The following is a 144,179-nucleotide window of genomic DNA, read 5'->3' on the forward strand; positions in this document are numbered from 1 at the left end:
TTGAACATGCCGATGTTCTTTGGGGTCTGCTTCCTTGGTGCGATATGTCCTTCGAGATTCTTCCCTTCTTGACTCTCCTCACCCGACCTCCCTTGAACGCCGGTGAGAGTGTTTTTCGCTCCTGGTGTGCTAGGGGACTGTAGGCTATGTTACACGAACTTGGATACGGGTTTCGTGTGCGGGTATGTATCTAAGGGTCGAACACTTCAAAATTAAAAATTAAGAATACATGGATATGCATCCAAATTTGGATATGGGTACGGGGATACGTTAAATAGTTTATTTTAAAAAATATATATTTATTATATGAAGATGAGTTATATTATATAAATAACAAATAAAAATTATTTTAGATATAAAATAAATTATATTATATATGATAAAATAAGTTATTTTTAATTTTTATTTATGATATATTGTATTATATAATTTTTATTTATGGATGTGAAGTTATATTATTTATGATATATTGTATTATATAAATTTTTTGGATGAATAATATTATATATTATTATATTAATGTAATTTATACTATATGTTAATATAAATGTAATATGAATAATGGATGAATAATATTATATGATATGAATAATATTATATTTGAATTAAAAAAAAATAATAATATTATATATTATATTATTATATTATGAGATTTATATTATCTACTAATATTATATACTAATAAATATATTATTGTTATTATATACCAATATATTATTATATTATGATCTACTAATATATTATATTATTATATTATCTTCTAATATTATATACTAATAGAGGGAGAACAAAGAAGAGAAGAAAGAAGTCGGCGACCAAGAGAGAGAGATGAGAGGAGAGGAAGAGAGGAAAAGAGATCGACAGATCAAGAGACGAGAGAGAAGACAGAGAAGGAGATCGAGAGACGAGAGAGAAGACAGAGCAGGAGATGGAGATCGAGCATCGAGCATGTCAAAGCAGTCGAAGCAGCGACCGATGTCTTCGCCATTTCAACAGGTGACCAGGTTCTCTCTTTCTCTCCCTCTTTCATCTCTTTTGCTGCCTGTAAAGAGCCGTGTCCGAGAGAGAACATGCGAATCTGACACAGATCCCATAGCCGCACCCATGTTGTGTCGTGTCGACACAGGTACTTCGCCCCAAAGTGCCGAGTCCATGTAACACAGACGGTAGGGACTGTTTTCTGCCCATCTTTCTTAGCCGCTGGAATCGGTGTATCTTGTAACGGGAACGGTGGCTGCATGACATTGTTCTGCATCATGAAATTGACGACCGTTTGTAGGTCCGCCAATTTGTTCGCCATTCCCTTTACCTCATCGTCCCTCCGTAGGCATCTATCCTTCTATATCTAAAGGTCGTCCTCGTTGTAATACCCGCTTCGGTCCGTTTTCTTTGGTACGTCGCCTTCCTGACCGACGTCCTTTCCTCCGTGATTCTTATCACGAGTCTGTTCGTTGCAGTTGTCTTATTCGACGTCAAGGTCAATAGGTTTCCCACTCCCAGTAGGAGTGTCATCCCTAATCTTTTCTTTCTGTCCGTCGTTGGCCGTCTATTCTCCTTTCTTTTCCACAGACGACGCCAAATTGTGTGTCAATTTCCGATCACACTGCCAATCAAGCACTCAGCTGGAGAACACTGGCAGAATAGATTAAGCCCGAACGACCTGTCACAAAAAGAAGAGATTCCGGCGGTAGTTCGTCCACCCGGGGACACTCCGACGATCAAATCAGTTATCTCTCAAAGATAGCAAAAGTACTTAACTTACTTATTCAAAACACAAAAAGCCTACCTTAGACTCATGGGGGTGCCTCTCTTTTATAGCCAACACAATCCTAGCCCCAATAGAAGCCTAGCTTCAATGGACTTAAGATTACTGCTTATCTTGGACTCCCAGTAGGATTGGGATAAACTCTCTAAGAGTCTTATTTTTATCCAAACTGAAGTGCTCTCCTATTCTAGGACTCTTGTCCTTTTTCCGCTTATCCCGGATTTCGGTATTCTCGCAGATAACTTCGGCCTAGCCGAGATCACCTCGGCGCTATGATCAGGACACGTGGCATCCCGGCTGGCACTTCGGTGACACCTCAATTACGTGTTGTCACTCAAAAATTATGTCCCCACAAGTAGTTTTGATTTGAGCTTGGAAATCAAGTCTGATGCTGGAATTATTGAGGATCTGGATCTTGGAATAACAGGTGAGTGATGTCGCTTCAATAATCAAGCAACCTATGATTTTCTACTCATCTGTCATTGAAAATTTAGGTGTCCAAAAAGCATCACTAGAGTTTTTGATCCAATTAGTGGTGGTAACATCACAATGTGATCGTCATTGCCTGCTTCCTTTTTCCTTAGCGTGCCTGCACGAGTTATTGCCTGTCAGTTTGTTTAACATCCCAAAAGTTGTTTCTTTATCTTTTCATTTGGAATATAAGCTAACATTTTTCAATCTTAATTTTGTATTTGTGAGATCATTCTGATATAATTGTAATTTAATTTTTGTGCATTTGGGAGTAGCCAACCAAAAATACTTCATATTCCGTTTTCATCTTTTATGTCCTTTGTGATGTTGTTTGACCCTGACTTTCATAAGTGGCAGGTTGTAAAAAGGGTAAAAGTTCATATCCGAACGGTCGAAGATGTATGGGCTTTAAAATTTATGAATTTCATGACCGGTGTAAATCAATTATTGTCTGACGGTGGTTTAACACGCGAGTTGCCCCTGTAAGTTTACTTATTGTCTCTGAAGGTTTTGCATGTTGATTTATTTATCAAAAAAGGTTTTGCTTGTTGATTTACATGGTAATTTTGATTTTAATTTATATATATATATATATATATTTGGGGGGAGAAGTTTAATAGCATATACTGATTAATTTAATTGCCTTTGATCTTATAACATTGTTTGTTAACATTTTTTGGTCTCTGTTGGACTAACTTCTTGTACATTGCAGAGTAGGTTATGTGGAAGGTGTATGGATGGTGGGAGTAGTTGATGAAATTCGAATGCCTGTAAATGAGACTCAGAAGAACCCAACATTATTAGACATAAAAACTCGTGTACAAGCAACTGTGCCTAGTGAACCACAACGAAGAAATGGAATGTATGCATTTTCTTTTCATGCAGCTTTTGTGAATGATTTGTAGAAGCATATTGTTGCCTCATAATCTGTTAAAAGTTTTAGTCAGAAATAGAAAGACAATTCTTTGACCATGAATGAGTATTCATTTTTGCAGGCTGCAGTTGATGTGCTATAAGTATTTGTGGGACAGTTTAGCTGCTGATAAATTCCCTACGGGACAATTCTTTGATTTCTTTTCTTTAAATCCAAATTGCATTTTATCTGAAGAAATCAGAGCGAACTCTGTTAAGTCAGGTTTTCCCGCAGAGGTAATAAATTCCCCTTTCTTCTTCTGAAGTGATTTTCAAAAATTAAAAATATATAATAAAGAAAACAAAAAATTGAAAAATGAAGATTAAAAGCAAATAACAAAAAATTGGGATATTCTGATGCAGAATGACAGCTTAGTTGGTTTTTATTGGTTATTTAATTACCTGATCCTTGGTATAAGTGATATTTTGCTTGCGCCTTTATTTTTAGTTTATCTCATCTTAATTTTGAAGGGAAAAAAAGGGTTCATCTCATCTTGGCTGTGTGTGCAGACTCTTGATGATTTAGTGAGGTATTTCCGGAATACTTGCCGCATACTTCCTCCAGCTTATGACCAGCTATTGTTGCGGTGAGTTCAAAAACGAGGCCAGTGGATACTTCTGTAATTATTTTTCCCTCCCCAATCTCTTTTGGTTCAAGGTTGGATATTTCAATTTTCAAGTTTTTAAATACATACTTCATATGTAAAGACAATCAACCTTTGATACCTTTGCAAGTAATTTTTCTTCAAAGCTCTCTCCTCCTCCCCTTGGATAAAATAACCTGTGCTTAAATCCCTAGGTAGGCTCTGTTTGGCAACAGCTAAGTTAATAGTGATTGTTTTTAAATTTGTGTCCATTTTGTCCTTCGATGTAAGAAGAAAAAAAAATTATAGAAATCCAAAAAAAGTTCACTCAAGACCCCAAAAAAAAGGGAAAAATTATCCATAGGTCCTGTTTGAAATATGTGTACACTATTTAATCCAACAACTTTTTTAGTAGACCCAAAAGTCCTACTTTTCCTCTCTCTCTCTCTCTCTGCTTTTTGCCTCATTTTTTACGTTTTTCTCTCTCTTTTTTTGCGTTTTCCTCTCCTTTTGTTTGTCATGGACGACGACCGGTGATCACACATTTCTTATTCTCTTTCTCTTTCTCTTTCTAATATATAGTCACCGGTGACCGACGATCACCATTGATTGGAGTTCACTAGCAACTACCAACCATCGACATCAACTTGTGACTTCATCCTCATCGACGGCGAAGAAGATGAGTAGATCTACTCAAATCTGATGAGTAGATCTACATGAGATCCGACTAGATCTAAACAAAAAATAGTTGCCGAAATATAATATTCTTTCTATATCTATTCTTTCCTTCGATTTCACAATTTTTCTACCTTTTCTCTGTTACACAAGTCTATTTTTCTATTTTAATGGAGAAAATTTTTAAATTCTGAAGAAGTTGTTTTTGAGTATTAGTTACATGCGGTGAAAACTGTAAAATTTTGCAGTTTCAATTTTTTTTGTTGCTGGAATGAATCATGGTTTAAAACTGTAAAATTTTGCAATTTCATAACATTCTTTAAAACTGTAAAATTTTGCATTTTCATAATATTCTTTAGAACTGTAAAATTTTACAATTTCATAACATGTTTTTCAGTTTGATTAATAAGGATAAATACTTAATAGATTTTTTCTCTGAAACTGTAACATTTTACAGTTTCAAAACTTGTTTTTCAGTTTGATCAAAATTAGAGATTATTTGCTTAAACCCTACAAAAATTGAAAAATAACATATGTTTTTCCCATTGTTGATGTTTTTTGTCGTTACATTTTTTTTTTCTTTTAGTTTATCAATATTTAGCACATTTTGCTATGTTTTTTCGCTCTAATTTCTCCATTTATTCTTTTTTTTTTTTCGGGTAATATTCTGAACATTTCAGTGAGTCTTCAATGATGTTGTTCTTAACGTCCAACGAACGTTTTGAACATTCCGGTGACTTCCACTGACATTCATAACAGTCTAGTGAACTTCCGGCAACTTCCCGGCGATACTCCGGCGACTTTCCAGCGATACTTCGGCTACTTCCCGGTGATGTTGAACATTCCGGCGAGTCTCCGGTGATTGTCTGACGGAAGTCCGATGGTAGTGGATGTAATAGCATCTGTAAATTTTAAGAAAAAAAAAAAAAAGAAAAGATTTTTTGGTAACAATTAAAAATATATATGACTAATTGGTACAAGTATTTTGTTTTGGGATTAGATGGGTGCCTAGTTGTTCGATCATCATCCGATTATTCTTATATTTGAAAATCTTCTCACTAGGGTTGAAGTTAATTTGGAAAGACTTCAGGTTCTTCATATGCTGGAATTTTTTTTTTTTTTTGGTCATATTCTTGCAGTAGCTTTTTTTTCTTTTTCTTTTTTTTTCATGAAACCTTTTAGATCTGTCTAGACTACATAATCCTGAAAATTTTAAAAATAAAAAAAGTTCAGGAAAGACTAAAATAAACTAACTGTTTTAGAATTTTTCAAGAAAAAATAGCTTAACATGAACTGCTCTTCTTATTCATCTATTTTGGTTTTTATTTTCTTGTGGGGAGCTGCAGATATGAATTGCAAGAAGATCATTCATTCATCAGTGAAGATCAATTTAGTTATGATTCTGATTGGCTTAAGGGCCAAATTCAGTGTAGTCTTCAGTTCTGGCAGGGAGAGCGAGAAGCCAAATATGCTCCCGAGGAAGAGAGATGGAAATGCAAGTTCTGTAAGTTTGCTTCTGTGTGTCCAATCAACGCTAGCCCCACTGGTAAACCAATGTAGAGAGAAATTACTAACAACCCTTTTCTCTCGGCAGTCCATTTGATATTCTCCCCCAATAATGTTCTTGACCTCACCTTTCTGCAAAGAAGCAACAATTTTAGGGTAGTGCTTCTTTGTAGCTTTGTTTGATTGGTGGAGAGGTGGTGGCATATGTTTGGTAGGCCATCCCGATCTGCTATACCATAGGTCACGTTTGTAGTATTTATGTACAAGCCTCTTTTGCAGGCTGTGATGATTCATTGTTGTGCAGTATTCATAGCAAATTCATTGTAATGAGCTTGTATGTATCATTTTATGTACAAGCCCTACTTTATAGGCTCTGGTGATTCATTCTTGTAACCTACTGACATATCACTCCTTAAATTGTAGTATTGTTTACCTAATTATTTGTAAGTTGCTGAGTCTCTCTCTCTCTCTCTCTCGTGTGTGTGTGTGTGTCTGTGTGTGTGTGTGTCTGTGTGCACGCTTCTGCTGCATACTGCTAATATGTGTAGGAAGTGATTTTGTGGGTGATTGAGAGGGAAGGGGAGGCGTAGGCATGGTGTGGTGGTGGTGTTAGTGTAGAGAAGAAAGGGAACAAAAATTGAAAAATAAAAGGAAAGGTGGGTTAAGGTTTATGTGTACAAGGGGAAAATGTAATTTTAGTTCTGTTAATTCAATTACAATTTTCGTTATTATGGAAAAGATTGGCGTAATTATGTTAAAAATTATAAAATATATTATATTTTTACAAATTTAAGAGGAGGTCGGTGTAATGTACTTCTGATTTGAATCATTGTAATGGATTTGTATCATTGAAATGGACTTGTGATAAATCTCACGAGTCTAAACAATATCCTCTTAGACTGAACTGGAGAGAAGTATGGTTAAAATAAATACTACAAATAAGCAAAATAGGTGCATAAAACAACAAATTTGTCTAGTTCTTAAAACATTGTAAAAACACATTATTATAAAATGTCTGATTTATAATTGTAAATAAGTTTTTTGTGTATAAATTTTATTTTATAGATTATTTTTTAAAAAGAATTAACATATTGTGGACATTTAAATTTAGGAGAAAAAATTCAAGAGCAAATTATATTGGTGACTCTTACATTTTACTTTTTGTGTCATTTTGGTCTCTATAGACGTATTTATCTACATGTCTTGACTAATAAATTTATCATTGTAAATTTATTCACAAAAATAAAAAAGACTTAATGGGTTGTTAGGACCTATTAGAAATTTGTCCTATGTTTCAATTGACGCAATTTTAACCTTTAATTTTATATTTTGTATCAATTTGATCTAATTGATAATGTTATTAGTATTTTTGATGAAAAATTATTGCTAAATTAGTTGAGGTTAACTCATTGAGTTAAGTAAGTTTATAATTTTATTTTGGGTAAATTACATTGACACCCCCTGAAGTTTATATTTATTACAGTTTCTCCCCTCACCTTTTGAAAATTGCATCATCCTCCCTGAGGTTTAAAGTTTTATTATAGATTGCCCCTGATGACTTGCAAAATATGTGTATAATTTATGACTTCTCAACTTTAAACTTTAGTCTAATTTTATTTATTTTTTGTTGATTTTAGGCTTCATTGTTGTTATTTAAATTTTATTTCAAGGTTGAAGAAAATGAAGATTGAAAAGTTATTGTTTAAAAGATAAAGATAAAGATCAAGTCAAATTCTTTTAAATAAAAATTTGGCATTTTGAAATAGAAAAATGTTTGAGGGCCACAAAAAGTGTGGCTCAAATGGCTCAAAACTGTCAAAACGACGTCGTATGTTTGAGATACACGAAGGCGTATGTTTGAGATACACGAAGGCATTTGAGATACATGAAGGCGTTTGAGATACACGAAGGCGTTCTTGTTTGAGATACACGAAGGCGTTTGAGGTACACGAAGGCGTATGTTTGAGATACACGAAGGCATGGAAGCAGTAATCCCACTGGAAATTGCCCTCTCCACCATCAGAAGCGAAAATTTTGACCCAGAGTTAAACAGAGAAGCCATAGCCTTGGAACTCGACCTGGTGGAAGAAATGAGAGAAAGAGCACTGGTTCACATCGCTTCATACCAGCAAGAGTTATCCTGAAAATATAACAAGACAGTACATCCAAGGCAATTCAAGATTAGAGATTGGGTGCTGCGCAAAGTGATGGGAAACACCCTGGTACCCGGAGATGGCAAGTTAGGACCTAATTGGGAAGGACCTTACAAAGTGGTTGGATTAGCAGGGAAAGGGGAATACCACTTAGAGGATGAAGATAGCAAGGCCATTCCCAGGCCATGGAACACTGTCAATCTCAAACTATTTTATTTTTAACTTTTCTTTTAAGTACATGTAATTTTCTATTTTTTTTCAATAAAACAAGTAATTTCTTGTCAGCACAATTATTTTCTGTTGTAAAAGTTATTTTAGTGAACTAGGGGCATTGTAAGCAGAATTGGCCGAAATAACCAACTTTGCGCTCTCTTCAGCTAAGATTAGAATCTGGACTGAAGAGGTTGGCTGGAAAAACCAACACCTCTCCTAAGCCGAGGATAAGGATCCAGGCTGCAGGACGTTTGGCTAGAAAAACCAAACACTTCGCTCTACGTTCGCCGGAATAACCAACCTTGAGCTCTCTTCAGCTAAGATAAAGATCTGGGCTGAAGAGGTTGGCTGGAAAAACCAACACCTCTCCTAAACCGAGGATAAGGATCCAGGCTGCAGGACGTTTGGCTGGAAAAACCAAACACTTCGCGCTACGTTGGCCGGAATAACCAACCTTGAGCTCTCTTCAGCTAAGATAAGGATCTGGGCTGAAGAGGTTGGTTGGAAAAACCAACACCTCTCCTAAGCCGAGGATAAGGATCCAGGCTGTAGGACGTTTAGCTGAAAAAACCAAACACTTCGCTCTACGTTGGCCGGAATAACCAACATTGAGCTCTCTTCAGCTAAGATAAGGATCTGGGTTGAAGAGGTTGGCTGGAAAAACCATCACCTCTCCTAAGCCGAGGATAAGGATCCAAGCTGCAGGACGTTTGGCTGGAAAAACCAACACTTAGTACTCTTCAGCCGAGATAAGGATCTAAGCCGAAGAGTGGTTGGCTAGAATAACCAACTCTTAGTACTCTTCAGCCGAGATAAGGATCTAGGCTGACGAGTGGTTGGCTGAAAAAACCAACTTTTAGTACTCTTCAACCGAGATAAGGATCTAGGCTGAAGAGTGGTTGGCTGGAATAACCAAACTCTTAGTACTCTTCAGCCGAGATTAGGATCTAGGTTGAAGAGTGGTTGGCTGGAATAACCAACTCTTAGTACTCTTTAGCCGAGATAAGGATCTAGGCTGAAGAGTGGTTGGCAGGTATGGCTAAACAAATTACAAGGTTAAGACCGAGATAAGTACCTCGGCCAGAGAAAGAACCGAGATAAGTACCTCGGCCAGAGAAAGCTGAAGCTTCATACAAATAAGTACAGATGTGAAACAGACCGAGCAGAAAGAAGAGATTTTCATTCAAAATCCAAATCAGAAGTACAAAAGGTAGGTCCTCAGCCCGGTTACACATTCAAAAACAGAAAAGAAAATACAAGATCAAGCAAAAAGGTCGTCAAGATCCGCGTCTAGTTCAACTCAAAGCTCGGTTTCAGCAGGTAACTTGGTCACGTTTTCGACCAAGTCTTCCACCGGTGGCTCCACCCAAGCTGACTGAACGACAAGATCAATTTCGACGACTGGAGCATTATCGGGTGCTGGGGACTCTTCTTCTTCATCAGCCTGCAGAAATTTTTGTTGAATGACGGTTGCATACTTCGCCATATAGCTCGGTATGAAGTGTGGTGGAGGGTTCAGGAAAACCTCGGTCTCTGAACTGTGACCGAGCTGTGCCACCGCCGCTTTTTACCCACACTTGAAAAAAATATCCTTGGCAGCTTCGCACTGCAGGATGTAGGTGGCCTCGCCCTCCTTATAACCGCAGTCTTCCGCGTCTCGGCATTCTTCTTTCCCTCGAGCTTGGCTAGTTCGCGCAGATATTTGTTTTTCACCACAGCCGCAGCCTTTTTCTTATCTGCTTCAGCTGAGTTGACAAGGCCTGTTAGTCGGGATACTTCAGTCTGTAGCTCGGCCATCTTTTGCTGGGATTCTTTTAGCTCGGCCACTTTAGCATTGGTCTCTACCATGGCCTCCCTAGTGGTCTTTCGAAGTTCCAGCATGCACTTGTGTGCGACGTGGTTTTTCTGTAAGGCTTGCAAGAAGGGAGAAACAATTTTGAGATAAACCGAGCGAAAAGATGTTGAAATTTTGAGAAGGAAAAGGAGAACTTATCAACACCATTGATTTTGAAGCCGAGCGAATGGCCTTCAGCTCAGTAAGATGGTCGTGGTGATCCATATCGGCTGGAAGGCAGGCGCTCTTGGCCAGATTAAAGGCCAGCATATGGTCTTTTTCCGCAACCACTGAGTCGGAGTCAGTGATAGCGCGGTTTTTACATGTGACCTTAGGCACCCACTTGGAGGAGCTAGCTCGGTCAGAGCGCTCCGGTTGTGGGCTTGGTGGTGTGGATTGAGGAAGGATGGTTTCATCTTCGTCGACAAGGCGTGGCTCGGCTATGGAAGTCCGAGCACGCTTGCTTGGGCGGGATGATGAAGGCTGATAGGATGGTAAGGCTACCACGGTCCCCTCAGTCTGACCGGTCAGTGGTACCTCGGGATGGTTTGTCTTGGTGATGAGGGCTCTTACAGCTCTCTTTTTTGCCATCTCTTGCTCCGCTGTTAATGGAATGAGGTTGATTTGTGGAAGGGAAAGATCAGGCTCAGGAGAGGGCTCCAGCAAGAAGTCTGTCACACTGGTTTTTTGCTTGCTGCTGTATCTATATGTCGACTCAAAGTTTAAGTAGCTCGACCCAACTTCGATCGGGATGTCTTAGCGCGGCGCGTAGGGTGGCAAGGTTTGGATAACTATACTGCGACTTTAAAAAGTTTAAATCTGTATAAGGGAAAATTACAACAGTTAGTGCGGTTCAAAGCTTACAATTGAAGTAAAGAAAGCACAAAACTAAGCCAAAGTAATTATACCGGCGACTTCTTTGTTCCAGTTTATTAGGTCGCCTGGGATCTGGGCCTCATGGTCTTCAAAATTCCTAGAAACCCAAAAAAAATCATCGTCGTTTACGTCTTTGCCTGGGGTATTCTTTATTATCTTTTCACGGAGGCGCCTTATTCTTAAATAGTAAACCCAGCCGTCCTCATTTGGCCTAAAGAGTACTGGTGAAATAGCTTGGCCAAACCGAGGTTGAGGCCAAGCCGGCGGTATAGCTCGGCGATGCCATTTATTATACGGTACGAATTTGTGGAAAGCTGGGTAGGGCAGAGGTTTGTTTGTCTAAGGAACTCACAAAGGAGAGGCTGTACAGGGAATCTAAGTCCGGTTTCTACAATGGAAAGAAAGGTAAAGGGAACGAAGCCAGGATTTCCCCAGGGTGTGGTATCTAGTTCGGCTAAGGTAAGATAGACATCATCAGGGATATGGTAGTCCCTTCAGAACTCGGCCATAGCACCTGGTAAGTTTACTAAGAACCTATACTTTCCCATATGGATTTAAATTATGTGTAAATTAAACTCAAGTGTTAGCTCGGTGCTGAGATGATATGGAATATCTCAGCTGAAGCATTCAAGGGAATGCCTGGCCAACCTAAGTCTGCAAGGTAAAAAGGAAAAGTGTTAAGCACAGACCAGTGGACCGTGCTAAAAGTAAACAAAGGTAAACTAAAAATTGTCTTAGCTCGGCTACGTGGAATAGTATCCGTTCTTAGCTCGGTTTGAGCAGGGGACTTTAGCTCGGTTAAGTTAATGAGAAGTTCGTAGCCCGGTTATAGCTTATGGTGCAACATTTTTAGTTCGGTTCTGACTACGTCAGAGAGCTGGTTTAGCCCCCAAGTTATAGCTCGGTCAGTGGTTGAGGTTTTCTAGTATGGCATTGCGCAAACCTAGTACGGTTCGCTAGCTCGGTTAAGTTAAGCAAAAGGTACTGAGACTTATTGAAACTACAAGTATGGCGTGAGGTTTTAGTTTGGTTGTTTGGTTTGGCTAAGCTTGTACCTAATACAAACAATATCCTAGTTTGGTTGGAGTGTGATTTTGGATCAAAGGAAAAAAATTTCAGATTGTTCGTAAGTACAATAGTTCTATTATGTGGGTTTTTTCCAGAAAAATGGAAGCAAAAATGGTATATGCTTTGAAAAACATACAAATAAACATGCTGTGTGTTGCAAAACATGTGCGAAATCGACGGAAATGAAGTAGATTTGAACCACTTACTAGTTCAAGATGAAGGTACTGAAGATGGAAGTAGTAACAGCAAGAAACACGAGCTCTGCAAGTGTAAGATTGAGGAGAAATGGAGGTTCAAAGAGAGAGAGGACGAAGATGAATAGTAAAAGTCTTTGATTGAAGAAATAGGGTTTTTGTATAAACCTTGGTTTTGGGCTCAAATTTTTTGGAGTACGAAGACGGCGCAACAGCTACGTTGGGCCAATAAGAGTCTGCCACGTGTCCATGGAATTGAAAGCGATTCAGTTACAGCGACTGAAGAGACGTTTTGACCGGACAGGGTAGTAGCCCGGTGTGAATTTAGCTCGGTTGAAAGGCTAAAGTTTTTAGCTCGGCTGGAAACAAGTAATCCCAATCATGCTGCGCAGATGGAATTAAGGGGCAATTGAGAGGGTAATTTATAAGTAAATTGGGCCGAGCTGGGTAATGGGCCATTGTATGGGCCATAGTGAGAATGGCTGAGTAAAAGGGCCTTGTAAGTTAGCCTAGTCCAAAAGAGCCTTGTAGCTAGCTCGGTCACCATTGTCAGAGTGATAGCAGTTAGCTCGCCCATACCGTTCTGAGCCAAGGTATTTTGAGCTTTTCTCATGACCTTGCTACGGATTAGCTCGGTCTAGGCTCGTTATGGTTAGCACAGTCTCAGTAGGAGAAGCTGATGTACACACAATGAAGAGAAGAACCAAGCTAGTTAAAGCTCGGTCATTTCAGCCAGTTTAGCGTTGCTATGATAGCTCGGTCGTTTTGTTATACTACCGTGGTAAAACCATCTCACTTGGTTTAAGCAGTGAGGGGGGTGTTGAAGGATAAGCATTATCTTTCAGGAGTGTGATTCCTAGGAGGACTCTGCATGGAGGAATAAAAGTCCTATTAGGATTATGCCACGCAAAACCTATAAAAGCTCATAACATCACCTAAGGAAAGGTAACACAACTTTGATTCCTGAATTAACAGAGCTTTTGTGTCTATTGTCTATTATGCTGACTTAGGCATCAGAGGGGTTTCCGGCACACACCCGCTGGTTAGCTCACGTTTGTGTTTTCAGGTGGCAAAGCGACGATGTTTGGAGGAGTGCAAGCTTGATCAACAGGATCATACAAGAAAAATTATTTCGTGCTCGTACAGTAAGTTACCAATCCCTGAGGACAATACTCTTCTCATCACTTTACTATAAAACTACGATACTGTGCACTTGCAGTTTTGCACCGATCAGCCCCCTGAGGTTTAAAGTTTCATAACAGTTTCCCTCTCACCATAATGATCATCATACATAAAATTAAATTAACAGGGGGTCAGTGTAATTTTCCAAATGTGAGAGGGAATCTGTAATAAACATAAACCTCAGGGGTGTCAGTGTAATTTACCCTTTTACTTTTAAAAATATGATATGTCCCAATTATTTATATATTTTTCATAAAAAAAATATAAAAAAGTTATAATTAATTAGATCAAATTAAGATAAAATCATAAATTTATTGTTAAAATTGAATCAACTGAAATTATAGAGATAAAAATGATATAGGAACCAAAGTACAAGAATTATTGGTATAATTTACCCAAAATTCAATAATCGTGATACGGGCATGTAGTGTATCAATAAATGAATTTCTCAATGAATTAGCCAATATAGGTTAAATCAACTCTAGTCATTAATCACTACTGCATAAATGTTTACACTTACTAAATATGAGTTTTTTTTTTTTTTCAAACAAACAAAAGGCGTGATAAGGATAAAAAAAAATAATAATAATTTGAAAGATTATGTTACTTTTACTTATTTGTAAGTTTTTTTTACAATTGTTGGCGGTGGTGTTTGAGGATAGAGAGAGAAACTACAAATAGAAAAGTGTATAGGTAAAATTGTCACAAATGTTCTCTTCACCACCAAAAAAAAAAAAAAAAAAAAAAAAAAAAAAAAGAGAAAAATCTGTTTATACACCACTATATATCCCAATACACACCAAAGTAAATTACTCTTTTTGACAACACTACACACGCCACCAATCAACACCATCACTACCAACCACTTTCGTCACCGCCCTGACTCCTCCTTAGATCTTCATTTCTTACTATCCTTGTCATCCTCTTCCTTCTCATTCTTCTTATTTTTGTTCATCTTTAGATCTACCATTTAGATGTATTTTTCTTCGTTTTACTATCTCAATCTCTCTTTTTTCACATAATTACAAGTGAGCAAAAAATTGCACAGTAAAAGGAGAGGGGCCTAGGTTGTGATGGAGAAAAGTAGGAGGAGAAGGTGTGACAGTGAAGAAATGAGTTAGGGAAAGGGATGGCAATGGGGGAACGGAACTAAAAATGAGGCAATGGCAGCAGTTGATGGCGATGACGGCAACAGTGACAATGAAGTGAAATTAATGTTAGGTTTAAAAGAAGATGAGAATATTTTCAGGCCATTTGAAAATTAATGTTGTGCATTGAGTAAAAATGAGAAAATCAAAATAAAATATGATGTACACTGAGCTAGAATATGGTGTGTAAATAATTTTTTTTTAAAATTTATCATTTTGACATCAAAAGATCTGACTTTGTCCTTAATGTCCCACATTGCACCCTTTTTGAATTTATCACCAATTTTCTATTAAATTATATTGTGTTGTAACGCCTCTAAATAATTACGATAAACTATCCACAATGTTAGTAAATAAGAATAATGCATAAATGTAATTCTTCCATTAATTCCAATTACTTGTACAAAAGAGTAATATATGCAGATATACATTCACAAGCCTAACCCTGAATCTATAGCATATGCTACTTAATTGAGAAATAGAATGAAAAATAAACAAATAAGATAACGCCCTAATGACTACAATTTTCCAAGGCAATGCTTGGTTACAATAAAATAGATTCAAATCCAATACGGTTAAAACCCTAGGCCAGTACAAATTAAATACAACAATTAACACAAAAAGAAGCCTTCCACTCCATATTCCTCCCAAGCTATGTCCTTAGCAGAGGTATATCATCAGCACCTGAAAATGATTTTCCCATATAGGGTGAGCCAAAACCCAGTAGGAATACTCTAACACAGTTTATGAATCTTAATAAAGATATCAGGTAAATGCATATGCAATGCCCATATCGAAAACATTTTATATCTCTTTCCAAAACCATGCAATGCCAGGTTTATATTACAATTCATGCAATCAATTCCTTTTCAACAGAAAATAGGACAGTGGATACAACACTAGGAATCTCTAGGATGTGTCTGCAAGTAGGCTACAAGCACTACCAATTTGTCATTTTTATTGGTATTAACCGGAAGGCTTGACACCTAACTGTGCGGGTTTCTAGACTTTCACCAAGGACATACAGGCCAACATAATACCAAAACTATACTCCTACTCAGATTCACCAAGGTATTCACCCATTTTTCTCAAAACGATAACCATCTTCAATGTGTTAAATATGCAATAATGCCAATGCAAATGGATGAAAAAATAGTTTCAATTCTTCTAGTTCTCATGCAATTTCTACAATAATCATAGTTATAGTCCACCGATAACCCGAAACAGATATCTCTAAAGATAAATAAATTTCCAATAAGGTTATACTTTCCAAAATTTGAAGATGGGAGCGATAATACATATCCAACTCCGCCATCCTCATCAACGTTAATCCAATTTCACAAATCTAACATCAATTCTATTTATCATTGCAAAATCAATGTTTGATATTCTTACGGCAAAATCCCATTTCCTTTATAAATTAATTTCAAAGATAAAAATCCATCATTTCATCATAACTCAACAATAAATACATTTCTTTAACCATTTCCAACAATTCATTTGAAAATCTCTCTTTTGATTTCAAACCAAAACCCTAAATTTATCCAAAATTCCCAAATCATAATGTTGTTTCAAAACACAAATAACTAAGTTAAAAATCATAAGAAAGTGCAAAGATATCCTTACCTTGAAGCTAGAAGGCGAAAGAAAGAGTGAAGAAACTTCAACAACACCAAAACCTAACTTTGCTTTGATCAAGAGAGAGCTCTCGGAGTGCTCTACCTTTTTGCCAAAGAGACTAGGGTGAAGAAATCAACGGATCTAAGTGTATTATCCAAAAGACAACCTAAGAGGGAGGGTGAATTAGGTTTTTATAATTAAAATTAATAATACCCTAATAAAAATTATGACTAGCACAATAAATAAATATAATTAATGAAATAAAAATAATTAAAACAATTGTCTTAACAACTATGTCAGTTAATGATTTTAGCACAGTAAAAATGTGAAATATAGCTATGGCAATTTAAAATCAAATAAAGAGATAAGGGAGAGAGAGACAAACAAATTTATAGTGGTTCGGCTTCAACTCGGCCTATGTCCACTCCTCAAGCTTCACTTGAGATTTTCCACTATACTCTAGCTTCACAGGGGTGCTAGCAACCTCTTTACAAATGGAGCAATCCTCCACGGATTTTACACAGACTTCACAAGCCCAAACCCTTGCAAATCTTAGGTGATTCACAATTACTCTCAAGATTTCAAGAACATAGTGTTTGCAACACTTTTACAAGATGAAATGGTATTTTTACTTTCAAAGAAAGCTTACAATAAATATCTCTCAAAGATATATATATATATATATATATATATATATATATATATAAAATGAAGCTTTGATTTCTCTGTAAATCTCACACAGGAAAAATGGGTTTAAAGCTATAAGGCTCAGTGTATAATTTCTGAGAAAAGATGTGAGCGATTATAGATCAAAGAATATTTTTATGTTTTTTGTAACTTGTTTACATTAGAGGTTTTGGTATATATAATAAAAATTACAGTCGTTTATAGCCGTTGTAGTCATTTGAATGTATAGCCGTTGTACTTCCATTATTACCAAATTGAATATCTTCCACTCCATCATTACAAATTTAAATATCTTCCCTTTTGAACCTTTTGGCCTTTTGATCCTTTATAACCGTTTATAGCCATTGTACTTCCATCATTACTAATTTGAATATCTTCCACTTGAACCTTTTGGCATGCTGCTGTGCTAGGCTGTTTGAACTTTTGTTTTGGGCTGTTTGAACTCCTGATTTAATCAAATATTAAATACATTCTAACAACATTTAGGATAAAGGTTTAGGTGAAAAATAATGGGACAAAATAAATTTTGATTCTATTTTTCTCTTTCAAATAAATCATCAAAATAAATTTTGAATTCTATTTTTCTCTTTCAAATAAATTAAAATATAATTAAATAAATCATCAAAATAAATAAGTCTAACAATCTCCCCCTTTTTGATGATGGTACACAATGATGTTTTGATTTGATTTGAAAGTAAGAAAAGCTTCCCCTCAAGTCATGCTCCCTGAATTCATTTTTAAATATATAGGTTAGCACATGTGTAATAAATAAATTTTAATTAGAGACATGATATGAGACTAAGATAACATCAGATTAGTTTGAAAATAATATCATAATACATAACATCATATAATTTCTCCCCCTGTGACATTATCAAAAGGAAATCATGGGTCAGAATCTGGAAGAGGAGAAGGAGGAAAATGATAAAGATAAATGGCATCAAAAAAATAGATAATCAAAACATATATATATATATATATATATATATATATATATATATATATATATATTACATAGCTATACAATATATATACATATATGCATACACATACAACTCTCATGCGTCTCTCTCTTTTTTCACAAAACACGGTTGCCACGCGGCCTGGCTTTTGCTTTATTGGCCGATAAAAGCAGTTCTTCTCGATTGCCGCTCGCCTCAACTATCTCTCCCTTCTTTTCTTTTTCTCTTCAGCCTCTTCTCTTCAGTCTTCTTCTTAATCACACTCGTCTGCTTCTTCTTTTTTATCTCACTCTTTTCTATCTCTTTTTCCTCATTCGCTTCCATCCCTTTCTTCCTCTGCGTGAGAGACATAGAGCAGAAAGACTGAGCAGAGCATAAAGGCTGCCAAAAAATGATCCTCCTTTCAATTACATCTTTCTCTCCTACTACATGGCCTCGTCCCGTTCCCTTACTCTCTTTTCGGACCTGAATGATCCGGTAAGCGCTGTTGGGCCAAGTGCCCTTACTCCTATTCTGCCTGTCATTCCTTTTCCTAAACTTCCTATGATGTTGATTGAGCAAATTATGGCAGCACAATCTGACATAGAAGCCAATGATTTCACACTGACGTCCTGTATGAAGACGGTGACTGCAGTCACAAAATTGGCTCACCGACTGCAGAACAGGACGAGTGAGCTCCATCAGGTCAACGCCCAACTCGCTTTGCTCCAGCGTATGTACAAGGATGCGTGAGCAGAGATAGGCACACTGAAGGCCGAAAATAATGAGCTTAAACGAAAGACCACCTCCATGGCCCGATTTGGAGCAACATCGTTCTTGGCTTTTGATAGTCGGCGGGGAGAGCTCATTATCAACGAAAGCACAGGGGCAGGGACGTCAAGTGTCGCCCAAGGTGATAAAAAGAAGAAGAGAGCGGTGGAAGAGGTGAGGAAGTAAGATCAGCGTAGGGCCGAAAAAAAAATGAAGCGTTTGTTTATTTGTTTGTTTTTTATGTTTATTTTTATCGGCATATGGCCGTAAAAAAAGATGGTGTTTTTTTTTTTGTAAATATTTGTATTTTGATTTGTTTTTGTTTTTATGTTTAAATACTGAAAAATGAAATTAAAAAGCAGAAAAAAAATAAATAAAAATTAAGCCTAATGGAAAAACAAAAAAAATAATGGAAAAGAAAAAATAATAATGGGAAAAAATAAATAAATAAATAAATAAATAAAGGAAATGAATCCTATTAGTGAAACGAAAAATAATAATAATAATATAAAATAAACGAAATTAAGCCTAGTAGCAAAAATAAAATAAAAAAAATCAATGTATGCAAAATTAAATTAAGCTCAAGATGTAGAACAAAAATACATAGTTGTGAATAGCAAACTGTTAAGGATAATAAATGTATGAAGGGCTTAACAGCATTCAACTGATAAAATGTTTCATATCAATGTAGTAATACACATATATCATTTTAACAAAAATTCAAGTTTCACAGTCACAGCAAAACCTTTTAAGTAGAAATCGACATTCCAAGCTCGCCATAAATAAAATTGAAGCAATCCTCGCTTAGGGGTTTTGTGAGAATATCTGCCAATTGCTTGTCGATATTTACAAATTCAAGTACAATATCTCCTTTTTGAACATGATCTCTTAAAAAATGATGCCGAATTTCAATATGTTTTGTTCGTGAGTGTTGAACCGGATTTTTGCTTAAATTAATGACACTAGTATTATTACATTTAATAGGGATATGATCATAATGCAAATCAAAATCCTCCAATTGTTGTTTCATCCAAAGTATTTGGGCACAACAACTTCCGGAAGCTATATATTCAGCTTCGGCCATTGATAAAGTAACAGAATTTTGCTTTTTGCTAAACCAAGATACTAATGAGTTACCAAGAAAGTGACAAGTGCCACTAGTGCTTTTTCTATCAAGTTTGCATCCGGCAAAGTCGACATCCGAGTAACTAATTAAGTCAAATGCAACACCTCTAGGATAAAACAGTCCCAAATTTTAAGTGCCAACAAGATAGCTAAAAATTCTTTTAACAGCACTAAGATGTGATTCCTTAGGATTTGATTGATATCTAGCATACATACAAACACTAAACATAATATCGGGTCTACTTGCGGTTAAATAAAGAAGTGAGCCGATTATACCTCGATATTTTGTTTGATCAATGGACTTACCTTTTTTATCATTGTCTAGTTTAATGGATGTGCTCATAGATGTTCTAGCTATTTTTGAGTCATACATACCAAACTTTTTGAGTAATTTTTTTGTGTATTTAGCATGGTTGATAAAAATTCCTTCCTTACATTGTTTGATTTGAAGTCCAAGGAAATAATTTAGCTCCCCCATCATGCTCATCTCAAACTTACCTTGCATACACTTAGCAAATTCCTCACACAAGGTTTCATTAGTAGCACCAAATATAATGTCATCCACATATATTTGCACAATAAGTAAATCATCATTTTTAGTTTTAACAAAAAGTGTTGTATTAATCGTTCCTCTAGAAAAATTATTTTCAATCAAAAATTTACTTAATCGTTCATACCATGCACGAGGTGCTTGTTTCAAACTATATAAAGTTTTTGATAGTTTAAAAACATGATTTGGAAAAGCATGATCTTCAAAACCTGGGGGTTGTTTAACATAAACTTCCTCATTTATAAAACCATTAAGAAATGCACTTTTTACATCCATTTGATAAAGTTTGAAATCTCTAAAACATGCGAATGGCTTCTAATCTAGCAACCGGAGCAAAGGTTTCATCGAAATCAATATATTCTTCTTGATTGTATCCTTGTGCAACAAGTCTAGCCTTATTTCTTATAATTGTACCGGATTCATCAAGCTTGTTTCGAAAGATCCATTTGGTACCGATAATGGTATGATCTTTAGGTTTTGGCATAAGTTTCCACACCTTGTTTCTCTCAAATTGGTTAAGTTCTTCATGCATAGCTATCATCCAATGTTCATCGAATTCGGCTTCTTGAAAGTTTTTAGGATCAATCTGTGAGAGAAAAGCCAGGTTATTACAAATGTTTCTAAGTGAAGAGCGAGTTTTGATACCTTTTGTAGGGTCACCTAGGATTAAATCCTTAGGGTGAATATGAACAAACTTCCATTCTCTTGGTAAATCATCATTGTTTCCTCCTCCTTCTTGAGGTGGGCGAATAGGTTGTTTAATCTCTTTGTTCAACTTACATGGTTGGTTCTCTTCTTTGTAGATACTTGAATCTTTCACATTTGGTTCTAAATCTATATTATCACTAACAATTTGCTTTTGAGCAGAGATGTTAGTTTCATCAAATGTCACATGTATATATTCTTCCACAACAAGAGTTCTTTTATTAAAAACACGATGAGCTTTGCCAATTAAGGAATAGCCAAGAAAAATTGCTTCATCAGATTTTGAATCAAATTTACTTAAGTTATCCTTACCATTATTATGCACAAAACATTTATAACCAAAAACATGCAAGTGACTAATGTTGGGCTTTCTATCATGCCAAAGTTCATAAGGAGTCTTTTTGAGAATATGTCTAATTAATGCACGATTTAAATATAGCATGCGGTGTGAATGGCTTCGGCCCAAAAATATTTAGGAAGATTATTTTCACAAAGTATTGTTCTACTCATCTCTTTTAAAGTTCTATTCTTCCTTTCTACTACACCATTTTGTTGAGGGGTTCTAGGTGCTGAAAAATTATGTCCAATACCATGCTCATCACAAAACAATTCAAATTTCTCATTTTCAAGTTCCCTACTATGGTCGGTTCAAATATTAGTAATAAGAAAGCCTTTTTCATTTTGAATTCTACGACATAGTTTTGTAAAAGAAGAAAAGGTTTCATCTTTGTATGCTAAAAACATAACCCATGTAAATCTTGAATAATCATCAACAATAACAAAACAATAACGTTTATCACCTAGACTAGATGTCCTTGAGGGACCAAATAAATCCATATGTAATAGTTGTAAAGGTCTAGTTGTGGAAATATGAGATTTTGATTTAAATGATGTTTTAGTTTGTTTTCCTTGTTGACAAGCACTACAAAGATTATCTTTTTCAAGTTTAATTTTTGGAAGTCCAATGACCAAATCTTTTCTCAAAAGTTTAGAAATTAAATCCATATGAGTATGACCAAGTCTTCTATGCCATACCCAACTATTTTCATTATTAACATATAAACATTTAACATCACTAGCCTAGAGATCATTAAGGTGAAAAACATAAACATTATCATGGCGATTACCAACGATTAAAGCTTTATGATCATTTGTGCTTTCAATTGTGCAATGTGATTTATCAAAAATAACTCGATTACCTTTATCACATAATTGGCTAATACTAAGTAGGTCATGGTTAAGTACATCAACTAGTAAAACATTTTCAATAGAAGGGTTAGGAGAAATACCGATGCTACCAATACCGATGATTTTTCCTTTCTTGTTGTCTCCAAAAGTAACAAGTCCTCCTTCTTTCGATGATAGTTTAGTAAATAATGATTTATCTCCAGTCATGTGTCTGGAACATCCACTATTAAGGTACTACTTCCCTTCTTTAGCTTTGGACTTAAAGCAAACCTCATCTTGAGTAGAGTCTTCATCTTCAAGAGCTATGAGACATAAGTTGGCTACTTCATTTTCAATTTCATCACTTGAGCTTTCATCATCACTTTCTCCCCAAGCTGCTACCATGGCCTTTTTGTTTATTTTGTAGTCTTTTCCATGATTCTTCAATTTTGGACAATCCATCTTCATATGTCCAGTATTTTTGCACTCATAGCAAATAATAGGCTCTTTCTTGTTATCTTTGTTGTACTCTTTCTTGAAAGATCTTCTTCCTCCATAATTGTTTTTCTTGAAGTGTTTTTTGAGATTTCTACTAAACATGGCATATCTTTCATCCTCACTAGAGTTTTTATGTTCTTTTTCATTTGATGAGGCTTTGAATGCAATTCTACTTTTCTTTTTGTTTTCAACATCCTCATACCCTTTCATGGTGATCTCATGAGTCATAAGGGAACCCATAAGCTCATCCAATCTAAGTGTGGAGAGATCTTTGGCTTTTATAATGGCGGTGACCTTTGCTTCCCAATTCTTTGGTAAACACCTAAAAAATTTTCTTACCAACTCACTGTTAGTATAAGTTTTGCTAAGAGATTTCAAAGAATTTATAATTTCAGTAAATCTAGTAAACATATTTGAAATAGATTCATCAGAGTTCATTTTAAACAATTCATAACTATGAACAAGCATTTCAATACGAGATTCCTTTACTTGGTCTGTACCTTCATAAGTTACTTCAAGTTTATCCCAAATTTCAAATTTCTTTTGCCGAATCACAACTTGAAATTCTATTATACTCCTTAGAGTCTAATCCACAAACAATGGTGAGTTTGGCTTTAGTATTGGCTTTTAATAATTTGTGATCCCTCTCATCACATTCATCTTCAGTTTTAGATACACTAACATTGTTTACTAATTTGGTAGGAATTTTTGGACCTTTGGTGACAATAATCTACATAACATAATTAGTGGCTTGTATGTATGGGGTCATCTTATCTTTCCAATGACAATAGTTGTTTCCGTCAAATAATGGTGGCCTATTGATGGCTTGTCCTTCAGTAATGCTAGTGCTAGCTAAGGTTGTTGGATCGAAACTCTCAGATGGTTAAATCTAAAGCAAAGGTCTAGGCTCTGATACCAATTATTACCCAAAAAACAACCTAAGAGGGAGGGTGAATTAGGTTTTTATAATTAAAATTAATAATACCTTAACAAAAATTATGACTAGCACAATAGACAAATATAATTAATGAAATAAAAATAATTAAAACAATTGTCTTGACAACTATGTCAGTTAATGATTTTAGCACAGTAAAAATGTGAAATATAGCTATGGCAATTTAAAATAAAATAAAGAGATAAGGGAGAGAGAGACAAACAAATTTATAGTAGTTCGGCTTCAACTCAGCCTACGTCCACTCCTCAAGCTTCACTTGAGATTTTCCACTATACTCTAGCTTCACAGGGGTGCTAGCAACCTCTTTACAAATGGAGCAATCCTCCATGGATTTTACACAGACTTCACAAGCCCAAACCTTTGCAAATCTTAGGTGATTCACAATTACTCTCAAGATTTCAAGAACATAGTGTTTGCAACACTTTTACAAGATGAAATGGTATTTTTACTTTAAAAGAAAGCTTACAATAAATATCTCTCAAAGATAGATATAAAATGAAGTTTTGATTTTTCTGTAAATCTCACACAGGAAAAATGGGTTTAAAGCTATTAAGCTCAGTGTATAATTTCTGAGAAAAGATGTAAGTGATTATAGATCAAAGAATATTTTCAGGTTTTTTGTAATTTGTTGCAAATCTTAGGTGATTCACAATCACTCTCAAGATTTCAAGAACACAGTATTTGAAACACTTTTACAAGATGAAATGGTATTTTTGCTTTCAAAGAAAATTTACAATAAATATCTCTCAAAGATAGATATATAAAATGAAATTTTGATTTTTCTGTAAATCTCACACAGGAAAAATGGGTTTAAAGCTATTAGGCTCAGTGTATAATTTCTGAGAAAAGATGTGAGTGATTATAGATCAAAGAATATTTTCAGGTTTTTTGTAATTTGTTTACATTAGAGGCTTTGGTATATATAATGAAAATTATAGTCGTTTATAGCCGTTGTATTCATTTGAATTTATAGCCGTTTATAGCCGTTGTACTTCCATCATTACCAATTTGAATATCTTCCACTCCATCATTACAAATTTGAATATCTTTCCTTTTGGCCTTTTGAACCTTTACAGCCGTTTATAGTCGTTGTACTTCCATCATTACTAATTTGAATATCTTCCACTTGAACTTTTTGGCATGCTGCTGTACTAGGCTATTTGAACGTTTATTTTGAGCTGTTTGAACTCCTGATTTAATTAAATATTAAATATATTCTAACAACATTTAGGATAAAGGTTTAGGTGAGAAATAAATCATCAAAATAAATTTTGATTATATTTTTCTCATTTAAATAAATCATCAAAATAAATTTTGATTAAAATATAATTAAATAAATCATTAAAATAAATTTTGGATTCTATTTTTCTCTTTCAAATAAATTAAAACATAATTAAATAAATCATCAAAATAAATAAGTCTAACAAAGTGTATTTGTAAAGAGAATGTGAGTTTTAGAGAGAAAGGGTCTCAACTTAGGGTTTTATAAAATTTAGAGAGAGATGAAAAAGTGAATAAAATATGTGACTTTACAGATTCATATACGCGCAGACTGCTTGAGCGTAGGAATGATCGCTTGAACGACCATGCATAATAGATGGGACCACTTGAGCACACAAAGTGGCCGCTCGAGCGAAGAATACCAATTCCCAAAAGTTTTACAGATAGAGGACCATCGCTCAATCTCAAGGAGGATCGCTCGAGCCAACACCATTTGAGCGCAAGAATAACCGCTCAAGCGAAGAATGCTACCTTCTAGTAGTTTTGCAGACGTACAAAAGTACTTAAAGTTTACAAAGACCACTCGAGCTCAAGAAATGTCGCTCGAGTAAATAAGCCAAAATCTGGGCAACAACAGTTTTGAAACACAAGTTACCAACCTGTTCCAAATGTAACCAAGGCACTCCAATTACCAAATTCAATGAGAAATAATGAGAAATAAGACATGAACAACCATATAAAAAAATAAAACACAGATCCAGAACATCAAGTGGATCGAGTCTAAACCAGAATCACTATATTTGCCCTCATTATGTTTGACCATTTTTACACTTTGACCATTAATTTTTTTTGTTCTCATTTTGATCCATTATATTTCAAGTATAAAATTTTCAATGGCCAAAGTAAAAAATAAAAAAATAAAAAATAAAAAATAAAAAATAAAAATAAAAAGAAGGTTATTATTGTGGAAATAGAAGAGTCTCCTTCACATTCACTTCACCTAAAAAAAAACAATAGCGAACCCTGGTGGTTTTGAACTGCAGGCAGCAAACAAGCAAGCAAGCAATCAAGGAAGGAAGCAGAGGCATGGCGGAAGGTAGCGGGAGGAAGAAGCCAAACATACTGGTGACTGGGACGCCGGGAACCGGTAAGACCACCACCTCCTCTCTTCTCGCTGAGTCCACTCAGCTCCGCCACATCAACATCGGCGACCTCGTCCGAAATAACAACTTGCACGATGGCTGGGACGACCACTTCGATTGCCACATCATCAACGAAGACCTCGTAATTCTAAAACCCCCCTATTACTATTACTATTTCATTTCCTCTCTTTCTTCCTTTGTAAACCCTATTATTGTCAAAATTGTTCTCGTGTTATGTTGTCAAATTGGATTAACTAACTTTGTGTTCGTGGGTTATGTTTTTTAGAGGGTTTGGATTCATGGGTAGGAGAGTCACGGATTCATTGTTGAGGGCAATTATTAAAAAAAAATTAAAAATTTGCTGTGCAAAATTAATGAACTTATTAGTCTGATAAAGTGAAAAAAAAAAAAATGCTGTAACTGCACAATTGATGTGTGAAGCAAAGGGTTGATCACAGAAACAGTGATGGCATTAATCTCAAATTATGAAGAATTGGTTGAGGACAATTGTAGTTAAAAATTGGGTTTGAGAAAGTCAGACAAGTCCTTTATGTATTTGGATCGTGGATTTGAGTGGGAATTTTGAAAGGAAAAAAGAAAAGTTTAAATTTTTGTGTCCATTTCGCTCACCTTTCCCTTTCCCTTTCCCTTTCCCTTTCTCTCTACCCAAATCTATGATCTAAGCACAATCTTAAAAATTGGGGAAAGGTTTATTACAAATTGAAGCCAATGCACCAAGTACAGGATGATAGGCTGTTGCGCTTTATCTAACCTTCCTTAACATGAAGCAAGATTGATGCTTGGAGTTTGAAAAAAGTTTTGTGAAGTTTGAGATTGTCTATTTCAAATGTTTGTTTGTCTTTGTAGCTAGGATTCCAGCATGCACATTACGTTGTGTTTGGTTGAGGGATATGGGAAGAGATTAAGATAGGAAAAGGGAAAAGGTAGGTGAAATATGAGTAAAATATCCTTACATTTCATCTAGTTTCACACACCTTTTCCCTTTCACTTTCCAAATCCCCAAACCAAACATAGTCTTAGGCTATCCTTCTTTGGTTATGGCCCTCGGAGGAGAATAGTTTTGCATTGCGGCTTCATCTGTTAATTGTGTAATCCATTGATGACAGTGGTGTGTATGTGGGATTTCTAGTGGGTTGTTGGGTCTTGGTTCAGGTAGTTTCTAAAGGCATTTGCTTCTCTCTTATCCTAATAAAGTGGAGGGTAGTTGCCTTTTTTCAACTTCGTCTCATCTCTTCTTGTTTCCTCTGGAGGCTTCTTCCCCTGGGTTCCATCACACCAATATTCAATTGTTGTTCATTTTTAATTTTGGGTGGTTGGAATCTTGAACAGTGTCTTCATCTTTTGATGTATTCTGATTGCATAGAATAGCAGCGGGGAATTCTGTGCACATGAATATAAATGAAAAAAAATCTCCATATTATTAGTGAGAAATTTTTTGAAGGAAGTTCACCACGAAAAGAATTATTGATCTACAGAGGAAAATGGGATGAAGTTAGGGTGTGGGACTATATTTGCTCCTATTTAAGGATTAGTGATGATAGTATACTGGATGATTTAATGCTACAAAAGAGCTGGTTTCACAAATTGTGAAACCTACTTAGGTAAGAGGACATTATGTGCCATTTTGGACTAAAATTTCAAATAAGAAGTTATAATCTTCCTCAAATTGTCTTAATCTGGTTTGCAAAAGACTGCTCCTATGTATGCAATGCTATACCATTTTTTTAGCGATGTGCTAACTACTTAAGAATTAAGATACATATAGGAATTATCTGAAAATTGAATCATTCTTTATTTTATTTTGGTTACTATATTTGAGTGCCATGATGCTTGATGGCAATGTCTAGCTCAAGTGATGACATGAATGTTTTTAGCATGTCATGTTTTGTCATGTGTCATATGCAATTGATTATATACTTCCATCTGGCCAATTAAGTGGGAAAGACTAGGAATAGCTACAATTGTTCTTAATTGGCCAGAAAGTCTGAACTGAACCCGTGTTTGGTTTCATCCTCCTATGCAGTGTTAGCATTGAAGCTCTGCATGTTTTCTGGAATTTATTTTATATGGTACTAACCATTCCTTTAAGAACATAGACATATACCCTGAAGATCCTTTGAATTGATCCATGATTATTGATGGATACGGGATTGCCCGAGTCATTTGAGTCTCTTATATATTTGACACCATCAGATTATTGGACTTTGTAATGCAACCTGAGATTTTCTTATAAATTAATTTTGGGGGGGCTTTTGACCATTGCTAACTGCTGCTTATATTCGTCTTTTTGACAGTGAATAATCTGATTTGGATTTATAGCATCTCGTAATGGTTCTTCTCATTGCTTTCTATGTATCGTTATGGGAGCTTTGTAGAATGATGTGTTTCATTATCCCACTCCATGGTTTACACGTTGTTTATGGTGACATCCATCTGTGATATATGGCTTTTGCAGGTGTGTGATGAGCTCGAGGACATGATGGAAGAAGGGGGAAACATCGTGGACTACCATGGTTGTGACTTCTTTCCCGAGCGTTGGTTTGATCGTGTGGTGGTGCTTCAAACTGAGAACTCTGTGTTGTACGATCGCTTGACTAAGAGGTATTGGTTGTTTCTTCTGTGTAATCGATCCAATGTGGTCATTATCCTTTTTTTTCCATTAAAAAATGTAAAACCCCAATCTTATTGTCTGCTGTGTGTGGCAGAGGTTACACTGGTTCAAAGCTTACAAACAACATAGAATGTGAAATATTTCAAGTGTTGCTGGAGGAGGCAAAAGATAGTTATCCAGAAGATATTGTGGTGCCATTAAAGAGCGACAATGTTGATGACATAAACAGGAATATAGCGACTCTGACGGATTGGGTTGGGAGCTGGTGCCCTAAACCCTAATGATATCAACATCCCACGTCTCTTAAAAGGCATATAATCCTTTCTGTAAAAGGGTCGTGGGGGACTTGATGCATCATTTGACCTATTTTCTTTTCTTTTTTGTTTTTGGGTGTGTTTTTTGAGATTAGGAGAGATATTAGAAATGTGCCGACTGTTTTTTCACTTAAACATTCTTGGGATCTGGCATGATGAATATGTTATTAATTATACTTCTTGTTACTGCTTTGCATTGTGATCTGGATCAGAAATTCTGTTCTGGTGGCCAAACTGAATCTCTATTGGCTATTGCAGTGGTCTGTCATTGTTATGGGAGCAATACTTGCTGTAAATTAAAATCAATAAATGATATCGAAATTCATGGATTTTTTTTTGTTTTGATGTCTTTAAATAGTTTAGACGATTGCATTTTTCAAAATGTGATGATCACGATTGTTCGCCATGGATTTTGTTATGCTGTGTTTGGTTGGGGGATTTAGGGAATTTGGAGATGGATTTGGAAATGGAAAGGAAAAAAGTGTGTGAAACTAAGTAAAATATAGGTATATTTTATTTACATTTTACCTATTTTTTTTATTTTTCTTTTCAAATCCTTCTCCAAATCCTTCAACCAAACACAGCATTTGAGTTTTTTTTTTTCAAGCTGTGCGCATCACATCTAGGGAACAGTGTTGTGAATTTCAACATCTTCGGTTTGGAACATAGAAATAGTCCCTTTTGCATACATGCTAAAGCATACATGGTAAAATTATGTAATTTAAATTATTTTGTTTGTCAAATATTTGTTACACTTTTATAATCAAATACAATTTGATATAAATTGAATATACGATTTGTATCATTTTCCTTCTCGCAAGGAATTTGTGAGAGATTGAAGATAAAATAAATATCATCATTTTTTTTCAACACTTTCATATACCGCCCGCACAATGTGATATTGCTTTGTTGATTTTCTTTTTCATTTTCCATCACAAACATACAATTTAAATTAGGTGACAAAATCCTATATACACCCATATTGAAAGTAGTCTGAAAGTGATACAATTTTCATAACTGAGATAGTCAAAATATATGAGTTCTTTGATGATGGGATGAGTTAATATTTGCTAATAATTAAGGTGGTTTTGGTGAAATTAACCCTTGAACTTTCAAGAATATAATTTCTTTTCTTTTCTTTTTTTAAGAGCATCAATATACACAAATTTTCTTCTATTTCCTCTGCTTTATTTCCATGGCCTCAATGTACATACTCAAGCAAAAACTAGGATCCTACAAAAAAATTTCGTTCCATGTTCTCTCTCCACATTACCTAGAAAATGTGTCCCGATAAAAGTGTTTTCGATCCAAACTGAATGCATTCAAAGCTCAGTAAAATTGTAATATGCCGGTTATGGTGATAGGTGGGTCGATATCAATGCGAATAGCCGTCCCCACTGAATGCAGTTGCGGTAATGAGTTTGCTTCTTTGGCTGCAACGCCATCGCCAGTCCATAAGGTCACATGAGGCCACTGGTTTTTTGAACTAACCTTCTCGCCGTCAACGGAGCCAAGGGAGGCTTCTAATGCAGCCATTTTATCAGAGAAGAGTATAGCAGTCATATTCACCGGGACGTTTTGATCGAGGAACACACCATAATTGGCTACAGCTGTGACACCATGACTTCGTTTGTGAGCAAGCGTCACATGGGCTTTCTTAAGGCTGCCCTCCAAATTCTTGTCTTGAAGGAGAGCCTCAACCTTGGGATTCTTCTCAGCCAACTGCTCATACAAAAACAGGATATAATCAGAATTTGTTTTTATGTATCTGAATGTTTCTTGAAGGTCCTTCCATCTTCAGAAAAGGATAATTGCACAAATTGAAAAGCATACTTAACAGTTTAATGCACAATAAATTCAATTTTCTTTTTTCTTCTTAAATTTAAAATGCAAAAGAAAAACTGGCATGCATAAGGAAATTTAAGCTCAGAAAAGAAAAGGCACTACAGACAGATATGAAAGAAATTGTCCAAAGGTTGTGGTCGCAAATTCAGTAATAACCAATGGACTCCATGATTGCATAGAAGACATTCCCCGAACTCATGACAAGTTCACTTAAAGCGTCGTTGTAGTTGTACTTTGCTCTTGGCAACTCTTAATTGGCCTTCCTAAGAGTTGGCCTTGCTAATCGAACCCAACAGTTTGCAGCAGGCAGAGGGAATTTTTTTTTTTTCAAAAATTAAAAAAAAGAAAGAAAGAAAGTATTCTAGAAGCAAGCACCTCTTGTGCTGTTATGTTATATAACAGAGTCAAATAAATTGCTGTTGTCAGCAAACTTTGTGTTGCAGGAACAACTTGTGAGTTGTGATCAAAAGAAATGGAAGCCAAGCAAGTTGGTGCAAGCAGCATTTGACATTGACAGATTTGCCGTGAAAATGTCTAGGGATGTGGAACATTCCTGGCCAAGGACTATTGTAATGTACTTGTGTCTTATGTATACAGGTTTTTAAGTGTTGCTTACTAGAAAAGAAAAAGAAACGAATATTGAAATCACGTTGTGTGCGCGCATGTGATGAGGCTGTTGTATTGATATTGAGAAATGATAGTTGTCACTACATGTATTTCAGCGTTTTATTCGTCTCCTATGTGTATCCATGCAATAAACGCCATAATAATAGAACCTACCATGCACATGGGAAGCCATGTAGCAGGTGAAATGTTCCAGTGAAATATTTCGATGATATACAGTAGCTCTCATTGAAAATTATTGCTTGAAATGGGAAGAAGGTTGCATAAAAAAATAAAAATAAATAAAAAAAAAAAGAAAAAGAGAAAGAGGTGGAGGGAGTACCAAACCAAACCAAACCAAGCCTTAAGTCTCATCAAATGGGGTCGGCTACATGAATTCTTATTCTCCACGCAGCCCTATCAAAGACCATTTCATTAGTCAAATTAAGTAGATCCACATCTCTATTTACAACATTAGCCAACGTTGATCTAGGCTTACCCCATCCCCTAACACTCCCCTCTACCGTTACAGCATTGCATCTCTTCACTACTACCTCTGTTGGTCTCCGTTGAATATGACCAAACCATCTCAATCGATTCTCTCTCAACTTATCTTCTATCGGTGCTACTCCTACCCATTCCCGAATACACTCATTCATAATTCTGTCCTGTCTTGTCTAGTCTTGCCACACATCCACCTTAACATCCTCATCTCAACCACACTCATCTTATCTACATGTTGTTTCTTGGTTGCCTAACACTCCGTCCCATACAACATTGCTGGTCTAATAGCCATTCTATAGAACTTACCTTTTAGTCTAGTGGTTATTCGTTTATCGCACAGTACCCCAGACGCACTTCTCCACTTACACCATCCCACCTTAATCCTATGAGCCACATCCGCATCAATCTCCCCCGTTGTTGTGATAATCAACCCTAAATAACGAAAATGTTCACTTTTAGGCAATTCTTGATTCTCAATCTTCACTTCGCCTCTGCTTTCATTGTTACTGTTACTAAATTTGCACTCCATATACTCTATCTTATTTCTGCTTATCCGGAAACCTTTAGATTCAAGAGCTCTTTTCCAAATCTCCAAATCTCCAACTTTGTATTAACTCCTTCTCTAGTCTCATCCACTAGCACGATATCGTCTGCAAAAAACATACACCATGGCACGTCATCCTGAATATTTCTCGTCAACTCATCCAAAACTAAAGCAAAAAGATAAGAGCTTAAGATAGATCCTTGGTATAACCCAACAGTAATAGGAAATTCATTTGTCTCTCCAGCAGGCGATCTAATAGTGGTCACCACCCCTTCATACATGTCCCTAATCAAATCAATGTAATCTTTTGTCACCCCTTTCTTCTCTAACACCCACCATATTATATCTCGGGGCACTCTATCATATGTTTTCTCAAGGTCGATAAACACCATATGAATGTCTCTTTTCTTTTCTCTATATTTTTCTATTACTCTCCTCAAAAGATAAATTGCTTCCATTATTGACCTGTCGGGCATGAACCCAAATTGATTCTCTGACACCTCTGTTATATCTCGTAATCGGCGTTCCATCACCCTCTCCCACACTTTCATTATATGGCACATTAGCTTGATTCCTCTATAGTTGTTGCAATTCTGGACATCTCCTTTGTTCTTATATATTGGCACTAAAATACTCTTCCTCCACTCATCCGGCATATTCCTAGTCTACAAAATTTTACTAAACAACCTAGTCAACTAAGCAACCCCCTTTTTACCCAAGCACTTCCAAGCTTCAATAGGAAACTTAGAAAATATGAAGAAGAAGAACTCCGAAAATATGAGGAAGAAGGAATATATTTCTGTTATATTCAAAACTTCTTATCTTACAAGACCAAATGACACTCCTTATATAGGAGATATTACAAACATCATCATAACCCATTATATGCCACTTACATATTATATATTACCACTATCTACCACTATCATATTATATACATGCCACTATCTACCACCAACACCACTATCATATTCTATACATGCCACTATCTACAACCAACACCACTATCATATTCTATACATACCACTATCTACCACCAACACCACTATCATATTCTATACATGCCACTATCTACCACCAACACCACTATCATATTATATGCATGAACACAATTTCCAGCACTCCCCCTCAAGCTGGTTTGAAGATATCTTCCATAGCCAGCTTGCTAGTCAGCTTATCAAATTGCTTCTTGTGTAGTCCCTTCGTTAGCACATCAGCTAATTGTTCACCTGTTGGAAGGTAGGTTATACAGATTATGCCAGCATTGATTTTCTCCTTGATGAAATGTTTATCCACTTCTATATGTTTTGTGCGATCATGTAGAACTGGATTATGAGCTATAGATATAGCTGCTTTGTTGTCACAATAGACCTTCATAGGTGTCGGGTGAGAAAGCTTTAATTCTTCAAGAATTCTTTTAATCCACATTACTTCACAGATTCCATGGGCAACAGCTCTGAACTCTGCTTCTGCACTACTTCTAGCTACCACATTCTGTTTTTTACTCCGCCATGTAACTAGGTTCCCACCTACAAAGGAGCAGTATCCGGATGTTGATCTCCTGTCTGTAACACTTCCTGCCCAGTCTGCATCTGTGTATACTTCAACTTGAAGATGTCCATGTTTCTTGAATAGTAAGCCTCTCCCTGGAGTTCCTTTCAAATATCTTAAGATCTTATAAACGGCCTCAAAGTGCTCTGCCCCTGGTGAGTGCATGAACTGACTTACCATGCTGACTGCAAAGGCAATATCAGGCCGCGTATGAGACAAGTAAATCAATTTCCCTACAAGTCGCTGATATTGTTCTCTCTCTTTAATTTCTTCAGCCTTAGCAGCTTGTAACTTCAAGTTAGGCTCGATCGGAGTCTCCGCCATCTTACAACCAAGCATACCTGTTTCTCCAAGGAGATCAAGAACATATTTTCTCTGATTAACGAATATACCTTCCTTGGATCTTGCAAATTCCATTCCGAGGAAATACTTGAGGGCTCCCAGATCCTTAATGTGAAATTCTTTTGCGAGTTTCTCTTTGAGGGCTGCTAACTCTGCTTCATCATTACCAGTTAAAATGATGTCATCAACATAAACAATCAAAATTGCAATTTTACTGTTTTTTGAATGTTTATAAAATATTGTGTGATCTGCTTGACTCTGCGAGAAGCCACAACTGATAACTGCCTTCCCAAAGCGTTCAAACCACGCTCTTGGTGATTGTTTGAGTCCGTATAATGACTTGTTCAATCTGCATACTCTGTCACTTCCAAGTCTCTGCTCAAATCCCGGCGGTAGGCTCATGAACACCTCCTCTTCAAGATCACCATTGAGAAATGCATTTTTAATGTCAAGTTGATGTAGAGGCCAATCTGAATTTACTGCAAGAGATAACAGTACTCTGATGGAATTTATTTTAGCAACAGGAGCAAACGTCTCCTGATAGTCGATCCCATAAGTTTGAGTGAAGCCTTTAGCTACCAGTCTCGCCTTGTATCTCTCAACGCTTCCATCTGCGTTACATTTTATCGTAAACACCCATTTACACCCAACTGTTTTCTTGTCTTTGGGTAGATCAACTATCTCCCAAGTACCACTTCTCCTTAAAGCATTCATCTCCTCCATGACTGCTAATTTCCAATTCGGATCATCCAATGCTTCCTGTATATTCCTTGGAACAAACAAGTGTGAAATCCTAGATGTGAAAGCTCTATGGTTTTTAGACAGTCTTTGATAGGAGAGGTAATTTGCAATAGGATGTTTAATGCAATTTCGGACACCTTTCCTAATTGCTATAGGTACATCAAGGTCGGAAATAGAAGGAATAGGATTACCTAAAATTTTGATGCCAGAACTCGGGTGGACATTCGGGTCATTAGGATGGACATTCGGGTCATTATTCCTCAGATGAAATCGCTTCCTAGTATAAACCTGAAGCTCAGGATTTAGATCATTTTGTAGTACTTCTCCCCCTAAACAAGAATCTTCTTGACTAGGCACCATAGAACTTGGTTCTCCTAAGTGATCATTATCAGACAGATGTGGTTTTTGTGTAGGATAAATGACATTGGGGAGCGGAATAGAAATATCCCAAAAATGGTCTTCTACTCCACTTGTCTCCCCCTGAAGAGAAGTGTTGGGGAAATAGGATTTTGTTTCCACAAATGACACATCCATACTCACATGAAATTTCTTGTTTTGAGGATCGAAGCACTTATACCCCTTTTTGTTTGAGGAATAACCCAAAAAAACACATTTTATAGCACGGGGATCAAGTTTTGAACGAAATTGACTGGGAACATGAACATAGGCAGTACATCCAAAAACTTTGGCGGGTAAATCAGAAAACAACCTCGTGTCAGGAAAAAAAGTTTTGAGACAATCAAAAGGTGTTTTGTATGTTAACACCTTTGTAGGCATCCTGTTTATCAAATAAGAGGCTGTTAAAATTGCTTCACCCCATAAATATTTAGGAACATGCATGTAAAACATTATAGCACGTGCTACTTCAAGTAGATGTTTATTTTTTCGTTCTGCAATGCCATTTTGTTGAGGGGTATCCCGACATGTAGATTGATGAAAAATCCCATTTTTTTCCAAAAACTCACCCAACTGCTCATTGAAATATTCTGTTCCATTATCAGAATGTAAAATACCAATTTTGGTTTGAAATTGGTTTTCAATCATATTGTAAAAATTTGTGAATAAATTTTTCACGTCAGATTTTTTATTCATCAAATAAATCCAACATAAGCGGGTATGGTCATCAATAAATGTAACAAACCATCTTTTACCAGAAAGAGTAGTGATTTTAGAAGGGCCCCAAACATCACTATGAATCAAATAAAAAGGTTTTGAAGCCTGGTAAGGTTTTGGCAAATAAGTAGAGCGATGAAATTTTGCAAAAATGCAACTTTCACAATGAAAAGAAGAACAATCAATCCCTTTAAATAATTCTGGAAATAAATGTTTCAGATAAAGAAAACTAGGATGTCCTAGCCTATAGTGCCATAGCATTATTTTTTCTCGAACAGAGATTGAACTGGTACTATTAAAGCTCTGAGCTTTTTTATTACTAACAGGTACTTCATCAAAGTAGTAAAGACCTTCAAGCATCCTAGCACGCCCAATCATCATCCCCGAGTTCTGGTCCTGAAATTCACAATGGGATTCAAAAAATGTAACACGACAATTAGAATCCTTAGATAGTTTACTGACAGACAAAAGGTTACAGGCTAAGTTGGGGACGTGAAGAACAGCATTGAGATTAATTTTCTCAGTTAGTTTAATAAATCCTTTTCCTGCAATAGGTGAAAAACTGCCATCGGCTATTCTGATTTTGTCATGACCAGAACAAGGGAAATAGGTACTAAATAAATGGGAAAAACTAGTCATGTGATCGGAGGCACCGGAATCTATGATCCACGGAGAGAAGTTTAGGCAAGAGAAGGCTTTAGGATTTCTACCTGTTTGTGCCAACAAAACACTAGGAGTACCGGTTGAGGAGTTGGATTTTATCAGCTTTAAGAGTTGATCAATCTGCTCTTTGTTGAAGGGACCTGAATCGGCTTCATTAGCGGTAGGAAAGCCACGATTCTTCTCTCCTTGTTTGCTGCTTTTCCAGTTGACAGGTTTGCCATGAATCTTCCAACACGTTTCGCGTGTATGACGAGGCTTATTGCAAAAATCACACCAGACCCGTGGCTTATCATCAAACCTGCGCTGGTAATTTGCAGCCTTGTTGGCCGCAGCATCGCTAATTAAAGCAGAAATTTCAATTAATTCACCATTACCTTTTTTCTTAAGCATGACGCTCCTTCGGCTCTCTTCCCTTCTGACTTCGGCAAATACTTCGCCAATGGATGGGAGAGGAGGTCTGCCAATAATTCTTCCTCGCACTTCATCGAACTCAATGTTGAGGCCGGCAAGAAACTTGTAAATACGGCTGTCTTCCACAGTTTTCTTGTGGTGGTTGCAGTCGTCAACCGATTTCCATTCGTATGTGTTGAAGATGTCAAGATCCTGCCACAACCTTTTCAACGAATTGAAATATTTGGTGACGGAATCATCTCCTTGACGAATCTCTCCCAACTTCAAAGTTAATTCAAAAACTTGAGATTGATTTCCTAGGTCAGAATACATCTGACTAACATTATCCCACAATTCTTGTGCAGTAGTATAGCACATGTAATTAGAGCTTATATCCTCCTCCATGGAATTGACCAACCATGTCATAACCATGGAGTTTTCAGCGTCCCAATTGTCGAACAGCGGATCATTAACAGCAGGAGCCTTCTTGTCACCAGTGATGTAACCAATCTTTCCTTGCCCACGGATATACATCCGGACAGATTGTGACCAGCGGAGAAAATTATCACCATTTAGGCGGATGGTGGTGATTTGGACAGAGTGAGAGTTGGACGTTTTCACCGGAATGGCAGCGGCAGGGGTTGAAGTGGTTCCGGACGTGACTTCCGACATGGCTATGACGGTTTTAGGGCTGCTGTGTTTTTTGTTGCTCTGATACCAACTTAGAAAATATGAAGAAGAAGAACTCCGAAAATATGAGGAAGAAGGAATATATTTCTGTTATATTCAAAACTTCTTATCTTACAAGACCAAATGACACTCCTTATATAGGAGATATTACAAACATCATCATAACCCATTATATGCCACTTACATATTATATATTACCACTATCTACCACTATCATATTATATACATGCCACTATCTACCACCAACACCACTATCATATTCTATACATGCCACTATCTACAACCAACACCACTATCATATTCTATACATACCACTATCTACCACCAACACCACTATCATATTCTATACATGCCACTATCTACCACCAACACCACTATCATATTATATGCATGAACACAATTTCCAGCAAGGAATATCATCGGGTCCTAAAGCCTTATTTAATTTCATCTTCTTAAGTGCAATCTTCACTTCAAAGTTTCTAATCATGCGATAAAACCTATAGTCTTGGTTTATCGTATTACTAGCCATTTCTTCCCCTATTACCGTACCTTCATGTTCCTCATTTAATAGTTTTTCAAGATAGTTCTTCCATCTTTCCTTAATCTCTTCATCCTTCACCAATACCTTAGAATCCTCACTCTTGATGCACTTAACTTGATTAAAATCTCTTATTTTCCTCTCCCGTATCTTAACAAGTTTGTATACTCTCTTTTCTCCTTCTTTACTATCTAGTCTAGTGTATAAGTCATCATAAGCTTTCAACTTAGCCTCTCTCACTACTTTTTTTGACTTCCTTGTTAGCCAATTTATAGCTCTTACGGTTTTCCTCAGTTCTATCATTCTGCCACTTTTTAATGCACTCCTTCTTTGCCTTAACTACCGCTTGAACCTCTTCCCTCCACCACTAAGTTTCCCTAGCGCCGAGTCCCATCCCTTTCGACTCTCTAAGCACTTCCATTGAGATTCTCCTCATACAATTGGCCATCGAGTTCCACATAGTGTTAGCATCATCTTCCAAGTCCTAAGTACCTTTCTTATCCATTTTATTCTTAAATATTTCTAGTTTATCCCCTTTTAGGTCCCACCATCCCGTCCTACGACGCCCACCATCCTTCCTAGCTTGGTATTGCCCTCTAAAACATAAATCTAGTACCAAAATCCTATGTTGAGAGGTCAGGCTCTCTCTAGGAATCACCTTACAATCATTGCATTTTAAGCGGTCCACTTTTCCCACTAAGAAATAATCTATTTAGCTCTTAACTGACTCACTCTTAAAAGTTATCAAATGCTTCTCTCTCTTCTTATACATAGTATTAGCCACCACTAGGTCAGAAGCCAACGCAAAATCTAAGATACTCTCTCCAGCCTCATTTCTGTCACCAAAACCGTATCCACCAAACATCCTTTCATAGTCTCGTTTATCTATGCCTACATGGCCATTAAAATCTCCACCTAAAATCAGGTTTTCTCCTACGGACATCTCCTGTAAGATCTCTTCTATTTGCTCCCAAAAATCCCTCTTAGTCTGATCATCTAATCCTACTTAAGGGGCGTATGCACTAATAACGTTCACTATATTCCCTCCAATAACTAGTTTAACTAACAAAATCCTATTCCCTTTCCTAATGACCGCCACTACATTCTCTACGAGACCCTTGGCAATTATGATTCCTACCCCATTCCTACGTCTGTCCTTACCACTATAATACAGTTTAAAACCGGTATCCTCAATTTCCCTAGCTTTCTCACCCGTCCACTTAGTTTCTTGTACGCAAGCTATACTAACTCTCCTCTTAATCATAACATCTACCAATTCCATCGTCTTACCAGTTAAGGTTCCTATATTCCAAGTGGCTACCCTAAACCTGTAGTCTTGGATTAGCTTCTTCACCCGCGCTCGTCCATAATAGGGTAGCAGTTAAAGTTGACTGCCCATTACAAGTCCACTGGTGATCGTGAAATGGTCAAAAACAATGGTTGGTTTACCCCAAGTGCATGTGTCTCAAAAAAGAAAAAAATTGTTATTTTGTTTACTTTTAAGATCAATTTGAACATTTTACATATTTTTTTAATCTGATTGAGGCCTTTTTGGTCATTTTCAGTGGTCAACCCTAATAGCGGGGGGTAACTCACTCAATTGAAGCCCAACTTACAACCAATGAATAGATACCAACAAGCCTTGCCCAAAAACTTGTGGCCAATCCATGACACAGGTATACCTAAGGTCCCCAGTCTAGAGTTACCTTCATGAATTTCCACAGTTTGCATGGAGTAAATTCAATCAAGTTTACAAGGTTTCAACTTTCAAGTAGAGATGCTCATAAAAATAGATCAGAAATAAATTTTTTTACTTACATTATCAAGGAGACTTCGGATTTCACCAACAGGTAGACTTACAGCGGCATAAACAATGTTTCCAAACTTCCTCTTCTCAGTGCTTGGTGTTGAATAATCACCCTTTGCAATAGTTCTCAGTTGTTCTAACACTTTTTCAACTGCGAATTCAAATGGAACCTGGAAACATATACCAATCATGCAGAAGATATGTTCAGCAATCCTGAAATACGATCAATACAAGCCAGTGAACAGAAGTTGCCACATAAAGATATCCACTGAAAATAAGTCCCAAACACTGTGTGCAGGACTTTTTTTCTTTTTCTTTTGTGAGGGCGAGTCTGTTTTGGGTTTGATTTTGACGTTTCTTTTGTCTTGAAATGGGTTTGGGGTTTGGGGTTTGTTAGGGGGCTTCCAGGATTTGAAGTACTGATAAACAATGCATGCACAAAATTTCTGGAAAACCATGATAATAATTTATAACGGACTTTGAGGATAGTTGCTAAGTGCGTGTACAACCAGACTGCAAGAATTCAATACAAGAGAACACAAATAGTATATGCTGACCTGAATAGAATTAAGATAATCGGCATTGGAAAATAGAACCTCTCTCAATTGCTTCTCCCATTTAGCCCAGTCCTTCGCATATGATCCTTTTGTGGGCTCTGCTCTAAATTAAGCAGAAGGTAACTTTTAACAAGTTGCCACCAGATAAAAATAAAATAAAATAATTTGAAGAGAGGAAAAAAAAAATATATATATATATATATAATAAAAATAATTAACTCCAAAGAAAACAATAGAAGAGTTACTACTAAAATATCCACTTCATCACAACACCACGTCACTAAGTCAATTACAAATTACAACATAACCTTGGAATACTAAAGGGAATATTAGTCTAGCAAAAAATGGTGTCTCTTTCCACAGAATTTTTTTTAAAAAAAAATAGTAAAATATGATTTCCAAAAATTTTAAAAATATGTGAACAACTTCTTTGTGTTATCATTTTTGCAATAACTACTTAGAGCTGATTTGCTTGTTCCTCAAGACACTGGACATGTATATGATCCATCAAGCAAATGGATTTCAATAAGATGTGTTTCTACTATACAAATATCTATGAGAATAAACCCGTGCCTTTTCTCTATCATGAGATAAACATAGTTGAGAGGTGAAGTACAATATTTATTGAGAACAAACACGTGTATCTTAATTGAAGGTACTATCTGTTAGTCAAAAAGCAACACAAGACATGGGATGGGAGATATTGTCGTCTTAATCACAATAATGACTATGAGCTCATACAGCCACTGTTAGTAGGGGAAAACAGTTATTAACCTGCCATGCCTTCTTTGGTGAAGCTGGTATAGATTTAATCCCTCCTCCAGAATAGACTTCACAGAATCAGGCAGAGGATCCCTGTGTATCCAAAAAACAATACCAAAATACTATAAGGTAAAAAAAAAAAAAAACATGAGAACAAATACAAAGCTATGGCCTTTGGTTGTCTTTGCCCTTGTTAATGAGAGAATTAAAGTAGTAAATAAATATGAAAATAAAAGGAAACAGTCAACGAAAAGAACAGGACACAAAACCCTCGTGTCTCAAATTACAAATGAAAAGAGGTGATATGACAGAAATTAACAACTAAAAGAAAAGAGCTTGATCTCATGAGCTTGCTCAGACACTGCTGTGCTGTCAAACATGAAATTCTAGGTTCGACTCAAGCACAAGCTGAGCTTGACCACCCTAACTTTGAAGTGAACCGAGCTCAAACATAGCAAAACTTGACTCAGTTAGTTTGCAGCCCTACCCACCATATCCACTCATAGGACAGCCTTAGTTTCTTACATAAGGCTCTAACCTAAATCACACCAACTAGTATTTGCTACAACTAATACAACAACAATACTAAGCTACTAACAGCAGACATGCAATCATATTACGGCCTTTTTAATCAATTAAAAGATTAGCATTAAAGTATAGTTTGAAAACAGAAAATAAAATTTATCAGAGATATCACAATGGGAGGAATCAATTCAGACCTATCAGGCTTCAGTAGAGGCATCTTCACAAGTGAACCAAAACGTTCAATTAGCTCACCCTCAAACTCCTTGCGGCTCTGAGAAGTGTAAGCAAAAGGGGCTCAGAAAAGGAGCTTGAGAATACAAATCTACATTTTTTCTAAAAGAATATAAAAGATGATACCTTTCCGTCATAGAGATTATAAAACATTAGCAGAACATAGCCAGCATTCTGCGAGTTCTTATCGAGATTTCCCTTCATGATTTACAATGAAAAAATCAGGAAGATGGTAATCCATATCATGAGAGCACAAGTGTAAGATCACATATCAAAGTAGCAAATATGAACAAGTACCGGATGGTTAACTCGGTGAAGCACACGATATATGAAAACGGCTAATGCATCAAGAGAAAATGGATTTGTTTCAGTTCCTGAAAACATGACAAATGAAAAACGAAATTAAATAAATAAGTAAATAGAAGAAAAAAATGATGATCCAATAGAAAACGTGAAAACTGAAAACGAAACAAGAACAGTTCCAGCAATAATTAATATATCAATATCTACCACTACAATATTCTAGCCTAGTCAATCTGAGAAAACTAGTTACAACTATATTCACAAAGCATAAATTTCTCTCAGTTCCATGACAGGCAAGAACTTAATAGAAACTGTAGTTATCCATCTTTACACGAGGCAGCTATGAACCAATGCATTAAGACAAAAAATAAAATAAAATAAAATTGTAAACTAAATTAGAAAACCCTGATACACTTGGCAATCAATTGGAAGACATGCCTCCCCCTCTCCTTATAAAGAAGCCACATTCATTTCCACAGAATATGCATAGTCTATGACCATGAACGAGATAGATGATACTCATTGATAAAATTAGCAGAAAATTACCACAAGAAAATGCATGCATGCGTCCTCCATGTGCCTTCTACCCCACTTGTACATAACTCTCAAAAGGATTTATATTTTGCTACAACTATATTCCACAAATAGATATTGTATTGACACCCTCATAAAATACAAAATTGGTATAATTGTCAAATTGAGAATCATATTGTGAATTGAAATCCTATTGTTTGAATCAAGAATAGTTAAGATTCAATATAAACTATAGAAAATGATGTTAAACAATCGTATAGATGAAAAAATGAAGAAAAGAATAAAGATTTTGACACATGTTATAAAATAGATCTTATATAAAAACATGTTTACACCATTTAATCGGAAAGACATTGCCTTCATAACAAGAGATGCAGGTTCAAATCCTACAAAACCATAAAATTATTCAAAAACCATAATATAACCTATCTTTACATTCAAAAAATGGAACTGGAAACCCTAAATAGTGTAAAATAATTAAAAAAAAAAAGAATTAAGTGAAATCCTTTTTTTAAGGTTTAAAAAGTGTGTATGTTCATTATTCAAAAAAAGTAATTAAAAAAAAACAATTGTTGAACCAGTGGGTATAATTAACCTGAGTCCTGACACATGAAATATTGAACTATATGTAATTTACTAAAAACTACGTATCTGTCAATGTCAATCAAGTAATAAAATAAAAGTTATTTTAACCTTAAACATCCTTAGAATATGTATTATGATATTTTTATTTTGGGGCAAAAAGGGAGGAAAAAATGATAAGAACATGTTGGGTCTGATTGGATCCTATCAAAAACCCTATGATCATTAAAGGTATTATTAGTATTTGTAATAAACACTCTCAGAAGTATTATATCATTTTCACTATTCAAAAAAAGAAGAAGAAGAGGTAAACGAAGGTCACAATTTATCGAGCACTATAGTTTGGAGAATTGCATAAATCGTAAAAAATAAATTGAATCGTGATTTGCTCTATTCACCATATTAGATTCTATCCCAAAATAAGTTCACCCATAGATTCATATCGATCTATGCATGAATCGTGAAGCGAATCGCAAATCATAAATGTACAAATCATAAGTTTATGATAACAAAGGTATTTGGAATATATCACCTCTGATATCAATGAAAAATAAAGAGAATCCTCGAAAACTGTAAAATGAAAGATAAAGAAGAAATCACCCCTCCAAACCTAAACATACATAATACATATGGAAAACAGCAAGTTTAACAAAAATGACAGAAGGAAAAAAAATAAAGCCTATAGTATTCAAAGAGTGCATGCTTATTGACTTTCATGGTCTGCTGGAATTACATCGCCAAGACTAAAGAGAATTTTTTATATAATTGAGGTGCAAACTAACATTCATGTCATCCTTGTGGAACACAGAGCATTCGGAATTAGTCACTAAGTCATAACCAATACATCCAACATAAGTAGCAATTGAATTAGTAAGGTGAAGCCTAAAAAAATAATGATAAAAATTAGTTAAAGCTGAAGAATTGCAAAATTAAGGGAGTAAACATATTAAGGAACAAGTAAACATAATAACCTTCAGAATCAGACACAACAGGAACCGCAGATGCTCTCATTCTTCTGCACATTTCCTCAATCTGCAGAAATAAGAAAAAGATGACATAAAGCAAATCTGATTTCAAAAAAGGACATAAGAAATTTATGGTTCATCCAGAACAGGTCTCTGATAAGCAGCTTTGAGATTGAAATTCTACCCAGCTCTCACTTTGGGGTCGCATACCTACACTGCAATACTTTGGAATTTCAGTTTGCCTAAGCACTCTTGCTTTATGTCTTTATCTACAAAAATATGTGGATGTGTGCATATATGTGAATATAAACAGACTTATTAAGTCAATTCACATTCAGTTAGATCAATTGCACGGCTATCCATGGCAAGATAGTCTAAAATTGCATTAAAAACAAGTTGGTCAGCGAGTTATTTTGGTCAAATTCAGTATTATAATGACTGTAAATGAGATTAATTAAACATGAAATTTAAAAATTCCGGGCCTGCTGTTTATCACTCGATTAAAATAGAAATTATTCCACATACACTGGCATAATCTTCCACATCCAAGCAAGAAAAAGTTGACACATAATCTACATCGATGCACAGGGATTAATAATGTGATGAGCAGGGCATTATCACCAGTCTTGAACTGATGTTTCACAACACCAATCCTCCACAGTAAGGATTTCCAACATCCATCCACCCACCCAAAAAATTGAGAATTCCCAGTGCCAAACTAGCGGGGAAATATTTGTTTCCTTGACATAACCTCAGAGATAAGGTTTCTTACCGCAAATATGTCATAGATAACAGAGAAAGAGAAGGAGATTAAAATATACTACAAGTAGGAACAAAGTAAGCTTAGGCTTCAAACTGCTTATAATCTCACATTATGACAGCTTGAAAAGGGAAAGAGGTAGACTACCTAGGAAAAGACACACGGGATGGAATACCTATTTAGACTTCTGAATGGTAATACCTATTATTATCCCAAAGTCAGTCAACCAAAATCACATTACCATATTCCTACCTTTGTACAAAATGCTTAGCTCTCTAGACATGCATACAGTCATAGTGCAACCATGACTTAAAAATTGTGGGTTTCAACTCTTTATCTATCCCAAATCTCTTTCCAATAACTTCTAATAACCAATAACTTCTAATAACATATAAGAGAGGGGGGGGGGGGGGGGGGGGTTGGTTGTGTGGAACACTTGTTCCCAATGTCAGATGCATATATGTTTACAAACCAAGCAGGAGTGCCACTGTTCCCTTTACTTCTTATCAAGCTCTCATTTGACTCGACAATGCACTGGAAAGGATTCATGCAGTCCAGTATGATAAATCAACTAAAAAGTAAGTTACCCGTAACCAAACTTCTTCATTAGGTGCATTCTTGTCAGCAAGCATAATGGAATTAGGCTTTCTCTTCCATTGTTCATCAACCTTGTCCCAATATTTACCTGTTGATATCACAGCAAACACCAAAGTGAAATAACACATATTAGCCACACAAAATCCTAAAAAAGGAGAAAACGGTCAAGCTGAAAATAATTGTGCAGAAGATGAGTCGATTTTGTAGCCTAGTGATAGAAAATATGCAGACAAATACACACTTTTTGCCTCCAAGACAACTTTAGGTCTCAATATGAAATCCAGAATTGAAATCATTCACACTATGACTGGGTTACCACCATATACAGTCATATTCAGCAGACATCGGGTCGTAGAGAATCCAATAGTAATCTCTGTGACCATTCTCTAATTGTTTTCTTCCCCATTTTTTCCCCCAGAAAGGCCATTAGCTGAAGTTATTTCAGGTGAGTTCCCAAAAAAATTTATTCTGTTATTTTGTTTTCAATGCCATGAACTTTGTCTTTCAGTTTTAAATTTAATTAAGCAAGGTATCAGAACTCTTGAGTTGAATTGATCATGTTTGATAAGTGTAGGTACATGATGGAGTCCAGCTTTGCTACTTTGTGTTGTCACATCAAGATGCTGGCAATTCCAATAAATATGGTGCCACATGCCAGCCTCATGAGGTGACACAGGGACCAGCGACAAATCTCTTTACGTTTCCCTCTGGGGTCAAGCTATCAACGTAGGCAAACACGGCACCCTCGTCTTAGGCCCAACACTAAGGCATGTCACACCTTGTAGGAAGCATCATACCTACCTCCTGCAGCTTTGTGATACAATCCCAAAGGCTTAACAAACCTACATACTATAGTACACCATGGGCACAGTGAGTAGCTGGGAAACCTTCGGATTGTCAAACAAACCAATGAGGTTGAGCCACTTGTCCCTCAGTCTGGAGCCTTGTGCCTGGCTGAGCTAGTCCACATGGTTCGACTCTCTTATAAAAAGGACCTCCTCCATGAATGCAAATACGAAAGAAGCAAGCAATCAACCATCTCCTATAGCAAGCTCAGAAGCTCTCTGTCCACTACCACTCCCTATCCATCTAAGACAGCATCCAGTGGTCTCTTGTCATCTCAGTGCCTACCATCCTTCCACAATAAGTAAGGGACTTTTATGATAGCGCACATTATAATTATTTCTTAACAACTGCTGAATGCAAGTGTTTAAGAAAATTTTAGGTATCAAATTTGATTAAATATTTAAGGAGTATCAAGTCTTATCAGCAATTATTTTTATTTTTATTTTTTTTGTGTGCATCCCTACATAACATGGGCAGGGCTACCATGAATGAGTTGATGTTTGACAAAATTTCATTAATTTCTCTCCTACGGACAAAATCCAAATTAGTAATTGTCAAATTTTCAACCTAAAAAATTTCTTAGGTGGAATTCCTTTCATCCCATCTCTCAAATGGTTTTCAATGTTTCGCCCACAATCTCAGCTAGTTTATTACCAGGGGGAAAAAATTCAGGTATAGAGTTCTTCACATGAACTTGACCAAGCCTGGACTAACTGCAGATATAATCAACTCTTCATTTTGGTCTATTAAACCAACTAGAAGGTGTAAATAATTGTAGAGATTTAATGTATAAAGAGAAATGATTGTATTATTAATTGATATATATTGATTTCTATTACAATGATTCATGATTCCTATATATAGAAGAGGGTGAGTGTGTAGTAGGTAAGGAGTAGGTGAAGTGGAGGTGGTAGTGGTGTAGTGGGTTAGGTTTAGTGGAGTAGGTGAGGTAGTAGTGGTGTAGTGGGTTAGGTTTAGTGGAGTAGGTTTAAGTGGGTGAAGTAGGGGGAGAGTAGGTGGATTTTAACAGCCCCCCGCAAACTCAAGGGGGATAGGAACTAACCAACTTGAGTTTGGAGAGAGTAACAAAACAAGAAAATACATAAAAATAAAAGAGGATAAGAGACACTGTATGGTCGTGTCAGACCATTGGTGAGGACACTGGATGGTGGTGTCTTAACGGTGTAGAGGACACTGGATGGCGGTGTCAGACCGATGTAGAAGACAGTTTATGGGGTCATGTCGGACCGTTGTAGCAGACACTGTGTGGTCGTGTCAGACCGATGTAGAAGACAGTTTATGGGGTCATGTCGGACCGATGTAGAAACTAACCGGAATCAATGTCGGGACAGTTTACAGAGTCTTGTCGGACCCTTTGAAGGAGCGAACCGGAATCAATGTCGGGACAGTTTACAGAGTTTTGTCGGACCCATAAAGGAGCTAACCAGAATTAATGTCGGGACAGTTTACAGAGTCTTGTCGGACCCATAAAGGAGCTAACCGGAATCAATGTCGGGACAGTTTACAGAGTCTTGTCGGACCCATAAAGGAGCTAACCAGAATTAATGTCGGGACAGTTTACAGAGTCTTGTCGGACCCATAAAGGAGCTAACCGGAATCAATGTCGGGACAGTTTACAGAGTCTTGTCGGACCCATGAAGGAGCTAACCGGAATCAATGTCGGGACAGTTTACTGAGTCTTGTCGGACCCTTAAAAAGTCGCACCCTCAAAAGGTGTGCCCAATCTTTCAAAAAGGCGTGCCATCAAAAAGCGTGCCCAATCCATAAAAAGGCGTGCCATCAAAAGGCGCGCCCACTTCATCAAAAGACGTGCCCGACAGAAAGCGTCGAGCCATCAAAAGGGGCGCCTGACACGCGGCGATGCACGTGATTGACAGAGCGCGTGTCGGCCTCGTCGTCTCTGTCTTTATAAACCAAAGCGAAGTCTGAGGCTTGGAAGCATAACAAACCAATTGAAACCTCTTCGTTCTCTGTAACATTCTGTAACCAACCCTTCTCTGAAACACTCAGCAACCCAAAAACATGGCTTCTTCTTCCCGTTCAGCTACCCAGAACATAGCCTCTTCTTCCCGTGGTCTGCTCACTCTCTTTCCCGACCTCAACGAGTCAACAAGAGAGATAACTGGGGCGGTGGCCTGTGAACCTCAACCAAACACCTCTGGTTTTGCTCCGTTGAACTTTCCGATGCGGTCGGTGGAGCAAAAAATGGCAGTGCAAACGGATATTGAAGCTAATCAGTATACATTGAAGTCATGTGTGGAAACCATGACTGCGGTTACAAACTTGTCGAACCGGCTGCAGAGTAGGGCAAATGAGGTGCAGCAGTTAAACTCCCAGCTGGCTCTGCTCCAACGCATGTATAAGGATGCGCGAGCAGAGATAAGTGTGCTAAAGGCGGAAAATAAGGAGCTGAAGCGGAAGGCCACCGTGATGTTCCGTTTTGGAGGTCCGCCATATGCTGCAGTGGAGGAGCAGGGAGTATTGATCATGCCCAGTGGAGTGGGAAATACGGAGGCAACACCGGCAAGGGCCGCCCAGGACGGAGGCAAGAAGAAAAGACCGGCGGCAGAGTAGAGAAGAAAAATCCCACTGTGGGTGGGTGTTTGTTTGTTTGTTTGTTTTTTTTTTTTTTTTTTTTTTTTTTTTTTTTGGTGTGTGTGTGTGTAAAATTGTGATCGGGGTTGATCCCTGAGATGAATAAAATATGGGTGTATTGTGCAAATCCGAATGGCTGGAAGCTACAATACTCAGCAGAAAAAATGAGAGGGAATGAATATATATATATATATATATATATATATATATATATATATATATTTAAAAGAAAAGATAAAAAGTTGAGGTTCAAGGAAAAGTTGGGCGGTGGAAAGAAGAAAAAGAAATATATATATATATATATATAAGAAAAAGAATCAATTTGTGTTTCGTTTTCTTTTCAAAAGATGGAGTAAAATAATAAAATAAAAAAAAGAAAAAGAAAGTTGAGTGGGGAACAGGAGTATATGCTATCACTGCTGAGTAGAAAGCTCGAATGGTGTAAAGTGTAGTTTCTATTCCTCTGATCAGAGAAGTTACTGGATCACCAATGAAATGGAAAATAAGGGCCAGTGCAAGTTTTAAGAGGTATCCCACGAACTGGGTAATACTTGATAAAACCTTTTTCCAGTTGGACAACTCCCACAAGACTGTTCTCCAAGCATACAAAAGGAAAGCAAGAGCTATGAACCAAGGCCACCTAACAAGTGGGCATGGGGCTTCCTTGGTCAAGGGCCTGAACCGGTCAGGCATGGTACTGTGCCCAGAGTGTACCCAGTAAAGGGTAGTAGAGAGGGATGATTGTGAAGAGGACGCTTTCGAAGCTGCCGTTGCCGACTTGGATGACGCCGATGAAGGTGGTGATGATATTATAGCGAAAGTGACTCTCGACATGAATGAAGTGCCTACAAGGGTTCCACCAGATAGCCCTTTGGCACCTCAATGGTATAGACTAGAGCATCGGAAAGGTGAGACCAAGGTGAAAGGAGAGGAGGTATGTGTTGAGGTCCGGCGGGCGGCCAAGGCGAGACTGCCGCCCGCCGGTGAAGCAGAATGACTAGGTTGTTAACCTGGCTCTGATACCATGTAGAGATTTAATGTATAAAGAGAAATGATTGTATTATTAATTGATATATATATTGATTTCTATTACAATGATTCATGATTCCTATATATAGAAGAGGGTGAGTGTGTAGTAGGTAAGGAGTAGGTGAAGTGGAGGTGGTAGTGGTGTAGTGGGTTAGGTTTAGTGGAGTAGGTGAGGTGGTAGTGGTGTAGTGGGTTAGGTTTAGTGGAGTAGGTTTAAGTGGGTGAAGTAGGGGGAGAGTAGGTGGATTTTAACAATAATGATACCTAGAGCGCAATGAAAACCGGGGAGGAAAACAAGGAAAAGGGAGTTAGGAAGGGAGAGACATGGAAATTGGGAGAACGTACGAGAGATCACAAGAGAAAAGGGGGAGTTAAACTGCTAATTTAATCCCACAGTAACCTCTATCTGATTATTCTTTTGTTTAAATTTAGAGGAGGAAAGATAGTTTGGACACTTCATATGTTCCTCATATGGACACCAAGCTGGAGACTGAAAGGGATTTTAGTATAATAGTATAGATAACTAGATTCAAACGAGGTAGGATAACTGCTGGAAATTTGTGTTAATATATATAATATGATAGTGGTGTTGGTGGTAGATAGTGGCATGTATAGAATATGATAGTGGTGTTGGTGGTAGATAGTGGCATGTATAGAATATGATAGTGGTAGATAGTGGTAATATATAATATGTAAGTGGCATATAATGAGTTATAATGATGTTTGTAATATCTCCTATATAAGGAGTGTCATTTGGTCTTGTAAGATAAGAAGTTTTGAATATAACAAAAATATTGTAGAAATTTAATGTATAAAGAGAAATAGAGAATTGTATAGATATTGATTGTATTATTGATTGATGTATTTATTCATTACAATGATTCATGATTCCTATATATAGAAGAGGGTGAGTGTGTAGTAGGTAAGGAGTAGGTGAAGTGGAGGTGGTAGTGGTGTAGTGGGTTAGGTTTAGTGGAGTAGGTGAGGTGGTAGTGGTGTAGTGGGTTAGGTTTAGTGGAGTAGGTTTAAGTGGGTGAAGTAGGTGATAGGTTTTAACAGCCCCCGCAAACTCAAGGGGGATAGGAACTAACCAACTTGAGTTTGGAGAGAGTTACAAAACAAGAAAATACATAAAAATAAAAGAGGATAGGTGACACTGTATGGTCGTGTCAGACCATTGGTGAAGACACTGGATGGTGGTGTCATAACGTTGTAGAGGACACGGTATGGGGGTGTCATAACGTTGTAGAGGACACTGTATGGGGGTGTCATAACGTTGTAGAGGACACTGTATGGTGGTGTCAGACCGATGTAGAAGACAGTTTATGGGGTCATGTCGGACCGTTGTAGCTGACAATGTTGTGACAGTTTACAGAGTCTTGCTGGACCCTTGTAGAAACTAACCGGAATCAATGTCGGGACAGTTTACAGAGTCTTGTCGGACCCATAAAGGAACTAACCGAAATTAATGTCGGGACAGTTTACAGAGTCTTGTCGGACCCATGAAGGAGCTAACCGGAATCAATGTCGGGACAGTTTACAGAGTCTTGTCGGACCCTTAAAAAGTCGCACCCTCAAAAGGTGTGCCCAATCTTTCAAAAGGCGTGCCATCAAAAGGCGTGCCCAATCCATAAAAAGGCGTGCCATCAAAAGACGTGCCATCAAAAGGCGCGCCCAAGTGGTCGGCGAGCACCGAGAGGCGCATGATGCTCGTGTCTGCCTCTTCATCATGGTCTTTATAAACCGAAGCGGAGGCTGAGGCTTGGAAGCATAACAAACCAGTTGAAACCTCTTCGTTCTCTGAGAGCTTGTCGCTAAGAGCTGCAAATCTTGAAACACTCTGTAAACACTCTGTAACCAACCCGTCTCTGAAACACTCAGCAACCCATAACATGGCCTCTTCTTCCCGTCCAGCTACCCAGAACATGGCCTCTTCTTCCCGTGGTCTGCTTACTCTCTTTCCCGACCTCAACGAGTCCACAAGAGAGATAACCGGTGCGGTTGCCCTTGAACCTCAACCAAACGCCCCTGAGTTTGCTCCGTTGACCTTTCCTATGTGGTCTGTGGAGCAAAGAATGGCAGCGCAATCAGATATTGAGGCCAATCAGTATACTTTGAAGTCATGTGTGGAGACCATGACGGCGGTCACAAACCTGTCGCACCGGCTGCAGAGTAGGACAAATGAGGTGCAGCAGTTAAACGCCCAGCTGGCTCTGCTCCAACGCATGTATAAGGATGCGCGAGCAGAGATAAGTGTGCTAAAGGCGGAAAATAAGGAGCTGAAGCGGAAGGCCACCGTTATGTTCCGATTTGGAGGTCCGCCTTATGTTGCAGTGGAGGAGCAGGGAGTAGTGATCGTGCCCAGTAGAGTGGGAAACACGGAGGCAACAACGGCAAGGGCCACCCAGGACGGAGGCAAGAAGAAAAGACCGGCGGCAGAGTAGAGAAGAAAAATCCCGCCTGTGGATGTGGTTTTTTTTTTTTTTTTTTTTTTTTTTTGGTGTTGGTGTAAAATGTTGATCGGGGTTGATCCCCAGCATGAACAAAGACAAGTTTGTGGATTTTTTTTTTTTTTTTTTTTTTTTGTGTGGAAGAATGGATGTTTCAAAATAAAGTTTCAAAATAAAGTGGGTATTTGAAAGAGATTAAAAGTGGTTTGGAAAAAATAAATAAAAAAATAAATTTTGAAATCAAACGGAGGAGAGAGAAGGGACAAGCCGATGTGGTTTGTGTGTTTTTTTGTTTTTGTTTTTTTTTTGTTTTTTTGTTTTTTTTTTTTGGTTGTTGTTTTTAATAATAATAATAATAATAATAATAATAATAGATGAATGGAAAGCATGTGCGCTGGAGTGTGTGGTGGTTAAAGGAATAAAAAATAAAAAGGAAATGAGAGATTCAAATGTGTTGGGGGCGGGTCCTACCACTAATGGAAAAAGAAGATGATGGGTGTGCAAACCATTTTGTGTGTCGTGTTCTTGTCAAAAGATGGAGTAAAAGAAATATAAAAAAAAAAGAAAAGAAAGTTGAGTGTATAATAAAATAAAAGTGGGTAGTGGAGGACAAAATAAAAGAAAAAGTGAAGGAAAGTGATGATTTCGGTCCCTTGGCATCTGTGCCACCATGGAGGGCAATTGAAGCAGAGGACAGAGGGTACTGAGGAATAGGACATAGAATCCCATCCTCCTCCGATTTTATCAGTAACGGCATCATCATATGGACCGCTGGACTGGCACCATCTGTCAAGAAAATATCATTAGGATCAGCTGGAAAACCATCTCGTTCTTCAAGGTTCTTGCAATGTTCATTTAGATTGGACTCAAGTGCTGAACGGAGGTTTCTGCGAGATCGAAGTCGATGTCAGACTGTCGACGACGACATGGATGGTTAGATCGAAGAAGGAAGAAGCTAGATCTACGAACACATCCAGATTCCCAAAACCTCACACTTTACTATGGCTGCCAGAGAATTTTGGCTAGTCAAACAGCTATTCCTGGTCAGCTCGATTGCAGCACAGATGGCAGGAACGACACAGTAAGTTTTTGCGACAACCAGTGTCACATCTTCCACGATCATCAACATTTCAACATGCTAGAGGAATGTCATTGTTCCAGTTAATCAAACAGAAGCTGTGGCTTTTGCAAGCAATGCAATAAATGTAAGACAAGTTATTGGCAGTGGTGTTGGGTTGAAGTGGGATGCAGGAAAGTGAAGGTATGTGTAGAAAACTCTAGTGGACTAGGTTGAGGTCCGGCGGGCGGCCAAGGCGAAGTTGCCGCCCGCCGGTGAAGCAAAAATACTAGGTTTTAAACCTGCTCTGATACCATGTAGAAATTTAATGTATAAAGAGAAATAGAGAATTGTATAGATATTGATTGTATTATTGATTGATGTATTTATTCATTACAATGATTCATGATTCCTATATATAGAAGAGGGTGAGTGTGTAGTAGGTAAGGAGTAGGTGAAGTGGAGGTGGTAGTGGTGTAGTGGATTAGGTTTAGTGGAGTAGGTGAGGTGGTAGTGGTGTAGTGGGTTAGGTTTAGTGGAGTAGGTTTAAGTGGGTGAAGTAGGTGATAGGTTTTAACAAATATATTCCTTCTTGCTCATATTTTCGGAGTTCTTCTTCCTCATATTTTCTAAGTTGGTATCAGAGCAACAAAAAACACAGCAGCCCTAAAACCGTCATAGCCATGTCGGAAGTCACGTCCGAAACCACTTCAACCCCTGCCGTTGCCATTCCGGTGAAAACGTCCAACTCTCACTCTGTCCAAATCACCACCATCCGCCTAAATGGTGATAATTTTCTCCGCTGGTCACAATCTGTCCGGATGTATATCCGTGGGCAAGGAAAGATCGGTTACATCACTGGTGACAAGAAGGCTCCTGCTGTTAATGATCCGCTGTTCGACAGTTGGGACGCTGAAAACTCCATGGTTATGACATGGTTGGTCAATTCCATGGAGGAGGATATAAGCTCTAATTACATGTGCTATACTACTGCACAAGAATTGTGGGATAATGTTAGTCAGATGTATTCTGACCTAGGAAATCAATCTCAAGTTTTCGAATTAACTTTGAAGTTGGGAGAGATTCGTCAAGGAGATGATTCCGTCACCAAATATTTCAATTCGTTGAAAAGGTTGTGGCAGGATCTTGACATCTTCAACACATACGAATGGAAATCGGTTGACGATTCCAACCACCACAAAAAAACTGTGGCAGACAGCCGTATTTACAAGTTTCTTGCCGGCCTCAACATCGAGTTCGATGAAGTGCGAGGAAGAATTATTGGCAGACCTCCTCTCCCATCCATTGGCGAAGTATTTGCCGAAGTCAGAAGGGAAGAGAGCCGAAGGAGCGTCATGCTTAAGAAAAAAGGTACTGGTGAATCAATTGAAATTTCTGCTTTAATTAGCGATGTTGCGGCCAACAAGGCTGCAAATTACCAGCGCAGGTTTGATGATAAGCCACGGGTCTGGTGTGATTTTTGCAACAAGCCTCGCCATACACACGAAACGTGTTGGAAGATCCATGGCAAACCTGTCAACTGGAAAAGCAGCAAACAAGGAGAGAAGAATCATGGCTTTCCTACCGCTAATGAAGCCGATTCAGGTCCCTTCAACAAAGAGCAGATTGATCAACTCTTAAAGCTGATAAAATCCAACTCCTCAGCCGGTACTCCTAGTGTTTTGTTGGCACAAACAGGTAGAAATCCTAAAGCCTTCTCTTGCCTAAACTTCTCTCCGTGGATCATAGATTCCGGTGCCTCCGATCACATGAATAGTTTTTCCCATTTATTTAGTACCTATTTCCCTTGTTCTGGTCATGACAAAATCAGAATAGCCGATGGTAGTTTTTCACCTATTGCAGGAAAAGGATTTATTAAACTAACTGAGAAAATTAATCTCAATGTTGTTCTTCACGTCCCCAACTTAGTCTGTAACCTTTTGTCTGTCAGTAAACTATCTAAGGATTCTAATTGTCGTATTACATTTTTTGAATCCCATTGTGAATTTCAGGACCAGAACTCGGGGATGAGTATTAGGCGTGCTAGGATGCTTGAAGGTCTTTACTACTTTGATGAAGTACCTGTTAGTAATAAAAAAGCTCAGAGCTTTAATAGTACTAGTTCAATCTCTGTTCGAGAAAAAATAATGCTATGGCACTATAGGCTAGGACATCCTAGTTTTATTTATCTGAAACATTTATTTCCAGAATTATTTAAAAGGATTGATTGTTCTTCTTTTCATTGTAAAGTTGCATTTTTGCAAAATTTCATCGCTCTACTTATTTGCCAAAACCTTACCAGGCTTCCAAACCTTTTTATTTGATTCATAGTGATGTTTAGGGCCCTTCTAAAATCACTACTCTTTCAGGTAAAAGATGGTTTGTTACATTTATTGATGACCATACCCGCTTATGTTGGATTTATTTGATGAATAAAAAATCTGACGTGAAAAATTTATTCACAAATTTTTACAATATGATTGAAAACCAATTTCAAACCAAAATTGGTATTTTACATTCTGATAATGGAACAGAATATTTCAATGAGCAGTTGGGTGAGTTTTTGGAAAAAAAGGGAATTTTTCATCAATCTACATGTCGGGATACCCCTCAACAAAATGGCATTGCAGAACAAAAAAATAAACATCTACTTGAAGTAGCATGTGCTATAATGTTTTACATGCATGTTCCTAAATATTTATGGGGTGAAGCAATTTTAACAGCCTCTTATTTGATAAACAGGATGCCTACAAAGGTGTTAACATACAAAATACCTTTTGATTGTCTCAAAACTTTTTTTCCTGACACGAGGTTGTTTTCTGATTTACCCGCCAAAGTTTTTGGATGTACTGCCTATGTTCATGTTCCCAGTCAATTTCGTTCAAAACTTGACCCCCGTGCTATAAAATGTGTTTTTTTGGATTATTCCTCAAATAAAAAGGGGTATAAGTGTTTCGATCCTCAAACCAAGTTCTATTGTGCCTAGTCAAGAAGATTCTTGTTTAGGGGGAGAAGTACTACAAAATGATCTAAATTCTGAGCTTCAGGTTTATACTAGGAAGCAATTTCATCTGAGGAATAATGACCCGAATGTCCACCCGAGTTTTGGCATCGAAATTTTAGGTAATCCTATTCCTTCTATTTCCGACCTTGATGTTCCTATAGCAATTAGGAAAGGTGTCCGAAATTGCATTAAACATCCTATTGCAAATTACCTCTCCTATCAAAGACTGTCAAAAAACCATAGAGCTTTCACATCTAGGATTTCACACTTGTTTGTTCCAAGGAATATACAGAAAGCATTGGATGATCCGAATTGGAAATTAGCAGTCATGGAGGAGATGAATGCTTTAAGGAGAAGTGGTACTTGGGAGATAGTTGATCTACCCAAAGACAAGAAAACAGTTGGGTGTAAATGGGTGTTTACGATAAAATGTAACGCAGATGGAAGCGTTGAGAGATACAAGGCGAGACTGGTGGCTAAAGGCTTCACTCAAACTTATGGGATCGACTATCAGGAGACGTTTGCTCCTGTTGCTAAAATAAATTCCATCAGAGTACTGTTATCTCTTGCAGTAAATTCAGATTGGCCTCTACATCAACTTGACATTAAAAATGCATTTCTCAATGGTGATCTTGAAGAGGAGGTGTTCATGAGCCTACCGCCGGGATTTGAGCAGAGACTTGGAAGTGACAGAGTATGCAGATTGAACAAGTCATTATACGGACTCAAACAATCACCAAGAGCGTGGTTTGAACGCTTTGGGAAGGCAGTTATCAGTTGTGGCTTCTCGCAGAGTCAAGCAGATCACACAATATTTTATAAACATTCAAAAAACAGTAAAATTGCAATTTTGATTGTTTATGTTGATGACATCATTTTAACTGGTAATGATGAAGCAGAGTTAGCAGCCCTCAAAGAGAAACTCGCAAAAGAATTTCGCATTAAGGATCTGGGAGTCCTTAAGTATTTCCTCGGAATAGAATTTGCAAGATCCAAGGAAGGTATATTCGTTAATCAGAGAAAATATGTTCTTGATCTCCTTGGAGAAACAGGTATGCTTGGTTGTAAGATGGTGGAGACTCCGATCGAGCCTAACTTGAAGTTACAAGCTGCTAAGGCTGAACAAGTCAAAGAGAGGGAACAATATCAGCGACTTGTAGGGAAATTGATTTACTTGTCTCATACGCGGCCTGATATTGCCTTTGCAGTCAGCATGGTAAGTCAGTTCATGCACTCACCAGGGGCAGAGCACTTTGAGGCCGTTTATAAGATCTTAAGATATTTGAAATGAACTCCAAGGAGAGGCTTACTGTTCAAGAAACATGGACATCTTCAAGTTGAAGTATACACAGATGCGGACTGGGCAGGAAGTATTACAGACAGGAGATCAACATCCGGATACTGCTCCTTTGTAGGTGGGAACCTAGTTACATGGCGGAGTAAAAAACAGAATGTGGTAGCTAGAAGTAGTGCAGAAGCAGAGTTCAGAGCTGTTGCCCATGGAATCTGTGAAGTAATGTGGATTAAAAGAATTCTTGAAGAATTCAAGCTTTCTCACCCGACACCTATGAAGGTCTATTGTGACAACAAAGCAGCTATATCTATAGCTCATAATCCAGTTCTACATGATCGCACAAAACATATAGAAGTGGATAAACATTTCATCAAGGAGAAAATCAATGCTGGCATAATCTGTATGACCTACCTTCTAACAGGTGAACAATTAGCTGATGTGCTAACGAAGGGACTACACAAGAAGCAATTTGATAAGCTGACTAGCAAGCTGGCTATGGAAGATATCTTCAAACCAGCTTGAGGGGGAGTGCTGGAAATTTGTGTTAATATATATAATATGATAGTGGTGTTGGTGGTAGATAGTGGCATGTATAGAATATGATAGTGGTGTTGGTGGTAGATAGTGGCATGTATAGAATATGATAGTGGTAATATATAATATGTAAGTGGCATATAATGGGTTATAATGATGTTTGTAATATCTCCTATATAAGGAGTGTCATTTGGTCTTGTAAGATAAGAAGTTTTGAATATAACAAAAATATATTCCTTCTTCCTCATATTTTCGGAGTTTTTCTTCCTCATATTTTCTAAGTATAACGTAACAGGATTCCAATGTCAATCAATCAATGCAGCATCAAGCACATGATATTGAATGGGAGCAAATCAAATACTAGCAAAGGACAATAAAATAACATAATTACCAAATATTGAAGTCAAGCTGATCTCACAAATAACATCCACAAAAATAGAGGCAATGATCAACTTTGACCACTACTATGACAGCTTGCATAAAAAAATTTACATGCTCATTCGAAGACATCATAACACTACTTCCTCAACAATACTTACCTTTAATAAGATCACCCATCAAACTATGGACTGGACGATCATCTCCAAGTCCTCCTGGGGCATTTAAAATTTCTTTACAAAGTGCAGATTTAGCGCAACCTGGTATTCCTGAAAATGGAAATTCATGGTTGGATGTCAAGATGAATGTAAAAGCTAAGATTGAAGTTAACATATGCTGTCAACAAGAAAGAAAATAGGTTGAGTATCAACTATCAAACCAGAACGCTGATTCAGTATCCACAACAATTATGATCATAAAAATAAAGCAAGAAAAAAACAAAAAGATATTTCAGATTTTCAAAATAGGAAAACTAAACATATATGAGATGGCAGAGAAACAGGCAATTCAAAGAAGAAATCAGAGACACAATAGTGGCTTCGTTTGGGAAGCAAAAGCTGGGGCTTTTTGACTATTTTAGCCACAAAAAACAAAATAGGTTTTTTAGCCTAATAAGACAAAACATCACATCTAACCCATAATCATTGCATTCTTTCTCTCACAAAAAAACCAAAAGCCCTTCCCAAACAAGGCTTTTTAGCCCCAGGCTAAAATAGCCAAAAAAAATTAAAAATTAAAAAGCCAAAAAAAATTAAAAATTAAAAAGCCAAAAAGCTAACCCACTTTCCAAACGAAGGCAGTAAGAACTTTCACTGTACAATGCTGGCATACGCACCACCAAGAAGAAAATAATTGTCCTTAAAATGTAAATCCAAAAGACATCCAAGATGACCCACAGTTCCTTCTCTTTTCCTATCTTCCTAATTGGCCCCGAATTGGGGACATGCCTGACAGTGGACCGCTGGGCTTCAGCCCATGGTACACACAATGCCTAACAATCAAGGTCAACACACCAATACACAATCAACTGGACAAACTGGTAGATAATCTCAAACTCAGTTCATCATTATGTTAGGTGGGACAAACAATTCCTTAACACATTATTGGATTTGTGGGTTGTTTGTGTCCCAACTGATTATCAGTTTTCTTGGGCTGGTTGTGACCCATTTTTTCATCTGTGACCTTGTGATATTGATTTGAGCAGTTAATAATATTATTCTATGACATTCAGCATGTGCACTTGTTCGTTCAAAGTCTATTGAGATCCAGGGGGCACAACAGCAGCTCAATTCCTTAGCAAAGCCTAAGGGCAGGAGTCGATTTTCTTGAAGTCCATTTTGAAGCTCTAAGGGTTGTTCTCAACATGACATTATTTTGTTTCTAATTTGAAGTCCATTTTCTTGGCTGTCTACTTTCTGTAATCCTTTTCCCTCCCCCAGCACATTCATCTAATACCATTAACTGATGTATTTAGTTTAGGCTCTCACCCAATTTTACTTCGCAATTCTTGTAGGGCTGTTCAACAATCTGATTAAACTGACTAAACCGTCCGAACAGACCGAACCAAGAACATTTTGGATGGTTTGGCTGAAAGGAAACATCGAGTTTGGAGAAGAGGAACAGCCTAAAACCAATCCGACCGATTTTTATATTAAAATGTGCTAACTTTGCACATATCTCCATATTATGTACTGTAGCTGTCTATCTTGTCACTTTCTCTTTTTTTTTGTTGAGAAGTTCACGTTTTGTCTGCCACTATTCAAATCTCCTCACGTATCTCCATATTATTTACTGCAGTACACCTATCATGTCTATCACTTAAAAAAAAAATTCACCCTTATCACTCTGTCATCCACTGTTACTCAGATCCTTTTATCTTCGCAACGATATGATGATAAAACCAATGTTAGAAACCCTATTCATCTTCTCTCTTCCTCTTCAAGCATCTGTCAGTCTCATCTTCCCAACAATATGATAATGAAACCAATGTTACAAACCCTATTCATCTTCTCTCTTTCTTTTCAAGCATATCCCTTAATGATCTCTTCTATTCTCTCTCTTAAATCTCTCTTCGGCTAAGTGGCAATAGCATTTGACGTTGGCTGATCAAATATCTAGAGGAGTACTGGCGACGACAAGCGATGTTGCTACAGACCATCACCCAATTGGGAGTCTCTCTTTCTATTTTATTTTATTCCCTCTCACTCTTCTAGATCTGTGAATTTTTTTCATATCTTCACACATATTCTCTCTCTGAAATCCTTAGATCAATATCTGTGAAACCGACCGTATTCCAACTGTCAACCGAATGAAAAGACCAGACGGTTTCAAATAGACCTACGGTCAGCAACGGTTGGTTGGATCTCCAAACCGAATGATTCGGTTCAAGTGCCGGCTCCCTTTGTAAACTCAAATTGCCCGATCCATGAACAATCCTAAATTCTTGCATGTTCCTCTCTCAATCTTCCTAGTAGAATTAGATAAATCTATAATAAAAGAACAATTTTGGGAAAATACAGCTGGCCTAAGACAAGGAATAACGAAACGAGAGTTTTTTTTATGAGGCAATCTAAGGTGACGTTTGATAACCTAATTCAACACTTAAAACTAAATGCATTAAGTGAAAATTCATTAAGCGTGTTTGATAATCACAATTAGTATCACTTAAAATTTAAGTGGCTCTTAAAATATAAGTTAAAAATTAAGAAAATTTTACATGGTTATAACCTCCGCCGTCACTGTTGCTGTCGCTGTCGCCGTCGCCGTCACCACTCCTACCCCCGCCATCGTCACCACCACGGCCACACCACTCCTACCCCCCGCTGTCGATGATAACCTTGGCCTTGCCTCAAGACGAGCCTCAATAACGCCTTTTAAAACTCTATTAGTGCTTGCCTACATGGTTTTCAATCAAAAGACTATCCAATAGTTTGTTTTGATTCAGAGTTCCAAATTTGAAGAGCTCTACATGGAGCTGAGGTCGGTTAATGCCAGACTCTTTGACCATAAGATCAATGTCGGCACAGAATACATACTTAAACCAAGAGAAGTTCCACCATCTCATATCAGATTAAACAATTTATCATGCATGTTCAATTCAACCATCTCATATCAGATTAAACTATTTACTCTGCAACATCATGTGATGTTCAATCAGCAAGTTGATTAGACGCAGTAGAAAAACCCACCCAAATACCCAAGAAACCCATAAACTTCTGTAGGGTATTGAAGAAAATAACTGTTTTTAAAAAAAAAAAAACTTATACCTGGAAAGAATACTATCAGACCCTCATTTTTTGCAACGGTATCCTTGTCAGAGGCACTGGGGCTTGATGGTGCTACCTCCCTCTCTGTCTCAAGGTCTCCCTCTTCATCCCTGCCTCCCTCAACAATGGCCATGAAATCTTCAGCTCTCACTAAGCTCCCAGCAGACCCTATCAGAGCCTGATTCTCTGGACTACGTTTTGCATACTGTTCAAGAAAAGGCTCAGCTTCACTGAGGTACGTGGATGATGATAGCTGTTTGTTCCCACACTTCCTTCGTATGTATACCGCCCTAGAAACAAAGAATAAATTGTGTTTTACATGCTGCACAAGTTGTCTCAGAAGAGTGTACAACCAAGTATAAATGCAGCAAGGACGCAAAGAATCAAAACAGCATTACCATTCATCTAGCATCTTGCTGAGTTGCTTCTGCTTTCCTGGGGAAGTGTTCCATATTTTCATTTGCCTAAAATGTCAACACATAGTCATTCACAATATTATAAAAACATCTATCACCCTACAACTAAGAAATAAGCATATAATATAGAAGAGAATTTCCGCAGCCTGTAACACAATCATTTCAGATCCCCAACACCATCCAAATGTAATCATAATTGGTCCACAAAGGACCAGCATAATAAAATAATGTCATAACTTTACTTGTCCAGTAGGCCTTGTGATTTTAAATTAAAAATGCTTCTAGTTGCAATAATTTGATAGCGTGATGTGCAGACTACAAAAATCTATAATGGGATTACTTGGAAGATAAGCCACAATTCCAAGTTCCATGAGCAGGAGCAACTGACTAACTACAAGAGAAAAGACAATCTATGGACCTCAGAGATGCAGAGCCCCTCAAAATTAAGTACAGTTGATGTAAAACTGCTATCTCACAAAAAGCAGTTATCCTGTTCTTAAAGCAACACACTATAAATCAATATTACTTTTGAAATTGGTTGGGTTTTTTCAATGACTCGTATTTCATGAAAAAAAAAAATCAATCAACTAGTGAAACTATAAAGTAAAAAAGCCACCATAGCAAGAGTATATTGCACAAATACACTGAAGTGCCCAAAGGGTGCAAATTTGAAAGAACAAACTACAAAGTATCTAATCCACAGATATTTATAGTAAAAATTACTAAGTTGAATAATGCAACCCCAAGAACATCCTAAGTTTTTTTTTTTTTTTTTTTTGATAAACCTCAAAAAATTCCCAAGATGACAAACATTATGCAGATTACCCTCAAACTATTCCAAAAAAAAACAAGCCAACCAAAAGCTCACATGAAAATCATATATGTAACAGCATTTAAATAGTGTTGGTGATTTCGGTGTGACAAAACTTTATCCGTCTGCTGTGTCGAACTTGGGATGTATTGTAATGGGTTAATAACCTAGGATAAGTGTCTGAGAGTGTTAGGCATTAAAGAGCAGTACCTTTCATGCATACATCGACATGAGCATGTTGCATTAGTTTTAGGACACTTCGTTTTTTTAAATTGCTCAAAATTGGCCTGCTTAATTCATTTTTAATCCTGATAATTAATAAGTTTAGGAATTGATTTATTTTGAAAAACAAGGCTGATGCACCCAATAGCAGCCGCAAGGCCATTTGAGTGGGTCACCAAGATTTGGGCAATGCACCCAGAACCTTGTGCTCAGTAGGGGTGTCTTTTGATTTTCTAAAAGAAGACTTGATGCCCACTGGAGTGTGCAGGCTAGCATGTGGTTGGTATTCCAGATCAGTGTTGCACACCCAAAGCCAGCTCAAATGCACACCTGAAATCTAGTGGAATTAGGTTTAACTACTTGACTTCTTATAAATACTAACCAATTTTTTCATGCACAAACTTCCACCCACTTTTGAAAGAGAAAACTCTACTAATGTTGGCAATTCATCTACCTGTTGAAACCTGTTTTTCTCATTCAATAAACTAGAGCTTCAGTTTTTTTAATTTTTGTGATGGAAATTCATGTTTGAGAGTTTTATTAAATAACCCACCACAATTGCACTGCATACCCATCCGCAGGCCATTATGTAACAGAGCCGCAAGGAGTGGAACTTGGAATGAGTTCTATGGAGCACTAGTGAATCAAGAGCAGGAGCGGAAAGCAAGTGAGAAGCTTTGTGAAAGACTAACGAGTTGGGTTTGTAAGCTCTCTCTTGCTGAGTCTTACATATCTTATGTTACAATTCAAGTATTATTGATTGATTGATTGTTACAAGTTTATTGATATATTTTTTACAATGATTCATGATTCCTATATATAGAAGAGGGTGAGTGTGTAGTAGGTAAGGAGTAGGTGAAGTGAAGGTGGTAGTGGTGTAGTGGGTTAGGTTTAGTGGAGTAGGTGAGGTGGTAGTGGTGTAGTGGGTTAGGTTTAGTGGAGTAGGTTTAAGTGGAGGTGATAGTGGTGTAGTGGGTTAGGTTTAGTGGAGTAGGTTTAAGTGGGTGAAGTAGGTTGTAAAAATTTATGTATTTATTGATTGATGAGTTTATGATTGATGTATTACAAGATTGATTTATTACAATTCCTATACAATCTATATATAGAAGAAAATGTGGTAGTAGGTGTAGTGGAGGTGATAGTGGGTTAGGTGAAGTGGAGTGTGTGGTGAAGTGGAGGTAGGTGAAGTGGAGTGTGTAGTGGAGTAGGTGAAGGTAAAGATGAGAAATTCTAACAGCCCCCCGCAAACTCAAGGAGGAGAGAAACTAACCAACTTGAGTTTGGAGAGAGTAACAAAACAAGAAAAATACATAAAAATAAAAAAGGATAGGAGACACGGTATGGTCGTGTCAGACCGTTGGTGAAGACACTGTATGGGGTGTCATAACGTTGTAGAGGACACTGTATGGTCGTGTCAGACCGTTGGTGAAGACACTGTATGGGGTGTCATAACGTTGTAGAGGACACTGTATGGTGGTGTCAGACCGTTGTAGAAGACAGTTTATGGGGTCATGTCGGACCGTTGTAGAAGACAGTTTATTGGGTCATGTCGGACCGTTGTAGAAGACAGTTTATTGGGTCATGTCGGACCGTTTGTAGAAGACAGTTTAAGGGGTCATGTCGGACCGTTGTAGAAGACAATGTTGTGACAGTTTACGGAGTCTTGCTGGACCCTTGTAGAAACTAACCGGAATCAATGTCGGGACAGTTTACAGAGTCTTGTCGGACCCTTGTAGAAACTAACCGGTATCTATGTCGGGACAGTTTACAGAGTCTTGTCGGACCCTTATAGAAACTAACCGGTATCAAATGTCGGGACAGTTTATAGAGTCTTGTCGGACCCATAAAAAATCGCATCCTCAAAAGGTGCGCCCAATTTTTTAAAAGGCGTGCCATCAAAAGGCGTGCCCAATCCATAAAAAGGCGTGCCATCAAAAGGCGTGCCCAAGCCATCAAAAGGTGTGCCGGACATGATGGCGAGGCACGTGGGCGCCTTGGCTTGCGTGCCCGTTTGTCGGCTGTCGGCAAGTGGCGCGCGATGCGCGGATCGGCCCTGGCTATTTAACCAAGGTTGAGGCAGAGGCAGAGGCAGAGGCTGTGCAAACCAGTTTGAAACCTCTGAATTTTGGCAGTCTGAAACACTCTGTAAAACCTTGCTCTGAAACACTTAGCAACCCAAAACATGGCCTCTTCTTCCCGTCCAGCTACCCAGAACCTGCTCACGCTCTTTCCAGAACTGAACGAGCCCACAGGAGAAATAACTGGTGCGGTGGCCAGTGAACCTCAACCAAACACCTCTGGTTTTGCTCCATTGAACTTTCCGATGCGGTCGGTGGAGCAAAAAATGGCGGTGCAAACTGATATTGAGGCTAATCAGTATACTCTGAAGTCATGCGTGGAAACCATGACGGCGGTCACAAATTTGTCGAACCGGCTGCAGAGTAGGACAAATGAGGTGCAGCAGTTAAACTCCCAGCTGGCTCTGCTCCAACGCATGTATAAGGATGCGCGAGCAGAGATAAGCGTGCGAAGGGCAGAAAACAAGGAGCTGAAGCGGAAGGCCACCGTGATGTTCCGATTTGGAGGGCCGCCATATGCGGCAGTGGAGGAGTATGGGGGAGTGATCATGCCCAGTGGAGTGGGAAACACGGAGGCAACACCGGCAAGGACTGCCCAGGACGGAGGCAAAAAGAAGAGACCTGCAGTAGAGTAGAGAAGGGATGTCGGGGTGTGGCCGTCTGCAGGAAAGAAAGCAAAGCCGTTGTGGTTTGTTGTTGGTGGTGTTGTTGTGGTTGTTGTTGTTGGTTTTTTTTTTTTTTTTTTTTTTTTTTTTTTTGTGTAAAATTATGATCGGGGTTGATCCTCGGCATGAAAGAAATGACAAGTATGTGGAATGGTGTTTTTTTTTTTTTTTTTTTTTTTTTTTTTTTTTTGTGTTTAATAATAATAATAAGAATAAAAAAATAGATAAAGAAAAGAGAGAATATTTGTGAGTGGAGGATGTTGGGGCGATGGTGTATTATTATAGTTTAGAATAACAGTGGAAGCTTTGTTGTGGTTTTAAAAAATGAGATGATGATGTTTGGTAATAGAATATTTTTGTTTTTTTTTTTTTTTTTTTTTTTTTTTTTGAGACAATAAAATAAAGAAAGAAAAAAAAATAATAATAATAATTAAATTTGAAAGCAAACGTAGGAGAGAGAGGGACAAACTTAGGTGGATGGCATGATAAAAAAAAAAACAAAAGAAATAAAAAAAAAAAAAAAAAAAAAAAAAAAAAAAAAGGGAAAAATGCAAAGTGGAGACAAATTGAGTGGATGCTTTGGCTAGTGGTAGGGCCCACCAGCACTATTCATTTCAAAAATGTGGAATGGTGGAATGGTGAGCATGTGTATGCATGTGCTCTCTGTCGGTGGTGTTCATGGGCAGGGGTGAAAAATAGATTTCAAAAGGGAGAGCTTTGGAGGTATAGAGAGCAAGTTGAGAAAGGCCAAAGAGGCCACCAGCAGTAAGGCTTCGGCGAAGGCTTCGGAGCTGTGGGACACGGAGCTCATAGCAGAATAGGGATAGGACTTTCTCTTGAGCATTGAAGGCTGCAACGGTTCGAATGTTGCTCACTCCCTCCCCTGCAATCATGCTTGTCTTGGCATGAGCCTTGGCTGTGTCACCAGCAAACCCTTTGAGAGAGAGTTGCTGAGCAAAGTTGGCTAGGACAAGAAGAGGGAAGGTGGCCAAGATGAGAAGGGAGACCCTCCATTCCACCACAAAAGCAACTATAAACGAAGTGAGGAGGGATGTCATATTTTGCAATATCACAGAGATCCTCTCAGCAATGGCCGATTTCACATCCGCAGCATCTGTAGCTAACCGAGCTGCTACCAGGCTAGAGTTGTGTTCCTCCTCATCGAACCATCCAACTTCATTCCTCAGAATTACTGCAAGCATAATTTTGTGAAGTCTAAGACACCAACTCAAGTGGCAAGCCATGCTCAGATGTGGAGAGGTTCGGCGGACGGCCAAAGCGAGACTGCCGCCCGCCGGTGAAGCAGAATGGTTAAGTTGTTAACCTTGCTCTGATACCATGTAAAAATTTATGTATTTATTGATTGATGAGTTTATGATTGATGTATTACAAGATTGATTTATTACAATTCCTATACAATCTATATATAGAAGAAAATGTGGTAGTAGGTGTAGTGGAGGTGATAGTGGGTTAGGTGAAGTGGAGTGTGTGGTGAAGTGGAGGTAGGTGAAGTGGAGTGTGTAGTGGAGTAGGTGAAGGTAAAGATGAGAAATTCTAATTGATAGGTTTTAACAGCCCCCCGCAAACTCAAGGGGGATAGGAACTAGCCAACTTGAGTTTGGAGAGAGTAACAAAACAAGAAAATACATAAAAATAAAAGAGGATAGGAGACACTGTATGGTCGTGTCAGACCATTGGTGAAGACACTGGATGGTGGTGTCATAACGTTGTAGAGGACACTGTATGGGGGTGTCATAACGTTGCAGAGGACACTGTATGGTGGTGTCATAACGGTGTAGAGGACACTGGATGGCGGTGTCAGACCGATGTAGAAGACAGTTTATGGGGTCATGTCGGACCGTTGTAGCAGACAATGTTGTGACAATTGTTGTGACAGTTTACAGAGTCTTGCTGGACCCTTGTAGAAACTAACCGGAATCAATGTCGGGACAGTTTACAGAGTCTTGTCGGACCCATAAAGGAACTAACCGAAATTAATGTCGGGACAGTTTACAGAGTCTTATCGGACCCTTGAAGGAGCTAACCGGAATCAATGTCGGGACAGTTTACAGAGTCTTGTCGGACCCCTGAAGGAGCTAACCGGAATCAATGTCGGGACAGTTTACAGAGTCTTGTCGGACCCCTGAAGGAGCTAACCAGAATCAATGTCGGGACAGTTTACAGAGTCTTGTCGGACCCTTGAAGGAGCTAACCGGAATCAATGTCGGGACAGTTTACAGAGTCTTGTCGGACCCTTGAAAAAGTTGCACCCTCAAAAGGTGTGCCCAAAGTTGTCAAAAAAGGCGTGCCATCAAAAGGCGTGCCCAACCCATCAAAAGGTGTGCCATCAAAAGGCGTGTCCATTTTATCAAAAGATGTGCCATGAAAAGGCGTGCCAGTGTGTCGAACGGCAAGAGGCGCGCGATGCGCGTGGCTGCCTCGGCTATTTAACCATTACAGGGCCTGAGGCCGAGGCAGAAGCAAAAAAAATTGCGAAATCCTCTGTAAAACTCTTCGTTGTGCTGAGAGAGAGAGGCTGTAACACTGTTGTGCTGAGAGAGAAACTCTGTAATACGCTGTAACACTCTGTTGCCCAGAAAAATGGCCTCGTCCTCGTCTTCCCGTGGACTGCTCACCCTCTTTCCCGACCTCAACGAGTCAACGAGAGAGAGAACTGGTGCGGTGGCACTGGAACCTCAACCAAACACCGCTGGGTATACTCCGTTGAACTTTCCGATGCGGTCTGTGGAGCAAAGAATGACAGTGCTGTCGGATGTGGAGGCCAATCAGTATACTTTGAAGGTATGTGTGGAAAGCATGACGGCGGTCACAAACCTGTCGAACCGGCTGCAGAGTAGGACAAATGAGGTGCAGCAGTTAAACTCCCAACTGGCTCTGCTCCAACGCATGTATAAGGATGCGCAAGCAGAGATAAGCGTGCTAAGGGCAGAAAACAAGGAGCTGAAGCGGAAGGCCACCGTGATGTTCCGATTTGGAGGGCCACCAGATGCGGGAGTGGAGGAGCAGGGAGGAGGCAACTGGCGTGGTGGTCGAGGAAGCACGGAGGCAGTACCGTCAAAGGCTGTCCAAGACGGAGGCAAGAAAAAGAGACCGGCGGCAGAGTAGGTCGGTGGGTGGCCGTCTGCAGAAAAGAAAACAAAGCTGTTGTTGTTGTGATATTTGTTTTGTGGATTGTTGTGGTTGTTGTTGTTGTTGTTGTTTTTTTTTTTTTTTTTTTTTTTTTTTTGTAAAATATGGATCGGGGTTGATCCCGATATGAATAAAATGAGTGTATTGTGAAAAGCCGAATGGCGTGAATGGACAAGACGGAGCAGAAAAAGTAAACTGGAATGATTTTTTTTTTTTTTTTTTTTTTTTTTTTTTGTTTTTTTTTTATTAATAAAATAATAATAATAATAATAATAAATAAAATGAAGTGGAGGCATGGTCTGAATGATGTCTTTGTGAAGTTGGGGGCATGGTCTGACAACGAGTGGGGTGGCATGTAAAGAAAAAAATAAAAAAATAAAAGAAGAAAAGTAAAATAAAATAATAAATAAATAAAAGGAAGTGGAGGGTGTGGTGATAAATAAAATAAAGGAGTGGGGTGAGAGAGGCGAAACAAGGGTGTCCAGAGCCTCAGTGGAGTGACAGGGCTGACAGCAATTTCACTACTAATAATACTCAGCTTGGATGGAGAGCTCTAGGGAACCATCTATCGGGGTTTCCAAACCAGAGCAGGGAGACATCCTCATTGATATTAATGACCGATTCCCTCGTGATTTCCTTTCGGATACATTCTCTAAGGCAATATTGTCTGAGGTTTCATCCGGGTTGAGTCCGCTACAGAAAGACGGAGCTGGTTTGAGCTTCAACATAGAAAATCAGGATCCTAAACACTGGTCAGTTTTCCAGAAATTGGCAGAAGATGAGATCGGCTGAGATCTGCCTCTCGGCTGGAGACAGAAGTCGGAGTCGAGGCCTGGCGGGAGCGCGGTGCCAACGACGGCCTTAGCTACAGCTTCGAGCTCGTCCAGGACGGCGCCGGCAGGGAGCCCCAAGGGAAGTGGGGACTTCGGGTACGGGTTGTGGCCGTACTGCATGTATAGAGGGTTCGTGATGGGAGGGAAGCAAGTGCAGTAAACCCACGGTAGAAGTTAGTGTGCAGTACGTGAACTGCACAGAAGATGCGGCCGCATTCGTGGCATTGTCAGCGGCCGTTGATCTTAGCACGGACGCTGATCTTAACTTGAGGAGGTTCCAATTCAGGGAACTTCAAGCTGCAACAGACAATTTCAGCAGCAAGAACATACTAGGGAAAGGTATGTGTAGAGGTCCGGCGGGCGGCCAAGGCGAGGCTGCCGCCCGCCGGTGAAGCAGAATTATTAGCTTCTCAACCTTGCTCTGATACCATGTTACAATTCAAGTATTATTGATTGATTGATTGTTACAAGTTTATTGATATATTTTTTACAATGATTCATGATTCCTATATATAGAAGAGGGTGAGTGTGTAGTAGGTAAGGAGTAGGTGAAGTGAAGGTGGTAGTGGTGTAGTGGGTTAGGTTTAGTGGAGTAGGTGAGGTGGTAGTGGTGTAGTGGGTTAGGTTTAGTGGAGTAGGTTTAAGTGGAGGTGATAGTGGTGTAGTGGGTTAGGTTTAGTGGAGTAGGTTTAAGTGGGTGAAGTAGGTGATAGGTTTTAACATCTTACATTCATAGTAGATTTTGTTTGGTTGGGTATGCTCATGGTTTTTTCCTTGAAGAAAGTTTTCTTCAAGGTTTTCCACGTTAAATCGTTAAGCCTCTATTTTTATTTTTATTATGATTTATATGTGGTTTATTTTTCCGTGTCCACTATTTCAATAAATTCTTTATTACACTGAAAAGATCTTATCCAATGGTATACTTTACCAATCGTTTTTAATCTTTATCTAGAACTAGTGATACAAGAAAACGCTAACACCTTAGCATTTATGTTATGGAACAGCTTCCGAAACATGTTACCATTTCATTCCAATATAGTGAATTTAGAACCCAAATCAATCCCAAAAAAAATTCTATTTTTCTTTAAAAGGTTTCCTTGGGAGAAAAAAATATTTAAAATATAATGTGCTAAAAACTACAGAGAGTAGTGTTTTGGCAAGACAAAATATACAAAATGGGCCATAATGCTCACACAAATGGGTAAACAAAAAGTTTTTTTTTTTTTTTTTTTTTTAAATAACTATTTTATTGCATGCCTAATTATTAAAAGAAAATTATTTTAGAAGTACCTTAAAATCTATTAATCTAAAATATAGAAGCTACCCCCATCATACCACATTTTACATCATGTCAAGTACCACATTCCCGTTCCTATTCCACATATCAAAACTATCCGCATTGCAAGTAGCATAGTCTAGAAGATTCATATAATTGTTCAGCTCTACCATACATCTTCCTCTCATGTTCCCATTCCAACCACAAATTGGTGAAAATATAGATAATCTTACCTCAGGTAGTAAGTCTTGTAAGCTGATGGACCCTGCTTGAAAAGAATTGACAAGCCATTACGGATCAAAAACGTTCGCAACTGCACAGCACAAGGAGAAGAGTTATGAATATGTAATCAGTTGGACTATCAGAAGAAAAAATTGAGGAAAAAAGCAAACAATACACGGTAAAAAATAAGGCCCTAAGTTAGAAACAAAAACAGGAAAGCAGAAAGCAGACATCTCAAATTGTGTCATAAAAAATCTTTTTTAACTAATACAGTAACTCGTAAGGATCCAAAATTCTACCACTAGAAACCTAAATCCACTAAAAATAATTAATAGAGTTCTAGACTCCAAAAAAAGTAACGAAAATCAAGATACAACAAATAATACTAAACTCCTAAAACCTGTCCTACATTAGCGTGTGTGCATGTGCAAAGCAAAAAAAAGAATCATGTAATTTGAGTCAACAAAGAAAACATAATGTGCTTACAACTAGTCATCTTTTTTATAACTTCTGTTTCTAAATTTACATGAAACTCTTTACTCTCTCACATGTTTAAAATGCCATGTCATAGGGGTAATTAATGTTGGTCACTCTCTTTTATTAACTTATAAGGATATTAAGTCCTCTATTTATAAAGAATTTCTAATTTAGATTCAATTAAACTAAAGAGCTATGTATGTATATAACAAAAGAAGAGTCTTAACAAGCAAACTCTATAATTTTTTCGCTACTTGAAATTTACGAACTTAATGGTTCTATAAATTTAATAAACTATCACCATCCCACCTCATTTCAACCCAACCATCAAATCTATGCTACCCAGAATGAGGATCATTCCCATTCCATCTAGGGATGAGAACGGGAATGATGTACACAGGTAGATTTGTATAGATATATCATAAACCAAACTAAGCCTTAAGTCCCATCAAATAGGGTCGGCTGCATGAATCCTTCTTGTTCACTCGACTCTGTCCAAGGCCATTTCGTTAGTCAAATTAAGGAGATTCATATTTCTATTTACTACATTAGTCCACATCAATCTAAGTCTATCCCTTCCCCTAACACTACCATCTACTGTCACAATATCGCATCTCTTCACTACTGCCTTTGTTAGTCTCCGTTGTATATGACCAAACCATCTCAATCTATTCTCTCTCAACTTATCTTCTATCAATACTACTCCTACCCATTCTCGAATATACTCATTCATAACTCAGTCTTTCTAGTTTTGCCACACATCCACCTTAGTATCCTCATCTCAACAACACTCATCTTATCTACATGTTGTTTCTTAGTTGCCCAACATTCTATCCCATACAAGATCGTTGGTCTAATAACCAATCTATAGAACTTCACTTTTAATCTAATTGGTACTCGTTTATCACATAGTACTCCAGACATACTCTTCCACTTAAGCCAACCCGCTTTAATTCTGTGGATCACATCCGCTCCAATCTCCCCGGTCGTTCTGATAATCGATCCTAAATAACAAAAATGTCCACTCTTAGGTAGTTCTTGGTTCTCAATCTTCACTTCTCCTCTACTTCCATTGTGACTGTTACTAAAATTACACTCCATATATTCTGTTTTAGTTCTGCTTATCTTAAATCCTTTAGATTCAAGTATTTTTCTCCAAATCTCTAAGTTAGTGTTAACTCATTCTCTAGTCTCATCTACTAACACGATATAATCTGCAAAAAACATACACCATAGCACATCATCCTAAAGATTGCGCGTCAATTCATCCATAACTAAAGCGAAAAGATAAGGACTTAAGGATGATCCTTGGAATAACCCTACAGTAATTGAAAAGTTACTCGTCTCTCCAGCAGGCGATCTAATAGTGGTCACCACACCTTCATACATATCTCTAATCACATCAATGTAACCTTTTGTCGACCATTTCTTCTCTAACACCCACCAGATTATATCTCGAGACACTCTATCATATGTTTTCTCAAGATCGATAAAAACCATATATATGTCTCTTTTCTTTCTCTATACTTTTCTATTACTCTCCTCAAAAGATAGATCGCTTCTATTGTTGACCTATCAGGCATAAACCCAAATTGATTCTCAGACACCTCTGTTATATCTCGCAATCGGCATTCCATCACTCTCTCCCACACTTTCATTGTGTGACATGTTAACTTGATTCCTCTATAACTGTTGCAATTCTGGACATCTCCTTTATTCTTATATATTGGCACTAAAATACTCTTCCTCCACTTATCTGGCATTTTCCTAGTCAACAAAATCTTGCTAAATAACCTAATCAATCATGCAACCCCCTTCTTACCCAAACATTTCCACGCTTCAATAGGTATATCATTGGGTTCTAAAGCCTTATTCAATTTCATCTTCTTAAGTGCAAACTCCACTTCAAAGTCCCTAATTCTATGACAGAACCTATAGTCATGGTTTCCCTTATTACTGCCTACTTCCTCCCCTTTTGACCTATCTCCATGTTCCTCATTTAACTTCTCAAAATAGTTCTTTCACCTCTCCTTAATCTCTTTATCCTTCACCAACACCTTAGAGTCCTCACCTTTGATGCACTTAACCTGATTAAAATATCTTACTTTCCTGATTAAAATATCTTACTTTCCTCTCTCTTATCTTAGCAAGTTTGTATATCCTCTTCTCTCCCTCCTTACTATCTAGTCTAGTATATAGGTCATCATAGACTTTCAACTTAGTCCCTCTCACTACTTTTTTAACCTCCTTATTGGCAAATTTGTAGCGCTTAAAATTTTTCTCAGTTCTATCATTTTGTCACTTTTTAAAGCCCTCTTTTTTTTTCATCCTTATTACCGCTTGGACCTCCTCCCTCCACCACCAAGTTTTCCAAAAGTTAAATCCCTTTCCTTTCGACTCTCCAAAAACTTGCTTTGAGATTCTCCTCATACAATTGGCCATCGAGTTCCACATAGCGTCAGCATCATCTTCCAAGTCCCAAGTACTTTCTTTATCCATTATATTCTTAAATGTGTCTAGTTTATCCTCTTTTAGGTCCCACCATCTAGTCCTGCGACGCCCACTATCTTTCCGAGCTTGGTATTGCCCTTTAAAGTATAAATCCAATACCAAAATCCTATGTTGAGACATCAAACTCCCTCCAGGAATCACCTTACAGTTGCTACATTTTAGACGGTCCCCTTTTCTTACTAGAAAATAATCTATTTGGCTCCTAATTGCCCTACTCTTTAAGGTTATCAAATGCTCATCTCTCTTCTTATACATAGTATTGGCCACTACTAGGTCAGAAACCAACGCAAAATCTAAAATATTCTCTCCAGCCTCATTTTTATCACCAAAATCATACCCACCATGCACCCTCTCATAACCTAGTTTATCTACTCTTACATGGCCATTGAAATCACCACCTATAACCAAGTTCTCTCCTACGGGTATCTCCTGTAATACTTCATCCATTTGGTCTCAAAAAACTCTCTTAGTCTGATCATCTAATCCTACTTGAGGGGGGGCGTATGCACTAAAAACGTTCACTATATAATCTCCAATAACTAGTTTAACTAACATAATCCTATTACCTTTCCTAATGACTGCAACTATATTTTCAACCAGACCCTTGACAACTATTATTCCTACCACATTCCTGTGTCTATCCTTACCACTATAATATAGCTTAAAACCGGTATTCTCTACTTCTCGAGCTTTCTCACTCGTCCACTTAGTTTTTTGTACGCAAGCTATACTAACTCTCCTAATCATGACATCTATTAATTTCATAGTCTTACCAGTTAAAATTCCTATATTCCATGTGGCTACCCTAAACCTACAATCTTGGACTAGCTTCTTTATCTGCACTTGTCCAGAAAAACGTGAAAACCTTTGCCCATTTTTCACTACATCCAGGATGCAGCGCCCCTTGCTCACTTTTCGAAACATCCGAAGGTAAGCGCAACACATCACCTAAGGGTTGTATAGATATATCATACACTACTAGAATTCAAGGTACTTCTAAATGTGAGTAATTTTTTTGAATAGACAGTCAATAATATATAGTCAATTATTCTTCCAATTAATCACGTAAAAACACAATTCTAGGAGGCATTATGGCCTATTTTGTTTGACATACCAAAACTCCGCTCTATTATTATTATTTTTTTGATAAATAAATAAATTTTATCACGAAAAACATCAAGAAGATGCTAAAGAATACAAAAGTAGAACCCCAAAATAAAGGGCTACATCTACCCAATCAAATCATCTACAAAGTCCAAAAAGTCAAACAAATCCGGATCCACCCTTCCCTCTATTATTTTAATTTGATTATATTTGATGTTTTCTCCTTGCAAGAAGAACTTCAAGAAAGTGCATAGGAAAAATATTGGAGATCGCTTCCAAATTGTTAAATTCATCATTTTGGAACAAAAGTGTCATGTTTTGAAACGTGCATTCAAAAACATAAATTGTGGCATAATAGAATTTTCTGCTAACACTCATCCAACTCTCTCAATCCTTCCTTTTTTTTCTTCATCAATCCTTCCTTATCAGAAGTATCTAGGGATACGTATTAGGAATTGGGTGTCATTGTTGTGAAATTTTTTAAATCATTCATAACTCTCCTAAAGTTCAATGATACACAATTTTTTACTATTAAACATAATTTGTCACATTTTAACCAATGTATCAATAAATAATTTCTTTTTTATACTTAATAAGACAATTGAAGCAAATTAATTACAAAAAAACACCCCACAAAGTCCACCTTCAACCGATCTTGGACATAACACTCTAAATACTTGTTATTCTACATTTTTTTTCACTGTAACTCAAGTTTTACAATGATCTCAAGAAATAAAATATGTGCTTGATTTACTTCATATCCCCACGTGATATGAATACCAAACACTCGCACACAAAGATGAAAGTCCCATTTTGGAATATAATTACTACTCCTCTAATCCACTTTACATAAACAGCCCCCCAAACTATTTTGTCCCACATCAGGAATATACCAAAATCTAGTCAATTTAGATTTCAAATTTTAAAATTTTTGTGAACCAGATCGCTTAACTGATAAGTCGGTTTGTTTATCCGATTCAAACCGTCGCAAAACGAACCAGCCAGATTGCGAATGATATTTATTCACAACGGTATATGAAGAAGTATCTGTATCGTAAGGCCAAAATACAAGTACAAATCGGCCAATAATCATAACCATGGTATGGACCCTAGATAATAACTTTTGCTTCAACTCTTATATGGGATCTAAAGAGCTCTTAGAAATTTATGAACAACATTCTTACTATCATTCAAGTGACCTATTATGCGGGATCAGCAAGGGTCTATTCAGCTACCCAAATTTATAATATACAAGTCCCATGTAATAATAAAAAGCCGTGAAATTAATACAAATAAATTAAAAATTGGACCACACAATAGAAAGGGTGAAATTCCACCAAATATTTACAAATCAAGATAACAAGAAGATCATCACCTACACATACCTTATATGTAAGAAATTTCAGTTTGATCATCAAATTTGCATCTTCATCTGCTAAATCATCTTTTGCTAATGTTCCATTGCTACTGTTGACATTTTTAAGCAAATCATTGGTGTTTTTTGCAGTTTGAGCAGCTTTCTCCCTGTTTTCCTTGAATAAATTTATGTCAACAAAAAATCCTGGCAAAAAGAAAAAGAAAAAGAAAAAGAAAAGAAGCATCACCAACTGATTTATGCCATTCTGCCGTATCTTTTGGCAGAGACTGTGCGTGCACGTATGCATCAAAATTTTGCATAAAAATACTTCCAAATACATCATTCTTACTGTAGGAAGTGTTATTATATTTTCTAATATCACTACCTAACACATTGGTTTAGCCTTCATTTCTCAACGACATATACTCCTCATTATCCTAATTCCTTACATGGTTGTAAGTGTACCAAACCATTAATAGTCAATGTCACTTTCAACAGTTCCAAATCTTTTTACCACAGCTGTGTAAGGGATTTGAATCTTCTAATCCCTATTTCCACTGTCAAGTCTCACCACATTATGGAGAAGTAATTTGATTACAGAATTAGCCATACGGACATGGAGAAATATGTGGCAGACAACATTCAGCTATGGTTGAGCGTTAAATATCTTCCTTTGAGGTGGTTGGGGGTAAATAAATGTCCTTTAGGCCATCCAGAAGGGACAAATTCTTCGGGTTGTAAAATTTAAACTTTTAAATAGAACTAAAACAAGATAAAAAAGAAAGACAGTTACCTCGATATAGAGGCCACAATCCTGGTTTGTTCCTGAAACATACCAAAGGTTTTTCAATCACAAAATTCAAGGAACATGCATAACCAAAAAATGACAAGGAATAACATAGACCATAATATACGTCCATCAAAGTACCAGATAAATCACTACATTACAAGCTTAAGTTTAAATAGGACCTCATCTCTTTCTGATATCGTCGAAATGCTGAATCGCTGTGGACATGGATGACCATTTTGAAGAACAGGTTGTCGCTATATACAGAACCAATTTTGTGAAAGTTATGGTAACACTTAAAAGCAGCAGGAAAACGCCTCTCTCTCATCAAACGAATCATTTCCTGGCTTGAACAAAAAATTAAGGTTAATATTACAGGAAAGGAAGAATTCTTAGTCAGAAACAAATTCTACAATATTAGATGCATCATACCCAAAGACAACCACAAAATATACAAACACCAAATGCAAATATTAGACATCAATCAAATCTTAAAAGCAATATTAAACAATAATGTCTGATAAGCTCAATAAAATTGTTATAACTCAACAGACAATCACTTCAAGAACCAACGAACCAAATAACAGATAACATTACAAAGCCATAAAGATCAAGCAGTTTATGAAACAGATATAACATTATCTAAGCAGATTATGAAACTATTATAGGAAAAGTAAATTCATACTTCAGAAAAATCTGCAAAAAGTATGGCCTGACCTGCAATTTAGTGGTAGAAAAATCAGCAGGATGTGCTTGTAAAAATTTTGAAAGAACAGATTGATCAGCATTTCTGGAATGTGAATCAGTTGCACCATTCCCAAACCAGTCTAAATAATCAGGGCAGAAAGAAGTCCCAACACTCTCAAGAAGAGCTTTTATTTGCTGCAATTGTATTGTCAGAATCATTTTCTTTTTATGTATATTTGGGAAAATCATATTATATCATATTGAAAGGACCTTTGTGTTACCTGCTTTTCATCTGACCTATTTACAGCACATATTTCCCGCAGGCTCAGTCCGAGATCTAGGTCAACTGACATACACAGTGTTAGACAAACTACAAACAATAGAAATTACATTAAATTAAAATGCATGTCAATTTATCAAGCTTAAATAAAAAAGAACCATAAATATACTACACCAAACATTAAAAATTCTACAAGGGCTAAGTAAATGCTGCATGTCAGCTCAGAATATTGAGATGGATGAGTGGTGTTATAAGACAATGTAGAATAAGGAAGAAATCCGTCCATGGAAGGTCAGAATCAGCAGCACTTGAACATAAGAGAAGACAACGCTGACTGGGATAGTTTCACCATGTGAACATAAACCAACTAATACTTATATCCACATTAAAAATTTTAAAAAGAAAAGAAAAAAAGAGCATGTTTCTCATTTTCTGTACAGAAAACATGAAGCTGGCAATGTTACCAAACGCTACTTTCAAGATATCTCAAATTATATTATACATTTACCGTCTTCAAGGTGACAAATCTTGGGGCATGTATAAAGAGTGTTCCAGAACGAACTATCCAAACATTTAAGTTTGTTTTGATAAGTTACTGCTCATAACTATGTACAGAAAAAATAACCACAACCCCAAGCTTTATATTCAGTAATCATATCTCATCCCGACCAGAATTGTACTTTGAGCAAGGATGAGTTTTCATATAAAATGAAATCTGGGTAACTTAGTAAAGTCTACAAGCTTGTCCCACAACTTCAGAAGAATGCAGCCAGCAAAAGAAAAGAATAGACCAGAGGAGCTTCTTCCTAATGTAAAGAAGTATTTAAAGAAATAACAAAAAAAAAGGATGAATAACCATACCTCCCTCTACAGATTGTGGGGGGAAATCTCTTGAAACCTGCTCCATATGTTTCGAGCTCTCGTGGCTTACCATACGAGCCACAAGACCCTCCAAGATTTCACCCTGCACCTTTATATGGTCTTTTGATCCTGCATATCCAGTTAGCTATTTTAATATCTCACAGAGCTCAAAAAACCTACCTAAATGAAACACCATATCAAAGAAGTAGGATCTGGAGCAGTATTGCAAAACATTTGTTCTTCGGAGGTGTAAAAGTTCAAAATATTTACAAACACCCAGAAACAACATAGACAGGCACACTCACAAATGTACTTACCAAAAAAAATTCCCACGAATATGTCACAAAGATATATATGTTCATACATCTACAATATAAATATTATGAACATTTTAAGAAACATATTTAGAATTTATGTCATTGTAAATTTTCTCCCCAAAGAATAACTAGAATATTACAAATGTTTAATGATCCAAAAAATTTCCAATGACTATTTCTGCTACAAAAAATTTCAGCTTATATAGCACACTGCTGGAGGAAAGAGTAGTAATGTTGTCATGTGCAGGAGGTGCATACCCCATTTATTCACAAACCCCAAGATGAGAACTGCCCTTGTTAAAATTGCAAAATACAATAAATTAACACCACCAGAACAAAATATGTGCTGGCACTTAAACTGTACCTGGTACGGATATATCGGCAACTTCATCAAGAGCCTTACATACAGTTGTTGCTGTTCCTTCCTCACAGAGTGCATCATAGGAAGCAAAAAATGATGTCACCGATTTCCTTGAGTTAAAATACAAATAAATCAGAAGCAATAAACTTTGATCTTAACATCAAATTTTCTGCTAAAAACCGGCAACAATTTTTTTTTCACAAAGAAGAAAAATTAAAAAAGAAAACATCAAGGTGCATATTGGACCTACTACCGCCCCGAAAAGAAAAAAAACTTATGATAGAAGAAAACTAGCCATACACTACTTAGGAGAAACAACAAAGTTCTCAACTATTACATGAAGTTCATGATGTAAGTTCTCAAGTCCTGCGATCATGTTCATAGGTCTAAAGTGCTGGGATACTAGCCTTGCATGTTCATAGGTCTAGTTCCGTTTAAACTCAGTACATGTTATTGCAATCAAATATAAAATACAAAGGAACACATTTAAATGTTGCAAACAGAGTCTAGAATCAGAAAATTTGGAATAGCCAGATCGAATAAATATAAAATATTTTGCAATTTGTCAAATAAAATAAAAATCTGGGAATGTTCAAAATTGTTTCACATTCAAAATCCTTGAGAAAATATCCGTCTAATTCCCAATTATTAAATCAGAAATATTGAGACCACCCAACACTAAAGAGTTATAAGGTGTACATATCACAAGAAATATTGAAGCTTTGGTGCAAGCATAATGATAAAAACCATGATGGCAGCACAAAATCTGCAAATTCATTTTATGTACATGTTAAAATCCACCTACTCTCCACCTACTTCACCCACTTAAACCTACTCCACTAAACCTAACCCACTACACCACTACCACCTCACCTACTCCACTAAACCTAACCCACTACACCACTACCACCTCCACTTCACCTACTCCTTACCTACTACACACTCACCTTCTTCTATATATAGGAATCATGAATCATTGTAATAATACATCAATATCAATCAATAATACATATATTTTTACATGGTATCAGAGCAGGTTTAGAACCTAATATTTTCGCTTCCCCGGCGGGCGGCAACCTCACCTTAGCCGCCCGCCGGACCTCAACCTAGTCTACTAAAATTTTCTACACATACCTTCACTCTTCTTTCATCACCGTCAACGGAGCTCGATTCACGGCTCCCAAGGACTGGTTTCAGAGACACTGCTGTCATCCTCATTCATCAGTTCATAACATTTGGATTTGCATGCACACCACTGTATTTTGTGTGGGAGAAGTTCATAGGAATGCATGAGTGCAAGAGTATGTGCCAGAGGGCTCTTTCTAGGCTTCCTGTGGTCATCCCTATTTGGTTCCTTGCTATAATCTTCCCTTTCTTTGGTCCTATCAACTCCACTGTTGGATCTCTTCTCGTCAGCTTCACTGTCTACATCATTCCTGCTTTGGCTCACATGATCACCTTTGCTTCTCCTTCTGCTAGAGAGAATGCAGTAGAGAGACCACCATCATTCCTAGGAGGTTGGGCAGGCTCATACTGTGTAAACATCTTTGTGGATTTGGACTGGTGAATAGCTGATAACTCGTTTTGTATGGCCTCAACTGGGGTGGGCAGCTTGTTCTTGAAAGCCAGTATTTCCCTCTTTCTCTCTCTTGTTTGGAGATGGTGAAGCAAAGCACATGGTTTTGTCCCCCTCTTTTGCTTTATTTTATTTGGAGTTGTATAATGCTCAAGTCATGAGTACCAGACAAAGCTACACGTAAACAACTACACCACCGCCCCCAACATTATCTTTATTTATTTTATTTTATCTTCTCTTTTTTATTAAAAAATAAATAAATAAATAAATAAATATATATAAAAAAAAAAAAGACACAACCACGTTATTTCTCACTTTCTTTTATTTTAATATATATATATATATATATATATATATATATATATATTTATATTTTTTTATTATAATATATTTTTCCTATCTCTCTGTTTATTTTATTTTATTTTATTTTCTTTTTTCCATCAATATTTACTTATTCTACAACTCGTTAGTGAGCATCTCCAAATATTTTTATCTATTTTCTTTATCCGTTGTTTTATTTTATTTTATTTTTATTCTTACACAAAACAACAACACCAAATAACACCACAAACATTCCACACACTTGTCATTTTTTCATGCCGGGGATCAATCCCGATCACCATTTTACACCAAAAAAAAAAAAAAAACACAAATCGAAACAGTGGGATTTTTCTTCTCTACTCTGCTGCAGGTCTCTTCTTCTTGCCTCCGTCCTGGGCGGCCCTTGCCGTTGTTACCTCCGTGTTTCCCACTCCACTGGGCATGATCACTACTCCCTGCTGCTCCACTGCAGCATATGGTGGCCCTCCGAATCGGAACATCACGGTGGCCTTCCGCTTCAGCTCCTTGTTTTCTGCCTTTAGCACACTTATCTCTGCTCGCGCATCCTTATACATGCATTGGAGCAGAGCCAGTTGGGCGTTTAGCTGCTGCACCTCATTTGTTCTACTCTGCAGCCGGTTCGACAAATTTGTAACCGCAGTCATGGTTTCCACACATGACTTCAAAGTATACTGATTGGCCTCAATATCAGTTTGCACCGCCATTTTTTGCTCCACCGACCGCATCGGAAAGTTCAACGGAGCAAAACCAGAGGTGTTTGGTTGAGGTTCACTGGCCACCGCACCAGTTATTTCTCTTGTAGGCTCGTTCAGTTCTGGAAAGAGCGTGAGCAGACCACGGGAAGAGGAGGCCATGTTTTGGGTAGCTGGACGGGAAGAAGAGGCCATGTTGCTGAGTGTTTCAGAGACGGGTTGGTTACAGAGTATTACAGAGTTTCTCTCTCAGGCAAGGAAGAGTTTTTTCAGAAGATTTTAGCAGGTTTTCTGCCTCAGCCTCCGCATTGATTTATATAGAACATGACGAAGAGGCCGACACGCGCACTGTCGATCACGTGCATCACCGCGTGTCTGGCGCGCCTTTTGATGGCTCGTCTTTTGATGAATTGGGCACGCCTTTTGATGGCACGCCTTTTGACAAATTTGGGCACACCTTTTGAGGGTGCAACTCCTATAAGGGTCCGACAAGACTCTGTAAACTGTCCCGACATTGATTCCGGTTAGTTTCTACAAGGGTCCGACAAGACTCTGTAAACTGTCCCGACATTGATTCCGGTTAGTTTCTACAAGGGTCCGACAAGACTCTGTAAACTGTCCCGACATTGATTCTGGTTAGTTTCTACAAGGGTCCAGCAAGACTCTATAAACTGTCACAACAGTGTCTGCTACAACGGTCCGACATGACCCCATAAACTGTCTTCTACATCGGTCTAACACCGCCATCCAGTGTCCTCTACACCGTTATGACACCACCATACAGTGCCCTCTACAACGTTATGACACCCCCATACAGTGTCCTCTACAACGTTATGACACCACCATACAGTGTCCTCTACAACGTTATGACACCACCATCCAGTGTCTTGACCAATGGTCTGACACGACCATACAGTGTCTCCTATCCTCTTTTATTTTTATGTATTTTCTTGTTTTGTTACTCTCTCCAAACTCAAGTTGGTTAGTTCCTATCCCCCTTGAGTTTGCGGGGGGCTGTTAAAATCCACCTACTCTCCACCTACTTCACCCACTTAAACCTACTCCACTAAACCTAACCCACTACACCACTACCACCTCACCTACTCCACTAAACCTAACCCACTACACCACTACCACCTCCACTTCACCTACTCCTTACCTACTACACACTCACCTTCTTCTATATATAGGAATCATGAATCATTGTAATAATACATCAATATCAATCAATAATACATATATTTTTACAGTACATATATACTCTGTTATACAAGTATCTGGTGTGAGTGTGTCCAAGCATCAGATCATTCTAAACCTAAATCTTAGGATATTAGGATATGCATCTAAAAATTGGGTATGGGTATGAAAACATGTCTTAAACATTTATATATATTGCATATTGTATAATACTCTTAGATAAGAAGTTGTAAATTATTTAGAAATGCACTTCAAATTAAATGGGATTTCAGGAAAGTATGAAATTTATAACTTTCATTCGTTTGAGAAGCTACAAAAGGCGTCAGACACATATCTCCTAAATTTCATACTCTTCAAAAATTATATGAAATTATAAGATCTAAGTGTCTAAATTGAGTACAGGTGTCAAGACGCATATTCCACACCCTTACCCCTTGTCAGATCGGGTAGACATAGATACACTAGGAAAGTAGAGTGTAACACAAACTGAATATAGTATCAGTTCTTAACAATTTAATGCACTATTTAACTAGAATATCTCCTAAATCCTTTGTTTTGTCACCTTGTTGAGAACAACCACACATGATTTGTCGGTAGGCGCCATTTCCTACAAAAGGCAATTATATCAGGAGTTGAGTAGAACTTTGGTTTTCCATTGCCCAATTCTGTGACTGCCGTCACAACCACTGCTCAAGAAAAGACAGTACAAGGGTATAAAGATATCAGAACAAATCATCAGGATAATCTGGTACATGAAATATCCATTTATCAGGTAGGTTCATCACAAGAACAAAGCACATGGCATAAGCTAGATGAGAAACATCATTTATGATAAGGAACCCATAAATCTTTTTCCCTATATCAGCTAAGGGAAGGAGGTGCATCTTGAAGAAATGAAACTCAATGACATGAAATGATATGGAAAAATAACCCAAAAGGATTTTTTATAAGAAAGTACAAAATTATTACCTCATAAGGAAGAGCAAGTGCTTAGCACAAATAAATAAATAAATAAAATCAATGAAGAAAGGCTTCTCAAAGAAATCAGTATCTTCAGTAGCACTCCAATTTAGAAGAAACGTGTACAAAAGATTAAGAGCAAAAAGTTGGGAACGTTTTGCAACAAGCAAAAACAAGAGAAAACAAAGGAAGCATGGTAGAAAATAGAAACTAGATATGCTGCAACTAACATGCAACATATCCAAATATCACAAAGACAAGAAGTAGCAGAACAGTGTGTGGGTACCAATTTATAAATTTTCTAGCTCTCTTTGCAAATACTCTACATTTCTATATTGAAGAAAGACAAAAGGATACCCTACCATAGTCATCTCGAGGACGTTGTCCATGGTCTCCCAAAACAGCAGTTACCAGTTCCATTGATATGCACATACGGTTGCTCTGGAAAAAATTCAATAATTAATTCAAACCAAACTAACCCTGTGTCCGAACCAAGTGGGGTTGGCTACATTATTAGAAAAAATTAGAAATGTAATCACCCACATAATACAATGGCACTGATACCAAGAATAGCAAGCAAAAGAGAAAACATTAACTGAGATAGCTATGAACTGAACTGAAAGACCACATTCCAGTCTGTCAAAGACAAAATAGCCCTCTTAAAACCAGTCTTATCTTAAAATGTTTTCAAAATATCCTAATCATCCCTTGAATTCAACAACCCTAACCTTCTCCATACTAATGCAGGTATGCGTCATGGGACATTTTTTATACAAAATATTAAATCATTGCAGCAGATCCATCACATAAGGAGATCTAGTCACTTATGTAAACAAAAAAAGAATGCACAAAGCCTCACATCAAGTAAGCTATGAGTAAATAAACTAGCTGTGAAACTTGAGGAATATTATTTCATATTCTATCAATGAAAATTTCTCATGTGAAAACATGCCTCAAGAAAGTCATTGAACTCCGCTTGCTTTTTGCTAGCTTCAGTTCCCCATCCTTCACGAAACATCCTTCCAAGCACAAAAACACCAACAGCAGTGTATCTGCACCAAAAGTAACACATTCAGCAAGGTAAAAGTCAAATCCAAATAATAATAATTACATCAACTGCAGCAACAACACAAAAGGTGTCATATAGTACATTTCTCCCAGTAATCACCCTCTTTCATGCATTGTTCTCTATTAATTATTTATCAACTCCAATTAGCATGATTGTTAAAATGGGGATCCTACATAGGGCAAACCCTTGAACATGGAGCTCCTCGCTAGAAATTGATATATTTATATATATACTATCTATACTATCATAAAAGCCTACACCAAACCTGGTGTAAATGTCACATATTTTGCTTTTTTGAAAATACCAATGACAATTTCAAAACTGCCTAGGTGAAAAAACTAATTCAGATGCTCAAAATTTCAATATTCATCTTCTTCATTCCTCAACTACATACATTTGCACACACATCCCATGTGCACCCACTGAAAGGAAAAGAAAACTCTAAAAAAAGACAAAGGAGTGAACAATCTCGTGCAATCCTGATAGGAGTACAATCATATTGTAATTCAGATTGTTGGTAACATTGGGGTTGAGGATTGTATGATCCTACATTCCACAAGCTAATTAGCGTCATGAAGAAACTAACGGAGAGAGAGAGAGAGAAGAGAAGACGCTGCCAACAAACGATTCCATTAATATTACATTAATTTTGTTATCATGCCAATCACAACCATCTAATTTCCATAGCATTACATAGGATATCCTAATCTTTATTATTATCCCTAAATTTATGAGTTCAAACCGAAATAGCTCAAGAAACCGTATCATTGCCATTTTTTTGTAGATGGAACCTACTAAACATTTAAAATGTACCCCAAGCACTGGTTTGAAGATAAATGTGCCCCACCCATTGGTTTTTGTTTAATGTTAAATTATGGCTCCGAGTATGCCTTAGCACCCAAGCAAAATTACCCTGAACCTACTATTACCATCTTAGCTTTTTGCTTGCATCACATGCTTACGACTAGAAACTGAGAGATATATGTATGAAGAAGCGGATCAAAAATAAAAACAACCATTTAAAATAACAACATATGAGTGAAAAGTAAGGTACAATGCATGCTCCCATTGGTAATAGTTAAATACTTGGACATGGTCTTCAAAAAAAAATTTGTTAATTACATACATGAAAGCAAGCTCAGATATAAAAGTTAGAAAGGGAAAAAAATAAAATAAAAAAGGAATAGGTAAAAAATCACAAATCACAAGCTCACATATTCCCGTAGCTATTTTTGGCATATGCTCCACCCTCATGACCAGCATACATAAAAAGAGATCCTGAATGTTTAAGTGATACCTGCAAGCAGTGACATCCCCAATTGAAAAAATAAAAAATAATAATAATAAAAAATAAAACTCAACCAATCAATAGAGCAATGGCTCATTGGAGTATTGTATCTAGCAGAAACAATCAACCTGATGAACTACATGATCTAAGAGAGAGAGAGAGAGAGAGAGAGAGAATAAGTTCTCCTAGGTAAGAATTGACGAGTATAATTAACTACTCAATGAAAAAGAAAAAAAAAAAAGCATATATTTAGTGAAAAACTAAGAGATAATTTGGTAATACATAAAATCAAAATTGAGGAATTCATCATGAAAAAGGTAAGAATTCAAGGTGTGTATATCCCCAACCTCCAAGGTAGCTAGACCTTTGGACACCATCTCTATCATCCTTGTCCTAACCTGACACAAACAAAACCAAGCGAAGCTTAAAATTCTATGTAGCATTAAGAAGGAACAAATGATATAATCATCCAATAAATGATTAACAGTAAATCAGAAACAGAAAATATGCAGCTAGAAAATGTTTGTCTCTAACAATAATCACCAGGATAAGACAGAATGAGAAAGATACTCTTGAACATGGAAAGCAACCTAATTTGACAGACCACAAAACAAATCTACATATGTTTATCATTAATACTTTACTTTTTTGATAAGTGTTCACGATTAATACTTTTTTACTAGAACAATTTAAAGTATCCTCTTACATTTGTTATACAAATAGTGCACTGCCTTGTGCACTTCTAACCCCAACTCATGCAAAATCTAGTTATCTCTTCCTAAAAGGAAAGGAGCTGGATAATGATTCATCCATTCTGGTATAGTGGTTTATAATCACATAGATAGGCAGTCAAAGCACCTACCAAACCAAAGGGAGAAAAAAAACACTGCTCAATTATAAATAAACAAAGAACAACAATGGCAACATGTGCCTACAGTTTGGATTGTTGCTGAAGGAGACAATTTACCAGCTTACCATACAAATTCAGTTCAAGACCTCAGAAATATTTACAAAAAAATTTCCTTAGTCTCTATATAATTTTGAGTATTTATAAAAAGAAATTAACTTTTTGGCCCCCAAAATCTATATAATCTTACTTGGCCCCTCCAAAATCTAAATAATTTTAACTTGGCGCTACAAACTTCATAAAAAATATCGTTTGCTCCTATACATTTTTGAGTATTTATGAACGAAATTCACATTTTGGCCCCCAAAACTATATAATCTTACTTTGGTTGGCCCTTTCAAAATCTAAATAATTTTATCTAGACGCCCTTTTGCAAACATTTTGGGTCCACCGGTGCTCTCGGAGATAGAACCTTTTGTTGAATCAATGTAAATCAGTAGCCAAGGCCCAAGGGTCAAGAATTACTGTAAATCTTCATTATGTTGCTCTTATAAGCTTTTTTTTTTTTTTTGGACCATTAATGTTAATATAATCATAATATTTCTATATAGTTGAAAGTTTTCACGCAAAAGATCCCAGTTGGAAAGCCATTTCAACTGTGAACCAAATAGTACAAATTTCCATTAAAACCCATGTCATAATGCAGTTTTTTGGATGCCTACTGCAACAGAACAGAGTAAATTTTAGCACCACAGAGTTTGCAAATTCCAGCCTATTGATGAATTTCAAATCGTAAAAGAGAACACCACTGTGAACAAATTATACAAGGTAATTATACAAGGTAGCATAGAAATACCATAAGGAATTAATGCATCTATATTGCTTTCTTTGTTCAGTAAATAAGAAGAGGCATTAAAATAAACAGGGTTCACATCAGGGTTGGTAACCTTTAGTGTCAAAGAGATCAATAAGTTATTCTCAGTAAGGACAAATCTCAATAGGACCACATATGAAAAAGAATAGAATGGAAATAAATTACCTCTTGGTCGGACTTTTCATTTTCAAATTTGGGATAGAAGGTGGCTCTTATTTGGGCAAGGGAGTAAGTGGAGTTATCCACAGTGAAGGTCTCCAATAGATTACCCTTAAACAACTTGCTCAGAACGGCACTGTTTTTTTCAGCTGCAGCCGTTTGATCGGCAGGTGTTTTTTCAACTTCTACCATTGTGTCTCCACTCACTGTTCCATATGACTTGGGCTTCCAGACAGCTCGCCGACCTTCCACAGTCACATGGTTTCCCAATCCAACACGGATTTGCCCACTGTTTCCAGCAATACTCATTGCACCAAGTCTGTTAGTCACAACATCAGCAGCTGCTTTTGACACACTCTCCCTGCCTGGAGACATCTGGGAGGAATTTGGCTTCTCTTTCCATCTTTGTTCCGTATACCCAACCTTTCTCTGTGTTCAAGAATAAAATAATTATTACCACAAGTCCAGCCAGAAAACTGAGTGCAAGGAATCCAACTCTAGAGCCATCATTTGTTGTTCTTAAAATAATTGTATCTAATTGTAGGCAAAAAATGCAAGCATAGAAAATTTGCAGTTCCAAATTAGTTCACAAAGAAACACCTAATAACTCTTGTCTGAGACTGAGGAGAGGATTATGTCATATATATCAATAATAAATAAATAAAAAGGAATTCAAATCATCGCATCTTTAATTGACAAAACCAAGAGCGAAAAAATAAAATGAATGAAATCACCAATCTCATGCTCCAAAAGTAATACTGATAAAAGAAACAAATACTGCGAATAATAACTAAAAACCAAGGGAATCAATCATCAAATCATAACACAATTTATGTAAAGAAATTCAGAAATTAAGAAGGATGTTTCTAGTTCCCCAAGAGTTAAGACAAAACACACACACACACACACACACACACACACACACACAAAAAAAAAGAAAAAGAAAAAAGAAAAAGAAGAAGAAGAAAAAGGGTCAGATACGTTCAAATGCACTCCAATGAAAAGAATGAGCTAAATGTAGGAACATTCACACTGCAAACATCTCAACAATTTAACAACACAATCGTGTTCGTGTTCGTGTTCGTGTCTAATGAAAATACTATGACATTTTTTAGGGTCATGACATGGTAGAGTGGATATGATATGCAAGTTATGATATTTGTGAAACTAAATTCTTTTTAGTCATAACCAATACAAAAGAAAAATTGTAACCAAACGCCACACATTCCTTTTTCATCATAATCAAAATAATAATGTCATAACTAATAACCAACATTCATAGCCAAGTAATAAGCGATAACAAACACCTCAAAACCAAAGACCACCCAAAAAAGAGGTGTGAATGTATCATAAAATTCCCAAGTTTTTAAGGCTTATAATATAAAATCTAATCATTGAACTCGATCATTTGGAGCCAATACACACACACACACACACACAACATAAAAATCATCATCGCACTTCAGTACAACGTTGTTCATCATTATCATCATCATCATCATTAGGGATGGCAATTTGAACCCGGCCCGACGGGGACCCGACCCCCCAACCCCGATCAGAATGGTTTTTTCCCGAAAAATATCCCCGTGGGGACGGGGATGGTATTTGAAATTAAATCCCCGAAGTATTTCGGGCCGGGGACGGGGATAACCTTCACAGCCCCGGACCCGGCCTGGCCCCGTCCCCGGCTCTGTCCCCGTATCTTCCCCGAAGTGATATTACTGTCATACCCTTTATATATCCGTGTATAAACCAAACCCAAAAAACAAACTCAATTCACTCACACAGCTTCTCTCTCACTCACTGACTCTCTCTCTCTCTTTCTTTCTTCTCTACGCACGCAGATGGCAGTCTCTCACTCTCTTTCTTCTCTACGCACGCAGTCGGCGATGGCGTCGTCGCTCCTGCTCACCGCCTCCTCCTCCTCCTCCTCTGTCGCCTCTCACCGCCCCCTCCTCTCCCTCCTCCGTCGCTTCCTCCTCCTCTAGGCCATCGCTGAACCGTCGCCTCTCGCCTCCTCCTCCCTCCGCCATGGCAAATCTGAATAGATCCTCCCTCCACCACTCAGATTTGAGCAGATCCTCTCTCCGCCACTCAGATCCTCCCTCTGGCCTCCTCCTCCCTCCGCCACCGTCTGTCTGTCTCTATTTTTATTTTTATTTTTATTTTTTTTATTTTTCGTTTTATGATGTTGCCGTTGATGATGTTCTTGATGAAAATGATGTTGTTGTTGTTGATTCCATATACATATACAGATTATTATTATTTTTTTTTTGGTTGAACAGATCTATGTTTTAGTTGTGAACAGGTCTCTGTGTGTGTGTTTGTGAACAGGTCTGTCGGGGATTTATCGGGGTCGGGGAAACCCGATCCCCGTTAGGGGACGGGGGTGGGGGAGATGATGCCTTCCCCGTCAGGGATCGGGGCCGAGGACGGGGACTTTTTATTCTTCGGGGATCGGGGACGGGGAAGGTCATCCCCGGCCCCGCCCCGCCCCGCCCCGTTGCCATTCCTAATCATCATCTCTATAATCAGAATCTTACGATTCACGATTCGATTCGCAATTTTTGCAAAATCAATACGAATTTATAGGTGAATCTATTTTGAAAATGAATCTAGTGAATCACACGACTCACAATCAATTCACTTTTTACAATTCATGCAATTTTTGAAATTATTGTATCCGATAAATTTTTAACTCTTTTTTTTTTTTATCTTTTTAGTGAAAATGACATAATACAACTTCTAATAGCATTTAATATCAAAATAACCAACATATATACATAATTTGCTGTTGCTTTGGTAATCATGAAGTTTTTAATAAGATCCAATCATATTCAGTCATATCCACTACATTTTTAACTTTTCTTCTCATTTTTTTCCCTTTAAAAAATCGTAATATATCTTTTAAAAATGTTTAGGATTAAAGTTACTCTATGAATTATCTATTGCTATTTTATTAAATTAAATATTATATATATGAGGTCAATTATACCTTTTAAAATATTTAAGCTTTAAAATAAAAGATGAAATATATAAAAAAGAAAAAAAAAAGTAAGACGGTGATCTAACTTTTGTTAACTTCTTAAATAATTTAGAAAAAGTAACTGAATCTTTATGATTCACGAATAGAAGGATACGAATAGAAAGTGACTGAATATTTACTATTCACAAATTTGATACGAGATCATTTCGATTCACTATACGAATTCCCATTTGACAACTATGATCATCATCACAAATACAAACAAACGAGAAATTCATCAGCGAATCGATCATCAAATGCGTTACATTTACAATACAAGACAAAATCAATTGAATTTGAATGAATTCTTCGTTCATTCTCTTCTTCTTCGAATACATACATACATACATACATACATACATAAATAAAGATAGATAGATATTAGGTAATACGTAGGCATTTGAGGATGGTATCGTATTCGTATTCGTACCTGGTTCAGCGACATAGTTGAATGATGAGAGGTTGAGGTGAGGAATCCGAGAGGACGAGCGTGGTTGATGCGAGGGAAGATATGGAAGGGCAAGAAGAAGAAGCCTCTCGAAGAAGAAGAAAAACGCAGTGTGAGAGTCTGCGATACCGACATTCAAGAATGGATTTTGTATTTTGGTATTTATAGAGAGCGCAGAGAGAGAGCATAGAGGGTGCCTGTGTAAATTAGATGGAAATTGGGAGGCTAGATAGATAGGGCACACGCACGCACCAGTAGCACCGCCTCTACGGGCAGCTTCGTCGAGCTGTTGCAAAAATGGTAGCAGTGAGCGACAGTTGGGTGTGATTAATATTAACACTCCCTCCCGGGCTATTCCACACTCAGATCCTCTCCCTGCAGGGGATTGTGTAGGGCTACGAAAAACGACGTCGTTTTATTTTTTATTATTATTGCTTGGTTGTGTTTTTTCAAAAACACTTTTCATAAAATTTTACTTTCTTATTTTCTGTATTTTTTTATTTTTACTGAATTTTTTTAATATTTTAAGTAATTTTTTTTACCTTTTAGACATACCTAACATAAATATACTTAAAAAGTAAAAATTTTGTAAAAAAATCTTTTAAAAATTCACTAAATACAAAAAATATAAAAAAAAAAATACAAGAATTCAATACATTTTTTTTATTTTTATGTATTTATTAAATTTTTAAAATATTTTTTCACAAATTTTTTACTTTTTAGATACATCTAAGTAATGTGCATCTAAAAAAGTAAAAAAAAATGTTTAAAATTTTAAAAATATTCACTAAAAACAAAAAAAAAACACGAAAACCAAAAAACTGAGTTTTCAAAAAACTTAATTCAAAAACTCAAATCAAATACACTGATTACTTTTTTTTTTAAGGCGGAAAACAGCTTCTTCTCAGCTTCTTTCTTGTTACCTTACCATCACACGACTTAACACCAAAAGCAGGGCCGGTCTTGAGATTTAGGAGGTCTAAGGTGAATTTTAAAAATAGGATCCTCTCTTACATTGAAAAAAAAAAATTCATGGATAAATCGATAAGTCACAACTTTTTTTTTGTTTGTAACCACAAACAGATTTACTTGCACATATAATCATTAAAATTATAAACAGAACTATTTAATGAAACAAAATTAGGGCAAAAAAATTAAGAAAAAATTATTCAATTAAAATTGATAAAGATCTAGGGAAAAAAATTGGGACAAAATTATTTATTTCACTAAAATCTAATAGATAAAGAAGGCAAAAAAAAATTAGGGCTCATATATTGTATGTATTGTTTTTCTTGAGCCCAAATATTTTTTTTAAATATATATTTTCATTCTAATAAATATGAGTCAAACTACACTTATAAATAAATATGGGCAAAATTATACATGGACCTAATAAAATATTTTGGAGCCCTTTAAATTGATCCTAAAAAAAAAAGCATTGAATCTATAACATTTTACTAAATTTAGGGGCCCAATTTTGGGGCCAAAATTTTGGGACTTAAGGCACAGGCCTTACTGACCTTAGGCCAGGGCCGGCCTTGACCCAAAGCGAGCCCCAAATGAAAACGAGAGAAATAGGACAAGAAAACGAACAGAGGACCAGTGACTTCTGACGTGTCATTTGCAAGAAACTCCCCAAATGTCTCAAGTTATATTTGTGGATATTAATTTCTGACCACACAATTAAATAAGAAATTTAGCTTGAGAGTATGTGGTAGAGTAGATTAAACTAATCACTTGCCAACAAGAATGTGAGAATACCGCAGTGGTTCGTCCGTTCAAGGACACTCCAATGATCAAGTCAGTCAAACAATTACTGTAACACCCTCAAAATAATACATATAAACCCAACATTCATGATATACATAGACAATCTGATAAAACATATTTCCATTCATCAGAGTATTCTTACAAAGAGTAATACATGTTGACAACAAAAGTAAATGCCATGTAGGCTTACAACTTTCCAAGTCAATACTTGGTTACAACAAAAGAAGAGTTCTAACTCTCTACACAAATAAGCCCTTAGTTTGAATTTACATGTATCACCAAAATATTAAAAACAACCAAAAGAGTCTTCAACTCCCAAAACCATCCAAGCTAAGGCCTTGGAGGCGGCATCACACTTGAACCTGAAAATGATGTCCCATATAGGGTAAGCCAACGCCCAGTAGAGATATGCTAAACATAATATGAGCAATAACTAAAACATTGGCATTTGATAAATGTTCAACTCATATAAACAAACATACATCTCTTTCCATTTCATTATCCAAACCAATTCATAGATATGGTTCCCTATTCAGCCAGACAGTTCATAATAAAACTACAATTCATATCACAATACTTCGACAATTCAATTTCAAATGAGACTACAACTTATATTATCATCATTTCAATACTTCAATTTATCTACGTTATACAAACGCAATTAAGATTTTGAAACTTTCACCCTGGATACTCCGGCCAACTTAGTTATCACTGGAGTCCATCCCCTATCTCCTCCCAAATCCGCTTTAGGAGTACATCCCCTATCTCCTTCCAAACCGTAGAGTACATCCCCTATCTCCTCCAAAACAATATACATATACAATGTATTTAAACACTTATCATATACAATGATCAAGCCAAGCATATATTCAATGTGTTATCCCATCTGTCATATTCAATGACATATTCAATTGATTAGTTTTAATTCACCTAATCATCATGCAGTGTCTACAATAATCAAGACTATCCTCCACCAATAGCCCAAAATAATTTCTAAACAGATAATAAATTGTCAAATAGACAAATTATCTACAATTTCAAAGGTGAGTGATCAATCAATCCAACTCCACCATTAAACCTCATAATTTCCCAATTTCATTATTTCCAACTCAATTTCATATTTCCATAACTTTCCCAAATTAATTATACAAATTAATACATCACAATAAATTAGGATTTTTCCCCCCTTTTCTCAACATTGACCCAAATGTCCAAATATCATCAATAAACATCAATAATCTTATTTTAAGACCCAAAATACACATGTATTAGTGAAAAGAACAAAACCCCTCTTTATACATTTTGAAACCCTAACACCTAAAATTTCTCAACTTCAATATTAAATCAAAATGACCACATATTTATGTCAAAGACCATAAATATGAGTAGTTACCCCTACCTCAAATAAAGAGACCCAAAGGAGATGATGAACAAACTCGAAGATGCTCCAAACCCACAAATTTTCGGATCAAAATGGAGGTCTTGGAGAGCTCTAACACTTTAATGAAGGCACAAAGGTTGGATCTCACTAAACCAAGATCAAAATGTAGAGAGAGAGAGATAGAGTTCTAGAGAGAGGAGCACTCAAAATAGGGTTTTGGAAAGCTAGAGAGAGAATGGCCCGAAAAAGTGATTCAAAAAGTTACAATTCGGAATGATATACAACACAGTCCGCTCGAGCGTGGAATGCCCCGCTCGAGCGTCAGACACAGACTCTCGCTAGAGCGTCAAAAGCGCCGCTTGAGCGTCGGATGCACACTTCCATAAGTTCTGCAGAAGAAGGTCCCCGCTTGAGCATGAAAGTGGACGCTCGAGTGTCCGATGACCTGCAGAGAAAAGTATTGAGGGTTGAATAATCCCGTTCAAGCGTCAAACTCCCCGCTCGAGCGGAGGAACAAAAGCAAAGGGCCCACTCGAGCGTCAAAAGTGTCGCTCGAGCGTGAAGGCCAAAATCTGGGCATCAACTCTTTGTTTCTAAACGCAACCAACCTGTTTCAAACATGCCCAACACAACCCAAAACTCAAATACAAGAATAACGGATGGGAACAAGAATAAGACAATAACCAACATCCACGGACCCAAGCCCAGAATACAATTAAACAATGAAAGGAAAACCGGGATCGCTATGACTACTCAAAGATATCAAATAAGTACTAAGCTCACAGAATAAAGCGTCACAAATAAAAGCATACCTTAGACCCACGAGATACCTCACTTTTATAATGATCAATATCCAACTTAGAAGCCTTTCTTCATGAGACTCTATTTCATAAGGATAATATCTATCACAACTCACACTATTCAGATTAAGATGAACTTCCTCAGGAGTCCCATCTCTATCTAAATAGGTAGCTTGATGTCATCTAGAACTTTTGTCTTCTATCCGAATATCTCAGATTCTGACATTACCGCATCATATATTGGCAATATCATAAAAAACTCGGCATCATAGATTGCCCACGTGGAACCTCGACCACGTGGCACGACCTTAAAATTACGTCTCCACAACTGCTCCTAGGTTCTATTACCTCGGCAACCTGAGGTGATAGAACCTATATCGTCTAATCTTCCAACATGTCAGGTAAATAACATGCTAGAGATACTTATCTAACCGAGGTCATGACTCGTTGGCGTCAAAAAACAAGGACTAAAGTGTCCACTCATCAAGAATCAAGAACCAACATATTCTTTCATCCAAGATCAACATCTCAACTAAGATCTCACTACTAGCCGAGATCGTAACTCACTAGTTCAAGAATTCCAAGAATCCAAGACGCGTGTGAGCTATCATGCCATAACTGTCTCAACGGTATGCGCTTCACATATCATCACCAGATTGGAGCGTACCAATCACATCCTCATTGTGTCCATCAGTTCTGGCCCATACCGCCTAACGTCAGCACGGGCATGTCGCCCAAGGATTCAAAATCATAACTTTTTGCTGCCCTTTTCCAATTCTAACAAAACCTTTTCATTTTCCCATTTCGTCTTTCTCTGTGTCTCCAGACTCTCTCTCTTTCTCTCTTTTGGCCTCTACAAACCATCATCATTGTTCTTGAAGCATTAATTTCTATGAATACTTCATTCATGCCCAAGGTTCAAACTCTACCAGCTAAACCAGACTAGCAACCAAGCATTTCATCAGCTGCTCCACGCATCAACCCACCATCTCAATGGCAATGCAAACGCCGACGTAGCGACAATCTTGTAGCCAGAACCAGGAACAGGAAACACCAAGGTCTTAAACTCCCAACCTTAGTGTCATGACCCAAACCTGCTCCTATAGGTTCAGCGTCGTAACTGGCCAGTATTCTTTGGATTACCAAAGGCCTCATAACATAATAATGTATAATTAGGGGCTGCGAAAGTAAATACATAAAAATATACATAGTCCATCGAGCTGTGAAAACATACATGGGACAGATAATCTTAAACTTGTATAAACATACGAGTGACGTCAAAAGATACAATATTTACACGTCACTTCATGTACATAAAAATAGAAAAACTTATTCAGGGAGCAAAAAAACAAAATCTTATACAATCATAACAACACAACCATTAGACTTGACTTAATCTGGAACCTCCTCGGGAGGCGCAAGGTAGGCTGACAAAAACTGAGACGCCAGGTCCTCAACTCTGAGCCTGGTCATGTGCCTGATCACCTACATACATAATATAAATAGTGAGTAGGAGCCCAGTGAATAATAACAAAGTAAAGGGTTTTAATTAATGATGTCCATCATAGAGTCAGAAATCATAGTTTATATCAGAAGCAGATTTTTATCAGAAACAGAGTCTTATGCATGTTCAGATTTTAATCAGAAAAATATTCATATTCTTATTCTTATTCAAATCATATACAGAATTCAGAATCCATGCTTGATTATATATGGTTTATCTATTAGCGCTAATAGATCATATACAAAGTATCATAGATTATACTTGTCAGTTCCATAAAGGAATCTTCGGTCGGATACAGATAACTTGTCAGTTCCATAAAAGAACATCTAGACTGGGAACGGATAACTTGTCAGTTCCATAAAGGAACCTCTAGCCGAGTGCAGATAACTTGTCAGTTCCATAAAGGAACCTCCGGTCTGGGTACAGATAGCATACTTGAACCACAAAATTAATGCCACAAATATTGTTAGAATTGGACAATCATTCATTATACAGAACATAACATTACATAAAACAGATCTTATTCCATATACAGAAAATACATAAAGTTGAACATAGCTTTACAAAGTTATTACTTACAAATAACCAGTGGCTCCAAATAGACAAGTAAAGTAGGCAATTCACTTAACTTGAGGCGCATGACCTACATAACATAACAGATACATACATTGGAATACATGCTCGGATTGTACATAACTTATTTCATTTGTTCTTAGTGTGTTCCTAGCCTTTATCCTCATTATAATGTCTTGATCTTGGCCTAAGAATGCCTAGGATGGAATGAGGATGTAAAAATTGTACTTGAAAACATTTTTCAAAACTCGCTGAAAGTAGGGTCCACGCTCGAGCGTGGCTTTCCTCGCTCGAGCAGACATGCAAAATGCAAGGGTCCGCTCAAGTGCAACTTCCTTAGCTCGAGTGGTCTACAAACTTTGAAAAAGTACTGGTTGCTTGTTTTTCCCGCTTGACGCTCGCTCGAGCGTGAGAGACATGCCCTCGCTCAAGCGCAACTGTTGTCGCTCGAGCGTGCAGCAAAACATAAGAACTTCTAGGATCATGCATTTCACGCTCGAGCCAGCCCTTGGTCGCTCGAGCGGAAATGTGAGACACAGAGTGGTCGCTCGAGCATGAAATCTGTTGCTCGAGCATGGAAGCAAAATTCTGGAATTTCCAGAATTGCTTCTAAGCTTCAAAACTTAATCTTAAAGCATCAAAGCTCAATTTTTCTAGACCATAACTTGAAGAAACACTTAGAAACTCATAAAACATCATGAATTAAGGATCATTTCAAGAAATCATGGCCCAATAGCTTGCCAATTGTGCAAAAATTCAACTTAAAATTTATAAATGTTCCATGAACATGACATGCATGAATTTCTTTGAACTTAATCTTTCCAAAACATTATCAAATGCTACAAAACAACATGAAACTTGATGATTTCCCAAAATTAAGGTGAATTCAAGACATGCATGAGGGAATTCTTGGAAATTAAACTCAAAATATGAGAAAATATACACGCATGCATGGTATGGCTCAATACTCTTCATTTCTAACCCAATTCTTACATTAATCAACTCAAATCTCTAGAGTTCATGTCTTACACTTCATAGTTGTCCAAACAAAGGGTTGGATTCTTACCTAAACTTGTCAAAATGAGAGCTAGAAGTTTGATTCTTGAGTTCCTAAGTCCAAATTCATAAGTTCTCTAAAAATCTCAATAATTTGAGCTCAACTTCTCTTCTTTCTCCCTCTCTCACGTTGGTTGTGTGTGTGTGAGCCCAAAATGTGTTGACATGAGGGAAAAGAGTGAGTAGAAGTACACAAGAAGCCTTATATAGGCTTGTCTAATGGTAGATAATTAAGACTAATCAAATGAGCCATTAAATTAATCTAATTTAATCGTTCCGAACCAAATTTCAATTGGACCTATCATAAAATTCTAAAAATTATAAATAATACGCAAATCAAGTCAATTTATGAATTAGACATCGTTAAGGCCTTCAATTCGTAAATAGAATAAAACATGAACAGATTTTTTTACATTAAACAGATATAAACACAAATAAAGCAACACGTGATACAAATTTCCACGTTAATTTCTCGTTAGGCATGATTAAGCATGGATTAAAGTTAATCATGGGTCGGGGTTGTTACATTTAGACCTTGACATTCCACCAATCATCCTATCTGCGAGTAACCATAGAAGTAACCAATGACGACATGATTTGCCAAACTCTTGTCGTAAAAGACCTTCTTGCTGACATCCTCGATGTCATAACTATGCGATCCACTCTATCTCCTTATAGTCAATCCAACATGCTCATGTCTTCATCAACTCAATATCTCGAAAGAGAAACATATGAAGTAAAAAGACCAAGTTATTGCTACTAAAGTCGAGACATGAAAAGTCGAGGCCATTGCTAAGGCCGTCGAAAAGAAAGTTGTCGAAGTTGAAAAGAAACTAGCAGAGGCACTAACCAACAAGGAGCAGACGCCAAGGCCTATCAAGAACGCCAAGACTCTGTCCAAGATCAATATAAGGAGCATGTCAATATCTCGGATAAAACCATCATCTTGGGTGTAAGTGTTATCTCAGATACCTTCATCTCACTTCTTTTTAAAATTTCACCAAATATCACTTTCAAATCACTAACTCAGTCTTCATTAACTCATCTTTGATCTCTGCTCCCTAGTGTGAATATAAATACAACTTAGGTTCACATTAGGAATACATCATCTGAATCTTGTCTAAGGCCTAGTTTGGGAAGACTAAATAAGTGCACTTTTTGACTTTTTATGAAATATGGGTTGGGTTTGGGTTGGGTTTGAAGTGATGTGTTAGAGAGGTGATGTGACTTAAATAAGATGATGTGACTTAAATAGGATAGTGACTTTTTGACTTTTTGTCTTTTTTCAATCATGCCAAACTTGGCCTAAGTGTAACAACCCTCATACTGTTTACTGATTAATGACTGATTGATTACCGATAATCACCGATTACTGTTAAACGGAACTGATAATGACTGATAACTGACTGAGAATTGAACTAATTAAGGTACTGAGCTGACTGACCGAAATTGAAACTGAATTGAGTGAATACATCTGTTTGAATTGCATTTTATCTGTTGACTGTTTGTTTGATCTGTTCGTATTTTATGTTTAAACTATTAATTGAAGGCCTTATCGGCGGCTGAATTAGAAACCGATTAGTGTTTTATGATCCTCATGATTAATGTGATTTTATGGTGTATTTACCTGAAAACTGATTAGGTATGATTAAATTAGATTAAATATTGATCAATTGTAGAGTTGGCCTTATTTACCGAACTACCCCTAGTGGACCACTATCTCGCACACACACTTGAGCCTTATACATTGAATCAAACATTTCTTTGGCCTATTTGTGAGACCCTTAGCCGACCATAGAGAGAGAGAGAGACTTGAGGAGTTGAGTTCATCTCAATATTGCTTGGAAATTGAAGAATTGTTGAAGGGTAGATTGCATATTTGAGCTCCCTTCTTGAACTACAAGACTAAAGGTAGCTCCATTGTTTTCTTGTTCATGTTTTAAGTTGATTCTTGCATGGTTCATGTCATATTGATGGAGTGTAGAGCCAAAACATGGTTTAGATGTTGAATTGTGGCTTGATTGTTGCATGCATGTACATATATTGAAGTTTTGAGGTGGTAGTTCATAATACCTCACATGCATGTCCATCTTTTGGTCATACTCCATGAGTTCATCTTGTTTTTGAAGGTTTGAGCTCTTTTGAAACAGCATTAAAGCTTTGAAAATGATTTAAGATCATGCATGTTTGCATGTTCTCCATGTTCTTGGAAAATGGTTTGAAATTGGATTTGAATTAAACACCCTTGGGCTTTGATTTCTCAAATTGAGCTTTGAACCATGTTATTCTATGTGTTTATAAATGTTTTCTGGAAATTCAGCCCAAGAGGATCGGTTTTGATGCATTTAAACTTGAGTTTGAGCTTGGAGGTGCAATCTGGGTTTTCCAGATTTCGCACTTCCGCTCGAGCGGGGAATCCGAGCAACCAGCATCTCTCTGCACTGTTTTACAGTCCGCTCGAGCGGAGGATCAGGCGCTCGAGCGAAGTTATGTCTCAAGCTCGAGCGGGCGTCGAGCGGAGATTTCACCCATCCAGTACTTTTACAGTACGCTCGAGCGGGAAAGTTTAAGCTCGAGTGTGTACCTTTGTTGCATGACCGCTCGAGCGAGGAAACTTGCGCTCGAGCGGGACTCTGTTTTTCTGAAAATGCTTTTAAATGTGCATCTTTGCATCCTCACCCCATTCTAGGCATTCTTAGGCCTAGTTTAAGACATCTTGTTGAGAATATAGATGTAGAACACACCGAGGCATTAGGGATTAAGTTGTTATCTTTCCTAGCTGCGTAGCTTAGTGTGTTCAATCTGTTAACTGTGTAGGGTTGGCGACTGGGGAGACACGCTCTAGCTTACTGTAGCCCGAACTCTGTGAGTAACAATTGTGTAAAGATATGTTCAAATGATTATGTGACGCCCCGAATCTACACTATTGGTTGCAGTCAAGGGAGAGTCACTAATGAGTCCTATGGTCAATAACCAAGTAAGATCCCAGATCGCCGGAGGAGTCGAATTAGCCTCCCTTCTAAGTCCAGCTTTCTTAGGCAGCACACTACCCTTTTGACAGATCTTAAAAGGTATTGACACAAGGTCTCATAAGCAACGATAAGGTTCATACATATAAATATATAGAACATAAGTACATAACAACCTTGAATATACTTAATTCCAAAGGCTTGTTCCATTACATTACATCCCAAAAGGAAAATTTAAATCTTCACATGGGCTTTACAAAATATCAAAAGGGATTTCTAACTTTCCTAAGATAGCCAAAAGTCTTCGAAGGTTTCAGGTTTGTCGTCTCCAGCTATAAGCTCCTCTTCGGCACCTGGCATGACACGCCGTGAGCTTTGAATGCCCAGTAAACACACACACACCCCGTCCCTTTTTCCCAGTCCAATACACAATCACAAATATAACATCAAATAGTAAAGCATGATACTCAACCAAATAAACAAAGGGTTACAAGTTAGATGTTAGTAAACTAGAAATCCCCCAAAGAGATTTCGTCCTCCCAACCACAAGAATTGGACACCAGACTATTCGGAACTCCCCCTTTTGCTGCTTTGTTACAGAACTAACCTCGGATGCCTACCAACGGTTATATACCGCGTAGCGCCAACCGCAGGGCCTCAAAAGGGATAGCGAAAAGAAAAAGTTTTATCTCCTGAATCCAACCTCATCCTTCCAGAAAAAGTTTTATCATCCTGAATGTCCCATCCGGACCCAACCTTATCTCACCATTCAAACCGTCGCAAGGAGTCCGAATACGTCCGTTCCATTCCAGGGTTTACGCGACAACTGCTTGCGCAAGACTTTAAATTCCAAACAGGGAACGCATCCCAACAAACCATATATCACATATTCTCATCTTTTCATTACTCAAGTGCTCGACAACCCAATACCCTCCCAATTTGGTTTCCCGTTGAATTACATATTTTACATCAAGGTTAGACAACTTAACCAGATAAAAATGTCCACACAAGCATACATCCATAAGGTGAAGAAGATAAAGAACATAACATAACACATACAATATCATGCCAAGATATGATCATAAGCTAATAAACATTTTTATGAATACAAGGGCATAAAACATCCATGCATAACAAATTTCCAGATTTAACATCACATGAAGGTTAATATGGAAGGACTACTTAGGTTCATCCACCGGACTCGGTTTTCTTATGGTTCGTAGAGAATTTGATCTAGTTCCTAGAACATTTTTCGGAAATGGGATTGCTTTTCCCGATTTTAAGTTATTTAGAAAATACTCCAGCGCTGTCCAGAATCTGTCCAGATCCGTCGACCGTTACGAAAATTTGATTTTCTTGCAAACCGCTTGATGTTTTTCGATGAAACTAATTTTAGTTGAAAGCTAACATCTTAAGGAAGGTTTTGATATAAAATAGAGGTCCAGAATAATTTTGTAAATATTTCTAAAATTTCTGGAAGTGGGCTGAAAAAAATAGATTCTAAGGTGCTTTGCCCAAAACAAGAAGATTTATGAAAAAGGGGTTCCATCCAGGGAAAGTTTCATTTCTTTTGTGAAGAAAATATGTTGACTATCACATGTTTGACTCAGAAAATTTGGTTGAAAGAGTGCTCTTGAAAAGTTGAGAGATTGGTACAAAAAGAAGATGGTTTTGTGCCAAAATGGGAAAAATACAAGAGAGATGGAATAAATGCTCAACTTTTAGCATTTTTAACAAAAGTAACTTAGCAATAACAGATCTGAAAACATTATTAGAACCCTTAGAAACATGTATTTGAAAAAGGAAAATGAAAGAGAAGGTTGTGTTGTGGCTTACCTACAAAGCTTTGCACAAGAAGCTCTCTTCTTCCTCCTTCTTCTCTTCTAGACTTCTCTTTCTTGCTCTCCTCCCTCTCTCTAACCTAATGTGTGTATGTGGGTGTGGTGTTTGTGCTTGCAAGCTAGGGGGGGTGTTGGTATTTATAGACAAGTTTTGATGCAAAAAGCCCCTTAGTTGGAAATAGATGGAGATGTTAGAATTTGTTTGAATTCTAAAGGAATAGAAGGGATTTGGGAGGCTTGCTCATTGGTTTAGGAAACACTTAGTTGTAATGAAACTAGCAACCTAGGTCTAGGTCACTAGGTTGGTGTTTTCCTAGAATTTCATGATGGTGGTTCTTGGAAATTGGTTTCTCACTTTCTTCTAGGAAGGCTAGCCATAGGGAAGGGTGAAGGGGCTATTTTTTTATTTATTTATTCTTTTTTATCAATTTAGGTAGTAGGGGCACACTTCTCAGTGTATACATATATATAGATTTCAATTGATTGATGGTACTAATAGTATTAGGGTACATGTACTATTTTTTGGGTAATTCTTAATAAAAGAAATGAGGGCTTGGAATTAAACTCATGTATTGGAGGCTTATTTATGTATTTACTTATGATCTAGTTAGGTTTAGGGCTAATTTAAATACTCATAGCAAATCTTTATTGGTACCAAAGTCATTATTGCTCTAAGATTCAAGGGATTTGTTTGTACTAAAGTATAATGATGATGGCTAGTCATGTCCTCGAGATTTGGGGAGATTTCCCTATTTATTTTGTGTACAAATCTTGGAAATTGTAAAACATAATGTTAAAAAAGATTTTAGGGTACAAGTGTATATATAAATATATAATGGTACTTGTTTGAGGTCAATTTGTGATTTAATAAAAATGTGAGGGCTTGGGCTCAATTAAAATATCTTTTTCAAGTGAAGAGTTAATAAATTAGTGTTTTGGAAAAATAATTCGGTTTGTATTATCTTGTTTTGAATTTAAAGGTAAATAACTGAATGAAGACTGTAAAAACCGGAAGTTAGGGTTTAGAGCAATTAATCTAAAATTTGAGAGTTAAATAATTAATATTAGAGTGTTATAAATGATTTCTAAGCTTCCAGGGTCGATTAGGATTTGTATGGTTTCGTCCGTGATGCGTTTTCGACTCTAGGGTTTAATTTGCGAGCAATCAACGAATTAAGGGCCTTGTTATAGTAACTCAAAATTTTGGGATCTAATAAGGTTTACAAAAGTTAGGGGTCTCACAGATTATCTTCTGAATACTGAACTGAACTGTTTACTGAACTGCTATTGTTTACTGAATGAATGTATGTCCTATATTCTAAACTGTACTGTGGCATCCTTGGCATCTACTGTTACTGTTACTGTTACTGTTACAGAGATCTCTGTCGGTTCCCTCGTGGAACCACTACTGTTTACTGACTGATGGCTATCATTACTGTTCGGTCTTTAAGACCTACTGTTTACTGCAATGCTAATGGATGTACCACATATGATTGAATAACTGTTCCGACTGAAATACTGATTTAATGGACTGTTTTCATTACTGTAAGGACATTTCATTCATAACCCCTTTACGCATTATGTTATTCACTGGGCTTTAGCTCACTGTTTATATATATATGTAGGTGTTCAGCCACCAGACCGGAGCTAGGAGCGTGGGTTAGACTCCAGTTTTGTCAAGCCAGCCTTTGTGCCTCACTGCGAGGTTCCGAGCCTATCGTGTTAAGGCTTAGGGGTGTTTTACAATTCCCCCTTCTGCACCGTCTCACTGTTCTGTATAGACTGAATGTTTACCGTACTGTTATCTAGGGTTGAGTCCCTAGTCTGAATGATTGTAAATATTGTGCGTACCGTTCTGTACTGTTTACGTATAAATGTATGAAAAATCTTTTCATATAGACTGTCGCAGCTCATTGGGCATTGTTTATTTACTGTTTTGGCTTCCGCCAGGCCCTGTACTCTGTTTTACTGTATTACTGTCCTGCAGGCCTTCGGTAATCTCGGATTACTGGCCAGTTGCGGTGCTAAACACATAGGGCCGGGTTTGGGTCGTGACACTAAGTTTGACTTAGACATTCATGACCAGAGTCATCATGTTTAGCTTGTCTAAATAGAACACTTAAGGCTTAACCTTAGGGCACCGAGAGTACTATCTACCTCGGCTTTTTGTACAAATTAGCCAGATTATGGCCGGTTTCGTCTTGTTTCTCATTGAAATATCACTTTAACTTAGTTCAGCTCTGCCTTCCTGACAAGCCTAAGTGAAACGCGCAGTTCTTCATTAGAACATCCTTTAGTTTCAGCTCTACCTTCTTTGTCACGACCCAAACCCGCCCCTGTAGGTTAGGCATCGCAACCGGCCAGTAATCCGTGGATTACCAAAGGCCTCTGAACAGATAAGCATATAGTAAGGGGCTGCAGAAGCAATAATACAAAATAGACAAGGTCCAATGAGCTGTGTTAACGTACATGAGACAGAACATTTCAAAACTTATTTATATATACATAAACATGCCAGTCCAGATACACAATATTTACAAGGTATTTACAGAATGTACTTTCCAAGACCTGACTTTACAGAGCATACACAAAGACTAGCATGGATACAAAAACAGCCATGGCTTTAGGCTTCGTTCGGAACCTCCTCGGGAGGCATAACAGTTGGCTAACAAAAAAAAAATAGAAGGCCGTCAACTCTGGCCCTGGTCACCCGCCGGCTCACCTACATACATAATATAAACTGTGAGCGATAGCCCAGTGAATAATAATAGAGTAAAGGGGTTTTATGAATGGTGTCCATCACAAGTTAGGATCCAGTGTTTAAATCAGAATGTATTCAGACTTCAAAACATAAATGGATTTAGATACACACTCATGTTCATATTCAGATTTTGTATAAGATCATACGTGGTACACCCATTAGCTATCAGATCAATTTGGTCCAGAGACCCACATGCATAGTTGGTACCAACGACCATAAAGGTCCATATCTTGCGCGCAAGTAACCATGGTATTGTTACCCCCAGGCAAGGGCCACGTGCAGATTGGTTGCGATATTGTTACCCCCGGGCGAGGGCCACGTGCAGATTGGCCGCGGTATTGTTACCCCCGGGCGAGGGCCACGTGAACTAAGGGTGCCACAGATACTTTTCAAAAAATTAGACATTCATTCATAATTCATAAGATAACATTTCAGAAAACAGATCATACCATACCAGTCAGAAAATACTTAAGTTAAACATAACTTTATAGAGTTATTACTCACAGTAGGCCTTGAGACAGACAGACGGAGTAAACTTGGTCAAACGGTACACGGCACGTGACCTACACAACACATAACAGATGCACACTCTAAACACACGTTCTAATTGTACAAAACTTATTTCATTGGCTCTTAGTGTGTTTCTAATCTCTTATCCTCATTATAGGGTCTTAAACATGGCCTAGGAATGCCTAGGATGGAATGAGGATGCAAAAATGCATTGAAAACCATTTCTCAAATTTTGCGGAAGATAAGGTCCACGCTCGAGCGTGGCTTTCCCCGCTCGAGCGAACATGCAGACAATGAAGCTCCGCTCGAGCGTGGACTTCCCTGCTCGAGCGGACTGCAAACTTATGAAAAAGTGTTGGATGCATGAAATTCACGTTCGACGGGCGCTCGACCCCCGCTTGAGCGTGTGACACAGACCCTCGCTCGAGTGTGGCTTCCCCCGCTAGAGCGGACTGCAAAACATACAAACTTCTGGGTATACGCATTTCACGCTCGAGCGTGACTCTCGCCGCTCGAGCGGAAGTGCATGTACTCAGGCTTCACGCTCAAGCGTGAAAGTCTTCACTCGAGAGTGGGTCAAATTTCTAGAAAATCCAAATTGACCTCCAAGCATGAAACTCAACCATTAAGCCTTCAAAACTCATTTTTCTGGGCCAACATTTGAGAAAACCTATGATAACTCATAAAACAACATGTATTAAAATTCATTTCAAGAAATCATGGCCCAAGAGCAACCCAATTTGTGCAAAATCAACATGAACTTTATGAATATGCTATTAATTCAACATGCAAGAACCTCTTTGAATTCAAACCCTCCAAAACATAATCAAACTTGATAATTTGATGGAAAACAAGTTGAATGTCCATAATGTGAGTGAAATTAACACATGCATGGAAGGAATCTTAGAATTCAAACTCAAAACAAGGAAATTTATGCATGCATGCGTGGATTGACTCTCAAAACAACACCTTGAGCTAAGTCTAGACTTTAAATACCAATTTCACCATGAATCTAGCAAGGACAACTCAAATTCATAATTAAAATGATGAACTCCCTACATTAGGTCTTCAATTTCAAGCTTGGTAGCCTAATCTTCCAAGTTGCCTTCAATTCTTCTAAGTTCAAGCAAAATTCTAGATGAACTCAAACTTGTTCTCCTTCTCTCTCTCACTCCTACAGTTTGGTCAAGAAAATGGCTGAGGAGAGATGTTTCTACATGTAATAAGGTGTGATATAGTTGATCTCAAATCAAGCCACTAAGTGGCATTTGTGTAATTAGGCAAACTAATGCAATTCAACACTAATTAATCTAATTTACACACTCCAAATCGAATTTTAATTAAGCCTACCACAAAATCACATAAAATCTAACTAGTATAACACACTAATCAATTTCTGAATTAGTCGCCGATAAGGCTTTCAATTCATAGTTCAAAGTCTAAACATGAACAGATCATTTTATGGCAAACAGATAGAAACGCAAAGATAATGCAATACATATGCAAATTAATTCTGGATTCCTTCTAAATTACTGTTAGGCATAACTAATCATAGATTAGCATTAATCGGAGGTCGGGGTTATAACACTCTTGGCAAGCGTAAGATAACTCGCTCAGGGGTCATTCATTCGATTTCATTTCAATAGTCATTCCCTTCGATTTATTCTTAACTTCGGCTAAGGTTATTGACATCATTAGAGTCGAGCCCCAAATTTCGTTAAGCCACGTTCCAAGGCCTCGACAATCTCTTACCGTCAAGATTTTCTAATCTCGGGTAAGTTTTGTTTTATCCCAACTTTGTTCGCCTCCAGTAAGTTATGATCTTTTCAAAATTGTTCACTTAGGTCGAACTCCTTTCATATTGGATCTGCCAACCTAAACTGAGGCCTTCTCCTCTTGAATCTATACATTTAAATTGAGTTCTTGTTTTCTCAGACCTACTTATCTAGGCCAAGATGTTGTCTTTTGGGATCTGGTATCTACTCGCTTAGACTGAGCTCTCATCTTATCGGACGTAGTCATCTAGGCCTAGATATTGTCTTCTGGGATCTGAGATCTGCTCACTTAGGCTGAGCTCTTATCTTCTCTTTCTTCTAAGTGTTGGATGTTTGTCTTTCTGTCACGAGCCAAACCCGCCCCTATAGGTTTAGTATTGCAACCGGCCAGTAATCCTTGGATTACCAAAGGCCTTATGACAGATTAACATATAGATAGGGGCTGCGGAAGCAAATATACAAAATAAACAAGGTCCAATGAGCTGTGATAACATACATGAGATAGTAAAGCTTGAAACTTTTATAAAATGCAGGCGAAGTCAACACACATGATAAATACACAACACACATAAGCGTTCAAGACAAAAATCTTGCCGACAACTTAACAACATCATAATCTAATACAGATTACAAAAACAACCACAAAATCGAACTTCATCATGAACCTCCTTGAAAGGCGCAAGAGTTGGCTGATAAAACTGAAACGTGGGCCGTCAACTCTGGCCTTGATCACGCACCGGCTCACCTACATACATAATATAAACAGTGAGCGGAAGCCCAGTGAATAATAACAGAGTAAAGGGTTTTAATGAATGAGTCCATACAGATTCAGAAATCATAATTCGTTTTCATAAAAAATTCATTTTCATATTCTTGTCCAGATCATATACAGAAGTCATAAGTCTTGCTTAAGCATACGTGGTACATTCATTAGTGCTAACAGAGCAGATGCAGACACGTGGTGGTTATGAATAACCAGTTCCATAAAGGAACCTCCGGACCCGGGTAACAGGGAATAAACATGCTGAGCTCCATGATGGAGTCTCCAGTACGGGTAGCAGATGACAGACATAATAAGTCCCATAACGGGACCTCCGATACTAGGTAACAGCCAACAAATACAAGATGCTAAGGATGCCACGAATACATGTCAGAAATTGGACAATCATTCATTATACAAAACATATCTTAATTCATCATACAGAAAGTAAATAAAGTTGAACATAGCTTTACTAAGTTATTACTCACAGTTAGCTTCGAGGCAGACAGACGGAGCAGACTAGTCAAACAGTATACGACACGTGACCTACATGACACAAAATACATAACAAATACATACCTGAAACACACGTTCGAATTGTACATAACTTATTTCGTTCGTTCTTAGTGCGTTTCTAGCCTTTAATCCTCATTATGAAGTCTTAAACGGGGCCTAGGAATGCCTAGGATGGAATGAGGATGCAAAAATGTATTGAAAAATATTTTTCAAAACTTGCTGAAAATAAGGTCCACGCTCGAGCGTAGCTTTCCTCGCTCGAGCGGACATGCAGATAATGAAGCTCCGCTCGACCGTGACTTTCCCCGCTCGAGCGGACTGCAACTTTTGAAAAAGTACTGGTTGTATGTTTTTCACGCTCGATGGCTGCTCGACCCATGCTCGAGCGTGAGACTCAGACCCTCGCTCGAGCGTAAATTCCCTCACTCAAGCGGGCTGCAAAACACATGAACTTCTGGGTATATGCATTTTACGCTCGAGCGTGACTCTCGACGCTCGAGCGGAAGTGCATGTACTCAGAGTACACGCTCGAACGTGGATCAAATTTTTGGAATTTCCAGATTTGATCACCAAGCTCAAATTCAACTTTTGAAGCATCAAATCTCATTTTTCTGGGCCAAAACTTGAGGAAATACATGAAAACTCATAGAACAACATGTTTAAAGGATTATAACAAGAAATCACGGCCCAAAAGCATGCCAATTGTGCAAAATTCAACTTGAAACTCAAGATTAATTCATGAACATAACATGCATGCACATCTTTGAGCTAAGGCTCTCCAAAACATGATCAAATGCTACTAAATAACATGCAACTCATTGTTTTCCCGAAATTAAAGTGAACTCAACACATGCATGAGGAAATTCTTGAAAATCAATCTTCAAAATGCTATGAAACATGCATGCATGCATGAAATAACTAACAATTGCTTAGTTCTAACCCAATTCTTGCATGAGTTCAACATTTCCACTTGAATCTTAGAAGAATCAAATTCAATTATACAACTAAAAGCTTGATCCCATACCTAGAGTCCACAATTCCTTTAATTTTAGCCGAATCCAATAATCAACCACCAAATCCTTTCAACTCTTGACCCTTCCTAGCAATTCTCTTCCATTCCCTTAGAATTGAACCCAAGCTTCTCCCTTCCCCTCTCTCTCTCATTTGGGGCTTAAAGGTGAGGAGAAGTGGTGTGCCAAATAGAATTAGTGGGGTCAAATGGTTTATTTGGTGGTGGTGGTGGACTAAATTGAATGAAATAAGCATTAATTTTATTTAATTTAATCGTTCCGAACCGAATTTCAATTAAACCTACCATAAAATTTTGAAAATCCTAATTAACACATAAATCAAGTCAATTTCTGATTCGGACGCCGATATGGCCTCCAATTCTCAACCCGAAGTTTAAGCAAGAACAGATCTTTCTACACTGAACAGATAGAGACACAAAAGTAATGCAATGAGCATGTAATTTAACTCACGATTTCTTCTTAATTACTTATTTGGCACACTTAAACATGAATTAGCATTAATCTTAGGTCGGGGTTGTTATACTTTCATAATTGCTTTGTCTATACTTTGCTATCTTCTCTGTCTTATATGTTTCCATACTAAGACTTTTTCTTATCCTTTGAAGTCTGACAACCTGGTTGCTTACCTTGGATCAAAATACCTCGGGTACAGCACTGGTAAATTATCTCGGACTGATCATCTCGGATTTAGCTTAGTGATTAGCCATCTCAAGTAACAGATCTCTGCTAGTATCTCTATCAATCATCTCGGATAACTTCAACTTGTAAACTTTTTCTATTTTTTTTTTTTACAATTGTTATACTTATTCATGCTTCCTACCCCCTAATATGAACTTAAGTATCACTTATGTTCACATTATGGATGCATCGCCTGGTTGTTCCCGTATTTGACCTTTCATTTTAGTTCCATTTTTTTCCTGTGTTTTCTTTGCACCAATTCAAAGACACATAAAATGAAAAAACAAAAAAGCAAACGGAAACATTATCGTACATACTCATAAAAGGGGTGTACTATATACAGCGAATAACTACATAAAATTTTTAACTAAAAAAAAAATTATAACCAAATATTTCAAAATAATGTCATAACTAAAGAAGAAAATTAATCATAATTATAAATAATAAAAAAAAGTAATTAAAAGTGCATATAATATGAGGTATGTATAATAGAACCCTCCAAAAGAAAGGAAAAGGGAAACACTATAAGGATAAAAACAAAATAAAATAAAGTAAGAAGAAGGACGAAACGACGTTGTTTTGATAGCACTATAGGATTTCGTGCATAAAACAAGATTCGAACTCATCTATAGGCTTTGTTTGGGATGTTGGTTGATTTTTTGACTATTTTAACCTGGAGCTAAAAAACTCGTTTGAGATGGACTTTTTGGTTTTTTTGACTTTTGTTAGAGAAAAATTGAAATGATTATGATTTTTATGTGACATTTTTTAGCCTGGGACTAAAAAATCTATTTTGTCTTTTTATGGCTATTTTAGCCCCAACCCACCCGAACCTAACTTCCCAAACTAGTCCTATGTATCCATTGCTTTGCACTAATCTTGTAATTTTATTATTACGAGATGTGTGTAAGAAAATATTGGGTGTTTGCTGCAACTGTTAAAATAGATTATAAAATATAACTTAACAGATTATAGATTATAATTTTAATCAGAAGTTGTTAATGTGTTTGATGTAACTATTCGATTATAGATTTAAATTACTGAGTGGCATTTCATAAATAAATTGTGAAATAGTTTTTTAATGTGTAACTGTCATTTTTACTGATGTTAATTATAAATTGAATTAACCTTTGTTAATTGTAAATTAAATTAACTTTTACTTTTTATTATTCATTACTAGTACTAATCCACATTTCACATAAAAATAATAATAATGCACAGTCTATTTGTGTCTTTTTCTATTTTCACCAAAAAAAAAATAATAATAAATTTAAGGGTATAATTGAAAATTAATATGCCCACAACAGAAGTTGATAATCAGAAACAGCGATGAGCAGCTTCTTATAATCAATTTTTTTAGATTAAAATAAGTTGTTAGAATCAGAAATTATTTGAAATAAATTTAACCACATAATCTAACATAATTAATCTAAAATTAGAATATATAAGTTGGCCAAAAAAATCCACACCAAACACGTTGGTATGGGGATGCTATTGTGCATTGACCATAAACTACAATTGCTGCGCAACAAAACATCAACTTGTTTGGTTCCAGTTTTTAGAAAATAATTTTCAAAAAATTCTACTTTTTTATTTTTCGTATTTTAATGTTTTCAATGATTTTTTTTTAATATTTTAAGATTTTTTTAAAAAAATTTTTAGACACATCTGACATTAACACACTTAAAAAGTATAATATTTGTAAAAAAAAATCTTTAAAAAATACACTAAATACCAAAAAATATAAAAAAAATGAAAATTTAGTACATTTTCGTATTTTTGTGTATTTATTAATTTTTTAAAATATTTTTTTATAAATATTTTAGTATTTAGATACATTTAAATAAAGTGCATCTAAAAAAGTAAAAAATTAATTAAAATTTTAAAAATATTCACTAAAACAAAAAAACATGAAAAACAAAAAATTCAGTTTTCAAAAAACTGAATTCAGAAAACTGAAACCAAATACACTGTTTTGGACACAAAAATTATAATAGTATATAACTTGAGTAATGATCACATGATTTTTTGTATAAAATTAAAAATTAATACTCACATTTATAAATTATATTTTTTGTTTGAAAAAAAATATTTGCATAGAAATGAATTACAAAACATTTAATAGTGTTGATTTTGTTTACCATATGATGTATCACATATGCATGGGTAATATTATAGAAATAATTTTTTATACAAAAATTTTATAAAGAATGATAAGGACCATTTATAGTCCCTCATTGGAAATCAAAAAGGCTATTGCTATGAGTCATAATTACATATATGTCATTGTTATATTATTTTTTATAATATTTTTTTAATAAACAATTTTAATGATTGCATTTTCTTTATGCATGGGTTTGGCTTCTCATGATCGGATGAGAGGGTGTTCTTAGGTCTGCAGGGACTATCATGGGACTTGTTTTGATAATATAAACCGTTCAATGTATAGAACTCTTCGAGTACTATATACCTGTAAAACATCACATTGATCGGATATCAATAGCTACGTGATCAAATCAGTTTTATATTAAAAAAATGGAAAGTGAAAAATAAACGGCTGACAGAAATCTAATCCGATAAAATAGCTATTGATATCCGATCAACTTGATTTTTTATAAGCATATAGTACTCGACGAGTTCTACAAATTGAACAGCTCAGATTATTGAAACAGGGCCCGTGGTGGGTCTCAACGGGTCTAACAGTACCCTACAGTCTAATCACAGACTGAAGGGAAGCCAATTCCTTTATGCATTAGTTAAAAAATAGTGTTGAGTTTCATTAAACTAATATAGTACAGTGATAACACATAATATGACAAATAAAATTTGGTTCTTAAATATAATTGTCATATTATTATTATTTTGATTAGAGTAGTGCTACACTTCCTATATTTTTCTACTACATTTATTTTACCATCACATATGTGATTATTGCATTTGTTTAATGAGTCTTATCACTCATGTATGTTAGCAATGCAATTGTGACCCAAAAAAAAAAAATGGGACAAATGGACCGTTACTCTTGAGATTTGGATTATTATTGAACTACTAATCGACATAAAAAATAGATCTCATTAAACTAATATTGTTAAGGCTTGAGACATAAGTTCAAAAAATTCTAGATGCAAATAATTTCTTAAGATGAGTTCATTCAGGGTTTTGCCCTGATTTTAATTGGAGCCCACACTAGTGGAAAATGGGATTAGTCCCCAAATTAGTCAGTCCATTGGATCGAACAATAAGTTAAAAAAAAAATGGGACAAATTACCTACAAGTCCTGTTTGAAAAGTATGTATTCTATTTAATCCCAAAATCTTTTAGATAAACTCAAATATCCTATATCCATTTATCTTCTCATTTTTCTCTACACCTGAATTCTTCTCTTTATCTCTTTTTTTTTTTTTTTTTGATATCAGTGACGACGGTGACGACAACAACCACGACCACGCCTTTCTTCGTTTTTTTTCTCTTTCTAATCTACTTAGATTGACTGGGGTTCACAGGTAACCACCGAGTACCAACTCTTTGCTTCGTACTCACCGACGGCGAAATATATAAGTTTCCGACAAAGAAGATGAGTAGATTTATTCAAATTTGATTTAGATCTACTTAGATATGAGTAGATCTACTCACGTTAGATCCGGTTGGATCTAAACCAAAAAATAGTTGTCAAAGTACAAGTATCTCTCTATATCTGTCCCTTTTCTTCGATCTTTCAGTTTTAATACTTTTTCTATACTACACACTTCTATTTTCCTGTTACAATAGAGAAAATTTTCAAATTCTAAATAAGTTTTTTTTGAGTTTTAATTGTAGGCTGTGAAAACTGTAAAATTTTACAGTTTCAAATTTTTTTGGTATTGAAATGAATCATTCTTTAGAACTGTAAGATTTTACACTTTCATAACTTTCCTTAGAACTATAAAATTTTGCAGTTTCATAATATGTTTTTCAATTTAATTAATAAGGACAAATACTTAATAGAATCATATTTTGAAACTGTAACATTTTATAATTTCAAAATTTGCTTTTCAGTTTGATCAATATTATAAATTATTTGCTTAAACCCTATAAAAATTGAAAATAGCATATGTTTTTTTTTTTATTGTTGTTGTTTGTTGTTTTTAGTTTTTTTTTTCTTTTAGTTTATCAATATTTTGTACATTTTGCTATATTTTTTCACTTTAATTTCTCAGTTTATTATTCTTCTTTTGAGGGGCAATATTATAGATATTTCAATAAGTCTTCAGCGATATTCGTGATGTCTAACAAACATTCTAGACATTCCAACAACTTTCGGTGACGTTCAGAACATTCCGACGATACTCCAGCGAATTTTCGGTGATATTCCGGCGACTTCCCAGTAATATTGAACATTTCAACGAGTCTCTAATGACTGCCTGACAGATGTTCAGCGATGGTGAGATGTAGCAGCGTCTTTGAATTTATTTATTTTTTTAAAATAGGATTTTCAGTAACAATAACAAATATATAGGATTAATTTGTGCAAGTATTTTGTTTTGGGATTAGATGGATTTTGAATTTTGGGTATGGAACTTGTCAGTAAGTTCTCAAAAAAAAATTATCATGATACATGAAAACAAATTATGTCACGACCCGCTCCCCGTATCCAAGGATTAAGTATTGTGATGACCAGTAACTGAAATTACCTCCAGCCAATTCTTGAACAAATTAATAAACGCGAGTAGAAATAATATTTAAGTGAGGGTACCAAAATAATCATCGGAGTTTCTATTTTTATTACAAAATGTATTGACCAAAAAGGCCGATATTTACATATAAAAATATCATAAAAGTGTTGTGTGTGTCTATTTCGTAATCCCATGTCTAAGACTTTCCAAAAGCTATTCCTGAATTGCATTATTTCTTGAAAATTGGTAAACAGCTATAAGCACATGGCAGAGTGAGAAATATTATGCCAAGAGTATAAGGGACACAAAATAACCATGGATAGTTATACAACAAAAATATTTAAGATCATTTAGTCTGAACAAATAATTATTTAAGTAGCAAAACTGAGATTATGTAAATAAATAACCATAACCACAGTACTGAACAGAACGGAACAGAGGTCACAGGAGTGACAGTCAGAACAGAGATACGGATTCAAGAAATGGCTCGTACGGATTATAGAGGTGATGTAGCACTTATCTCCATACAGCACTTTGCTCCGCACAGAACAGAGGTCAATAGATTCATGACAACAGAGGGCCACAAAGTGACCAAATAGAAGCCGATGGTTATTTAAGCCTCCCAAAGCATGGGACTCCCATGGTGATACTTACAAAATATAATTGTTTATAAGGTTATAGTTAAATATTCTTTAAAATTTAAACAAATATATCTATGGGTTTCATTTTAAACAAATAGAGTTCAGAAATTAATCCACGTAACTGAAATATTTATAAAACATAACTTGTATTAATATAACTAATAAAATACAACTTGTATAAAATAAATTATGGTAAGTCAAAACATACATAAAATATATTATGGTAACTCAAGGTATAATATAACTCACTTTAAAATTGAGTCTTACTATTTCTTTCCTATTTTTCCTATCTTTCCGAGGCTATTCTTTGGCTCATTTTTTTCTTTCCCCCCCCCCTTTTTTTCTTTTTTTCTTTTCATTCCCTTCTTCTTGTTCCCAACTCTTCCTTTTATACAAGATGTAAGGCTTGCTCAGCAAGCTTAGGTGACACGTAGCCACCCACGTACCCGCCTATTTAGCTGCTATCACTAAGTTATTCAATGGATAAGCTTAACTTAGTTATTTATTTATACTTTGACCTTTAAATTCTTAATAATTATATTATTTTACAAAATTACACATAATAATACAAAATAAATCATATATTTTCCTAACTGTGATTAGCTAATATTAGTATAAATTTTACAGAATAATTAAAAATTTGGATTGTTACAAATTAAAGTACACAAATATTTTACTGCATTATTATTTGGATTATTTGTTTATGATTGTTTTCCTATTTATGATGAAAACACCTTGGCACCTTGCACAGATGAAAAAAGGAAACACTGATTTTTTCTTACGCAGCAGCATTTTCATTCCCCATTAACAATTCGTTTGGGATATAGTTTGGTTTTTTGACTTATTGACAGCCTTGTTTGGAAAGAGTAGCTATTTTAGCCAAAAAATTAAAAAGTCACTATAAGTTGTCACATCACTCTCTTTATTTTTCTGCACATCTTTTCATAAAAAACTAAAAAGTTACTAAAATAGCATGTTCCCAAACGAGAAAAAGTCTCGTTTGGGATAGGCTTTTTGGGTTTTTTGGACTTTTGTGAGAGAAAAAATGAAATAATTATGAGTTGGATGTGACATTTTATCATATTTAACTAAAATAGTTTATTTTATCTTATATAATTAATTTAGCCCAAATCTTCATCCCAAACGAGCCCTAAACTACATCATTTTAGATCAAAAGTAAAGAATAACTCAATAGTGCCCTAAACCCCTCGCCCCAACAGAATATCACAACTTCTACCTGTGCAAATCCAAATCATGATATTTCAAGAAGAAAATAGAAAAAATTACCACTCATTATAAGAGGTTGATGAAAAAATTTAAAAATTTATTTATTAATATTTATAAAATATGTGCCACGATCGCAGCTGTTGAGTCTGTAGCCTTGTTTTTTGTAATTGCACAACCTACACTTGTGAATCGAGTGTTAGAAGCACAAAAGGGTAATTTTGAGGCAGAATACCTTCGGGACAAGATCTCCAGTGAGAAGGTAGAGAAGGGTTTTTCTGTGTACCCCGACCTGAGTGTGAGATACCGAGACTGCTTGTTTATGCCGGAGTCTTGCCGAGAGGAAGTACTCCGAGAGTTTCACCATTCACGCCTTGCAGTGCATCCGAAAGGCACAAAGATGTATCATGATCTGAGTTGCCAGTTTTGGTGGAGGGGTATGAAGAAGGATGTGGCAGTGTTTGTATCGAGGTGCCTTACTTGTCAACAAGTGAAGGCCGAACACCAGAGGCCAGTGGGTTTGTTGCAACCCTTGCCCATAGCCGAGTGGAAGTGGGAACATCTCACGATGGACTTTGTTGTAGGTCTTCTGAGGACTCAACGGGGTAGCAATGCCATTTGGGCGGTAGTGGACCGGTTGACCAAGTCAGCGCATTTTATTCCCATGCGCGTAAGAGATTCGATAGATTACCTTACTGACTTGTATATTCGGGACATAGTGAGATTGCACGAGGTCCCAGTGTCGATTGTCTCGTATAGAGATCGGCGTTTCACTGCCCTGTTGTAGCAAAGTTTGCAGAGTGCCTTGGGTACTAGATTGACTTTTAGTACGGCTTACTATCCTCAGACTAACGGGCAGTATGAGCACACTATTCAGATACTCGAGGATATGCTTCGGGGTTGCGTCCTTGACTTTAAGGGGTCGTGAGAGAAACACCTACCCTTAGTGGAGTTTGCTTACAATAACAGTTTCCAATCGAGTATTGGTATGACACTGTTTGAGGCCTTGCATGGCCAACTGTGTAGATCTCCAGTGTGTTGGGACAAGATGGGTGATGCACCTCTGTTAGGTCCAGAGTTGGTTCGGGAAATGATGGAAAAAGTGACACTTATTCGTAAGAGGTTGGTTACGGCCTAAAGTCGCCAAAAGAGTTATGCCGACCATAGGAGGAGACCTTTGTCATTCGAGGTGGGTGATCACGTTTTTTTTAAATATCACCTAGACGGGGTTTGATAAGGTTTGAGAAGAGTGAGAAGTTATCCCCTCGGTTTATTAGCCCTTTTGAGATCCTTGAGCAAATTGGGAGGTTTCATATCGTTTGGCGTTACCGCCACAACTTTCCGGAGTGCATGACCTGTTTCATGTTAGTATGCATCGGAAATATGAGCCGAATCCGTCACATGTGTTGGATTGGACCAACTTAGAGGTAGATGAGGATGCCTCGTATGAGGAGAGACCGATGCGAGTCTTGGATAGACGAAACCAAGTCTTGCGAGGCAAGACGATTCCCTTGGTCAAAGTATTGTGGAAACATCACGGGGTTGAGGAAGCAACTTGGGAACGTGAAATAGAGGTCCAAGAGAAATATTCGGGCTTATTTGTTGATGTTTGAGTATAAATTAAGGTTTTAATTTTGTTTAAGAACCATAAGAGCATTGTGTATGTTTTAAGATTGTAACACATTGTGAATGTTGAGTGTGTTTCGGAAACACAAGTTAAATTTGAACATTGCATATGTTATTTAAGTTTTGGAAATGTAAACTTGTTATAAACATTGAATATGTTTTGGAAACGTAAGATGTATGTGTTGAAATTTGTTAAATCTTGGAATATGTATATTTGTAATATATGTTGAGTTGTATATGTTGTGGATTTGTCCTCTTGTGAAAAGATAGAATGACCGGTGGGTGGGTCATGTTGGTGAATGTTGAATTGTAATCACGTTGGGAATTGAATAACCATAATTTTGAAACTTGTATAAAATTTCGGGGACAAAATTCTTCAAGGGGGGGAGGTTATAGCGATCCACCCGACATTTATTGTGTCCTGGACTCAGGATTCAGTGGTTGTATGTTGTTGTCTTTGTCTTGTCTCCTCCCTTTAATTCTTTGAAATTGAGTTGTGGGCCATGTTAGGTGAGTTTGGAACAGGTTGGTAGGGAGTTGGTACAAATGGTTGCTGCCCAGGTTTTGGTTTCTTCGCTCGAGCGAGCCTTGGGTATTTGCTTCTTTCCTCGAGCGAGGGTTCTTGCGCTTGAGCGAGGATTAAGAGTCCTCAGGTTTCTTTCTTAGACTCAGCTTTTGCTCGAGTGAGACGCGTGTTATTTGTTCCTTCGCTTGAGCGAGAGCTTTTGCGCTTGAGCGTGCGTCTGCGTGGGTAGCAGACCTAAAGCTTTGCATTGTGCGCTCGAGCGATGCTTCTTGCGCTCGAGCGAGGCCACTTGTTGTGTCTGGTCGCTCGAGCGACAACTCATTCGCTCGAGCGAGCCTCGCATATATCAGTTCGCAGCAGCGTGATTTTATATCACTTTTGGGTCCCTTTTTCACTCAAAACCCTAGATCGGCTGCTTCTCTCTCTAAATTACTTTCTCTCTCTACAAATACTCCTTGATCTAGAGTCTCTCTACCCTACTCCCTTTGTAAAAAGGATAGAGTATTGTGTGGGCTTCCTTTTGATCCGAAAAAGTTCAAGTTTGGAGCATCTTCAAGTTTCTCCTTCTTCCTCTTTGAGCTTCTCCATTTGAGGTAGGGATGTTCTTGTAATAACCCTCACCACTGTTTACCGAATAACCACCGATTACCGTTAAACTGAACTGATTATGACTAATAATCGAACTGACTGAAATACTGAACTGACTGACTGAAATTTGAAACTGAAGTGATTGAGTACATCTGTTTAAATTGCATTCTATCTGTTGATTGTTTATTTGATCTGTTCGTATTTTAGTGTTTAAACTGCTAATTGAAGGCCTTACCGACGGCCGAACCAGAAATCGATTAGTGTTTTATGATCATCGTAATTAATGTGAATTTATGGTATAATTATCTGAAAACTGATTAGGTATGATTAAATTAGATCAAATGGTACCAAATTACATGAATTGGACTTATTTACAACCTTGCCCTTGAGTGGGCCACTACCTATACACCTTTGAGTTCATTACCCTTGAATCAAAACGTTTTCCTTAGCCTTCTTCCTTGCCTTGCCGACCATAGAGAGAGAGAGAGACTAGAGGAATGGATTTCATCTCAATTTTGCTTGTAAATTACTTGGTAATTGAAGGAATTGGAGCATAGGTTGCAAATTAAGCTTCCTCACCTTGTAACTAAAGCTCTAGGTAAGGAATTTAACCCCTCTTTGTTGTGTTTAAGCTTATTCATGCAAGATTCTTGAGCCTCTAGTGATTTAAGTCTAGAATTGGTTCATTGTTGTTGATTTGAAGCTCATTTGATGCAGGCATGTTTGTAATGTAGATGTTTGAGTTGTTTTCATGGCAAAAGGTTACATGCATGTTCATAATTATGTTTAAGTCCATGATTTCATCATGTTTTGAAAAGAATTGGCTCCTTAGAGCATCAAATTGGAGCTTCAAAATGATTTAAATTCATGCATGTTTGCATGTCCTCCATGTTCATGAAATTGGTTTGAAATTGAGTTTGAATTAAATACCCTTGGGCCTTGATTTCTCAAGATTGAACTTTGAACCATGTCATTCTATATGTTTACAAGTGTTTTCTGGAAATTCAGCCCAAGAGGATCGGTTTTGATGCATTTAAACTTGGTTTTGAGCTTGGCGGTGCAATCTGGAATTTCCAGATTTTGCACTTCCGCTCGAGCGGGGAAAGTGGCGCTCGAGCGTGGAATCCGAGCATCCAGCATTTCTCTGCACTGTTTACAGTCCGCTCGAGCGGAGGATTGGGCGCTCGAGCGGAGTAATGTGTCTCAAGCTCGAGCGGGCGTCGAGCGGAGATTTCACCCATCCAGTACTTTTACAGTACGCTCGAGCGGAGTATTATACGCTCGAGCGTGTACCTTTGTTGCATGACCGCTCGAGCGGGGAAACCTGCGCTCGAGCGGGACTCTATTTTTTTCTGTAAATTCCGAAATTGCTTTTTGAGTACATCTTTGCATCCTCATCCCATCCTAGGCATTCTTAGGCCTAGTCTAAGACATCTTAATGAGGATATAGATGTAGAACACATCGAGACATTTAGGAATTAAGTTAATTATCTTTCCCAACTGTGAAACTTAGTGTGTGTTCAATCTGTTAACTGTTTAGGGTTGGCATTCTGAGGAGACGCTCTAGCCTACTGTAGCCCAGAACTCTGTGAGTAACAATTGTGTAAAGATATGTTCAAATTATTATCTTCTGAATACTGAACTGAACTGTTTACTGAACTGATATTGTTTACTGAATGAATGTATGTCCTATATTCTAAACTGTACTGTGGCATCCTTAGCACCTACTGTTACTGTTACTGTTACAGAGATCTCTGTCAGCTCCCTCGTTGGAACCACTACTGTTACTGACTGATGGCCATCATTTACTGTTCGGTCCTTTAAGACCTACTGTTTACTGTTATGCTAACGGATGTACCACATATGACTGTTTACTGTACTGAACAACTGAAATACTGATTGAAATGGACTGTTTTCATTACTGTAAGGACATTCATTCTAAACCTCTTTACGCGTTATGTTATTCACTGGGCTTTAGCTCACTGCTCATATATATATGTAGGTGTACAGGCACCAGACCGCGGCTAGAGGCGTCAGGGTTACTCCAGTTTTGTCAAGCCAGCCTATGTGCCTCACTGCGAGGTTCCGAGCCTATCGTGTTAAGGCTTAGGGGTGTTTTAGATTTCCCCCTTCTATACTGTCTTACTGTCCTGTATGGACTGAATGTTTACTGTACTGCTATATAGGGATTGAGTCCCTAGTCTGAATGATTGTAAATATTGTGCATACTGTTCTGTACTGTTACGTATAAATGTATGGAAAGTCTTTTTGCATACAGACTGTCACAACTCATTGGGCATTGTTTCTTTACTGTTTTGGCTTCCGCCAGGCCCTGTACTCTGTATTACTGTACTACTGTTCTGCAGGCCTTCGGTAATCTCGGATTACTGGTCGGTTACGGTGCTAAACCCATAGGGCCGGGTTTGGGTCGTGACAGTTCTACTATTTATTGTAAGTTTTAACCTAGATGTATGTCATCTTTGCATAAATGGTGGAGTTGGGAAGTTTGAGTAAAGTTAGGGTTTGGGATTGAATTTGTGAAAGAGGGGTTTTCTATTTTGGACTCCATACGTGTATGCGAGCTCTTGAAAATGGGGTTATTTGTGTATAATGGGTGAATTTAGCCTTAGGTGCAATATTTGAGAAAATGGGGAAAATGCCCTAGTTTGAATTAAATAAACTATTTTGTATAAATAATGAAATCAATGTGGAAATATGAAATTGGTTTGGGAATTATGAAATTGAGGGAATATGTGATTGAATAGTATAGTTGGATTGATAAATCACTCACCTATAGAAAACTTGATAAATTATTTGTTGATAGATTTATTTATCTGTTTATAAATATCTGTTTTGGGCTATCGGTGGAGGATAGCTATGATTGTTATAGAAAATGCATGAGGATTAGGAAAATTGAAAGTAATCAATTGAATTATGTCATTGAATATGACGGTTTGAGTAAATCATTGAATATGTGAATTGATGAGTCATTGTATATGACAACGTGCTTGGATATATTGTATATATATCATTGTATGGGAGGAGATATGAGACGTACTTCATTGTTTGGGAGGGGATAGGGGATGGACTCCATTGAAAATTAAGTTGGTCGGTGAGACACCCCAAAATTTAAGGACATCATAATAAGATTTAGAAACTAAAAATCAATATTGCCACCAGTATTACTAACATCCATTAATTAACAACCCAGAATTTAAAATTCTTACATCACAACTTAGTCTTAGTACATAACCGAAATGACACAAATATAAAAAGAAACTTAGAGAAAAACTAGAATTTTTAGGAAATGGTTCATGGAACTTGGGCACTCTTCAAGCTAACCAAGGCTGAGTGTCGCCTTGCAAGGTCTCGGTGTTTCCTTCGATTTCTTCGGTACCTGGCATAAAATGTCAGGGCAACGGGAATGTCAGTGAGCGACGAGCTCAATAAGATACTACCATCCAAAAATACCCACCCCGATAATAATACTCACAAATTATGAATAATGTGTAGTAACAGAATAACAAGTAACATTTAGTAAGCATAAAGGAATGCCATCAGTTGAAATAATAACAATAAATAGTAAATAAATAAAAATGACAAACAGAGGCAGTATTTCATCATAAGGAAAATGTCCACTTTTTTTTTTTAAATTCTCATAGATTTAGTTTATCAGATAAGTTTAAGTAACTCCTCACGGAGCACTATTTCCACTCAACTGCTAAGCAATGGCCACGGGCAATTCTGACTCCCCCTTGGTCAAATATTTAAATGTTACTTACTGTAACTACCAATGATGCCACGTACCAGAGTTACGTACCCGAGTCGTGACATCACGGACCGTCCCAAGGGAACGGTCTATGTTGTGACACCCGCACTACCAACCTTATATCGCCTACACCGATAAGAGCCGAAATACCTTCCCGTACCATGTTAGCGTTCGCAACTCACTTGCGTAAGATTCTAGATTGGGCTCACCCCATCACTTTTACATTTTAATGTATCATTGGTTAAACTTCGTGTCTCTTTATTCGTTGAGATATTCACAATAATTCAAAATTTAATTTCCAACAATGTTATACCAACCCATTAAAATGCAAACATAAAATATTACACATGTCACACAATAATAAATAATTGTACAAAATTTAAATAAATAATTTATTTAAACCACGGTATGAAATAATAATTTAGATAAAAAAAAAGAGGAAATAATTCATAATTACACACATGCATAGACTTTTAATCTGTAAGATTAGACTAGTACAATGTTAAATAAACCACAATACACCCATACATGGATTACTAATTTACAATATTTGATGAATTAGACCAACACAATAACTGATTTTTATCCAAATAAATAATTGAAGTGATGATCTTAAATCTGTCCAGAAATTTTCAGGTTATACCTTAGGTAATAAAAATTATAAATAAATTATTTATACAGTTCTAAAATTCGTGAAAATGTACAGAATATTCAATAAATATGCTTAGGTCATTTTTCAGAAAGCATTTTCCAAAAATAAATTATAAATAATTCTTAAAAATTCCAAGAGTGTTTATGACACAGATTTATCACATTTTCTTAAATTAATTCCATACTTAAATTTATAAATCAATTCCATGATCTAAAAATTTATTATGAAACTAGACTTCTAAAACTTCATTTTTTGCTTAGAAATTATCAGATTTGGTTTAATATAACATTTTTAATGATTTTTCAAACACATAATAAAATCTGCCTATGGCTCCAGATTTGGTTGAAAATCTTTATAAATTTGTACAAAACTCCATAATTGTTGAACAAATTCATGAATGAAGTAGACATCATTCTGAACAACTTTGTAGAAGAAATCATCTTCAAATTTTGATTATAAAATTGTCCAAAAATTCATACAAATTTTATGGCAGGTTTAAAGGGGCCAAATAATATCTTCAATAATCTTTTTAATGGCATAAACTACACATGCAAGTCCAAATTCCACAATATTATCATGATTTTCAGACTACCAATATTTAATATATCATCATAAAATTTTTATACAATTATAAATATAATCCTATCTACAAGTTTAGACAATTTATCATATGTATATAATCTGAAAATTTCAAATAGAAAAAAAAATAATGAGAGGATTGAGAGGGTTTTTCTTACTTAGTTGTAGGATTGAAATGGAATAATGAAATGGTAGGAAAATATGCAACCTCAACCTCCCCCTCTTCTTCCATAAGAATTCCCTCTATTTTTTTTATTTTATTTTATTAGCCTTTGAAAGCACGAACACAGTGTGTATAAACACTGTGTGTGGTATGAATATATAGAGCCACTTCTCTGAGGCTCTCTCTCTCTCACACACACACTCTTTCCATTATTATATCTTATTCACTTTCTCCAAGTTCTAAGAAGGAAGGCTTTCCCTAAATTCTAAGGAGGATGATGGGTTATGGTTCCTATACCACCATGCAAACAAGCAGATGGCATAGCCACAAAAATTTCTTCTTTTTTGTGTGTGTGTGTGTGTGTGTATTTGTATGGGTTTCTTAAAACTAAGGTTTTTAACCAAGATATTTATCAAAGATAATTATTATGTTGAATCCTTATTAAAACAATTTATAAACAACAAATATTGAACACCCACAAAATTATTATTATTATTATTATTTTGAATAATTAAATGCGGGTTTTCACAATCTACCCTTCTAAAAAAAAATTTCATCCTCGAAATTAATTCGTACCTTTAGACTCAAAAAGCTGAGGGTAATTGGCACGTATCATATCTTCTCGTTCCCATGTTGACTCTTCCGTCCCACGATGTCTCCAAAGAACTCGAACCAATGGTATGGTTTTACCTCGTAATTTCTTCTCGCGATGATCTAAAACTTTGATAGGCTTCTCTTCAAATGTCACATCTTCATCAAGATTAATTTCCTGCCAATTGATGATGTGAGAAGGGTGTGGCTCATATTTCCGTAGCATAGAGATGTGAAAAACATTATGTACTCCAGCCAGTTGAGGTGGTAGAGCCAAACGGTACGCCACTTCTCCTATTTTGCTCAGAATTTTGAAGTGTCCCACATATCGAGGTGCAAGTTTTCCTTTCTTCCCAAATCGCGGAGCACCTCGACAAGGTCGAACTTTGAGAAAAACATGATCCCCTACTTCAAATGTTAAGGGTCGTCTCGTTTGATCTGCATAGCTCTTTTGTCGACTTTGGGCTGTCGTTAGCCGTTGTTTGATCAGTTTTATCTTCTCAGTGGTCTCCTGAACCAAGTCTGGTCCTAACAAGGTTACTTCCCCTACTTCAGTCCAATAGACTGGTGACCGACAAGGTCGCCCATAAAGTGCTTCATATGGTGCCATTCCAATGCTAGCCTGGAAACTATTGTTGTAAGCGAACTCAACGAGAGGTAGATGTTTCTCCCAACTTCCTTTAAAATCCATAATGCAAGCTCGAAACATATCCTCCAAGGTCTGTATGGTTCTCTCAGACTGCCCATCGATTTGTAGATGAAATGCCGTGCTAAAGCATAGGTTCGTTCCCATTGCCTTCTGCAAGATCTGCCAAAATTGAGAAGTGAATTGAGGATCACGGTCAGACACGATGCTAACTGGTACTCCGTGTAATCTGATCACTTCTTTGATGAACAATCTATTGAGTGAATCCAGCGTATCTGATGACCCGACAGGTAAGAATCGGGCTGTCTTAGTTAATCAGTCTACCACCACCCACACGCCGTCATGTCCTTGTGGTGACCGAGGCAAACCCGTCACGAAATCCATGGTTATGTGTTCCCATTTCCACTCCGGAATTGGTAAGGGTTGAAGTGTTCTTGCTGGTCTTTGATGTTCAGCCTTTACTTGTTGACATGTCAGGCACTGAGACACAAACTTTTCTACATCCTTTTTCATTCCACCCCATCAATATCGGCGTTTTAAGTCTTGGTACATCTTAGTACCTCCTGGATGTACTGCGAATACTGAATGGTGGAATTCCTTGAGTACCTTTTCCCTTAGTGAGTTGTCGCTTGGCACGAACATTCGACCTTGATATTTCAAACTCCCATCAGTGTGAATTTCCCAACCAGGCATGGCTTCACTAGATTCCATTTGTGCCTTGATGAATGCTACCTCCTAATCGTACTTTTGTGATTCCAATATCTTGCTCAAAATTTTAGGTGTAGCAATCTTAGCACCAGGGTAAGCCTTTTCATCTTGAACCCCAATTTGTACCCCAAATTCATTGAGCGTTCTAACCATATTCCATTCTTTAAGTGCTAAACTAGCAACAATTCCTCTATTCTTGCGACTTAACGCATCTGCCACCACGTTAGCCTTGCCAGGATGATAGGAAAGGGTAAATTGATAATCCTCGAGATACTCCATCCAACGTCTCTGACGCATGTTTAAATCCTTTTGGGTGAACAGATACTTCAAGCTTTTGTGATCGGTGAATATCTCAAACTTTTCGCCATACATGTAGTGTCTCCAAATTTTGAGTGCGTAAACTATAGCTGCTAACTCCAAGTCATGGGTGGGATAATTCTTTTCATGGTTCTTTAATTGCCTTGATCCATATGCCACCACCTTGCCATTCTGCATCAATACGCACCACAGACCTTCTTTGGAAGCATCACAATACACGTTGTACCCAACATCACGTTCTGGCACTATGAGAATAGGGGCACTTGTCAATATTTTCTTGAGTTCTTGGAATGAATTTTCACAAGACTCGTTCCATTCAAACTTTACCCCTTTTTGAGTCAAATGTGTCATTGGTTTGGCCAATTTTGAGAAGTCTTGAATGAATCTTCGATAGTAACCAGCCAACCCTAAGAAACTATGAATCTCAAATGTGTTCTTAGGTTGCTTCCATTCTATCACTGCTTCTACTTTAGTTGGGTCTACTGATATTCCCTTTTCAGATACCACGTGACCCAAAAACTTTACTTCCCCCATCCAGAACTCACATTTACTAGCCTTAGCATACAATTGGTTCTCTCTCAAAGTTTGAAGTACTATTCTCAAATGTTGTTCATGGTCTACTTCAGACTTGGAGTACACCAAAATATCATCTATGAAAACTACCACAAATTGATCTAAGTAAGGCGTGAATATTTTGTTCATTAAGCTCATGAACACGCCTGGTGCATTGGTCAGGCCGAATGGCATCACCACAAATTCATAGTGGCTGTAACGGGTTCGAAAAGCAGTCTTAAGAATATCTTCTTCCCGAACACGCAATTGGTGATACCCAGACCTAAGGTCTATCTTTGAGAAATACTTTGCCCCTCTAAGCTGATCAAAGAGGTCATTAATTCTAGGTAGTGGATACCGATTCTTAATAGTGACTCTATGGAGTTGTCAATAATCAATGCATAACCTAAGTGTCCCATCTTTCTTTTTAGCAAATAAGGCTGGTGCTCCCCACGAGGACGTGCTTGGCCTTATAAATTCCTTGTCCAAAAATTCTTGCAACTGTGTCTTTAGCTCTTTTAATTCAGCTGGTGCCATACGATGTGGTGCCATTGAGATCGGTGACGCACCAGGTTGTAGTTCAATGGTAAAGTCCACTTCTCGCTTTGGGGGTAGTCCTGGTAACTCCTCTGGAAACACATCAGTATACTCGCACACCACACGAGGTAGCCCTAGTTCCATACGATCTTTGTCTTCCAAAACTAAGCTGGCTAGCCACCCAGCTAGGTGATCATGCCACTTTGACTTTCCAAATGTTAGTGATAGAGAATCTTGTTTATCTCCTTAAATTGGAATCGCGTTCCGTCCTGAGAATAAGCAGCCACCATCTTTCGATAGCAATCAATGGTGGCTCTATGGGCTGATAACCAGTCCATTCCTAGGATAACATCAAAGTCTGACATTTCCATGACTCGTAGGTCGCAAGTTAAACGTAAGCTAGAGACTCCTAGTTCACATGATTTGCATACGAGATCTACTCGAGTTTGTCCTCCTAGCAGTGAAGCTACACTCATAGGTGTTTCTAATTGTTCAGGCTCTAATCCCAAAGTTGCAACACCTGAAGTAGATATGAAAGAGTGTGATGCTCCAGAATCAAACAAGACTTTTATACAAGAGTTCATAAGGATGAGTATACCTTGAATCACTGAAGGATTTCCGTTGTCTTCTCCTTCTTGGAGTGCAAAGACTCTTCCAGTGGCACCCTAGTTTGGCACCCAAGGCTTCTTTGCATTGGCATCTCCTGGTTGTTGAGTCCTTGATTGTCCCACATTTCTATTAGATGGCGGCTGACCTCTGTCGGATTGGGAATTTTGCGCAACTCGCGTTCCCTGAGTTGGTACGCATTTGTTTCGTTGAGTGGCCTCCCCTTGATTGATGTAGTAGCTTGACCTCTGAGGGTAATTGTTCCTAAAATGCCCTTCTTGGCCACATTCATAACACCTTATAGCCTCTTCCTATTACGCTGTTTAGGATTGTACCCTTGCTGTTGTTGTGGCCCCTTAGCATAAGGTACCGAGGCAGCAGGGGTCCTGTTATTCCTTGAGGGTCCTCCACTTCTTGGCTGGTTGGCTCTAGACTGCTGACCTTGAGTCCTTACAGTGTCCATCTTTTCTCTTTCTAAGATAAGAGCCCTATCTACTACCTATGCATAAGTAGGTAGCTGCACTGCAACCAGCTTGTCTTGGGTCCCTGAGTCGAGTCCCCACTCGAAGCGCCTTACCTTATCTGTTTCATTTGCCACTATAGCTGTGGCATGGCGAGAAAGTGCCTCAAATCGATTGGCATATTGTGACACAATCATGCCTCTTTGTTTCAGTTGAAGAAATTCTTGGATCATCTCTTGCCTTACTGAGTTTGGGAAGTACTTTTCCATAAACAATTCCTTGAATTGTCTCCAAGAGAGGTCTGCCACCTGACGGCTTTCCTTAATCATTGTCGACCTGAAATTGGCCTCCCCGTCAAAGAGAAATGAAGCAAGGGACACTTGGTCCTGCTCGTTCTAAATCTCTAGTGTCTCTAATATTTTCTTCACTTGCCTTATTCATGCCTCGGCCACGTAGGGATTGGGTTCTCCGAAAAAATTTTGGGGCCTGAGTTTTTGAAATTTCGCTATTAATTCTGCTTTGTTGTTTTCACGCTTGGGTTGGTTTCTTAGTTCATTAGTAATTGCCCGAACGAAATTCATAACGTCACTATTGTTGTTGTTGTTGTTGGATCCATTTGCTCTAGTTCTTCCTGCCATCTTCTGTACGAAGGATATTATTGTTACACCCTTTATTTATTTATTTTTATTTTTGCTTAAAAATAAAATGCCAGCAAATAGTCCAACACACAAACTTTTAAATACTAGGATTTCATTAATGATAATAAAAGATCAGTACATTCATAAAAGAAAAAGGAAAACAAAAAAAAAATTCATTCTACCTCTGCCTACTTCATTTTTTTTTTTTTATAACCAAAAGCCCTAAGTTAGAAGCTAGGACTATTACAATTAAGTGCTACAAAATTTGTTGTTGTCCTAACTTCTACACTTGTCATTTCCTAACTAAGCAAATGGGCACAACGTTGACGCACTGTTTCCTCAAACTCCCATGCCTCATCGGGTAGCCCATAACACTCCCAGTGAACAAGGACCATCTGCACCCCATTCTGACCCACCATTCGTCTAATCACGCAGGAAGGAATCTCGTGATACGTGGTAGCTCTATAAAAATTCACCAATGGGTCTAGGGTTCGGACAACGTGACCGAAAAGAGGATGGGTAGTCCGGATATCTTGTAGTAGAAATGCATTGTCCTTGCTTGCGACATATTGCGGAGGTAGGTTCCATACTTGATAGAAATTATTGTCCAGATATTCTCTTATCTGGACTGGCCCGATAAACATATCTTTTCTAGGCGAGCTCCTCCAATAGCACATCCTAGTTGGGGTAACCCTCACAAATACTGCCTTTCCATATGGCAGGACGGGTGGCACCATCATATGCCTCAAGGCCGCCTCAGGGCCGTCCTCTATCGAGGATTCAGGATCGGACTCCACCATTTCCTGATCAGAGTCAGACTCAGGATCGGAATCACCCTCAACTCCTACTTCGAACTCTTCTTCCAAGTTCTCTTCTGGCTCTTCTTCTAGGTCCTCATCTAGATCCTCTTCCCAGTTAATAGGCTCATCTAACATCTCAAGTTCTTCCTCTAATTCCAAGTTCTCCTTTGGCTCTTCTTCTAGGTCCTCCTTTGGATCCTCCTCTGGATCCTCTTCCCAGTCAATAGGCTCATCTAATATCTCAGGTTCTTCGTCCAACCATCCATTTTGATTTTCGTTTGCCATCTACAAAATCCTTTTTTTTTTTTTTTTTTTTTTACATAGTAACTAAAAATGCTCACTATAACCACTAATAAGTTATTTAACAAGCAAGCTTAGGGTTTCCCAAGGTCTCAAGGGTTTCTCAACCTAAGCTTTGATATCATGTTGAGACGTCCCAAAATTTAAGGACATCATAATAAGATTTATAAACTAAAAATCAATATTGCCACCAATATTACTAACATCTATTAATTAACAAACCAGAATTTAAAATTCTTACATCACAACTTAGTCTTAGTATATAACGAAATGACACAAATATAAAAAGAAACTTAGAGAAAAACTAGAATTTTTAGGAAATGGTTCATGGAACTTGGGCACTCTTCAAGCTAACCAAGGCTGAGTGTCGCCTTGCAAGGCCTCGGTGTTTCCTTCGGTTTCTTCGGTACCTGGCGTATTTCAGGGCAACGGAAATGCCAGTGAACGACAAGCTCAATAAGATACTACCACAAGAAAATACCCACCCCGATAATAATACTCACAAATTATGAATAATGTGTAGTAACAGAATAACAAGTAACATTTAGTAAGCATAAAGGAATGCCATTGTAGACACCCCATTTTTGACCGTCCTCAAGACTTGGGCGTCACCGTTTGAACACTCGTTGATCATCCTTGTTTGTGTTCGTCTTGAGTTCCCGGAGGTCTCGGCTACGCGCCTTGCCTCAGGATCTCTCAACTCGACTGTTTTGTGTTTGGTTTTGCACCAAACACTTGTGTTGAAGGGGGCAGGGAATGGCTTATTGGCCATCCCCACCCATCACCGGCCATGGCTTGGGGCCACCGGCCATTGTTTTGTTGCCACCGGCCAAATGTGTGCCGGCCGATCATCTATTTTGGTCAAATTGCATTTTTTGCCGGCCGACCACTGTTCACCTGCTTTTGCAGATATTTTTATGCCAGCTGTGATAGCTGGCACCCACCTTTATTCCCCTCTATACACGTGTATGGAGGGATTTCAACCTTGTTAGCTTGCCTTGGAAGCTTTACAAGGTTGAATCTTATATAAGAGGAGACCTCTTCTCTCTCTTTGAGGTTAGACAACATTTTTCAGAGGGCTCTAGTTTTAGGGTTTGAGTTGTGTATCTATCCTATATCTATATCTCCCTCTCTCTTGTGTTTTGTGTGTGTTTTGTCTTACTTTTGTGCACAAACACCCACCATTACACCTTCCTTTAGCTACTGAAGTACTAAGAGGTTGTTCTTGAAGTTTTGGAGCTGGTTTGAGCCAAAGAAGCTGCTGGTCCATCATTCTTGAAGAGGGTCAACAAGAGTAAGAACTTATCCCTTTTATTTCCCATTTTTGCATAGCTCTTTAGTTTGCCTTGCAACTGTTTTTAGACTTGGTGTATAGCATATAAAAGTTTTGTTTTTGCCAACTCTAAATAGTTGGTTAAGAGTGTTTTGAGCTTTGAGGTTGTTTGACCCCTCTTAAGCCTTGTTAGGCTCCATTTTTGTGAATTTTTGGTGAGCTCCGGGACCATTGTGTTTGGGCCTCCTCACCACTGAAATCTTGAGGGATTTCAGTGGTGAGGATGGTGCCATGGTTTTGGCCAAGCTTTGTGAAGCTTTTGTGTATGTTTTAGTGTGCTTTAGCTCTGTTTTCAGTTGCTTTGGTCATGCTTAATATATTTTGTATAGTCTCTTTGCATTCTAGCTTGTAGGCCTTGAATGTGTGATGTCATGAGCATGCTTTGCTTGCTTTAATTGGTTGGTTTGCCACCTCCATTTTATGCAATTTCAGAGTTTGGTATGTTTGCCATATGTCTATGATCATCTCTTTTAAGTGTGCTTAAAAGTTGTCCGTTGATGCTTAGGAATTAGATCATGTATGCATGCATGCTTGTATGTGCATTTGGCCCCATCTCCATAGTTTATGGCCACTGTTTTAGGCTTGTTTGAGGGCTGCCTAAATTAGTTTTAGTCCATCCTTCATGTGTTATAGCATGCTTGCCTTGTGCATTGTTGAATACTTGGCCTATTACATGTTATTGCTTGCTTGAAATCATGATGCATTTGGCATGTATTTCATTGGTTAAGTTGCTTTGCATTGTTCCTATGCTTAGTCCACCTTATATGTTGTTACATGTTTGCCACTAGCATAGTTGTCACATGCCTTGCATGCTCATTTTGCATCTTTAGCCTCCATATCTAGGTTGCATTCCATTTGCATACATGTCTCACCTCTTGAGTTGAGTATGATAGAGGTAGAGCCCCTTTGTTTGATTATGTGCATTGCATTCCATATCAAAACGCATACTTGGTTTCTTGGGCCATCACGCATTGAAATGCGCGATTGGTGGTCCGAGAATCGAGACCCATCCTCCTTTGAGTCATGAATATGATAAGGAGTGTGGTTGGTGCATACATCGCTTGAAATGCATTGCCATGCTATGTGTTGCCCTCTGCTGCTATCAAAAACAGATTCTGCAAGAAGCTTGGGCCGGCCAGCCATCTCCAGTGTCGACCGGCCATCCATCAATAACCGATAGCTTAATTAGTGGCCGGTGACCATTCCCCTTGGCCGGTGGCCATTCCTCTTAGCCGGTGGTGTTCCACAGCACTCAGAGAAGCAACCCTGGGACTTGTGCCGTCTTCAGATAAGGATAACAGTCAAAGCAGAGGCACCTTGTGCATGGCAGTGGCTTTTCGAGCGGAGTCGAACATGCATTGCATTGGGCCCTCTTCCCGAGGCTGTTTATTGCTTTCTTAGATTAGTTAATTTGCTTAACTAGTTTAACTAGTTTAATTTGTTTGTAATAATTAATTAGCTTGTAGGTTAGTTAATTGTATTATTCTTTTGGTCCCTCCGAGCGAAGGCAAATTTGTAGTAAATGTGGGTGCGTGTGTGCATGTCTTCCAACCCCTACTTCTTTCTCCCTTTTACTTACTTGCTTTGATGATTAGTATTAGGGCATATTTAATTTAGCATACCTCATGCTATGCATGCGTGCATCATTCATCAGTATTGCATGCACCGGGCTCGGTGCATCATACTAACTGGATAATTATTTCAAATCCAACTTGAATACATGCTATTTGTGCATTCCACATGCCATCCTAGGATTAGCCGAGCCTATCCTAATTGCATTTTGTGTGCGTCGCATTAGGCACTTAACATGGACTTGGATCATACAATCTTTGTTTTGGCTTGGAGTACACTGTAAGTGTTTTGTGCTTTAGCATCTCGCATGAGTGTGAATGTTAAACATGACAGCATACTTACTATGAGACTAGCTGCTTATGTGATATAACTGCCTGAGTGCCTGTGGATGGAGGTTGAATTACCTAAATTGGAATAATGCACTAAAATTATGAGTTTTAAGCCCACTAGATAGTGGCAAAACCATCTTTTCTAAAGCCCACTTGAGGGTGGCAAAACCTGCATTTTAGCCTACTTGCGAGTAGCAAACCATTTTCAAAACAAACATGCAATGTTTTGTCCCAATTTAGGCGATTTGGTCTATACTTATTTGCTGTGCGCATAACATAGTAATTCTAGGCTAATAACCGGAATAAGAACACATAATACTTTCAAAACAAGATATCATGGTTAGTAGAGGCCGACCTTTGATCGGGCGAAAGGGGGTGCTCATAGCTGACCTTCCCCAATCATACCCAAGTTTCCGAGCTGAGGCAACTTTGGTGATGACAGACACGTGGCCTTTGGCACCGAGTCAGGGTTTCCTAAATTTCCCAAAATAAAATATTTAGGTGGCGACTCTGTATCTGGCAAAGCAGTCCATGTTTGGCACTTCTTTTCTAAAAATCTGTTTTTCTCAAAACGATTTGCCAGATTTGGACTCTTTGGTTCAGATTAAGAACCGTGACAATTTGAGAGTCCGAACTGTAGTGAGCCCAATATGAATAGAACAGGGGTTCTCCCTCCCGGGACGTTCGGGGACGTCTACAGTGCCATCAGTTGAAATAATAACAATAGATAGTAAATAAATAAAAATGACAAACAGAGGCAGTATTTCATCATAAGGAAAATGCCCACTTTTCTTTTTAAATTCTCATAGATTTAGTTTATTAGATAAGTTTAAGTAACTCCCCACAGAGCACTATATCCACTCAACTGCTAAGCAATAGCCACGGGCAATTCTGACTTCCCCTTGGTCAAATATTTAAATGTTACTTACTGTAATTACCAATGATGCCCACGTACCAGAGTTACGTACCCGAGTCGTGGCATCACGGATGCCCCAAGGGAACGGTCTATGCTGTGACACCCGCACCACCAACCTTATATCGCCTACACCGATAAGAGCCGAAATACTTTCCCGTGCCATGTTAGGGTTCGCAACTCACTTGCGCAAGATTCTAGATCGGGCTCACCCCATCACTTTTACATTTTAATGTATCATTGGTTAAATTTCTTGTTTCTTTACTCGTTGAGATATTCACAATAATTCAAAATTTAATTTCCAATAAAGTTATACCAACTCATTAAAATGCAAACATAAAATATTACACATGTCACACAATAATAAACAATTGTACAAAATTTAAATAAATAATTTATTTAAACCATGGTATGAAATAATAATTTAGATAAAAAAAAAGAGGAAATAATTCATAATTACACACATGCATGGACTTTTAATCTACAAGATTAGACTAGTACAATGTTAAATAAACCACAATACACCCATACATGGATTACTAATTTACAATATTTGATGAATTAGACCAACACAATAACTGATTTTTATCCAAATAAATAATTGAAGTGATGATCTTAAATCTGTCTAGAAATTTGCAAGTTATACCTTAGGTAATACAAATTATAAATAAATTATTTATACAGCTCTAAAATTCATGAAAATGTACAGAATATTCAATAAATATGTTTAGGTCATTTTTCAGAAAGCATTTTCCAAAAATAAATTATAAATAATTCTTAAAAATTTCAAGAGTGTTTATGACACAGATTTATCACATTTTCTTAAATTAATTCCATACTTAAATTTATAAATCAATTCCATGATCTAAAAATTTATTATGAAAGTAGACTTCTAAAACTTCATTTTTTTCTTAGAAATTATCAGATTTGGTTTAATATAACATTTTTAATGATTTTTCAAACACATAATAAAATCTGCCTATGGCTCCAGATTTGGTTGAAAATCTTTATAAATTCGTACAAAACTCCATAATTGTTGCAAAAATTCATGGATGAAGTAGACATCATTATAAACAACTTTATAGAAGAAATCATCTTCAAATTTTGATTATAAAATTGTCTAAAAATTCGTACAAATTTTCTGACAGGTTTAAAGGGGCCAAATAATATCTTCAATAATCTTTTTAATGGCATAAACTACACATGCAAGTCCAAATTCCATAATATTATCATGATTTTCAGACTACCAATATTTAATATATCATCATAAAATTTTTATACAATTATAAATAAAATCCTATTTACAAGTTTAGATAATTTATCATATGTATATAATCTGAAAATTTCAAATAGAAAAAAAAATAATGAGAGGATTGAGAGGGTTTTTCTTACTTAGTTGTAGGATTGAAATGAAATAATGAAATGGTAGGAAAATATACAACCTCAACCTCCCCCTCTTCTTCCACAAGAATTCCCTCTATGTTTTTTTTGTTTTGTTTTATTAGCCTTTGAAAGCACGAACACAGTGTGTATAAACACTGTGTGTGGTATGAATATATAGAGCCACTTCTCTGAGGCTCTCTCTCTCTCACACACATTCTTTCCATTATTATATCTTATTCACTTTCTCCAAGTTCTGAGAAGGAAGGCTTTCCCTAAATTCTAAGGAGGATGATGGGTTATGATTCCTATACCACCATGCAAACAAGCAGGTGGCATAGCCACGAAAATTTCTTCTTCTTCTTCTTTTTTTTTTTTTTTGTGTGTGTGTGTGTGTGTGTGTGTGTGTTTGTGTGTGTGTGTATTTGTATGGGTTTTTTAAAACTAAGGTTTTTAACTAAGATATTTATTAAAGATAATTATTATGTTGAATCCTTATTAAAACAATTTATAAATAACAAATATTGAACACCCACAAAATTATTATTATTATTATTATTTTAAATAATTAAATGCGGGTTTTCACAATCGGAGTGTCCTGGGTGAAAGTCCCGAAATCTTATATATTTGTGGGTGCTGGTTCCTTCGGACGTAGTTCCGTAAAATGGCAAGAAATAAAAGTGTTGGATTGATGAATGCATTGAATTGTGAACCATTGAGTTGAAATCTCATTTTGGTTGTTTTGATAATTATGAACTTGGTAAATTGATTTACCCGAAATGAATCGAGATATTGGCTATCTGTATTGAATGACCTTGAAAAGAATTTGTGTTGGTTTAGAATACTGCATATTTATCGGATGCTCATATTTTAGTTGATTCTCATATATTGTTTAGCATATTTCTACTGAACTTTGGCTCACCCTACTTGGGAAACCATTTTTCAGATACATGTGACATGCCGCCTTCAAGGACTTAGCTTGGGAGGTTTAGGGGCTGAAGGCTCCGTTTTTCTTATCATTTTTGTATTTAAATGTAAATTCAAGCCAAGGGCTTTATATGTAAAAGAGTTAGGACTCTTCTTTTGTTGAAACCAAGTAACAACTTGGAAAGATGTAAGCGCGTAGGGCACTCATTCTGTTGTTAACATTAAAGAATGACATATAATATCTTTTATAATATAAATCCTGTTGAATGAAATATACCATTTCTATTACGTTTATGATTCTTGTGAATGGTTGATTTATATAACAAAATTGAGGGCGTTACACTCCAATCATACTCTTTTACTAGCTAGAATATAAGAAAGATATACTTTTATTTTGTCTAATTCTTTTTTAATTATGTACTCCAATAATATTCTTTATTTTACTTATTTGTCCACAAGAGCTTACTATGATTCTTCAAATATAGCTATTATTGACAAATTTAGTTAAAATAGCTATTGTAATAACTAGCCGATTAGAGTGATTAAAATAAAATGGTATTAGTTATAATAGTTAACACGCCTATTTTAAAAGGGTTTCTTGGAAATGCTCCCAACCATTTTGAGGTACTAGGCAAAATTTGAAAGTGGACCTTTTTTTATAAATAAATATTAATTTTTACGTATAATATTTGTAATTTATTTATTTATTTATTTTTATGTGTGTGGGGATATATCTATTATAATAATTAAGATATCATTTACTATCTTTATTCTTGTGAGTTGGATCTTTAATAAGAAATTTCTCATTCAGCTTATGTTTTTGGACTTCATGAACAATAAGAAATTTTATTTAAGGGTTGCTATGTATACAAAAATATTTCACCTTAATTTTTCAATTTTTTTTTTTTATCTAACATGATAAGTTTCAATAATTTAAAATAAAATGGGGCCTAGATGTACATATGATTTTCGTTGTGTATTATACAAGAGAGTGGAAATAAAATGATCAGACAAATACGATAATAAATATTTTTACAAATTTTACTTTGGGGGCCTTAGGACATTTTGTTTTTCTAAAAGAAAAATACTTTTTAACCCCAAATTTATTTTACCACTAATTTCACTTTTTATGTAAAACCCATTATATTTTAAAAAAAAAAAATTAGTTAAACATTTCATGATATATAAGAAAACACACAAGATGTTAAGATTTTCAGTGAAAATTTCTGGTTATATACAGCAAAAAAATAAAAAATAAAAAATTGTAATAGATGGTTTGGTAAGGTGATTTTAAAAAAAAAAATAAATTTTTTTTTGGTGTTTTTGACAAATTAATTTTTTATTTTGTCAAAAGCCCTTTAGACAACAATTTTTTTGCAGGGATTTTAAAAAATATCAAAATAAAAGTATGAGGTTTTCAAAATATTAAGAACTTTAGGTGAGCACTTCACTTGGCTAAACTAAAGTGGCCGTTTGGTAACATTTATGCTTATAAAAAAATTGTAAACTAATTTTTATTAATTTTAAAAAATAAAAATTAAAAATACTTTTGATTTGAGCAAAATATTTAAAAAATGCTTTCAGGAATGCTGCTCCCGTGGTTTGAACAACTGACCTTGTGCAACACAAAGTCTTCCGCAAGGGCTTGTTTGGTTTGTGTTTGTAGAGTAATTTTTGAGATAAAAAGTACGAAAACTTGTTTGGTTTACTTTTTTTCAGAAATGATTTTGGAAAATTGTTTTGGGAGAGAGAATTTTAAAAAAAGTGATTGATTTGGTGTGTATGAGAGAGAGAGTAATTTTGGAAATAAGCAAACCAAATAAAATTTTGAGATTTTTTTTGAAAAAATTTGTTTGGTTTAATTACTCTTGAAAATTTATTTGTAGAAAATTTTTTTCAAAAATTTTTCCCAAAAACAAACCAAACAAAAAAAATGCTACTTTCGTGATTAGAGCAGCTGACGTTGTGCATCCTTGTTCCTTCCGCATTACTTTCACATTTTTGTTTAGCTTTTAAATCTTTATAAACACATTTTTTTTAGCTTATAATTTTTAGCTTAATTCTTAATTTAGTGTTGTTAGTAGTATCTATCTAATTTTTTTGGACTTCCCAATTCTCACCTTTTTTTCTACTACAATTATACCATGAAATAAAATTACATTAAAGGACAACTTTTAATGGAACACCCATCTACCAAATAAAAACAATTAGAATGACACTTTACAATATTGTACACAAACCTCCATCCCTATCTATACATATTCCTTATCAAACTAAACCCTAACTGTATTCTTCTTCATCATACGTATTCATTTTCAATGAAAAAAATTGAAACCATCTAATCAATTAACGTTTTGTTTGGTAGTTTCAAATGTGTTCGGTATTTAAAACCAGTTAACATTGCAAACAATCTTATTAAGTTGTTTTCACCATTTGTTGATACTTATAGAGTAATGGAGAACGATGACAACAACTCTGATGAAGTTGTTGTTGCATTGGTAAGTTTATCTATCTTACATTTATGATTCTAGATCGTTTTCAGTTCGGTACTGGTTTGCCAACTGTTAAGATTCTGTTCAATAGTATAGTGCTAAACATAAACATTTTGTTCGGCACTAGAATTTCGAACAGTTTCATTTTGTAGGATTTTCTCCAATTTCTATTTTTTCTAATAGTTATTCCCTCTAAACGCCCTATATGTATCAAGGGTTTTATCTCAAAATTAAAAAAATTAAAAAAAGAATAATATGTAATGAGGAGTTGGAGGTTACCTGAGAGAAAAAGAAAAGACCGTCGAAGAGATTTCTGGCTGAAATACCATCGTTCATGGTGATAAGGAAAGAAAGACCATCGTTTATGAGAGAAGGGAAAGAGAGGGACAATCGATTCATCTCTCAATCATTTGTTATTCTCAATCATTTCTCAATAGTGCATCGTTTACTGAGAGAAGAAGAAGAGAGGATGTGCAAAATTATGTCGGTATGCACTTGGTTATGATGATATTATGAATATGAATAAAATTGGTATTACGTGGAGTGTTCAAAGAAATCTTATTAAAATTTAGGATTTAAGGTAAAGGTTCAAAGAAATAAATGGTCCAAAGAAATTAAGTATGTGCTAATAATAGCCATCTTTATAAACCCAAAAACTTGTCAAACAAGTTTATATGACAATTTAAAAAATTTTGTAAATATAAATAGAAATTAAAAACAGAACAATTACCAAACAAACCCACCTTTGATTTATAAAAAGTGCTAAGGTGACACAATTGATAATTCGAATGGAAGAGGAGATAAATCATCTACTAATTATATATATTTTTAAATTAAACAAGATAAATTACAAGAGAAAATATAGAAAATAAAAGCTAATCTTAACAGAATAGAGTTAATCCTAAACTCAACCAACGGAATTTCAAATAAAGTTTCCCTCCCATTTGTCCAAAACTTAATCAAATGCCAACTCCCACCCAATCCAATCCCATCCCATCCCATCCCTGCCCTTTCGACCCTCGAATCCCAACAATGAAAACCAGCACCTCCATCTCCACCGTCCAGGGCTTCCGACTCGGCTCAATCCTGATCCACTCCCTTTGGATCACAGCTGTTGGAGCCGTCCTCTTCCGCCTCGCCACCGCCAACACCCAAAAACAACTCATCTACGCCCAAATATTTGCCATATCTGGCACCGTGCTCGCCACCACTCCTTGGGTTGTTCAACTAATTGTATCAACGGCAATCATTGTGTTGTACAATGCTGGAGTTCGTGATTTCACTTGGATAGTCAGGCCGGAGGAGTCCA

At 37.0% G+C, this 144,179-nt stretch overlaps 4 protein-coding genes and 1 long non-coding RNA gene across 11 annotated transcripts in view; 3 read left to right on the forward strand and 2 right to left on the reverse strand.

Moving 5' to 3' along the window:
- LOC114269860 (exonuclease V-like protein) overlaps window positions 1-6,360 on the forward strand; it is a 19,136-nt gene extending 12,776 nt beyond the window's left edge. The window contains exons 3-7 of one of the 5 annotated variants that reach the window (XR_014363828.1): window positions 2,594-2,718; window positions 2,949-3,098; window positions 3,232-3,385; window positions 3,659-3,806; window positions 5,754-6,360. Coding sequence is in view for 4 of the 5 variants with exons in the window: in XM_028211210.2 (XP_028067011.2) it covers window positions 2,588-2,718; window positions 2,949-3,098; window positions 3,232-3,385; window positions 3,620-3,735; window positions 5,754-5,967 (765 nt within the window). In the remaining variant the exon portion in view is untranslated. Of the gene's footprint in view, window positions 1-2,587; window positions 2,719-2,948; window positions 3,099-3,231; window positions 3,386-3,619; window positions 3,807-5,753 lie in introns of all 5 variants that reach the window. The other 4 variants (XM_028211213.2, XM_028211210.2, XM_028211212.2 and 1 more) reach the window with 4 other exon arrangements.
- Window positions 6,361-25,767: 19,407 nt separating this feature from the next.
- AAK6 (P-loop containing nucleoside triphosphate hydrolases superfamily protein) lies at window positions 25,768-29,247 on the forward strand. Its single transcript, XM_028211209.2, has 3 exons — window positions 25,768-26,105; window positions 28,440-28,585; window positions 28,690-29,247. Exons 1-3 carry the CDS (start codon window positions 25,908-25,910, stop codon window positions 28,874-28,876), a joined length of 531 nt encoding a protein of 176 aa, XP_028067010.1. The 5' UTR covers window positions 25,768-25,907; the 3' UTR covers window positions 28,877-29,247.
- An 820-nt stretch (window positions 29,248-30,067) lies between these two features.
- RNL (RNAligase) lies at window positions 30,068-93,782 on the reverse strand. 2 transcript variants are annotated; one of them, XM_082919631.1, is made up of 28 exons: window positions 93,405-93,782; window positions 89,956-90,378; window positions 88,417-88,467; window positions 87,996-88,078; window positions 86,665-86,764; window positions 86,075-86,153; window positions 85,315-85,438; window positions 80,949-81,055; window positions 80,268-80,396; window positions 79,408-79,472; window positions 79,157-79,321; window positions 78,622-78,782; window positions 78,446-78,477; window positions 77,681-77,856; window positions 72,215-72,294; window positions 62,929-62,994; window positions 62,531-62,820; window positions 59,426-59,533; window positions 46,047-46,144; window positions 44,706-44,766; window positions 42,613-42,689; window positions 42,442-42,513; window positions 42,279-42,355; window positions 41,572-41,652; window positions 40,798-40,900; window positions 40,252-40,410; window positions 31,701-31,774; window positions 30,068-30,631 (listed from the first exon to the last, which is right to left on the reverse strand). In XM_082919631.1, the coding sequence occupies exons 1-28, from the start codon at window positions 93,555-93,557 to the stop codon at window positions 30,553-30,555; spliced, it is 3,273 nt and encodes a 1,090-aa protein (XP_082775757.1). In that variant the 5' UTR covers window positions 93,558-93,782; the 3' UTR covers window positions 30,068-30,552. The 2 variants fall into 2 exon arrangements, with proteins under 2 accessions (XP_082775757.1, XP_082775756.1); XM_082919630.1 differs by lacking the exon at window positions 31,701-31,774.
- On the forward strand, window positions 51,419-51,605 carry LOC145822505 (uncharacterized). Its single transcript, XR_014363829.1, has 2 exons — window positions 51,419-51,491; window positions 51,534-51,605. It is a non-coding gene; the product is annotated as an uncharacterized LOC145822505 (long non-coding RNA).
- Window positions 93,783-134,197: 40,415 nt separating the features above from the next.
- The window catches only part of LOC114269857 (uncharacterized), a 16,568-nt gene continuing 6,586 nt past the window's right edge, over window positions 134,198-144,179 (reverse strand). The window contains exons 7-8 of one of the 2 annotated variants that reach the window (XR_014363830.1): window positions 143,150-143,318; window positions 134,198-134,334 (exon numbers count right to left, since the gene is read on the reverse strand). The gene's annotated coding sequence lies outside the window, so the exon portion shown is untranslated. Of the gene's footprint in view, window positions 134,335-143,149; window positions 143,319-143,650 lie in introns of those variants that run through there. The other variant, XM_082919633.1, reaches the window with a different exon arrangement.

Source organism: Camellia sinensis, chromosome 3, assembly GCF_055761805.1.
Source record: "Camellia sinensis isolate YWXY chromosome 3, ASM5576180v1, whole genome shotgun sequence".
Lineage (NCBI taxonomy): Eukaryota > Viridiplantae > Streptophyta > Magnoliopsida > Ericales > Theaceae > Camellia > Camellia sinensis.

What these genes read in the sequence shown, in the direction of transcription:
- AAK6 (XM_028211209.2), top strand. Translation starts at nt 25,908, where the DNA reads ATGGCGGAAGGTAGCGGGAGGAAGAAGCCAAACATACTGGTGACTGGG. An exon ending in ACATCATCAACGAAGACCTC is followed by an intron (nt 26,106 to 28,439) that starts GTAATTCTAAAA and finishes TGGCTTTTGCAG; the next exon opens with GTGTGTGATGAGCTCGAGGA. An exon ending in TACGATCGCTTGACTAAGAG is followed by an intron (nt 28,586 to 28,689) that starts GTATTGGTTGTT and finishes TGTGTGTGGCAG; the next exon opens with AGGTTACACTGGTTCAAAGC.
- RNL (XM_082919630.1), bottom strand. Translation starts at nt 93,557, where the DNA reads ATGTCGGTATCGCAGACTCTCACACTGCGTTTTTCTTCTTCTTCGAGA. An exon ending in TCTGATAGTATTCTTTCCAG is followed by an intron (nt 59,534 to 62,530) that starts GTATAAGTTTTT and finishes TTCCATTTTCAG; the next exon opens with GAATACCAGGTTGCGCTAAA. An exon ending in CCTCTACTGAAGCCTGATAG is followed by an intron (nt 41,653 to 42,278) that starts GTCTGAATTGAT and finishes TTGGATACACAG; the next exon opens with GGATCCTCTGCCTGATTCTG.